This window comes from Anolis sagrei, chromosome 10 (genome assembly GCF_037176765.1).
Source record: "Anolis sagrei isolate rAnoSag1 chromosome 10, rAnoSag1.mat, whole genome shotgun sequence".
NCBI classification, from domain to species: domain Eukaryota; kingdom Metazoa; phylum Chordata; class Lepidosauria; order Squamata; family Dactyloidae; genus Anolis; species Anolis sagrei.
In genome coordinates this window covers 13,963,392-14,102,244 of record NC_090030.1, presented here as the reverse complement: position 1 = coordinate 14,102,244, position 138,853 = coordinate 13,963,392, and the positions used below count along the sequence as shown (strand labels likewise).

Sequence of the window (138,853 nt, the reverse complement as noted above, 5' to 3'; positions counted from 1 at the left end):
GCCGCACATTTAGGCTCCAGAAAGGCTCAAGGCTTGTGAATTAATGCCAGGTGATGGCCGACTCACCTGAGCGGAGATGAACCAAACTTCTTCTTTGCTCCATGGGATTATTCCTTGCCATTTGGCAAAATGGGGGGGGGGGAGGGGGAATTGCGAGGAGATATCCCAAATTGTCTAAAATACTCACTTGTCTTTTTCAGTTTGTTCTATGGGGACATGGCCTTCCAAATGTATAAGACTCCAGTCCCCATCATCCACCGTAATCAGGCTACTGTGGCCTTGAAGATCTATTAAACTCCAATCCTGATAATCAAGGGTCTGGAGAACAAGCCCCATGAGGAGCGGCTAAAAGAGCTGGGCATGTTTAGCCTGCAGAAGAGAAGGCTGAGATGGGACTCTTTGTCAGGAGGGCTTTGACTACGTTTTCTTGCTCTGGTGAAGGGAGTTGGATTGGATGGCCTTAAGTATTTTCTGTTGGTCATGAGGATTCTGTGTGGGAAGTTTGCCCCAATTCTGTCATTTGTGGGGTTCAGAATACTTTTTGATTGTATGTGAACTGTAAATCCCAGTAACTACAAACCCCAAATGTTAAGGTCTATTTCCCCCAAACTCCATTTGTGTGCATATTTGAGCGTATGGAATATTCATGCCAAATTTGGTCCAGATCCATAATTGTTTGAGTCCACAGTGCTCTCTGGATGTAGGTGAACTACAACTCCCATACTCAAGGTCAATGCCCTCCAAACCCTTCTAGTGTTTTCTGTTGGTCATGGGAGTCCTGTGTGCCACGTTTGGTTCAATTCCATCATTGGTGGAGTTCAGAATTCTCTTTGATTATAGTGAAATATTAATCCTGGTAACTACAACTCCCAAATGACAAATTACTTTTTTTTAGTGATGGTCACTCATTGGGTTAGTAGGTGTCTTGTGGCCAAATTTGGTGGCAATTCGTCCAGTGGTTTTTGAGTTCTGTTAATCCCACAAACGAACATGACATTTTTATTTATATAGACTAGCTGTCCCCTGCCACGCGTTGCTGTGGCCCACATGGGGGTTCAGTGTGGGAGGTTTGGCCCATTTCTATCATTGGTGGGGTTCGGAATGCTCTGTGATTCTAGGTGAACTATAAATCCCAGCAACTACAACTCCCAAATGTCAAGATTCTATTTTCCCCAAACTCCACCAATGTTCACATTTGGGTATATTGAGTATTCGTGCCAAGTTTGGTCTAGATCAATAGTTGTTTGAGTCCACAGTGCTCTCTGGATGTAGGTGAACTACAATTCCAAAACCAAAGGACTCTGCCCACCAAACCCTTCCAGTATTTTCTGTTGGTCGTGGGAGAACTGTGTGCCAAGTTTGGTTCAATTCCATCGTTGGTGGGGTTCAGAATGCTCTTTGATTGTAGGTGAACTATAAATCCCAGCAAACTACAACTCCCAAATGACAAAATCATTTTTTGAGTGAAGGACATACATTGGGTTGTTAGGTGTATTGTGTCCAAATTTGGTGTCAATTTGCCCAGTGGTTTTTGAGTTCTGTTAATCCCACAAATGAACATTACATTTTTATTTATATAGATTATCTCGGATTATCTAGCAGTGGAGATTCATATAATCCAGTTTAAAGCAGATTATCTAAGATCAGCTCCTGGGATATAGGGGAGTGGAGAAGGGGCCGTACATACACACACAAACAGGTATCAGGCGCATGGATGCCAACAGAGCAATACGGATACCTTTTCCCCGTCTAATGAAATGCATGGTATGAATATGTGCATAATGCAAAAATCAATAAATAATGAATTACCCCAATTGTAATGGAATGTTTTCTTAATTTTATTGTCAGCCGTGATAAATAATCAGTACTTTTTATACTGCATTAAATTAATTAGTGTGTCAGTTCTATTACATACATCAGCAGTGAAGGAAAGCAGTGACATCTGTTTCGAATGGCTCAAAGATGCGGCATCCCTTCTTCAGGATGGGAAGGGGATGCTTCTGTGATTGACAGCTCCGGCGGAATTAAGCAAGAGGGTTAGGCAAAAAGAGATTTTGCATTCCCAAGAAGTATAATATTGCTAAAAAGGAAAAGAAAAAATCTCATTTCTAAGACCAGCCATCAATCGAGGATGCTTGCCATAGATGCAGGCGAAACGTCAGGAGAAAATGCCTCTAGAACATGGCCATATAGCCCGGAAAAACCTACAACAACCCAGTTTGGAAGTAATGAAGCACAGAAATAACTAGTTACCTGTAACCAATCTCTGGTTGTAATAACTAAGTTATGCTGGGGGAAATTCATCCATATTCCCCACTGCGATGAATGGGGCTTGCTAATTACCAGTGATCCAAGTCCCCTTGGAGGGCATTGACCTTGAGTATGGGAGTTGTAGTTCACCTACAACCAGAGAGTACTGTGGACGCAAACAATGATGGACCTTGGATCTACACAAGGTCATGCTGGCCACATGACCTTGGAGGTGTCTAAGGACAACGCCGGCTCTTCGGCTTAGAAATGGAGATGAGCACCACACCCCAGAGTCGGACTTATCTGGACTTAATGTCAGGGGAAAATCTTTACCTTACCTACTCTATATTTGCACTAAATAGGATTTGATGCACTTTGGATGCATTTACACTACAGGATTAATGCAATTTAATTGCTTTGCAGCCCACCACTACATAAAATATGATATTACAGTATGTGCTGCTGGCGGGCATACTAATGGGCCTACACATTTGGACATGCCTTTAGGACTTGGCTGTAGAGACAGTAAACCCTGAGGTTGCTGTGAGTTTTCCAAGATGTCCGGCCATGTTCCAGAAGCATTCTCTCCTGACATTCCACCCACATCTATGGCAGAATCCCTCAGAGGTTGTGAGGTCTGTTGGAAGCTAATCAAGTGAAGTTTATTTATCTGTGGAATAATGTCCAGGATGGGAGAAAGAACGTTTGTTGGAGACAAGTGTGAATGTTGCAATTGGCCAGCTGGATTAGCATTGAATGGCTTTGCAGCTTCAAAGCCTGGCTGATTGCTGCCTATGGGAATCCTTTGTTGGGTGGTGTTACCTGGCCCTGTTGTATGTATTATCAAAGGCTTTCATAGCTGGAATCACTGGGTTGTTGTACGTTTTTCGGGCTGTCTGGCCATGTTCCAGAAGCATTATCTCCTGACGTTTCACCCACATGTTTGGCAGCATCCCTCAGAGGTTGTGAGGTCTGTTGGAAGCTAATCAAGTGAAGTTTATATATCTGTGGAATAATGTCCAGGGTGGGAGAAAGAACTCTTGTTTGTTGGAGACAAGCGTGAATGTTGCAATTGGCCAGCTGGATTAGCCTTGAATGGCCTTGCAGCTCCAAAGCCTGGCTGATTGCTGCCTAGAGCAATCCTTTGTTGGGTGGTGTTAGCTGGCCCTGTTGTATGTATTGTCGAAGGCTTTCATGGCCGGAATCACTGGGTTATTGTAAGTTTTTCGGGCTGTCTGGCCATGTTCCAGAAGCATTCTCTCCTGACAGTTTGTCCACATCTACGGCAGGCATCCTCAGAATTGTGAGGCCTACTGGAAACTAGGCAAATGAGTTTTATTTAGTTTTATTTATTTATTTAGTTTTATTTATTGAGTTTTATTTAGGCTGAGCGGGGATTTGAGCTATTCCCCGAAGTTGTAGTCTAATAATGCTAATGCTACTCCACCTTTGCTCATCATTATGCGCTTTAATAGCATATTAAACTTGGTATAGTTCTTCAACCTGTCCAGGCTTCTGAAGGCCAATTCTTTCTGATTGGAATATGGCAAAACTGTCACTTAAGGGTGAGTTTGACACCACGTTTACCTCCATGACTCCATGCTACAGAATCATGGGAGATGTAGCTTGATGAGGCATGAGTGTAGTATTTGGTGGAGAAGGGGAGACCTAGCAAAACTACATCTCCCACAAGTCCACAGCATGGAATTAAAGTGGAGTCCAAATGCATTCACAATCCATTGTTTTGGAATCCCAGTTCATAGGGAAGAGTGACTGCACTGACTTGAGTTGAGAAAGCCCTGACCTGAAGGCACTGCCACCTAGTGGTATGGGGATGTATTACTCCATGAATTGCATGCAGAAAGCTCTCTTCTATCTTCCTGTGTTCTGAAATGTTGCACTGACACCTGACATGTGTTTGGTAACAAACCATTCACCTTATCACATTGAGAGATTTCCCATTTGTAGGACATTGTCTCATTGCCCAACTGTCTCATTGCCCAACTGTCAGCAGCCTCTTGTATCCTATGGGACGTTCACTCATGTTTTCTCCTCTCAATGGGATGAGGTCACATGTCCAATCCCATGCACTCCAACACTGAGCAAGTCACACCCTCTCAGCCTCAAAGGAAGATCTTTCTCTGCAAAAATTCTGCCAAGAAAACCCTATGAGAGGTTCACCTGAGTCCCCATAAATCAGAAAGGACTTGAAGACATACAAAACAACAATAAAACCACAATTAACGTAGTAAGTGCTACCAATCCTAAGAAATTCAGGAAAAGGGAAGAAATAGAGCCTTCATTGTGTTCCGGACCTTCCTTCTCAAAGAGACCACGGCCCCTTCCACACAGCTATATAAAATCCACATTGAGCTGGATTATATGGCAGTGTGGACTCAGATAATCCAGCTCAAAGCAGATACTATGTCCCTTGATATTCTGGGTTACATGGCAGCGTGGAAGGCCACACAGACAGCCCTGTATCCCAGGATCCGATCCCAGGTTTTCTGCTTTAAACTGGATTAAACTGGCACAGTGGGTTAAAGCACTGAGCTGCTGAGCTTGTTGACCAAAAGGTCCAGGTTCGATTCCAGGGAGCGGCGTGAGCTTCCGCTGTCAGCCTTAGCTTCTGCCAACCTAGCAGTTCGAAAACATGCAAATGTGAGTAGATCAATAGGTACCGCTCCGGCGGGAAGGTAACGGCGCTCCATGCGGTCATGATGGCCACATGACCTTGGAGGTATCTATGGACAACGCCGGCTCTATTGTCGTGTCAGGAGTGACTTGAGAAACTGCAAGTCGCTTCTGGTGTGAGAGAACTGGCCGTCTGCAAGGATGTTGCCCAGGGGACAACCGGATGATTTGATGTTTTTATCATCCTTGTGGGAGGCTTCTCTCATGTCCCCGCATGAAGAGCTGGAGCTGATAGAGGGAGCTCATCCGCCTCTCCCCGGATTCGAACCTGCGACTTGTCGGTTTTCAGTCCTGCCAGCACAGGGGTTTAACCCACTGCGCCACCGGGGGCTCCTACCTAACTGGATTATATGAGTCTGCACTACGAGATAATCTGGGATAAACAGAAAACCTGAGACCAGATCCTGGGATATAGGGTCTGTCTGGAAGGACCCACAAATAATCCAACTCAAAGCAGATATTGTGGATTATCTCCCTTGTTATTCTGGGTTATATGGCTGTGTGGAAGGGCCCCCAGACAGGCCCAATATCCCAGGATCTGATCCCGGGTTTTTTGCTTTAAACCGGATTAGATGAGTCTACACTGCTAGATAATCTAGGATAGACAGAAAACCTGAGATTAGATCCTGGGATATAGGGTGTGTCTGAAAGAGCCCTCAGATAATCCTATTCAAAGCAAATAATGTGGATTATCTGCTTTGATATTCTGGATTATAGCACAGGGTAGAAGGGCCCTAGAATAACTCCTTTCTATTAGGGAGCCCCCGGTGGAGCAGTGGGTTAAAACAGGTTGGAGGTCCGAATGTGAGGAGAGCACAGGTGAGCTCCCTCTGTCAGCTCCAGCTCTCCATGCAGGGACATGAGAGAAGCCTCCCACAAGGGTGGTAAAACATCAAAACATTCGGGCATTCCCTGGGCAACGTCCTTGCAGACAAACAATTCTCTCACACCAGAAGCGACTTCCAGTTTCTCAAGTCACTCCTGACATGACAATATATAAATATGTGTGTGTGTGTGTAGGTAAATACATACTTCTTTATCCCAACTGAAGTTGTTTTTTGTGCTCTTTTCAATTATACTTTTTTAAAAAAACCTCTTTGCAACATTTCTGATTCTCTGTTATAAATTATTTTCAGAGTTGTAATCCCATTCTCATTTTTTTTTCCTCTGAGAGAATGTTGTAACAATACTGTATTGGAAAAGGTGGGGTATAAAGATAATAATTCAATTCCGTTTTATTGCATGAGCACAAAGGCACAGCAAAGCGCAAAACTATCATAACAACACAATAAAACACAATGAGGTTTTAGGCAATTGCTTAAAACACACCCGATGCAATATATTAAACAATGAATCGAAACCTGGGTGGGACAACAGCGCCAGGACATAAATGCAACTCATATATTAATGGTTTTATTTCTGTTAAAACAAACCCTGGATGGATGTTTCTCATGTCTCGGTTTCGCTTGATATAGACACTATAGGATTTCAACTTCAATTTTGGGCCCTTCCACACAGCCATATAACCCAGAATATCAAGGCAGAAAATCCCACAATATCTGCTTTGAACTGGGTTATCTGAGTCCACACTGCCATATATTCCAGTTCAAAGCAGATAATTTGAGATTTTATTCAGCTGTCTGGAGCGGGCCTGAGGCTGTCTGTCCTTATATCCCAGAATCTCACCCCAGGTTATCTGCTTTGAAGTTGATTAGATGAGTCCCCACTGCCATATAATCTAGGATAAACAGATAATCTGGGACCAGATCCTAGGATGTAGGGCAGTGTAGAAGGGGCCTTAGACTGAATCAAACAGAGAGGCAACTTTTGCTATTCACAATGAGACAAATGTATCTTTATAGCAGTGGTTCCCATCTTGTGGTCTGTGGACCATGAATGGTCCGCAAGAACTAAAATATGGTCTGCAACCTCACCATTGCAACAAGAGTGACTGATCTTGCAAAACCCTCTTATAGTACTTGGGCTTATTAAATATGGTTTTCTGTAGGCGAGCAGATGGCGACTGCTGGATGGCATATGTTCTGTATCAGAAACTAGAGCTGATGTGGTCTATCCAATGCAATTTTTGGAATCGGCACCCTATACGACCAAACCAAATATAAAGTTGATCAAAAACTGATTCATAACCCTTTTGGTACTAATGTTGGAGAGTAGTCCCTGGTCAAAGTGGTCCTTGGTCACAAAAAAAAGGGGGGGGGGGTGGCAACTACTGCTTTATAGGATGACTAGCATATATACCCAACGTTGCTTAGGTGTCAAAGGAACTGTTGTCTCCTTCCTTCCTTCCCTCCTTCCCTCCTTCTCTCTTTTCTCCCTCTCCCTTCTTTCCTTTCCCTTCCTTCCTTCCTTCCTTCCTTCCTTCTTTCTTTCTTTCTTTCTTTCTCTCTTTTCTTCCTCTCTCCTTTCTCCCTTCTCCAGCTCTGTCTCCACGGCAACATGTCTCTCTTTGTGGCCCTTCCCTTCCTGCCTCTCTTTTATCCATACGCCCGCTCTCTCTTGTCTTTTCTTCTTCCCTTACTTTTGCTCATACACTTCCCCCTTCCTTCCTTCCTTCCTTCCTTCCTTCCTTTCTTTTTTCTTTTTCTTCCCTTCTTTTGCTCTTTTTTCTCCCTCCCTTCATCCTTTCTCTCCCTCCCTCCCTCTTTCTCTTTCATTCTTTCTTTCTTTCCTCTCTCCTTTCTCCTTTTTCCAGCTCTATCTCCACAGCAACACGTCTCTCTTTGTGGCCCTTTCCTTCCTGCCTCTCTTTCGTTCATACACCTTTCCCCTCTCTCTTGTCTTTTCTTCTTCCCTTACTTTTGCTCATACACTCCCTTCCTTCCTTCCTTCCTTCCTTCCTTCCTTCTCTCTCTCTCTCTCTCTCTCTTCCCTTCTTTTTCTCTCTTCCCTCCCTTCCTTCATCCTATCTTTCTCCACTTCCCTTCGCTTCTCTTCTTTTCCTTTTCTCCCTTCCCTTCATACTTTTCCTCTTTTCCTCTTCTTTCCATCCCTCCCTCCTTTTTCTTCCTTCACCTTTCCTTCCTTCTCCTTTCCTTTCTTTCCCTTCTTCTTCCTTCCTTTCCTCATTCCCTCCCTCATAAAGATGTCACTTTTCTTTCCTGGTGACATTACAGAGGGCCACTTCACCTCTCAAAAAAACCTTTGTTGGACAAATAGGCACACAAACACACATGCACACTTATGACTATTGTCAATAACATAGCTAATTTCACGTGAAAGTTTTCCTACAGATCCCTGGGACAGAAGAAGATAGTGGATGATAGCATCTACAGTCCTTTTACCACTTGATAATATAAATAAATGTGTGTATGGTGCCATCAAAAATGCAAGACAGGGTGCCTGTACCTTTAATTGTTGTTTGGAAATGGGCAATTGGACAGGTGAAGACTGAAGGCAAAAGATCAGTTAAGGGTACAATAGCCCCGTACCTCCCTTTTATGCCACACCATGCACAGAAATGAACCTACGAAATACTTTGACAATAATAATAATAATAATAATAATAATAGAATCCATTCTTAGCTTCTTTTTTTTCCAGAGCATGTTCAGCAATGACAGCTGCATTGTGCAAAGTTCAGAGGCTGAAGAAGACATGTGCCAGCCCCGAGCACCTTGTTGCAAAAGGAAAGTACAATGGCATACTTTTTTTTTAACAAAACCCCAAATCCATCTTGAATCAGCCGCTTAGACTCACAAAACTAATGATGATTATTATGTTGATGACAATGGCAATTATAATAATCTTTGGATAATGCGCCACATTGGCTTTCATGCAAATACGAATTAAGATTTCATTTTTTTCTAATAGGGTTGGATGTACTTTAAGCCATTTCTTTTTGTTCTCTTGCTCTCTTTTCAAAGCATTTGGTCAAAAGCATTAAGGAAGTTCTGTCATAATATAATCCCAATTCAATGCAGTTTTATGAGGGCTGAATGAAAAGTAATGCCTCCACCTCCGTAACTCCTCAACAGATGGCAGTACTGGAACGCGGCAGGTACTCGCTTGTTCAGTAGACTCTCCTCTACAGTTCCATTTCGACGGGAAGCCTTAGCATTGAACAGTTGTGTTGTTAAAGTGTGTAGTATGGAACCCCGTGCAGACAGTCGGTCAATGTGACTTAAGCAACATGCGGTCATTGAATTCTTGACAGCAGAAGGTGTCTCGCCAAAACAGGCCAGTAGCCAGGATTTTGATTTTGGGGGTGCTGAGTTTGTATCGGGGGGGGGGGCTGAGTTTGATTCAAAGGGGGGGGTGTGTGAGGATCTACCCTAGGATCTTTTGTATCATTATCCCAATAGCCCCATGCATATGGGATATATTGAGCATGGTTATCAGATCATGATATGAATAAACATAACAGTTTAAATAATATACCCATAAGGCCTTCTTGCGGACCACCCTGAGAATTTTGCGGGGGCTGAAGCCCCAAAGCAGATTCATCAGAGAATGCTAGCTGTTTATGGTGATTGTGTTGATGTGAGGACTGTGTGTTGTTGGGTGAGTAAGTTTAAAGATGTTGAGATGGGAACATCTGGCTTGCATGACAGAAACCACCACGTTTCACAAGCAAAAGGTTGACAGATTGATTCAGGATGATCGTTGTATCACTCAGAAAGAAATTGCAAGTAGAATCGGCATTTCACAAGAACGTGTGGGTCACATTATTGCTTTGCTTGGCTATCGGAAGATCTGTGCATGATGGGTACCCGGGAAGCTGATGCCTGAAATGAAAGCGCACGGACTTGAAACTTCAGAGACTGGATCTCACCACCGTACGACATCCTCCATACAGTCCAGATTTAGCACCGTCTGACTTCCATCTGTTCTCAACAATGAAAGAAGATCTGCGGGGACATTATTATGCTTCTGATGAAGACGTTGAGAGAACTGTGAGACACTGGTTGCAGAAACAGAGTGTCGACTTCTTCCGTGACGGTTTCAGAAAACTTGTTCATCGTTGGCAGAAACGTATCCAATTTTCTGGTGATTATGTGGGAAAGTGAACAGTGGTAGTTAAAGAGCACATCCTAAGGATTATTTGTGTTTCATTTATTAAAATATTCCCATCCAAACCCAAGTAACGAAGGTGGAGGCATTACTTTTCATTCAATCCTCATACTGATACCTGCTTTGGCCATGTACCATGTAGGTCAGCGTTTCTCAACCTGAGGGTTGGGACATCTAGGGGGGTCGCGAGAGCATGTCAAAGGGGTCACCAAAGACTATCACAAGACACAGTATTTTCTGTTGGTCACGGGGGTTCTATGTGGGAAGTTTGGGCCAATTCTATCCTTGGTGGGGTTCAGAATGCTCTTTGATTGTAGGTGAACTATAAATCCCAGCAACTACAACTCCCAAATGTCAAGGTATATTTCCCTCATACTCCATCAGTGTTTACAATTGGGCATATTGAGGTTTCATGCAAAGTTTGGTCCAGATCTATCATTGTTTGAGTCCACAATGCTCTCTGGATGTAGGTGAACTACAACTCTAAAACTTATGGGAGTTCTGTGTGCCAAGTTGGGTTGTATGTGTATGTGTATGTGTATACACATAATCTTCCAAAAGTTCTGAAATTGCTAAAAAGCTCCTTCAGAAAAAGTGCCATAAATATCATCATACAATTAAAAAGGTTTAAGGTGATCCATAAAGCCGAGTGAATTGATGTCTCTCATATGCAGTATTTTAACTTGGGCTTCAAGAGAGAAACCATAAACAAAAGGCTGTAAAGGCATCAGGAAAAAATGAATTCCTGCAAACTCAAATTCTTGAAACTGAGCTACTCTTAGAGCCACAATAATGGTTTTTCATAATCTGGATAGAAAAACACACAAGTCTTATATACAGGGTGCAGAAACATTGTCTATTTTTATAGCAAAATGTGGCAGAGTTTGGAAGTAACTGCATTCCCAATAACGAAGGCAACACTTTGTTATGTATTATAGCACTTATGTAACAAGGAATAATTTGCATTGCGTTGAGGGCTTGTGTACACTGTAGAATGAATGCTGGTGGAATTAGGGGGAAATGGACCTTGACATTTGAGAGTTGTGGTTGCTGGGATTTATTGTTCACCTACAATCAAAGAGCATTCTGAACTCCACCACCGATGATGGTGGCACACAGAACTCCCATTACCAACAGAAAATACTGGAAGGGTTTGGTGGGCATTGACCTTGAGTTTTGGAGTTGTACTTCACTGACATGCAAAGAACAGTCAATATGCTCAAATGTGAACACTGGTGGAATTTGGGGAAAATAGACCTTGACATTTGGGAGTTGTAGTTGCTGGGATTTATAGTTCACCTACAATCAAAGAGCATTCTGAACCCCACCAATGATGGAATTGAACCAAACTTGGCACACAGAACTCCCATGACCAACAGACAATACTGGAAGGGTTTGGTGGGCATTGACCTTGAATTTTGGAGTTGTAGTTCACCAACATCCAGAGAGAACTGTGGACTCAAACAATGATAGATCTGGACCACACTTGGCATGAATACTCAATATGCCCAAATGTGAACACTGGTGGAGTTTGGGGAAAATAGACCTCGACATTTGGGAGTTGTAGTTGCTGGGATTTATAGTTCACCTACAATCAAAGAGCATTCTGAACTCCACGACCGATGGAATGGGACCAAACTTGGCACACAGAACTCCCATGACCAACAGAATATACTGGAAAGGGTTTGGTGGGTATTGACCTTGAGTTTTGGAGTTGTAGTTCATCGACATCCAGAGAGCACTGTGGACTCTAACAATTATGGATCTGGACCAAACTTGGCACAAATACTCAATATGCCCAAATGTGAACACTGATGGAGTTTGGGGAAAATAGACCTTGACATTTGGGAGTTGTAGTTGTTGGGATTTATAGTTCACCTACAATCAAAGAGTATTCCAAACCACATTGATGATAGAATTGCACCAAACTTCCCACATAGAACCCTCATAACCAACAGAAAATACTGTGTTTTCTGATGGTCTTCGGCGACTTGTGACCCCCCCCCCCCCCGGGGTCCTGACCCCCCAGTTTGAGAAACACTGCTGTAGAATGGAGCCTTAGCCTAATGCTATGGAATTATGGGGACTTTGGTTTTACAAGGTCTTAAGCCTTCTTTGCCCAAGAATGCTGATGCCACACCAAACTACAAACCCCAGGGTCACATAGCACTGAGCCATGGCAATTACGAGGGTTGAATGAAAAGTAATGCCTCCACCTTGGTTACTTAGATTTGGATGGGAATATTTTAATAAATCAAACACAGAAATAATCCTTAGAATGTGCTCTTTAGTTATTACTATTCACTTTTCCACATAATCACCAGACAATTGGATACATTTCTGCCAACAATGAACAAGTTTTCAGAAGCCGTCATGGAAGAAGTCGACACTCTATTTCTGCAAACCATCGTGCACAGATCTTCCAATAGCCAAGCAAAGCAATAATGTGACACGCACGTTCTTGTGAAATGCCGATTATGCTTGAAATATCTCTGTGAGTGATATGACGATTGTCCTGAATCAATCTGTCAACCTTTTGCTTGTGAAACCCGGTGGTTGCTGTCACAGGACGTCCAACTCTTTATTTGTCACGCAAGTCAGATGTTCCCACCTCAACATCTTTAAACTTATTCACGCAATGATGCACAGTACTCAGATCAACACAATCACCATAAACAGCTTGTATTCTCTGATGAATCTCTGTATACGAACCCACACGATCTCTTCGTTCATCTGGAGAGGCCCTGCTCTCAATCCCACCAGCATCACAAGCGCGTTTGGTGGGAATGAGGGAGAGGGCCTTTTCAGTGGTGGCCCCTCGACTCTGGAACTCACTCCCTAAAGACATCAGACAGGCTCCAACCCTGGCAGTCTTCAGGAGGAGCTTGAAGACGTGGCCGTTCCAGTGTGCCTTCCCGGAATAATGAATCCCATAGCACTTTGTCCTCCAAAGCACTTTACATTTCCCTGAGTCTGCTTATATGCCCTCCACAAACACTAGTATCACCTTTCGTTCATGGCCCAGCATTATTTCCAATTTTAACTCTACATTTGGCCTTCCCATTGTTTTAATTATATGTTGCTTTTTTGATAATGTTGTGTATTTGATTGCCTATGCTTTTTAATTGCGTGTATTGATGTTTTATTGCTTTTATTGTTGTGTTTGGGCTCGGCCTCATGTAAGCTGCACCGAGTCCCTTGGGGAGATGGTAGCGGGGTACAAATAAAGTTAATAAATAATAATAATAATAATAATAATAATAATAATGAATCTCTTTTGGGGTGACACCTTCAATGACTGCACGTTGCTTATGTTGCATTGATCGACCGCCTGCACAGGGTTCCATACTTTGCACTTTAACAACACAACCATTCAATGCTAAGACTTCCTGCCAAAGTGAAATTGTAGAGGAGAGTCTACTGAACAAGCCAGTACCTGCTGCATACCAATACTGCCATCTGTTGAGGAGTTGTGAAGGTGGAGGCATTACTTTTCATTCAACCCTCGTAAATTAGAGACAATGTTTCTCACATAGGAGCTCCAGATGAAGCTCCTGAAGCAGCTTCCCCTTTTGCTTTAGCTCAGCACTCACATTACCATATTATGTGAATCTAATGCGCACCCAAACTTTGGCAAGGTAATTTACCCCAAAAAGGTGAGCATTGGACTCAAGCAAATAGGGTATATTGTCAAAGGCTTTCATAGCTGGAATCACTGGGTTATTGTAGGTTTTTTTTCGGGCTATATGGCCATGTTTTAGAGGCATTCTCTCCTGACATTTTGCCTGCATCTATGGCAAGCATCCTCAGATATTGTGACCTCACAACCTCTGAAGATACTTGCCATAGATGCAGGCAAAACATCAGGAGAGAATGCCTCTAAAACATGGCCATATAGCCCAAAAAAACCCTACAACAACCCAAATAGGGTATGTTTAATTAATACGCGGAAGGGCTGCATAGGTGTGTACTTCATCCTCCTAATCCATACCCTCAAAGGACTGCAGTTACTGAAGTGACAGGAGACGATGTCTCCATTAATAGTACTTTCCCCCTTTTTATTGTGTTTCCAAAGTAATTTTCTCTTTCGTAGATGTCTTCCACCGCCTTCTCCGCCGTATCCCGCTGCCTGTATTATTACATTCGATTTCGACAATCCTGAAATATTTCAATCTGTCACTGAAAATGGAATAAAATAGTAGAGTAATACTTATTAATAGTACGGCAATACTTCGACTAATAAATCAAGGTTTGTGAATTATCCCTCTTCGCTAATCTTGATTTATGGCCCAACTTTTTACATACCCTCTGAAAGAGCGGGGTACTTCTCAGACAATTTCATTTTCTGTCTGCGGCTTTCCCCGCCTTGCCGTTTCTGAAGGGGATGTCATTGAAAAGCATGCTGTCTTCGCGCGGAAACGATGGTGCGGAATAGTAATATGTGGGAAAGGTGACTGGTAGGACACCAAAGGGCTAGGCTGGAGCTGTCAATTATTCCAAGAGAAACACAGATAGACTGCTCTATTTTCTTTCGTCGCCGGGATTTGCTGAGATCCGGGTTTGAGCCGCACTTGTGTAATTGTGCACTTTGACGAATGGTGTCTTAAATTAGAATGCATCTACACTGCAGAATTAATGCAGTTTGACACTGGTTTAACTTTTGGAGCCTTGGTGGTGCAGTGAGTTAAAGCACTGAGCTGCTGAACTTGTTGACCAAAAGGTCACCGGTTCGAATACAGGGAGCGGGGTGAGCTCCCACTGTTAGCCCCAGCTTCTGCCAGCCTAGCAGTTTGGACAGGAAAAGAGATTTAAAGATAGCCTCAAAGCCAACCTTAAAAACTCTGGCATAGACACTGAGAACTGGGAAGCCCTGGCCCTTGACCACTCCAGCTGGAGGTCAGCTGTGACCAGCAGTGCTGCAGAATTCGAGGAGGCACGAGTGGAGGGTGAAAGAGAGAAACGTGCCAGGAGGAAGGTGCGTCAAGCCAACCCCGACCAGGACCGCCTTCCACCTGGAAACCAATGTCTTCACTGTGGGAAAAGATGCGGGTCAAGAATAGGGCTCCACAGCCACCTACAAACCCACAAAAATAGTCATCAAGGAAGACCATCTTACTTGTCCAACGAGGGATCGCCTAAGTAAGTAAATAAGCAGTTTGAAAACATGTAAATGTGAGTAGATCAATAGGTACCACTCCAGTGGGAAGGTAACGGTGCTCCATGCAGTCATGCTGGCCACATAACCTTGGAGATGTCTACAGACAATGCTGGTTCTTCGGCTTAGAAATGGAGATGAGCACCACACCCCAGAGACTGGACTTAATGTCAAGGGGGAACCTTTACCTATAAAAGTACATCGGGCAGTGCACACAGATCCAGCCAAAAGATGATCACCGAGCTCATGTGTAGGCTCAATATCCGTTATCTGAAATCCTTGGGATCAGTATTTTGGATTCTACATATCTATCTATCTATCTATCTATCTATCTATCTATGTGTGTTGATTATGGAATATCTATCTTGGAGGTGTCCCCAAAAACCTCCAGTGGCACAGCAGGTTAAACCGCTGAGCTGCTGAAAGGTCCAAAAGGTCAGTGGTTCAAATCCGGGGAGTGGGGTGAGCTCCCGCTGTCAGCCCTAGCTTCTGCCAACCTAGCAGTTCAAAAACATGCAAATGTGAATAGATTAATAGGTACCGCTCTCACGGGAAGGTAACGGTGCTGCATGCAGTCATGCTGGCCACATGACCTTGGAGTTGTCTACGGACAACACTGGCTCTTCGGCTTAGAAATGGAGATGAGCACCAACACCCCAGAGTCGGACATGACTGGACTTAATGTCAGGGGAAAACCTTTACCTTTACCTATCTGCCATGACTCAATGCAATGGAATCCTAGGATTGGTCGGTTGGCGAGGCACCAGCCCTCTTTGAGAAAAAAGGCTGAAGCCCTTGTAAAACTACAGAGCCCATTATTTCATAGCACTGAGCCATGGCAGTAGAAGTGGTATCAGACTGCATTCATTCTACTGCATAGATGCACCCTATGACACTTTTCTTCATTCATTCTCCTTGACTCAGCACCCCACCCATCCCCATGGACAAAATTTCATGTTTCATGCACAAAGTTATTAAAAACATTGTATAAGGTTATACAGGCTATGTGTATAAGGTGTCTATGAAACATCCGTGACTTTCCTGTTTGGATTTGGGCCCCACCTCCAAGATAAAAAGGTAAAGGTAAAGGTTTCCCCTTGACATTAAGTCTAACCGTGTCCGACTCTGGGGGGTGGTGCTCATATCCATTTCTAAGCCGAAGAGCTGGAGTTGTCCAGAGACATCTCAAAGTTCATGTGGCCAGCATGACTGCATGATGTGCTGTCCTTCCTGCTGGAGCAGTACCTATTAATCTACTCACATTTGCATGTTGTTGAACTGCTAGGTTGGCAGAAGCTGGGGCTGACAGCAGGAGCTCACCCCGCACTCTGGGTTCAAACTGCCAACCTTTCAGTCAGCAAGTGCAGCAGCTCAGCAGTTTAACCCACAGCACCACTGGGGGCTATCGGGGGCACCTCTAAGATAGATATTCCATAATCTACACACATGATAGATAGATAGATAGATAGATAGATATGTAGAATCCAAAATACTGATCCCAAGAATTTCAGGTAACGGATATTGAACCTACACATGAGCTCGGTGATCATCTTTTGGCTGGATCTGTGTGCACTGCCCGATGTAGTTTTATAGGTAAAGGTTTTCCCCTAACATTGTCCAGTCGTGTCCGACTGGGGGTGATGCTTATCTCCATTTCTAAGCTGAAGAGCTGGCGTTGTCCAAAGTCATGTAGCCATCATGACTGCATGGAGCACCATTACCTTCCCACTGAAGCGGTACCTATTGATCTACTCACATTTGCATGTTTTCGAACTGCTAGGTTGGCAGAAGCTGAGGCTGACAGCTAGAGCTCACCCCACGCCCCGGATTCGAACCACCGATTTTTCAGTCAGGAAGTTCAGCTGGACTGCGAGAAGATCCAACCAGTCCATCCTCCAAGAAATAAAGCCCGACTGCTCACTGGAGGGAAGGATACTAGAGACAAAGTTGAAGTACTTTGGCCACATCATGAGGAGACAGCAAAGCCTAGAGAAGGGAATTATGCTGGGGAAAGTGGAAGGCAAAAGGAAGAGGGGCCGACCAAGGGCAAGATGGATGGATGGCATCCTTGAAGTGACTGGACTGACCTTGAAGGAGCTGGGGGTGGTGACGGCCGACAGGGAGCTCTGGCGTGGGCTGGTCCATGAGGTCACGAAGAGTCGGAGACGACTGAACGAACGAACAACAACAAAGTTCAGCAGCTCATTGGTTTAACCCGCTGCGCCACTGGGAGCTTCCAGGGGCAAAGATAGATATTCCATTATCCACACACATAGATAGATAGATAGATAGATAGATAGATAGATAGATAGATAGATAGATAGATCTGCTCCGAGTCCCCTTCAGGGTGAGAGGGGTGGCATATAAATATTGTAAATAAATAAACAAACAAATAAATGATAGATGGATATGTAGAATCCAAAATATTGATCCCAAACATTTCAGATAATGGATATTCAACCTGCAAATGAGCTTGGTGATTATCTTTTGGCTGCATCCGTATGCACTGCCCGATGTGCTTTTATATCACGGCTGAAATCTCCCTGCAGAAGGGAAGAAAGGAGCCATGGTTGGCCTGGTCACCACTTGTTGTCCCATAAATCATCAGCCAACTGGAGAAGGTCATGGCATTTGCCTATTGAAAATCATAAAAGAAAACTTTCCTTTCATTGAGCAACGAGTGGGCTCACTGGTGTGCGTCTTTCTTTTTGCAGGGCATTTGCATTTGACACAGAACTGTCACTTTCTACTAGGACAATTCAGGAAAAATAGGGATCGCACACACCTTTACTGAATTGCTGCAAGTTTTATATTTAACTTGTTAACTAACTGATCAAAAGGAAGAACGTTAACCCTTTAAACCAAACAATGGGCGGTGCCATTTATGAAGTGTGCATTGGATTGCTGGATATTTCCAGAAAACAACGTCCCAATTGCGATAAACCTATAAAGTATGTTTATTTTTTAAATCATATAAAATAAGTTGTCTAAGGAATTCATGGCCAATTGCTGTGAGTTTTCTGTGCTGTATGTTCCAGAAGCATTCTCTCTTCACATTTCACCCACATCTATTATTATTATTATTATTATTATTATTATTATTAGGAGTCCCCGGTGGTGCAGTGAGTTAAACCCCTGTGCCGGCTGGACTGAAGGCCGAAAGATTGCAGGTTCGAATCCGGGGAGAGTGTGGATGAGCTCCCTCTGTCAGCTCCAGCTCCCCATACAGCAGTGGTTCTCAGCCTTCCTAATGCTGCGACCCCTTAATACAGTTCCTCATGTTGTGGTGACCCCCAACCATAAAATTATTTTCAATACTACTTCACAACTGTAGTTTTGCTACTGTTATGAATCGTAATGTAAATATCTGATATGCAGGATGTATTTTCATTCAAAGAGCCGATACGCCCAAATTCGAATACTAGTGGGATTTGGGGGGATTGATTCCATCATTTGGGAGTTGTAGTTGCTGGGATTGCTGGAACACATCTCACCACACCAAAACAGTAGATGTGGCTCTTAATGAGACATGCCGCATTATCACAGGATGTCTGCGCCCCACACCACTGGAGAAATTACACTGCTTAGCCGGTATTGCACCACCTGACATCCGCCGGGAAGTAGCAACCAATAGTGAAAGGACCAAGGCAGAGACATCTCCAGCTCATCCCGTTTGGGTATCAGCCAGCACGTCAACGACTTAAATCAAGACATAGTTTTCTTAGATCTACAGAGACACTCGCTGGAACACCCCAGCAAGCGAGAGTCCAAAAGTGGCAGGCTCAAACCCAGCACCTAAATTCATGGGTGATACCAGATGAGAGACTCCCCCTGGGCACTCAGAAGACTGGGCGACTTGGAAGGCGCTGAACAGACTGCGCTGTGGCACCACGAGATGCAGAACCAACCTCAAGAAATGGGGCTACAGGGTGGAATCCACGGCATGCGAGTGTGGAGAAGAGCAAACCACAGACCACCTGCTGCAATGCACCCTGAGCCCTGCCACATGCACCATGGAGGACCTTCTTGCGGCAACACCAGAGGCACTCCAAGTGGCCAGATACTGGTCAAAGGACATTTAACCAACTACCAAGTTTGCAAAGTCTGTGTGGTTTTTTTTCTTTTCTTTTTAATCTGTGTGTTTGTTTTGCTCTGTTAGAATTGTAATACAATGGTTGCTGATGACACGATAAACAAATAACATCAGTTGAACTAGCATGGCTCAATGCTATGGAATAATGGGAGTTGTAGTTTTGCAAGTTCTTTTGCCTTCTCTTCCAAAGAGTGCTGGTGCCTCACCAAACTACAAATCCCAGGATTCCATAGCACTGAGCACCCAATGTTGTCAAATCTTGTGTTTGTAAGAAACTGGGCCTAACAATGAAACTGATGGATTATTATTCAAAAACCCAATAGAGCAATAGTCAACCGAGCCACTGTGTAATTGTGTTCTCTAATACTTAAAGAGAGGCAAATATATTTATTTGATTCAGAGAGACACGAAGCATGGCAGTGCTTAGCATTACGCCTTGTACAATAATGGCAATGATAAACAGACATTTATTAGGGTATGAACTGAAAGGCATGTACACATACCTCCAAATCGTGTTCTGTTTTCCCCTCTATGATCTCTTTATTTTACTCAAAGCCATCAAAATAATGAGAAATCACGTCTATAGCGAGAGAGAGAATATAAAGCAAGGGGAGGGGGAATTAAAAACGGAAGACTAAATCCAGATTTGCATGTTTTATTGTTATTTTTCTCTCTCCCCTTTCACATATATTAATTAATTGCACTAAATGGCTCATTTGTTCAAATGCCATCCCCGGATTACAAATGAGTCCCAATTTCTGCTGATTAAAAAAAAAAAGTACAAAAGGAAACAAATTAATTTATTGAATGCAAATGACGACACTTTTGCATTTAATCTTCCTCGTTCTTGAATGCTTTTTCGGCAATTGTAATTGACTGGGGCGCTTGTTCAATAAAACGTTAAGGAAATTCTTCAGTCACACCACTGAATGCGCCGTTTAATTATGTTGGTGGGCACTTTCTATTTGTTTCTAATGCTGAGGATCTATTGGTGAAATGAATGCCCATTTTGTGGTCTGTTATGCAGAAAATGTTTAATCCAGTGTTTGATTTACTCTGTTAAATCTTCTTTATTGAATGCGCTTATTCAACTGTGCAGAATTGGGTATGCTCCTTTCTGCTACTATGACACTACAATTAAATAGCCAAAGTGGGGGAGAGACCCGCCAAGACATTTCCTCTCAAGGGCCGTGCCTTTCCCATAAAAAATTATTAATATGCCGAGCTCTCCCTTCCCTTTCTCTATGAGGGTTTCACCCGTCGATGTGGTTTCTATAGGGAAATAATTCAGCACAATGGAATAGCAACAAATCCTGCTGTTAGAAAAACATTTGGCCAACTCTGTTGGAACTGTGAAAGGCTTCTGGTTCAATGAGTAATGACTATCATCATGCAACAAGATTGCATTGATTGCCGTCTTATGAATGAACTGGACAGCAGCTTGGAGATGCAGGGTGCATCTACACTGTAGAAATAATGTAGTTTGACATCACTTGAACTAGCTCAATACTATAGAACAGTGGTTCCCAACACTTTTTTCAAACCAGAGCCCACTTTGACCACGGCCCACTTTGACTAGGGACCACTTTGACCAAGTCCCACTTTGACCAGGGCCCACTTTAACCAGGGCCCACTTTGATTAGGGACCATGTTAACCAGAGCCCACTTTGACCAGGGCCCACTTTGACCAGGAACCACTTTGACGAGGAACCAATTTGACCAGCAACCACTTTGACAAGGTCCCACTTTGACTAGGGACCATGTTGACCAGGGACCACTTTGACCAGGGCCCACTTTGACCAGAGCCCACTTTGATCAGGGACCACTTGACCAGGGCCCACTTTGACTAGGGCCCACTTGACCAGGGCCCACTTTGACTAGGGCCCACTTGGCCAGGTTCCACTTTGACCATGGGACCACTTTTTGACCAGGTTCCACTTTGACTGGGGGGCAACTTTGACCAGGGACCACTTAACCAGGGATCACTTTGAACAGGGACCACTTAACCAGGGACCACTTTGACCAGGGACCACTTGACCAGGGACTGCTTTGATCAGAGACCGCTTTGAGCAGGGACCACTTTGACCAGGGCCCACTTTGACCAGGGCTCACTTTGACCTGGACCCATTTGATCAGGGACCACTTTGACCAAGGACCACTTTGACCAGGACCCACTTTGACCAGGGCTCACTATGACCACCCTGTCAAAGTGGTCTCTGGTCAAAGTGGCCCCTGGTCAAGTGGGCCCTGGTTGTTTTTTTTAAGGTAGGAAAGCCTTGTATCTCAATTCAAACCCCACTCTCCCGACTAAACAGAACAAACTGCAGCCTTCCAGATGTTACTGTATCACAACTCCCATCATTTCTAATGTTGAGGAATGCAGGCATGGTAGCTCAGCATCTGGAGGGCCACATAAAATAACATGGAGGGCTGGATTTGCACCGTGGGCCTATGCGCTCTATTATTACAAACTTTCTCCTGATACAGGGACTCAAATTGGTTAGAAGTGCTCTCAGTTTGCCTTCCCCTTTCCCAGCTACAAAATATCTTATTTTGAAATTAAATTCCTCCCAGATTTCCTGTCTTGGGAGGCTCAACATTGGCATTCGGCTCAACAAGACCATACCTTTAGCTTCACAGCATCTTGCATATTCCTGACATGGTGTCTGGTTTCCATTAGTGGTTTCCAGCTCTCCTAAATCCCCTCCTTGCCCCCACTTCGGAATAAGCAAGGGGCTTATAACAAGGCGTTAATGGCCTGTTGTGTCAGGTGTTAAGCCTTGAATATATCCTCGCACACAATTTGGAGGCCCAGGTTGACTGAGTGGCACTCAACTGCAACACGTTCTTCCTGGCCTCGCCAGAAACCCTTCCCTCTTGCAAGACACTTACGAAAAGTAAAGTACAGAGTCAATTAATAAGGGCTTCTTCTGGAATTTGTTCTGAATCTCAGGCATTGGACTTGGAGAAGATTAAAGAGGACCACCAAGCATAATTGAGTGCAAACTACTTTTCCAATTTGGGAGCCATTGCCGTCCAAGACTGTTGCTGTCATATCATAACGGAGGAGCCACAGGATGTTCACAAACGGCTCAGGACATCATCTGGTTTTCAAATGGATGGCACAGAGAACGTTACGATTCACTGTGTCGAAGGCCTTTGCAAGGTTGATGAATGCCATGTACAGCATGGAAATCACCCATCGGACAAATGGCAAGTTCTTCAACCTCAGCAGGCTGCAACCCAAGCGTACAGTCACAACAACCTCTGTTATATAACTGTAATATGCTGATGATAACGTACTTATTTACTTAGGCGATCCCTCGTTGTCCAAGTAGGATTGTCTTCCAAAATCGGTGTACTGGTGGTGGGTATCTAGGTGACTGTGGAGCCCTATTCTTGATCCGCATGTTCTCTCACAGTGAGGGCATTGGTTTCCAGGTGGAAGGCGGTCCCGGTTGGGGTTGGCTTGACACGCCTTCCTCTTGGTACATTTCTCTCTTTCACCCTCCATTTGTGCCTCTTCAAATTTTACAGCACTGCTGGTCACAGCTGACCTCCAACTGGAGTGCTCAAGGGCCAGGGCTTCCCAGTTCTCAGTGTCTATGCCAGAGATTTTTTGAGCCAATCTTTAAATCTCTTTTCCTTCCCACCAACATTCCGTTTTCCGTTCTTGAGTCCAGAGTAGAGCAATTGCTTTGGGAGATGGTGGTCGGCATTCGGACAACGTGGCCAGTCCAGCAGACTTGATGGCGGAGGACCATCGCTTCAGTGCTGGTGGTATTTGCTTCTTCCAGCATGCTGACATTTGTCTGCTTGTCTTCCCAAAAGATTTGCAAGATTTTCCGGAGGCAGCGCTGATGGAATCGTTCCAGGAGTTGCATGTGACGTCTATAGACAGCCCACGTCTCACAGGCATACAGCAGGGTTGGGAGGACAATAGCTTTATAAACAAGCACCTTGGTATCCCTATGGATGTCCCGGTCCTCAAACACTCTCTGCTTCATTGGGAAAAATGCTGCACTCGCAGAGCTCAGGTGGTGTTGTATTTCAGTGTCAATGTTGACTTTTATGGAGAGGTGGCTATCAAGGTAGCAGAAATGTTACACCATTAAACTGTATTTCTAGCATTGGGAAGGTTTTGGCTGGTGACTGCTGGAACAGCACTTTAGTTTTCTCAATGTTCAATGAGACGCCGTGCTTCTCGTATGCTTCAGTGAAGATGTTTAGAGTGGCTTGTAGGTCTTCTTCTGAATGCGCACAGAATTTTGGATTATTTTCCTTGATATTATATGGGTTATATAGAATCATAGAGTTGGAAAAGACCTCCTGGGCCATCCAGTCCAACCCCATCCCGCCAAGAAGCAGGAAAATCCCATTCAAAGCACCCCGACAGATGGTCATCCAGCCTCTGTTTAAAAGCCTCCAAAGAAGGCGCCTCCACCACACTCCGGGGCAGAGAGTTCCACTGCTGAACGGCTCTCACAGTCATGAAGTTCTTCCTAATGTTCAGATGGAATCTCCTTTTTCAGTAGTTTGAAGCCATTGTTCCATTGTGTCCTAGTCTCCAGAGCAGCAGAAAACAAGCTTGCTCCTTCTTCCCTATGACTTCCTCTCACATACTTTATACATGGCCCTCATCATGTCTCCTCTCAGCCTTTTCTTCTGCAGGCGAAACATGCCCAGCTCTTTAAGCCGCTCCTCATAGGGCTTGTTCTCCAGACCCTTGATCATTTTACTTGTCCTCCTCATATATATTTGTCTCCAGAGGAGGACGGCTAAAATGATCAAGGATCTGGAGAACAAACCCTATGAGGAGCGGCTTAAAGAGCTGGGCATGTTTAGCCTGAAGAAGAGAAGTCTGAGAGGAGACATGATGAGGGCCATGTATAAATATGTGTGGCTCTGGAGACACACACACACACACACACACTAGCTGTCCCCTGCCACACATTGCTGTGGCCCAGTCTGGTGATCTGGAAAATAAAGTAATGAGAAAGTGTTGGTTTCTAATATATGTAATTCCTTTATGCTTGTGAGTAAACAGTATTTCTTGTTGTTTCTTTGTCAGTGTTGATGTGGAGAGTTTCTGGTTTGCCTACTCTGGAATATGCAACATACCATAGTCCTTCTTTAAGGGTCCCTTTCAAATCTATGATACTCTTTCTCTGTGTGTGTGAATCATATCCATCCATCTATCTATCTGTATGTATGGCTGGATGGCTCTTTGTCAGGAGGACTTTGGTGACATTTTCTTGCCCTGACGAAGGGAGTGGGATTGGATGGCCTTAAGTATTTTCTGTTGGTCATGGGGGTTCTGTGGGGGAAGTTTGCCCTGATTCTGTCATTCGTGGGGTTCAGAATGCTCTTTGATTGTAGGTGAACTGTGAATCCCAGTGACTACAACTCCCAAAGGTCAAGGTCTATTTTCCCCAAACTCCATCTGTTGTTCATATTTGGGCGTATTGAGTGCTTGTGCCAAGTTTGGTACAGATCCATCATTGTTTGCGTCCACAGTGCTCTCTCGATGTAGGTAAAGTACAACTGCAAAACTCAAGGTCAATGCTCACCAAACCCTTCCAGTATTTTCTGTTGGTTGTTGGAGTTCTGTGTGCCAAGTTTGGTTCAATTCCATCGTTGATGGAGTTCAGAATGCTCTTTGATTGTAGGTAAACTATAAATCCCAGCAACGACAATTCCCAAAAGACAAAATCAATTTTTTGAGTGGAAGACATACATTGGGTTGTTAGGTGTGTCCAAATTTGATGTCAATTCGTCCAGTGGTTTTTGAGTTCTCCACAAACGAACATTACATTTTTATTTATATAGATGTCTCCAGAGGAGGGCGACTAAAATGATCAAGGGTCTGGAGAACAAGCCCTATGAGGAGCGGCTTAAAGAGCTGGGCATGTTTAGCCTGAAGAAGAGAAGGCTGAGAGGAGACATGATGAGGGCCATGTATAAATATGTGTGGCTCTGGAGACATATATATATGTGTGTGTGTATAGCTGTGTGGAAGGGCTCTAGGAGAGCTCAAGTGCTTTGTCACCAATTCCAGACTCAAACAGCCTAATAGAAACAGCAACCCTCCTGCTCCTGCCAAAAGGGTCCCTGATTCCAAGAGAACTACAGCAATCACAGGGCACTGCAATATACGTCACATCCGCCCTCCCTTGAAGCTTCCAATGCCGCACTTCCGCCAGGGGAGGGCGAACGTAAGTGTTTGTTCGGCGTGATGACGTCACCTGACAGGCGGTGCGTTTCCCCTCCCAAGATGGCGGACAACCTGCCCTCGGAGTTTGATGTGGTGGTCATAGGAACGGGTAAGGGACACGCGTGTGTGGGGAGGGTGGGCCCGTGTCACGCGTGGAGGGGCCTAAGAGGGACCGAGACCCTCCTTGAGGGCATGAAGGTTGGGAGAAGCAGTCTCAAGGAGGGTTTAAAGGAGGGAGGAGAGGAAGGATGTGGGCCTGGAGCCCAGAGGGAGAGAACGCAGCCCTCCTTCCTTGGATTCATAGAATCAAAGAGTTGGAAGAGACCTCCTGGGCCATCCAGTCCAACCCCATTCTGCCAAGAAGCAGGAATATTGTATTCAAAGCACCCCTGACAGATGGCCATCCAGCCTCTGCTTAAAAGCCTCCCAAGAAGGAGCCTCCACCACACTCCGGGGCAGAGAGTTCCACTGCTGAACGGCTCTCACAGTCAGGAAGTTCTTCCTCATGTTCAGATTCCGCCCAAGTGAGGGGTTTGGCTTCTCTTCAACCCTGCCAGCATATTTATGTCAGCGTCCATTAGTTTTAGCAGGCAATGAATGGTCACGATGGATAGATATAGGTATACAGGGAGTGTCTTTGAATAGTCACAGCACATAGATACGGATTTATAGATAGCGATACATACACACATCGAAACTATACATAGATATAGATAGATAGATAGAGTCACTAAATATAGATAGATATGATATATAGATAGTCAATTCAAAGTGCTGGCGTTAGCCTATAAAGCCCTAAATGGTTCCGGCCCTGCTTACCTGTCCGAACGCATCTCCACCTATGAACCGACCAGGACATCAAGATCGTCTGGGGAGGCCCTGCTCTCGGTCCCGCCTGCATCACAGGCGCGCCTGGCGGGGACGAGAGACAGGGCCTTCTCGGTGGTGGCCCCTTGGCTGTGGAATGCCCTACCTGCAGACATCAGACAGGCCCCTTCGCTGTTGGCGTTTCGGAGGAAAGTGAAGACCTGGCTTTTCGAACAAGCGTTTGGCTAAACAGTGCCATGAAATATAGGAACAAGGTGCAATCGAAGATAGGAATATGGAACAAAGGATTACGAGAATGGATTCTGATTTGTTGTTGAGGCGCTATGATAATGATTGTTATTGATATTGACTGTTATGTATAATGTATAATGTGTTTTAATTTGCCTATGATACTGTCTTGTGATAATTTGTACTATGTAAACCGCTTTGAGTCGCCTAAGGGCTGAGAAAAGCGGTATAGAAATAAAGTAAATAAATAATAAATAAATTGTACAGTTTAGAAAAGGCAGAGGAACAAGAGACCCAATTTCCAACATCCACTGGGTAATGGAGAAAGGCAGGGAGTTCCAGAAAAACATCTATTTCTGTTTTATTTATTCTAAAGCCTTTGACTGTAAGAATCATAATAAACTGTGGCCAGGTCTTGGTGGTATGGACATACCAAATCATCTTGTCTCTCACCTGAGGACCAAGTAGCAACAGTCAGAACTGACCACGGAACAACAGACTGGTTCAAGATTGGGAAAAGCGTACGGCAGGGTTGTATACACTCACCCAACCTATTCACCTTGTATGCAGAACACATCATGCGATGTGTGGGGCTTGACGAATGCAAGGTTGGGGTGAAAATTGCTGGAAGAAACATTAACAACCTTAGATATGCAGATGATACCACTTTGATGACTGCAACCGAGGAGGAGCTGAGGAGCCTTCTAATCAAGGTGAAAGAAGAAAGCGCAAAAGCTGGGTTGCAGTTAAACATAAAAAACCAAGATTATGGCAACAAGAATGATTGACAACTGGGAAATAGAGGGAGAAAACATGGAGGCCGTGACAGGGTTTGTATTTCTAGATGCAAAGATTACTTCAGATGCAGACTGCAGCCAGGAAATCAGGAGACACTTACTTCTTGGGAGGAGAGCAATGACCAATCTCGACAAAATAGTGAAGAGTAGAGACATCACACTGGCAACAAAGATCCGCATAGTCAAAGCAATGGTATTCCGCACAGCATTCTCAGAGGTTGTGAGGTCACTATACATAGATAGAGAGATACGCTAATATAGATTGTATAGTGACTACCTATCTATATATCCATAGATAGATGGATATAGTCACGATAGATAGATAGCTAGATAGATACGGATATATAGATAGATAGATCAATAGACTCACTATACATGGATAGGTAGGCACTATACAAAATAGCTATGGATAGATAGATAGTTACTATAGATCTAGATATACATATACGTATACATACATACATATATATATATATATATATGTATGTACACACACACATACATACATACATATATAGAGAGAGAGGGAGAGAAAGAGAGATGGATAGTCACTATACATAGATGGGTAGACATGGATAGATATATAGATAGATATAGTTACTATGCAGAGATAGATATGGATGTATTGCAATGCTTTTAGTTGTGAGTCGCTTTGAGTATCCGTATGGAGAGAAAAAGCAGGATATTAATAATAATAATAATAATAATAATAATAAAGAGAAATATTGCCTATGGATGATCACAATAGATAGAAAGGTCAGTCAGTCAATCTATCTATCATGATCATAGACATTCTCTGTTTATCTATATAAGTATACTAGGCATGGGCAAATTTCGGCCCTCTGTGTGTTTTGCACTTCAACTCCCACAATTCCTAACGGTCTACCTCATTCAATATAGTTATCATGATCATAGACATTTGCTGCTTATTTATGTATCTATATCTATCTAACAGTTCTCATAATCTCTAGCCACTGGTGAGGGATTATGAGATTTGCAGTCCAACAACCTCTGGAAGGCCACAATCTCTGTTCATCTAATGCAATTGACAGTCTGGAGTTCCCATCAACCCTAGCCAGTATTGCCATTGTTGAGGGATTACGGGACTTGCAGTTTAACAACATCTGGAAGGCCACACTCTCTGTCGATTTGTCTACCTACCTGTCTCATTCTGTGACAATTCATAGACACTCCGTGTTTATATAGCTATACAGACAGTCTACGAATGATAAACATCTGACTTAGAGACGACTCAAGGTTAAGAATGGGGCTGAGACAACAAGAAGCAAGAGAAATCTGCCTCTCAGAAGGGAAATTCTGTCTTGGAAGTGTTATTGTCATGGGGGAAAGATGTTTCCACTGATGCTTTATCTCCAATTCTTGTTTCTACAACATGTCACATTTGTCAAAATCCAATGATCATTGCACATATTCCATTCCCATCTATTGCACTATGATTATCCTCTGAAGGCTTGATCTCAAAGCCAAGTTTTCACTTTTTTTCTGAAGGCGAGGAGGGAGGGGGCTGATTTAATATTACTGATCTATTATCATTCTCATATATATATATATATATATATAGAGAGAGAGAGAGAGAGAGAGAGAGAGAGAGAGTGAGTGTTGGAGTTGCACTTAAGAAATGTACCTGTCCTGACTTACATACAAATTCAACTTAAGAACAAGTCTGCAGAACCTAATTTGTTAATTTGTTTGTAACTTGGGGACTGTCTGTATATCGTTTCTCCAGAATGACAAGGAATAAATTACCAGAGCACCTTTTTTCCTTTGTCTATGAAGTCCTTACAAATCCATCTAACAGTAATGTTGTCTAATCCATAGTTTACTATGGTGTCTGCAAGAATATTATGGAGGAATTTTGTCAAAACCTTGGGTGAAGTCAAGATAAGTTGTATCTACGACATTTCTGTGATTTGTCAAGTGTTAACTTTATTGAGAAAGAGAGCAAGAGAGTGTTTATATCAGGGAGTGCATTAGTTTTTAATGTGGGGACTGGAGTTTTTAATTTGGGGACTGCTTTATCCATACAGACATTTGTGGCTTTTTGATGCAGTAAGGTCTACTATATCCGATGCTTCCTTTTTCAGGACTTCCACTTTCTTTTCGATTTTATTTGCCAGTTCGTTCCTCAAATGAAAATTTTATTTTCCAACCCCCTCCTGCCATAGATAATTTATGCTTTCCAATCGAAACATGAGCGATCTGAGGTTGTCTCATTTTAACTGTGTGGAAATCAAAGGAACAGGGAAGGAGTGAGTTGTTTTTGCAAACACACACTTACCTCATTTGCAATTTTATCAATCAAAGGAGTACCCAAACCAATCAAAGAATATTTATTCACTAGGGAATCAATTAAATTATTGTTTGGTAACCAAAGACAAGTTGTGGATTTCCCTTGAATGTTATTGTCTGAGCTAATTATATGTATAAGGTGCACAGATGCAGAAAGAAAGAGTTTTGACTTTTGAGTGCTGGCCCTGCCTTGCTTTGAGTTTGTTAAATACTTAATTACTAGGAGATTCTGAGCAGAGAGAGAGGATTCTCCTACTGATAAAGGATTTGAGAATGGCAGTCATGCAGCATGGCGTAATTGGTTTGATCATGGAAAATGACTCTGGAGACCAGGTTTTGAATCTGTACTTGACCATGCGACGTACATTGGTTGACTTTACACAAGTCACATTCTTTCAATCTCAGTGGAACTCAAAGTCAAATTTCTTCTAAAAAAACTTTCCAAGAAAACCTAAGACAGGTACAAGCGTAATTTTAGGAAGTAGTAATACTCTTATACCAGTGGTTCCCAACGTTTCTTTGACCAGGGCCCACTTGACTGGGGACCACTTTGACCAGGGACCACTCTCCAACATTAGTACCGAAAAGGGGCAGGACTGGTTAGCTCTGAGGAAAGGAGTCAAAATAAAATAAATAGAATAAATAAAATATCTAAACAGGAAGCGGACCGGATTTTTTTTTCTCGCAGCCCACTGCTGAGCCGCGGCCCATAAGTTGAGAACTACTGCCTTCTACACATATATCTCTGCCTCCTTCTCAGTCCAATTGTGGACCTGGACGATGACAATAACCAAGAGACGAGGACATATTCAAATTTTCAAACCTGTTTCCTTCAATGTATGAAGATGATGTAGGCAGAGAGAAAGCAATACAGTAAGACCTCCACATTTGTTGGGATTAGGAAAAAAAGACTTCTGTAAAAGTATGAATAGAAATATGCCATTTTTTTTTTACCTAAGACAATAATATCACTAGGAATTTCTAAGTTGACTATATGGTCAACTTCTACTGGAATCTGACATAGATTCACACTGAAGGAACTAGAGATACCTAGAGAAACATTTTTAATCAAATCTGCAGAAGTCTAATCTGTAAATAATAATAATAATTTATTTGTAACCCATCCTACTTCCCCGAGGGGACTCAGGGTGGTTTCCAGCAAGTAACAAAATGGCAAACATTCAGTGCCACAAACGGATGAACAACAAATCAAGTGAAAAATGATAGATAAGACAATCTCAATATAAACTTATGAACTAAACCAAAAACAACAAAAAATAAAACTTAAATAAACATAATTTAACACATCACACACATTTGCCATGATAAAATCCCGCAGGTTACAAATAAGACTAAGAAGACATTAAAAGAATAAGGTAGTTTACGGCTTCCAATGAGCCGAGGTAGGTGACAAAGGGTGAAGGTATATGTAAGGATGTGCTAGTTTTCCTCCTCTCCATAAGCTAAAGTGCATAAATGCTTTATGAAAGGAGAGGAAACCTATAGATGCCACCTTCAATTCTCAAAGGAAGAAAGATCAGATATATACATCAAGATGTGATCACCCCCTTTGCTACTCTCAAAACTGAGTCTCTACCTAAATAAAAATGTAATGTTCATCTGTGCGATTAACATAACTCAAAAACCACAGGGCAAATTGACACCAAATTTGGACAGAACACACCTATCAGGCCAACAAGTGACCATCACTCATAAAAACACTGAAAAACACAGCAGAAGAGACTTTAAAAAGCCAAAAAACAAAAAACGCATTACAACGCATGCGCAAAACCGCATATATATACGCAAACACACATACATACACATATACACAAAAATATATACACACCCGAAAAACATACACAGAGACTGGGCCACAACAACGCGTTGCAGGCGACAGCTAGTTCAGAATGAGAATGCTTGTGTTGTGTTGTTCTTTCCGGCAAAAATTGATAGGAATCAATGATATACAGAAACTAAGGTTTGGTTCTCTGTGTGACTCTGTACCACCTCCCACAATGCAATAGGTTGAGAAGGCAATGTTAGCCTTCATTTTGCATTTTGCTTGCCTGCGTGCCTTGACATTTATCTGCAAGATACTATTACCTACCTGCTGTTTAAGTCGTACAATTTCCATTCTCTTCTGGAAGATGTTCACGTTCTCTCTAGCTTTAGTTCTTGCAATTTTATTCTCTGTTCTTTTCCACAAAGAAGAAGATGTTATTGTTCATATTTTTTTTCCAAAACGCATATACAAAAAAACCCAGTCACTGTAAATTTTGTGGTTCTGTGTAATTTTTTCCTCCTTTCTCTTCCTGGTCTTCACTGGTTATAAATAACACATGAAATGACTTTCAAGGTAGAAAGCAGGAATCTATTTTGAAATATTCTATAAAATAAAGAGTGATTTATGGCTCCATATGATTTTGGCTGAAAGCATTTGGGCTTTGCCCAGTCATCAAAGTCCTGTCAGGGGAATCTATTATTTATTGTTTGATATGCCGGGAGTGGTGGTAGTACTTTATTTTATGTTTATCTTATGTAAGTATATTGTTAAGGAAAAAAATCAATTCCAGATACTAATATATATAGTGGCAAGCTAAACAAATGTTAGGGAGAAGAGTTTCAAAAGGTACAGTTAGAAAACCTGATTGTAACTCCCTCCTCAATAGAGGAAGACAAGGAAGGAAAGAGGTGTATACCTAATAGCAGAGATGGGCAAAGTGTGGACTGTGCAGGCAGCTCTGAGGGGATCAACAGATGTCGAAGTGTACAATTGAAAATATTATTTTAGTAGAGGCTCCCTTATCCAATGTAAATGGGTCAGTAGAACTTTGGATAACCGAAAGTGTTGGATAATAAGGAGGGATTAAGGAAAAGCCTATTAAATGTCAAATTATGTTATGATTTTACAAATTAAGCACCAAAACATCATTTTTTACAACAAATCAACAGAAAAAGCAGTTCAATACATGGTAATGTTAGGCAGTAATTACTGTATTTACGAATTTAGCACCAAAACATCACAATGTATTGAAACAGCTGTGGATCTGGACAGGAAGCAGACTGTGGTAATTTTGTCAGCGCCAATTGTTTTTAAGTGTAACCCAGGGTCTTTGGGCACTGTACTGGGTGATCAGCATACTGGGTGCAGTGCCTATCGGTGATTGGCACCATTGGGTGGTTATTACTACATTTAGTATTTTACTTTATAACTAGCCATCCCCTGCCAGGCGTTGCTGTGGCCCAGTCTGGTGATCTGGAAAATAAAGTAATGAGAAAGCGTTGGTTTCTAATTTATGTGATTTCTTTATGCTTGTGGGTAAACAGTATTTCTTGCTGTTTCTTTGTCAGTGTTGATGTGGAGATTGTCCGGTTTGCCTACTCTGGAACATTCAACATATGATTGTCCTTCTTTAGGGGTCCCTTTCAAATCTATGATACTATATCTGTGTGTGTGTGAATCATATCTATCTATATCTATGGCTGGATGGCTCTTTGTCAGGAGGACTTTGATTACATTTTCTTGCCCTGGTGAAGGGAGTTGGACTGGATGTTCTTAAGTATTTTCTGTTGGTCATGGGGGTTCTGTGTGGGAAGTTTGCCCTGATTCTGTCGTTGGTGTGGTTCAGAATGCTCTGATTGTAGGTGAACTATAAATTCCAGTAACTACAACTCCCAAATGTTAAGGTCTATTTTCCCCAAACTCCATCTGTGTTCATATTTGGGCATATGGAATATTCGTGCCAAGTTTGGTCCAGATCCATCATTGCTTGAGTCCATGGTAGTCTCTGGATGTAGGTGAACTACAACTCCCAAACTCAAGGTCAATGATCACCAAACTCTTCTAGTGTTTTCTGTTGGTCATGGGAGTCCTGTATGCTCCGGTTGGTTCAATTCTATTATGCTATTTGATTGTAGGTGAACTTTAAATCCCAGCAACTACAACTCCCAAAAGACAAAATCCATTTTTTTGAGTGAAGGGCATACATTGGATTGTTAGGTGTATGCTGTCCAAATTTGGTGTCAATTCATCCAGTGATTTATGAGTTATGTTAATCTCACAAATAAACATTACATTTTTGTTTATACAAGATTGTTATTACATTTATTATTTTACTCTGTTGTAATTATTACATTTATTATTTTACCCTATTATTACTGTTGTTACTTCATTTCCATTATTTTACTCTATTATTATTACTTTATGTGATGCGGCGGCAAAAAGAGCCAATGGGATTTTGGCTTCATCAATAGGAGTCTAGTGTCCAGATCCAGGGAAGTCATGCTACCCGTGCTCTATTCTGCCTTGGTTAGACCACACCTGGAATATTGTGTCCAATTCTGGGCACGACAATTGAAGAGAGATATTGAGAAGCTGGAATGTGTCCAGAGGAGGGCACATTTCCCACCCTCGGCTTATATTCGAGTCAATCCATTTTCCCAGTTTTTTTGTGGTAAAATTAGGTGCCTCGGCTTATATCCGGGTCGGCTCATACTCAAGTATATACAGTATTTGTTCTTCAAACTAGGTTTGTGATATTTTGTTTGATTTCCTAATTTTTCATCTGTTTAAAATGGGCATCCTCCCTTCTTTAACACTAAATGTTTAGAACTCATTTTGTTAAACTCATAAACCAGGAGTGGAGAGAATATGTGATTTCCAGATGTATTGGACTGCAACTCTCATCATTCCGTACAAGCATTGCCAAGAATGAGGGATAATGAGGGCTGCAGTCCAGAAACATCTGAGGCTATACTTTATTTATTAATTAAAACTTTTATATCCCGATCTTCTCTACCTTCGTAGAGGGACGTAGACCAGCTAACAGCAAGGATTCAATGCTAACAGTACAGTCTAAAACAGGGGTCCTCAAACTACGGCCCAAGGGTCGGATGCAGCCCTCCAAGGTCATTTACCCGGCCCTCGCTCAGGGTCAACTTAAGTCTATAACTGGCGTAAGATACGTCATAGTAGTAGTAAACAATAGCTATGATCTATAGCAGGGGCCCTCAGATTAAGGCCCGGGGGCCGAATACGGCCCTCCAGTGTCATTTATCCGGCCCTCGCTCAGGGTCAACCTAAGTATGAAACGACTTGAAAGCACACAACAAGAACAACAATCCTATCTTATCAGCCAAAAGCAGGCCCGCACTTCACACTGAAATACTAATAAGCTTATATTTGTTAAAATTGTTCTTCATTTGAATTATTATATTGTTTTAAAGTGTTTTGCACTACAAAAAGATATGTGAAGTGTGCATAGGGATTCATTCATGTTTTTTTTTTCAAATTATAATACGGCCCTCCAACAGTTTGAGGGACTGTGACCTGGCACTCTGTTAAAAAAAGTTTGAGGACCCCTGGTCTAAAATATCAAAGCAATCTAACAACAAACATCAACAGTGAATTAAAATACATATAGGATAAAATACATATAAGCCAATTCACCAAGATAAAATCATGTCCAATTCAGTCTGCATCTTGTGGTCAATAACTTTGGTCAATTGCCAGTCTCAGCCATCATTCTGGGAATGCCTTGTTCCATAGCCATGATTTCACTAGCTTCCTAAAGGTCAGGAGGGTGGAGGCAGATCTAATTTCATTTGGGAAAAAGTTCCATAGCCGGGGGGCCACCACAGAGAAGGCCCTGGGAAAGTGGTGGGACCGAGAGCAGGGCCCCTCCAGAAGATCTTAGCAGCCTTGATGGTTCATAGGGAAGAATACATTCGGACAGGTAAACTCTCATTTGCGTTTCAAACCAAAGTTGGTCTTTGTTAGAATAGCTATTTGAACATATTTTTGTAAGAGTGGAACAGTGGCTTTGCATCCCCATCCCCATTTTCCCCAATATTCGTTTCCAAGATAATACCTGTTAAAAATTTATTAATATTACTTTCAAACCTGAGAGTAAAAACCTTTGTGTGCAAAATTGTTCCTGGGGATTTGTAGGTGAAAGGTAGTAAAAGGAAAGCTATTATTATTTGATTACCTATGGTGATTTTGAAATTTTAGTATGCATTACATATAGATTTAAAAGCATTCGGAAAGCTTGCCTAGGCAAAACATAAAATACAGGTGTTGTTTGTTGTAATGCGCCATTCGGAGAAGCCAGTAGTGTGTCAAGGAAAGTGGCTAGGATCTTTGGCCAAGCATCGTCCGAAAGGAAATCAGTATGCTAATTGGCCCATAGAAGTGAGAATACTTCATGTAAGTTTGAAACACTGTTTGTGCCTCCAGAATTGTCTGAGAAGCAAAAGGGGAGGAGGGCACTTCAATCTGTCCCTGCTATAGCTTTCTTTTACTCCCCTTCCCTGAAAGGCAAAACCGAGCGTGCCACGGTGTTCTATCACAATGAAGCAGTCATTGATGCTGGAGAATCAGCATTGAAACTTCATAAGTTTCCTCCCCTGTTTTGCCAGTTGAGATTAAATCTTCCACTATCTGTCAAACAGGTAGGCCTTAAAAATGACGAAAAAGTTGCTGAAAGTCTGAATTTCTACCTTAAGGGCACCTGAAGATATGAAATATATGAAAATGCTTCCTGGGTTCATACCAATTCCTGATCTTGTTACAGAGTTGTTTTTTTGCTGATCTTGCAGGAAACCCATCTGCAAGACTATCGGCTTGGTCTTCTTTATGACCTGATGTGATAGACAGCTTTGGCTTCTCCTACTGTATGGAATAGAAGCAAAACTAACCATCATGTGTATAGAAGTTGGTTTTTTTCTGGAAGTATTAGCTAGATGACCAAACTCCTGTGTATGAAGTTTATCCTTAATGCATGGGCTTATGTGAATTATTATGTCTATCCTATCTTTCCTCTAGCTGAGTTGAAAATGGTGCACATAGTTATCTTTCCCCCTCATTTCATTCTCACAATAGCCCTATGTCAAGCTAAGAGAGAGGTACTGGACAAGAGTAAGGGGAGACTTGGCCCTGGGTCTCCCTGGGTCTCCCAAGTCTGTTCAATACACCATCCTCCTCATTTGAGAAAGGAATAGGAGATGCTGTACTTTCTTTTGCTTTTCAGGGAAAAGAATTACTCTGTGTGTGTGTGTGTGTGTATATATATATATATAAAGTGAGTTTTTCCAGCCCTTTTTTAGGCTGAAAAAGCCCCCCTTAGCTTATACTTGAGTCAAAGTTGTTTATTATTTTACTGGTTTATTATTATTATTATTATTATTACATTTATTATTTTACTCTATTTTTATTATTATTACATATACATTATTATTATTTTATTACATTTATTATTTTACTCTATTATTGTTATAACATATACTTTATTATTATTTTATTACATTCATTATTTTACTGTATTTTTATTATTACATTTATTATTTTACTCTATTTTTATTATTATTACATATACATTATTATTATTTTATTACATTTATTATTTTACTCTATTATTGTTATAACATACACTTTATTATTATTTTATTACATTCATTATTTTACTGTATTTTTATTATTACATTTATTATTTTACTCTATTTTTATTTTTACTCTACTATTATATTTATTATTTTACTTTATTACTATTACATTCATTATTTTGCTCTATTTATATTATTACATTTATTATTTTACTCTATTATTATTACATTTATTATTTTACTCTGATATTGTTATTATTACATTCATTATTTTACTCTATTTTATTGCATCTATTATTTTACTCTATTATTGCTGTTATTATTACATTTCCATTATTTTATTCTATTACTTATTTTTATTACATTTATTATTTTATTCTATTATTGGAAGGATGCATAAGCACATTTACATTGAAGAAGGTTAGAATACAGTAGAGTCTCGCTTATCCAACATAAACGGGTGGGCAGAACGTTGGATAAGCGAAAATATTGGATAATGAGGGATTATGGAAAAGCCTATTAAACATCAAATTGCGTTATGATTTTACAAATTAAACACCAAAACATCATGTTTTGCAACATATCAACAGAAAAAGCAGTTCAATACAAGGTAACGTTATGTGGTAATTACTATATTTACCAATTTAGCACCAAAATATCACAATGTATTGAAACAGCTCTGATCCAAGCGGGAGGCAGACTGCGTTGGATAATACAGAACATTGGATGAGCGAAGGTTGGATAAGTGAGACTCTACTGTAAGACATTACAGTCTTATGTAAATATTCAAAAGGAATTTAACCTACTGATGCCTCCGTTAATGTAATTTTATTGGTATCTGTTTTTATTTTGAAATTTGCCAATGGCTCCTGCATTTCCCACCTTCGGCTTAGACTCGAGTCAATATGTTTTCCCAGTTTTTTGTGGTTAAATTAGGGGCCTCAGCTTATATTCGGGTTGCCTTATACTCCAGTATTTACAGTATCCTGAAGGCCTACCTGTCGACCTTTTGTGTGTATTTATTTATATGTAAATATCAATCTCCTGACAGGTCACAAGATGTGAAAGTGGTATGAAATAGATATGTATCAATTAAAACATTTGATAGTAATAGAATGGAACACAGGTTACATCCTTTAACAAGTTAAAGCAAGTTTAGAAAACGTTGAAAGGTAGGGGTATACATTAAATAAAAATAAGAAACCAACTTTTTAATAATAATTTAAAAATCTCTCACAGGTTTGCCTGAATCTATCATTGCAGCGGCTTGCTCAAGAAGTGGCCAACGAGTTCTTCATGTGGATTCGTAAGTTTAGCAACTCTTCCGTATACTTTGATAGTGGGGCTTCTTTTGATGCAAGTGTGGCTGTGGTTCCAAACACATTGATTTGCCAATGGCATCGAGCTGCTAAAGTGGCACAATTTCTTAGTAAACATGAATAAAAACAGTAAAGGTTTCCCCTGACATTAAGTTTAGTCGTGTCCAACTCTGTGGGATGGTGCTCATCTGCATTTCTAAGCAGAAGAGCCGGCATTGTCCATAGACACCTCCAAGGCCAGCATGACTGCATGCGGCCAGCATGACTGCATGAAACTCCATTACCTTCCCGCATAAGTGGTACCTATTGATCTACTCACTCTTGCATGTTTTCAAACTGGTTGGCAGAAGCTGGGCCTAACAGTGGGAGCTCACCCCGCTCCCTGGATTTGAACTACCAACCTTTCAACCCACAAGTTCAGCAGCTCAGTGGTTCAACTTGCTGCACCACCAGGGGACCCATGAATAAGTTGGTATAATATTGGTTTTTTGATTAATTTTTTAGACTTCGACATGAGTTTCAATTGATCTCCTTCCCCCTGATAATAAGGAACAACATCAGTGTTGGACTATTATTTATTTACAGTATTTGTATACTGCTTTTCTCAGCCCTAGGGGAACTCAAAGCAGTTTACACATAAGTAATGGCAAAATTCAATACAAACAATTAGTTATACACTACAATTAGACATAAATCAAATTAAAACAGTACATCCACAAGCATTAAAACAATCATTAAAACAATAAAACAGTCCATCAAAATGCTGTTCCAGTCATTGTCCTTCTAAAATGCTGCATACATTTACTTCTTCTGCCTGAAGGCCTGGTCCCAAAACCATGATTTAATTTTTTTTCTAAAAGCCAGGAGGGAGGGAGCGGATCTTACCTCATTTGGGAGTGTGTTCCATAGCCGGGGAGCCACAGCCGAGAAGGCCATGTCTCTTGTCCCTACTAGACACATCTGTGCTGTTGACAGGAGTGAGATGATCTTAGATTACGAGGTGGGACGTAGGGGTGGATGCATTTGGACAAGTAAGCTGGGCCAGAACCGTATGGAGGCCAGGGTTTGAATTCCTACTCAGGCATAGAAACTTTTTGAGTGACTTTGGGCAAGTCACACTTTCTCAGCTTCAGAGGGCAACAGGGGCAAGCATTTTCTAAATAAATCTTCCTAAGAAAACCCTGGAATAGGGTCGCCTTAGGGTCGCCATAAGTCAGAAATGGCTTGAAGGCACCCAACAATAAATGATCTAATTATTGTTCATTATGGTTATATTTTAAAAAGCACATCCTCTGGAATAGAGTTTAGCTGCTGATGTTGGTTTTCCCCAATTTTAAAGGCTATGTGCTTGAGTTCTCAAGGATGCAATGCGTACAACAGCATTGCCCTCTTCCATTTATAACATGGCAATTGCTGCTTCTAGGAGCGTTTATAAAGGAGGAATTGGTTCTACTGCATCAATAAATAAAAGTGAAATTTAAGTAAATAAAAGGTGAAAACAACCCGTTTGGGTTTGTTCCTCGAAATTTGAATCCATAAATCCTGCGCAGACCACTTAGGTGAATTGTGTCTGGGGTGGAGAAGCTGAATATTGGACACACTTGTAAATCTGCTCCTTTACAGTGCTGTGTAAACTTTAAATCTTTTCTTTTCTGATGGGAGTTAGATAGAAAACGTAGGGGGAGGGCGGAGGGGAAAGAAACTGAGAGTCAAATGAAACTTTTGAAGTACTTGGTGTGTGCCGTTGCTGCCTGGATTCATTACCCCGGGTGGATCTTATTACTTTTAATCTCCCACTACTGTTTTGCGTTTATCATAATATACCGCTTATGTGATGATGGTAGATGGCCTGAAGTGGACCATTATAAACCACTGAGTAGCACCTCTGTTGATTTATAAACACTGTCCAAGCATCCCCCATCAAGAGCAGCTAATCTTATTCAAAATAGTCACTTCCATTGCAGCCTGGCCATAAATTCCTGTAGTCATGTTTTAAAACCAAAGTTAGCTTCTGCCAAATTGTAATTGAAGGGGGGCTCTATTTCTGGGCGCTAGCTATCTGTCTCAATAAAATGCTAAAAAGAAAAATCTGCGGTTCTTTTCCGAAGAGCTACATTTACTGTAGATATTAATGAGCTGTTGACGCGTGAAATTTCAAGGATGGATGCTAAGTGATTTAGAAAAGTCATTTGCAATTCAGAACGCTGGCTTGGCATTGACTTTAAACTTGAAGTTGCAAAAGTTGGGAATGGAATATAGTTGTGAAACCAATTTGTTGATGCAGGGAGATCTTTCTTCCTGCGACTGCTCTTTTTGTGCCCACCCAAATCTTCATATTTTGGAGGAATGTCCTTTTGTTTTTTCCATAAATTCAAAATTGCATTAGCCAAAGAAATGGGAAAAATTATATTTATTTAAGGTGCCTGTTTACATGTGGCGCTGAAATGCAGTTTTGTCACATAAACAACGAGTAAGCCTCTTTGCTTGCTTTAAGGAAGGAGCTGTTAACAGCTCGGATCTGTACTTATTAAAATGGATATGCATTTACATTCCTTTTAATCCAATTATGTTTTGTTATTATAATTTAATTGTGTTTCGGTGAGTCTTGTGTTTTTTTTTTAATCTCTACTCCTTTCATTAAAACTTGTTGTGAGCTGCCTTCTGTCCCAGTTTTGGATGAAAGATGTTTAAATCAAAACAAAGAAAAGAACTCAGTCTGTTTCAAGAACTGTTAATTGCCTTTCTAATTGATTTAAATTAATTGATTCAAATAGGGGGTTTATGGAAATTTCATTAAGGGTGCTTTTATGAAATACTAAAGGATAGTTGAGAGGATTTAACAGTTAACACCGATCACAAAAATACATCACATACTGTTGCAAGGGGAGTCTGGTTTTGTTTTTGTTCCTTGTTGGAGTAATGTGATGGAAACAAAATAATTTGAAATAAAGGATGATAAAAATCTGGTCTTAAATATGGGACTATTTCACTCTTACATGGAAGCTGTGTCCTTTGTGGGGCTCAGGAAGTAAAGGAGTTGGCTCCGGGGCCATTTATATATGGTATATCCTAATTGACTCTTAACACATTTCACTAATGCTTTTCTGCCTCTTCATAATCCTAACCGATCCTAGGGTCTGGATTGTTGTAGGTTTTTTCAGGGTATATGGCCATGTTCTAGAGGCATTCTCTCCTGATGTTTCACCTACATATATGGCAAGCATCCTCAGAGTTACTAAGGATGCTTGCCATAGATGCAGGCGAAATATCAAGAGAGAATACCTCTAGAACATGGCCATATAGCCCGAAAAAACCTACAACAATCCAGTGATTCCGGCCATGAAAGCCTTCGACAATACATTGATCCTAGGGTCATTCCATACCAAGTGGTCAAATTTTTTAAAAAGTTCTCACCATCATGTTCTAAATTTTGTTCAAATTTAGCTGTAGTGCCAGTCAGGTGTTAAACTAAGTTTCCCAGAATTTGAAGTCTCTAACTGCAATAGTTGCTGATCTAGATCTCCTTATCTGAAGGGTAGTCAGTTTGTGTACTCACGACATTTAAGAAAATGCCTTTTTTGAGGTCTACTAAAATTAATAAAATTAATAGAATATGAATGATTAGTAAACTGAAACCCTGCAGAGTTTTTTTCCTGTTGATTCCGATGAAATTAATTTTAACATTATGGATGCAAACTCTAGTCAAACAAGTTGACTCAAAGTATGCATCCAAATGTGTCACAACAAATTTTGACCAATATTCTGACTGCAACAATTTCCATGCAAACAAAGATACGGACTTGAAATTTTGAGCAAGGATTATTCTTGTGCTGAACATAATGTTGCCAAATTTGCAACTTCCCAGCATCTATAACTGCCCTGCAGGATCTCTTCAAATTTGGCATTTTTGGCACAAATGGTAAAATCTACCGGAGTTCAAAGCCAATTATTAAAAAAGGGTCTGCCTGAATATGCTTGTGAATAGTATCATCTGAAAGAGAAATGTTTCTTTTACAAAATTAATTTGTTTTTGTTTTGCAATGTGACTATTTAGTATCCATTTACTCAGGTCAAAGTATGTTATATATCACATTGAAACCCTCATCCCCATGCCATGGGGGCCACGCCCGATAGCCATTCAATAACTAGCAGGACTATGAGGATGCATAAAGCATAATGCATAAATGCACAAAATACAACATACTTTGACCAGTTAGAGACCTCAGATTTTGGGAAACTTAGTTTAATACTTGACTAGTGTTCTCCCATTTGAACAAAATAGGAGAACATGGTGGTGGGAAGGTTTAGACCACTTGGCATGGAATGACCCCCTAAGTAAATATCTTAACTAACCCAAGACAGAAACCTCTTCCTTTTACTATCTATCACTTCTATCTCTGGCTGTCACATAAAGAAATCCCTAGACATCAGAAAGTAACACAGTACCTCCTTTGAGTTGCCCTTCTGCCCATATGTAAAGATGTCTTTATTGAGGTTTGCTCCTTGGTTGGTTGCGAGGACAGTGCTTTAGTAGCCAGATGCTATACTTTTTTTTAGTGATGTGTTTTAATTGCTTTAGCTTGTGCTTCTACTTTATTTGTGTTTCACTGGATGATCCTGTCCAGTGTTTTAATTGTGTCTTTCATCTAATATTAATTTGAGCAGCCTTGGATCAATTTTTGGGAGGAAGGTTAGACGTATTTCAGATAAATCCCTCAATGCCTTCCAGTCCTTTTAGCTGGCAGCTTTGGAAAACAGAATGCTAGAGTAGATAGGAAATTGAGCTGCAATCCCTTCGCCACTTTGAGTCTCTGTATAGAGAGAAAAAGCAGGATATAAATAAACATAATAATAATAATAATAATAATAATAATAATAATAATAATAGCAAAGACTCTGGCACAAGCCAGTCAAGGTGGTCCCAGTGGTGATCGGCACACTGGGTGCAGTGCCTAAAAACCTTGGCCTGCTCTTAAACACAATCGGCGCTGTCAAAATTACCATCTGCCAGCTGCAAAAGGCCACCTTACTGGGATCTGCACACATTATTCGCAGATACATCACACAGTCCTAGACACTTGTGAAGTGTCCGACGTGGGATTCAACACAACAGCCAGCAGAGTGTCTGCTGTGGACTCATCTTGTTGTGTTTCAAATAATAATAATTGGTATCGTTCTGTATCCAGTGCCAGGAGAATTGAAGTGTTCTCCTTTTCCTCTTGCAATCTTCCATAGATCAGATTTTAGGGTGCACTAAGAGTGAAAGAGCCCCTGGTAGAGCAGCGGGTTAAACCACTGTGCTGCTGAGCTTGTTGACTGAAAGGTTACAGGTTCGATTCCGGGGAGCAAATTGAGCTTCCGCTATCAGCTCCAGCTTCTGTCAACCTAGCAGTTCGAAAACATGCAAATGTGAGTAGATCAGTAGGTACCGCTCCAGCTGGAAGGTAACAACGTTCCATGCAGTCATGCCGGCCACATGACTTTGGAGGTGTCTACGGACAACGCTGGCTCTTCGGCTTAGAAATGGAGATGAGCACCACACCCCAGAGTCGGGCATGACTGGACTTAATGTCAGGGGACAACCTTTACTAAGTGTGAAAGGCAGCCAGTTCTGGACTAAGCCACAGGATCCACTAGAAGTGGATCACTGGCCCCGCCATGGTTTGATGTAACAGGGGTCTCTCTATATCAGGCTGATCCAGAGATGACATTATATTTAATGGCCAAGCACTGGTATTTTTGAATAAACAGAACTTAGAGGAAGTCAAATCCTTAGTAACTATAATACAAACCCTGTAATGTTCCAAAGAATTGGTTCATACACGTTTTGGATTTAATTGAGGCAAGAGAAGAACCATCTAATGTTCAGTAGAGGGCTTTATGAATGGGGGAAGAAATCCTCTTGCATTCTTTCTCCCGAAATTGATATGGCAGATGTGAGAGGCAGCTTATTCGGATGGCAGAAGATTGGCCCCGCTGCTCCTGGAGATCAAATAGAGGAAAGACACTTGCAGCCTAAACCTCTGGAGAAATCAGGAAGCATCAGCAACTTCTTCCCTGACATCAGCAGCATTGATTAATTTTTTTTCAGGGCTGTTACAGCTTTGAAAGAGGCAGCTTTCCTAATTGACTTTCACACAAGAAATAGAATTTTTCTCTGCAAATCTTCCACGACACTTGTCCTTTTTTTTTGTTTTGTTTTTTGGTCCAGGAAGATATTTGTAGACAGAGTCCTGGTTCAGGTGAAATGTTAAGCCAGAGTATTATAGGAAGAAACCTACATGGGATTCTGGTTGGTACATCTCACCTCTTTCATATGCATAAAAAGATCCACAGTTTGCCATCATGTTCAGACTTAAGGCATTGTGGTTTGTTGTAGCAATGGTTGGTTTAAAAAATAAACCCAGGATCAAACTGGTTTGGAGATCAGAGACATCTGTGATTGGAGGAAAATAAATGATTTCCATTTTTTGTTTTTTAATTTTTAAATTTAATTTTAGTTGTTAAGTCATAATTTGTTTTTATATGTAGGGTTGCCAAATTTTGTTACTATGAGTGTATTGTTGCTGTGTTCGCGCATTGAATGTTTGCCTTTTATGTTTGGAATCCGCCCTGAGTCCCTCCAGGGAGATAGGGTGGAATATAAATAAAGTTTATTATTATTATTATTATTATTATTATTATTATTATTATTAGAAACACAACAAGATGAGTACACAGCAGACAATCTGTTGATTGTTGAATTGGATCCCACGTCGGACACTTCCCAAGTGTCTAGGACTGTGTGATGTATTTATTATTATTATTATTATTATTATTATTATTATTATTATTATTATTAGAAACACAACAAGATGAGTCCACAGCAGACACTCTGCTGGCTGTTGTATTGGATCACATGTCGGACACTTCCCAAGTGTCTAGGATTGTGTGATGTATCAGCGAATAATGCGTGCAGATCCCAGTAAGATGGCCTTCTGCAGTTGGCAGATGGCAATTTTATCAAAGCCGATTATGTTTAAGTGCAGGCCAAGGTCTTTAGGCACTGCACCCAGTGTGCCGATCACCTCTGGGACCACTTTTACTGACTTGTGCCAGAGTCTTTGCAGTTTGATCTTTAAATCCTCATATCATGGTAGCTTTTCCAGTTGTTTCTCTTCAATCCTGCTGTCACCTAGGACTGCAACATCGACAATCCATACTTTGTTTTTTAACATAATCGTGAGGTCAGGAGTATTGTGTTCCAAAACTCTGTCAGTCTGAATTTGGAAGTCCCAGAGTAGCTTGACGTGTTCATTCTCTGTAACTTTTTCAGGCTTGTGATCTCACCAGTTCTTTGTTGCAGGCAGATGGTATTTGTGGCACAAGTTCCAATGAATCATCTGAGCAATGGTATTATGCCTCTGCTTATAGTCTGTCTGCGCGATTATTATTATTATTATTATTATTATTATTATTATTATTATTATTATTTCCTTCATGCACCTGAAAGAGATGGAAAGAGATGTGAATTTCAGGATCCACATCAACACATGTTGATACCCAAGTTCATAAAGCATGATTGTAGAATTTATTTCAGCCCAAAGGCCTCCTTCACTTTCGGAGAGGTCCTTGAGGGTTGTGCCATTTAAAGGCAGGTTCAAAGATTGGATGCTACTTGAAAACTCATACTGTGAATGAAGAGGCATTAGGAAAGGTGTTTTTACCTTTTAGAATGCTAAGTTAATTCCAGAAACGTCTGGGAAACAACTATGCCAGTATAACATTAGGAAGAGAAGAAGCCTCCCACAGGATGGTAAAACATCAGACATCCTGGCATCCCCTGGGCAGTGTCATTGCAGATGGCCAATTCTCTCACACCAGAAGTGACTTGCAGTTTCTCAAGTTGCTCCTGATACAGAAAGCAAAACAAAACAAAACCCTCTGTGAAGGTCAAAAGGCTAGCCATATCTAACACAGCTCTTTGAACCTCTCTATAAAAAGCTAAATATATATTCTGTAGTGGGCATATATGTGCAGTTTCAACACATTTATACACATGCACATCTCCAAACTAAGCTTCCCATTACAGATTTCCATCAGCCACCAAATCTATGGAGATTGCTGGTAAAAATGATCCCAAAAACGCCAGTCAGCAACCTTAGAATGCATTCTTCTGAGTCTTGCATTACCTGTCTATATCTCAAGAAGACAATCATTTTTAGACACACCGTGATTGACAGGACCTACTATATTAAACAAGATATCATCCTCTGGTTCTGCAGTCTTATTTATGTAATTGGATGTAGACCTGGAAGGATGCTGCCGGCAATGTGTGAGGAAAGCCATTGGAGACCAGCGTGCTTGTTTCAGGAATTGCACTAGGCAGCTTGAGCAAGTAGTCAGTTGATTTTTTAAAACTGAACATCACAGCTTCAGGTTTGTCTGTGTTTGGAACTGATGCATAGGCAGTTGGGAATGGTTAGGTCTAATGTTCTAATGTTACTATCGTTTGCTAACCTGATCTTTCTTTCTGCCCCTTCCCATTGTTGTTTCCCAAACAGGAGGAATTACTATGGAGGGAACTGGGCAAGTTTTAGCTTCTCGGGATTATTGTCCTGGATAAAAGAAAACCAAGTAAGGTTTTGTCTCTCAAACATTTAATATTTCCTTAGAGTGGGAAATATATATTTTCATACAGTGTGAACACTGGCATTTTCTATATTGTTGGGGGATTTTTTTACCTCTAGTTTCAAAGAACACCCTTCTCCTGAATATAATAATAATAATCATCATCATCATCATCATCATCATAATTATTTATACCCCGCTACTATCTCCCCAAAGGGGACTCGGGGCCGCTTATATGAGGCCAAGCCCAATAATACATAACAGCTAAATACAGAACAACAAAAAATATCATCACAATAAAATAAATAAAATATGAAGTAAATAAAACAGTACAAAGTAACAGGGCGAAAAATGAAACACAATGGTGGGCCAAATGTATGACATAAAATGATAAAATACTGGATGAGATAAGAATATGACCTATTTTGTTTTATCATTGCCTTATATTATTTTGTTTTGTTTTGTGTGTGTGTGTGTGTGTGTGTGTGTATGTATGTGTGTGTGTGTGTGTGTATATATATATATATATATTCACTATCCCATAATCATTGAATGAATATTAGCTTGTAGTGTCCATGCTTTGAGTATCTAGAACAGTGTTTCTCAACCTTCCTAATGCCGCGACCCCTTAGTACAATTCCTCATGTTGTGGTGACCCCCAACCATCACATTATTTTCATTGCTACTTCACAACTGTCATTTTACTCCTGTTATGAATCGTAATGTAAATATCTGATAGGCAGGATGTGTTTTCATTCACTGGACCAAATTTGGCCCAAATACCCGATACGCCCAAATTTGAATACTGGTGGGGTTGGGGGAGGGATTGATTTTGTCATTTGGGAGTTGTAGTTGCTGGGATTTATAGTTCACCTACAATCAAAGAGTATTCTAAAGTTCACCAACGATTGAATTAAACAGAACTTGGCATGCAGAACTCCCATGACCAAGAGGAAATACTGGGAGGGTCTAGTGGACATTAACCTTGAATATTTGGAGTTGTAGTTCACCTACATCCAGAGAGCACTGTGGACTCAAACAATGATGGATCTGGACCAAACTTGGCACAAATACTCAATGTCCCCAAATATGAACACTGGTGGAGTTTGGGGAAAATAGACCTCAGCATTTGGGAGTTGTAGTTGCTGGGATTTATAGTTCACCCACAATGAAATAGCATTCTGAACCTCCCCAACGATAGAATTGAACCAAACTTCCCACACAGAACCCCCATGACCAACAGAAAATACTATGTTTTCTGATGGTCTTTGGCGACCCTTCTCACACCCCCTCGTGACCCCCGCAGGGGTCCCGACCCCCAGGTTGAGAAACACTGATCTAGAAAATTCTAACTCCATTGGTTTAAGGCAGGCATGGACAAACTTCGCCCCTCCAGGTGTTTTGAACTTCAACTCTCACAATTCTTAACAGCCTATCGGTTGTTAGGAATTGTGGGAGCTGAAGTCCAAAACACCTGGAAGGCCAAATTTTACCCATGCTTGGTTTAAGGAGTCTCAACACTGATCTAGATCATAAGTATTCCCCACCATCATTGTGTTCATTGGAGATGAATATCAACTGGCTATCTATTGTAGGCAATGCTGCTGGGAACTACTGGAGGAAATTGCACTAAAATATTTTAATATCACCTACATTCTTTGAAATTTCCTAGTTTTCTTTGATTATATTGTTCCCCCTCTTTCAATGTATCATGTATGTTTTACCATTTAATAATAATAATAATAATAATAATAATCTCTATTTATACCCTGCCATCATCTCCCCAATGGGGACTCGGAGCGCCTTACATGGGGCCAAGCCCAGAACAGCAAAATAAAATCAAAACATAAACAACGAGCAACATAATCAAAATTACATTGAAGGAGAAAAAAGTATAAACACAGTAGCAAAATAACATTCCAATAACCACAATCACAATAACAGTGGGTGGGCCACATTTACAGGACAAAATGATTAAAATACTCTAATGAGATAAAAATAGGAGCAGGTTATTTGCAGGGAGCTTTAGTCAATTTGCAATAAATATCATTGGGAAAAAAGTTCGAATATTGTTTCTGTGTTTTTAATTAGCATAAAACCCCCTGTAAAATGCAAATGTTTTGATTTTTGTTGTTCTATCAAGGAAAGGACCGATCCATGTGAGGAAAGCAGTACCTGGAAAGACCTGGTCCTTGAAAATGAAGAAGGCATTCCTCTTAACAAAGTAGACCAAACTATTCAAAATGTTGAAGATTTCTGTTATGTCAGGTAATTGTGTTTTGCATCTAACTTGGTCTGGACAAATAGAAGGATGCATTTGATCGGAGGGGGTAACTGAAATAGCATTGGCATGAGTTTGTTCTGTTATGCGTACCACCATCCTGAGGTCTGTCTCTTTCCCATTGGGGACTGGAGGCGTAGTGGGACTGGAATTCACCCAATGGCATCTTCAAAAATAATGTTGAAAATTTAGCTCATCTTCATATGGGAGACCCACCTCCATCCTTATACCACTAATTTTGCTTTTTGCAGAGAACAAAATTAATATCCAAATGTGCTTTGGTTACCCCAACATTCTCAGAAAATGAACTTGTTTCAGGCAGCTGTGTTATGGAGAACTCATTACATCTGTAAATCTTGTATCTTGTGACAGTTCATTCCATAGTTGTATGGGGCTGTATGGACATCTACTTCCATTTTCCTATTGTGAAGCTTTCTCCTTTTGTAGGATTACAGATATTGCCCAATAATATCCTCTTACAAAGCTCCTAGAACATTCTCAAATGGTGATATTTGTAATGTTATAAAAGGAGGAGAAAACTGATTATATCTGCTTTCTCTATATCACAGTTGATGTGAATGAGGGAGAGGGCCTTCTTGGTGGTGGCCCCCCAACTTTGGAACTCCCTCCCAAGTGATATTAGGCAACTACCCACATTGTCCTCCTTTCACAAGAATTTGAAAACCTGGATGTTTCAGCTTGCATTTGAGAACGGCTAGTCTCTAGTTATAAATGCCCAGTCCCTAGGTTCCCTAATAATATTTTGTTCTGTGCACTTCATCCAATACCCAGCCCTATGATATGCTGTTTGCACTACCCCATGCCTGGCCCTTTTATAGCCAGTCATGCCCATTGTACTATTGGCAATTGGTTTTGTCGAATAATGCTTTGAGTTTTGCTGTTTTATACTCTTACGTTTTATTGAATTGTTCTTTTATCTGGATTGTTATATTTCACTGTGTTTTTATTTTAATTGTGTTTTTGCTTTGATGGATTGTTTTGTATTTGTGTCTGTGGGCATTTTGTCCCATATGTAAGCCACACCGAGTCCCTTCAGGGAAATGGTAGCAAGGTATAAGAATGAAGTTGTTATTATTATTATACTGACACAGAAACACAGTATGATACAGCAAACGAGATATATATGCTGGATTTCGTATCACAAAATCACAAGTCGAACATTTCCCAAGCGTTTAGGACTGTGTGATGTATTTTCAAATGGTGCACACCAGGCCTGTAGCCAGGATTTTGTTTCGGGGGTGCTGAGTTTGATTCGGGGGGGGGGGGGGGGGGCTGAGGATCTACCCTAGCAAACCTTTTGTATTGTTATCCCAATACCCCCATGCATATGGGATATATTGAGCATGGTGATCAGATCATGATATGAATAAACATAACAGTTTAAATAATGTACCAATAAGGCCTTCTCACGGACCACCCTGAGAGGAAAAGTGTTCCTGCCATACATCAAGGGAACCACTGATCGCATAGGGAAGGTGATGAGGAAACACAACATACAAACAATCTACAAACCCACCAAGAAAATCTAACAAATGCTACGTTCAGCAAAGGACAAGAGGGATCCTCTCACCTCTGCAGGAGTCTACCGCATACCATGCAGCTGTGGACAAGTCTACATAGGGACCACCAAACGCAGCGCCCAGACACGCATCAAGGAACATGAAAGGCATTGCAGACTACTTCAACCAGAGAAATCAGCCATAGCAGAGCACCTGATGAACCAGCCTGGACACAGCATATTATTTGAGAACACAGAAATGCTGGACCACACCAACAACCACCATGTCAGACTACACAGAGAAGCCATTGAAATCCACAAGCATGTGGACAATTTCAACAGAAAGGAAGAGACCATGAAAATGAACAAAATCTGGCTACCAGTATTAAAAAACTCTAAAATTACAACAGCAAAACAACAGAGAGGAAGAAACCAGGCACAGATTAACAGCTCCCAGCAACAGATTTTCCCAGACTCAGGCATGCCTTCAAATGCTAATGAAGGTGATCAGCTAAACATTCACACCTAACTGCAGCAGGGAAGAGCTCCTTGCCCCACCCCAGCCATTCCACAGATATATAAACCCATTTTTCCTACTTCCAACAGACCTCACACCTCTGAGGATGCTTGCCATAGATGCAGGCGAAACGTCAGGAGAAATGCCTCTAGAACATGGCTCTATAGCCCGAAAAAACCCACAAGCACCCTGAGAATGTCAGGGGAGGGGGGAGGCTGAAGCCCCTCAAGCCCCCCCCCCCCCCCGGCTACATGCCTCTGATGCACACAGATCCAAGTAAGGTGGCCTTTTGTAATTGATGAATCATTATTTTGTCAATGTTTATTGTTTCCAAATGCTGGCTGAGATCTTTTGGCACAGCACCCAGTGTGCCAATGACCACTGGGACCACCTGTACTGGTTTATGCCAGAGCCTTTGCTGTTCAATTTTGAGGTCCTGATGACGGTTGAGTTTTTCTTGTTGTTTTTTGTCAGTTCGACTGTCACCTGGTATGGCGACATCAATAATCCAAACTTTTTTCTTTTCCACAATTATGATGTCTGGTGTATTGTGCTCCAAAACTTTGTCAATCTGGATTCAAAAGTCCCACAGTATATTTGCGCATTCATTTTCCACTACTTTTGCAGGTTTGTGATCCCACCAGTTCTTTACTACTGGCAGGTGGCATTATTATTATTGTTGTTGTTGTGGCGTTGTTGTTGTTGTTGTTGTTGTTGTGATTACATCCCGGATAGATTACTGCAACGCACTCTACGTGGGGTTGCCTTTGAAGACTTTTCGGAAACTTCAATTAGTCCAGCGGGAGGCAGCCAGATTGCTCACTGGAGCATCATACAGGGAGCATACCACCCCCCTGTTATGTCAGCTCCAAAGGCTGCCGATCCAGTTCCGAGCACAATTCAGAGTGCTGGTTTTGACCTACAAAACCCTATACGGTTCCGGCCCAGCGTGTCTGTCCGAATGCATCTCCCTTTACGTCCCATCTCGGAGTCTGAGATCCTCTGGGGAGGCTCTGCTCTCGACCCCGCCTCTGTCACAAGTGAGATTGGCGGGGACGAGGAGCAGGGCCTTCTCAGTGGTGGCCCCTCACCTATGGAATTCACTCCCCGGGGAGATCAGATCAGCAACATCCCTCCTTTCCTTCAGAAAGAAATTAAAAACATGGATGTGGGACCAGGCGTTTGGGCAATCTGGCAGATGAATAAGGGACTGTGACAATGGATAGGAATTGGACAAGGTGGAACGAAATATGAACTCTGAGTTGGCGAACGCTGTGTCTGAGACTGGCTATTGAATGTGTGATATATTGTTGTTTTAATTGTTTTTAATTATTGACCATTTAATTGCTGGTTTTATATGTTATTGTATTTGTGTAGGCACCAAGATGTGCCTTTTTGTAAGCCGCCCTGAGTCCCCCCTCGGGGGTTGAGAAGGGCGGGGTAGAAGTACACGAAATAAATAAATAAATAAATTACACATAGACTAGTTTCTGGGGGTGATTTACTGCATCCACAATTCCCTTTTAGGACAAGGCAAGCTTTTACTACTGGCGCTGTCTCTTTTCAGTAAGAACGGTGGGAGAAATAAATAAAGCAACATGTTTTGGCCTCCTGGGGGAAAGGAAAATGAGACACACACACATTTCTCCCCGTTTTCACTGATACCAGCTACTTCTCCGGTCAGAATCTCCTCTCCCTCTTTGAGTCTCTTTTTTTCCTCTCTCCACAAATAAGCAATTTGGGTCCCTCCAGTTGCTTGACAGCTGCCTGGAGATGAGAAGATGTAGGACATCATGTGTGGAGTTATGCACAGATGAAGGACCTCAACTGCTCTTTTATGTCCTTCTGCCACGTCCCTTTTAAACCCCCTTTTCCTTAAAACAAACAGCTCTGAACATTCTGATTTTTCCTTGTTAGGGAATTTCTTCCAACCCTTTGATTGTTTTGTTAGCCCTTTTTTGCAGATTTTGGGTGCTACGCCATCCTTCAAACCTGGACAACAGTTACACCTGAACCAGCACTTTGCCTTGAATGAGTGTTATTTGAATTACGTTTTGAGTGTTTCTTTAATTTAAGACTCGCTCTTTTATGCAACTAAATGTTCAAGAGGGAGCTGATCCCGGCCCTTTTGACTGGTTTATAGGTTTCAGTTTGTTTTTTGCCGCAGTTGCTTGACTCCCCCGAACTTCTGTGAAGTTGCTGTGAAACATTTATTTTGAAAGAATAAAAACAGCTGGGGAGCAGTGGTAATATAGTGGCGCAGAGCTGAAATGAATCGCCACAGAACAAAGTGCATCCATCAAAGGGGAAGAATACCATCTCCGCAACAAGCGGTATTGAAAAAAAGGCAAATGGCTGAAAAATAAATAGTGAACACCTGTGCTGCATAAATTAACCAGCTGGTTGGCAATTTTTCTTTTGACCTATCGGAAGGGGTGGCTGTTACGAGGCATTAATAAGACACATTGGCTTTGAGAGATTCTTTTGTTAGTACCATTAATTAATGAACGACGCTAGATAATGTTCAGAATTTACACCACAATTTGTGCTGCAGATGTATTCTTTTTGCAAATTAGTATTGCCAAAAGGGACAAAGAGGGGGGAACACATCCCTGACTGCACAAAGATTTAAACTTGAGTGATTTTTTTTTCTCGACTCTAGTTTTTATAGTCACAGTTGTTCTATTTGAAAAATGATGTTTTATACAAGATATATTCCGGTGGTTGTTAAAAGTGGCTTGGTATATCTCAATTTAATAGGCTAAATTCAGAAGGATTAGTTGAATTTTTCTTTTCTCTATGGAAATTGGCATTTTAAAATATTAGGTGGAAGATATATTGTTAATTTCGACCCTGTGGAGAACAATTCTGATGCTAGAGAAATACATGCTGTTGAATTGAGGAGAACTTATTAATGGAAATATGCTTTGCATTCTATCTTAGGGAAGTTATAGTGCGTCTGGTGAACTAGTGTAATGTAGTGGTTTAGACTAGAGAATAGTTTTATGTTAACTTTCCGGATGGTGTTGAACTATTACTCCAAATAACCCTCATGATTTGCAAGACTATTAGGCTTAAAGCTTTTGGGGGGAAATGGCAATCATAACCTTTTTGAAAAGAATAATCTAATATCCTTTTGGCAAATGTCAATCTCCATGAACATCTGGAGACCACCTTTTTTAAACCACTAGTCAAGGAAAGTCATGACCTTGTTGTCAACCCTTTGAACAGGTGATGTTCACAAGCATTCATGTAATGGCACACAGGTAACTCAGCTGTTATACTGGTAAACAATGTCTTTGAACTGCCAGGGACAAAGACATGCCACTGCACAAAAATATATTTTGCTCACAAAGTTTTAAAATTGTTTCTTTGATGTTGAAATTGCAGTTGCCCAGAGCATACACTCTCCCCTCAAACCTCTTAGTTTAAAATGTGCACTCAGAGATTTTTTTTTTAAAAAACTTCTTTGAAAATCTTATTTACTCACAAACATCTTGTATTAATTCACCATACTGGCACATTTCTTATTAAAGTTCAGTTATAGATAGGATGTAGTTCCTCTGTATTGAGAACACAGGGCATCGTTCTTAATCAATAGTCCATCGTCCAAAGTCTTTAAGGATACATCTTGTGAAAATCCAAACTGTATAATTGTACTCACTGCTTCTCAAAGCTAACATATAGTAAACTGTTCCTGGATAAGTCCAAAAACAAAAGTGTGACATTGAAGTCCAAAAACATAGAGATAACAAAATGGAGTCTTGAGTCTGAACATGCTCAGTACGATCACATCTGTAGCCCCTCCCACACCAAAGAGGTCAGTCAAAATGGCAAATCAACATATACATACAATACAGGTTAGCAAATATATACATTAACAAACCAATAGTGATAGCTTGGAAGGTTGCTATTTTCAACAAAAGGGGAATATCTGGAGAATGACTGGAGTGTTAGATATAGGTCCTGGAGCCTGGGTTCAATCCCCTACTTGCCATGAAGCCAACTGCTTGACCTTGAGCCTGCCTCTATACACAACCTTCTTCACAAAATGGCCATTCATTGCCAAAGAGATATGCACAATGTGACACTTATATATCATCGATAGGAATCATGTGGCCTCCAGATGTTGCACCATGCCTCTCAACAGCCTTAGCAGCAGCATGGTCAGTGGTGAGGAAGACTTGGGGCTGAAGTCCAGTCTACCGAAGGCGATATGATTCCCATCTCTGCCATATAATATCAGTGAAACCAGAACAATCATAGAATCGTAGAAGAGATCACAAGGGCCATCCAGTCCAACCCCCTTCTGCTATGCAGGAAGACACAACCCAAGCCCTCCCGACAGATGGCCATCCAACCTCTGCTTAAAAACCTCCAGAGAAGGAGACACCACTCTGCAAAGCAGCATATTCCATTGCTGAATAGCTCTTACGATCAGGAAGTTCTTTCAAAAGTTTAGCTGGCATCTCTTTTCCTTCAGTTTGAATGCATTGCTCCTTTGTGTCCTAATCTCCAGAGCAGCAGAAAACAAGCCTTCCCCCTCCTCAATGAGATATCCTTTCAAATAGTTAAACGTGGCTATCATGTCTCCTTCTATTGGCCTTCTTGGTACTCTTTAAGCAGAGTATAATGTTTATTTTTCTCATGTGTGTGCTTTGGAAATGATGGGTGAAATTCTTTTTTGTATTGGTAGAGTCCAGCAATGGCTTCTCCCTCTGCTCCATTTGTACTTAATATGCCTGGGTGGGGCTTGTTATAGCAATATTATCCAGTCCTTAATAATAATAATAATAATAATAATAATAATAATACATTATTTATACCCTGCCACCATCTCCCCAAGGGACTCAGAGCGGCTTACATGAGGCCAAGCCCAACAACACATCAAAAACAACAAGCAATAATAAAAACAACAAGCAATAAGCAAAAATAAACAATACAGTTAATATAACTCACAGGTAGACAATAACACACAAGGATTTAAAAAACTATGGCTGGGCCACATGTAATAGTTAAAACTTTAAAAATAAATGCTGGACATGAACAGAGGATGTATCTAGTAGGAGGGTTTTAAACCAAAAGTAGAGAGCAACCCAATGGGTAATTAAAGTGCTTCTCAGGGTATCTTGCAGGGGATTGTTTTCTTTATTCAGGAAAGGCACACTGGAACAGCCATATTTTCAGGCTCCTCCTAAAGACTGCCAATGTGGGGGCTTGCCTGATATCCTTGGGGAGTGAGTTCCAGAGTTGGGGGGCAACCATGGAGAAAGGCTCTTTCCCTCGTTCCCACCAATTATGCCTGCGAGGGAGGTGGGAGCGAGAGCAGGGCCTCCCCAAATGAACGAAGAGATCGTGTGGGTTTGTACACCCTCTCCCTTAAAATGGTGTTAAAAACACACCATCACAGCCTTCACTTGACAATAAAATGTTGTTGGAATCTCCCCCCCCCCCAATATATATATGGTAGTATCTTTGGGTGGAAAATCAGAGCCTGGTAGTACCCCAATCTTTACTTTGCCCTCATTCATTCAGGGGTCTCAATGGTACATACAGCCAGGCTGCTAATTACATCAGAGATGGACATAAGAGGTCCTGAAAATGAAGTAGTGTTTACTCCTAGCAATGTTGGGGGGGGGGGGGGGATTCTGCCTTCCTTAATGATAGCTACTGAACTTTTACTGCTGTATCATTTCAGATCACCTTTGAAATCGCAGTTCATTAGTTGTCAGCTCAGCTTAAAACATTTGCTCGGAGGATTAATGGCTCTGTGGTTAAGAGATAAAAAGATAATGCAAAATTGTTGCCGAACTCCTCTTCCCCGCCCCCATTAATAATGACACCGATTTGATTCATCTCCGTTGGTAGCATAAACTGAAAACCCGAGTTCAAAGTATGAGTTGCCGAGGTTGATTTCCTTGAAGTTGAAGATGAAAAAGAAAGGCGAGCTTAAAGGTGGAGTGCCGCCTCAGAGAGAGAGAATGTTAAGGATTTTGCCATTAAGGAAAGAGGAAGATGCCCAGAACTTGTTACATGCGCTGACCTCTCCCTTTCAACCCTCTTTACCTTTATCATGACAGGTAGTCAGAGGATTAATGGGCACAACAGCAAGATTTAAAGCATGCCTTCATTAAGTTTCATTCAAAGGCCATGACTGGAGCCAGTAAAGTTTTGTGGGGTTTCCCCCCTGCTGGTTATTTAAAAAAAACATTCTAATTATGTTTCCATATTTTGCCTTTTCGCTCATTTCATAATCATGTTCATAGTTCCTACAGAGTGGTAGTCTTCAATTTGAACAACACTTTGGGTTCTTTCACAGAAGCTGTGTTGTATCTTGGCATTGATACCACTTCTCCACCTGAACTCTAGTTGTCCCTCCACATTTGTAGTTTTGACTTTTGGCGATTTGATTATTCATGGATTTGACTAAAGCACTTTCTCTATGAATCCTTAGATCAGTGATTCTCAACCTGTGGGTCCCCAGAATGAGAATCAACTCCCAAAAATCCTAACAGCTGGTAAAGTGGCTGGGATTTCTGGGAGTTGTAGGTCAAAACACCTGAGGACCCACAGGCTGAGAACTACTGGCTTAGATTCTTCACTGTGGCTCTTATGGTTAACCTCCTTCAGTCATGATTGAGGGACCTAGAGATTTCTAGACAGAATAATATTATTATTATTATTATTATTATTATTATTATTATTATTTATACCCCACCACCATCTCCACGATGGGGACTCGGAGCAGCTTACATGGGGCCAAGCCCGAACAACATATTACATCAAAATAAAACCAAAACATAAACAACAAGCAACATCAGCAAAATTACATGAAAAAACATATGAATACAATAACAAAATAACATTACAATAAACAAAAAACACAGTCACAGTAACAGTGCGTGGGTCACATGTACAGGATAAAATGTTAAAAACTCTAATGAGATAAAAGTAGGAGCAAGTTATTTGCAAGGAGCTCATAAAGACACACAGGGTTGTGAAACTAAACGCCTGTGTGTCTTTATGGGTGACGCCTGGCTCAAGAGCAGTACGTGTGAAAAAGATCTTGGAGTCCTCGTGGACAACAAGTTAAACATGAGCCAACAATGTGATGTGGCAGCAAAAAAAGCCAATGGGATTTTGGCCTGCATCAATAGGAGCATAGTGTCTAGATCTAAGGAAGTAATGCTACCCCTCTATTCTGCTTTGGTTAGACCACACCTGGAATATTGTGTCCAATTCTGGGCACCACAATTCAAGAGAGATATTGACAAGCTGGAATGTGTCCAGAGGAGGGTGACTAAAATGATCAAGGGTCTGGAGAACAAGCTCTATGAGGAGCGGCTTAGGGAACTGGGCATGTTTAGCCTGAAGAAGAGAAGGCTGAGAGGGGATATGATAGCCATGTATAAATATGTGAGAGGAAGCCACAGGGAGGAGGGAGCAAGCTTGTTTTCTGCTTCCCTGGAGACTAGGACGCGGAACAATGGCTTCAAACTACAAGAGAGGAGATTCCATCTGAACATTAGGAAGAACTTCCTGACTGTGAGAGCCGTTCAGCAGTGGAACTCTCTGCCCCGGAGTGTGGTGAAGGCTCCTTCTTTGGAAGCTTTTAAGCAGAGGCTGGATGGCCATTTGTCAGGGGTGATTTGAATGCAATATTCCTGCTTCTTGGCAGGGGGTTGGACTGGATGGCCCATGAGGTCTCTTCCAACTCTTTGATTCTATGATTCTATGAAAGTAATGCCACATTAGTAACCATAGTAATAATATTTTTTTGCCAATCTGTTACAATATCTCATCTGATCAGTGCATTTAGAATAGTGTTCATATGCCCAAAGCCAGTTTTCACTGTTACATAAATATATGCTGCATCCATATTCAAAATCAGTGTCACTCCGACAATATTTTGAATAGTTGGTGAAGAGGCAGTTTGCATCAAATGAGTTGGAAGGTCATATCCAGGGACTGAATTTTCCCTCCCATTTCTTTTAAAAACCAGCAAAGAGTCACCTGAAGATGTGGAAGAAGCTGGTGCTTTGTCCAGAATGTCTACCTTGGCTATTTCTAGTGAGATGGAGGAAGTCTCTAGCACCTCGGAGGCTGAGAAGGAGACTCTTCCATCTGAGGATCAGTCATTGGGGGCCGATGGTGAAGAAACGCACCCCGAAAGTGTTGCACAACATGATGCAGAATGCACTGCTGGCAAAGATGGTGTAGAAGCAACCTCACCAGGAGAGAAAGACTGTGATAGTGCAATTCCTAATCAGATGGAAAGAGAAAACAGTGAATCTGCATCCATGACTGAAGCGGCAGATGAACCACGGAAAATTACGTATTCTCAGCTTGTTAAAGAAGGGAGACGATTTAATATTGATTTAATTTCCAAGGTAGGAAATGCATTTACGATTTTTATTTTTTTAAAAAATCTATTTGTTTCATTTAGAAATGCCTTTGAAAACTTCAAAGGCTAAGCAAGATTATTATGATAGTATTAGGAGCCTGAATACACTGTACACTGCCCTGATCAGTTCACAAAGAACATTTTGCAGTTTTTTTTAATGATGTGCCTACTTTTTTTAAAGACTAAAGTATCAGTGGAAAGTACATTTTATTCTTTAGCCCTACAGTCTTAAGTCGTAAACAAGATGGTTTTTGAGCTTTCCCTTTCAGAATGATCCTTTTTCTAGTCAAGGTTTAAGGTGTTTAGTTGGTGTGGTTGCTTGAATTTTTCTATGCTTCTTAAAAACATATTTCCGCCTTAGTTTTATATAGTTGCTAGTTTTAGATGATATTTTTAAAGATTGGAAGGAAGACAGACAAAGGGGTTATACTTAGGAATATCAGTAGAGCATGGTACATAGAATGGGGAAGATAATAATGCCATATTTTGCTTTATGAAGCTGGATAGAGTTGTAATTCTATAACTGGCGTGATACGTCATAGTAGTAGTAAACAATAGCTATGATCTATAGCAGGGGTCCTCAAATTAAGGCCCGGGGGCCGAATACGGCCCTCCAGTGTCATTTAACCGGCCCTTGCTCAGGGTCAACCTAAGTATGAAATGACTTGAAAGCACACAACAAGAACAACAACAACAATCCTATCTCATCAGCCAAAAGCAGACCCACACTTCCCATTGAATTACTAATAAGTTTATATTTGTTAAAATTGTTCTTCATTTTAATTATTGTATTGTTTTTAAGTGTTTTTTTATTACAAATAACATATGTGCAGTATGCATAGGAATTCATGTTTTTTCAAATTATAATCTGGCCCACCAACAGTTTGAGGGACTTGACCTGGCCCTCTCTTTAAAAAGTTATGGACCCCTGATCTACAGAGTTCTGTGTGAAGAAATATGCTTTGGATTTGGGTTTCCCACATAACAAATTGATCCCACCAATGATGCACAGCAAGCCCTGTTGGTAACCAACTTTTTGTGGCATGGATTCAGAAATAACTATTAGGGGCCACTGTGGCACAATGGGCTGGACTGCTGAGCTGAAAATTGGGTTGCTGACCTGAAGGTTGCCAGTTTGAATCTGTGAGATGGGATAAGCTCCCATCTGTCAGCTCTAGCTTGCAAGGACATGAGAGAAGCCTCCCAGCAGGATGGTAACACATCTGGGCATCCCTGGGCAACGTCTCTGTAGACAGCCAGAAGGAACTTGCAATATGTTCTCAGGTTGCTTTTGACACAATAGAAAAAGAAATAACTATTTAGTAAGGGCCCTTCCACACAGCCATATAACCCAGGCAGATAACCCACAATATCTTCTTTGAACTGGGTTATCTGAGTCCACACTGCCATATAATCCAGTTATTTGTGGATTTTATACAGCTGTGTGGAAGGAGCTTTTGCTACATTCTTTGAGTCTCTGATATATTTACCTGGATGTCTTTTTGTTGTTAGCGCAGTTTAATTCCAGGTTTATAATAGATCTGTTTTGAATTGGATTATATGGGTCTCCACTACCATATAATCTGGGATAATCAGATAATCTGGGATCAGATCCTGGGATGGAGACATGAGAGAAGCCTCCTAGCAGGATGGTAAAACACCTGGGCATCCCTTGGGCAACGTCTCTGTAGATGGACAGTGTCTCACACCAGAAGCGACTTGCGTATGTTCTCAAGTCACTGGGATATAAAGACAGTGTAGAAGAGGCCTAAGACTCGCAAAGTTATCTTCTCTTGGGCTTCAAAGACTTTGAGAATGATGGCATCGCATAAGTAACTTTCTCCAGTGGAGCATTGCTTTTCTTAAGTTAGGTCATCCATCTTGTGCTGTGGGTTTTTACATTCATGTCCTTCTAAGAATGTGTAATAAATTTGTAGCTTGAACAAAGTGAGCAAAGGTATTAGAAGATTAACTTTTATGGTTTCAACTTGTAACCCTTGTGAGCACTCTTGCTTTCTGGGATATTGAAGAATTAAGGGCAATAGTTAAATCTGGGCACTTTAAAATGGAGAAATATTTGAACGTGTGTAAAAAAAAATTGGAAAGAGTGCATCCAAGTTTGAAAACTCTCCGATAAAGTAGAATAAAATGTATATTACGCTTTCTTTTGTGCAGTTACTGTATTCTCGAGGATTGTTGATCGACCTTCTGATTAAGTCAAACGTTAGTCGATACGCCGAGTTCAAAAATGTCACCCGGATACTTGCATTTCGAGATGGGAGAGTGGAACAGGTACTCCAAGGTTCAAATTGCAGAATTTCAGCTTGTGTCCCACTTAAAAGAGCAAATGCCATGTGCAAACGTTTTTCTCTTATCTTCTCACATTAATTGGTAGTGTTTTCTTTTATCCTTGAGGGTAATGACAGCATTAGCTGGCTTGTTAGCATTTATAAATTCTGGTGTTATTTCTGCCTCCTTGAAGGCAACGGGCTTGTTTTGATATACCCTGTATATACATGAAAATAAACCAACCCAAATATAAGCCGAAGCACATAATTTTGCCACAAAAACTGGGAAAATGTATTGATTCAAGTATAAGCCAAGGGTGGGAAATGCAGCAGCTACTGGTAAATTTCAAAATAAAAATAGATACCAATAAAATTATATTAATTGATCCATCAGGAGGTTCAATGCTTTTGAATATTTACATAAAACTGTAATTTAAGACTATCCAACTCTGATTATTTATTTATTTATAACAGTTATACCCCGTTAAACCATTATTGAACCATTATTCTAAGCTTCTTCAATGTAAATGTGCTTATGTATCCTTCCAGTAATAATAAAGAGAGTAAAATAATAAATGTAATGAAAATAATAATAGCAGAGTAAAATAATAAATGTAATAATAACAACAAACTAAAATAATAAAAATAATAACAATAATAGAGAAAAATAATAAATATATTAATAATAAATAGAGTAAAATAATAAATGTAATAATAATATAATACAATAATGTAAATGTAATAATAATATAATACAATAATGTAAATGTAATAATAATAATAGAGTAAAATAATAAATGTAATAATAACGATAATAAATAGAGAAAATAATAAATATAACAATAAATAAGAGTAAAATAATAAATGTAATAATAAATAATAGTAATAGAGTACAATAATGTAAATGTATAATAATAATAATTAGAGTAAAATAAATGTAATAATAATAATAATAATAATAATAGAGTAAAATAATAAATAACTTTGACTCGACTATAACCCAAAGAGGACTTTTTCATCCTAAAAAAGGGCCTGAAAAAATCAGCTTACTTGAGTATATACGGCAATGGCCAGACTCTCATTTTGCTTTCTTTTCAAATGAGGACAAGATTGAGATTTTTAATGGTGCATTGGCTATTAGAAGGATTTCCTTTTCCAATTGAATCCAATTCCTCCCAACTCATTTGCCTTTCTGGGCTTATTCCAAACAATCATAAAGAGAGGAAGCAAAATTTAAGCAAAGGATATTGTCCCATGTCTTGTCTTAATTTGAAAAGTCTACTTAATAACAATAATATAAGTATGATATACACTTGATAAGAAATTCCCTTTAAAAACGAACATACTCACACTCAGATTCAGGGAGACAGGCTAATAATTGTCTGTGTGTATTTTGATTGCAATGAAGAAACCTAAGCTTTGTTGCAGGTACCCTGTTCCAGAGCAGATGTCTTCAATAGCAAACAGTTGACTATGGTGGAAAAGAGGATGCTGATGCGGTTTCTGACGTTTTGCCTAGACTTTGAGCAGCATCCTGACGAATATCAAGGTTTGTGATTCTTGTTAAAGATAGTAGAAGAATCCTATTTTGTTGTGGTTTCGAATGAATATCCATCTGCTTTTGCTAACTCGTGGTTTCTCTTCCTTGGAAAACAGCTCAGAAGGAGTGTACATTTTCAGATTATTTAAAAACCCAGAAGCTAACTCCCAACCTGCAACATTTCATCTTGCATTCCATCGCGATGGTCTCAGAGGTCAATTGCTGCACCATAGATGGGCTGAAGGCAACCCAGAGGTTCCTACAGTGCCTTGGCCGCTATGGCAACACACCCTTCTTGTTCCCTTTGTATGGCCAAGGGGAGATCCCGCAGTGCTTTTGCCGGTAAGCTGTAACTATTACTAATACAGTTAGTAGTACTGTTGTTGATGCTGCTGCTCTTCAATCAACTTAAAATATTGAGTATTATGGTTGGATGTCTTTGGACATGGAGCTGTTTTATATTATTTCATGAGTGGAAAATTATAAATTTCATCGAGGGGAATGTTGGAAGTGCATTTATTTATTTAATTGCGACATTTATATGCCGCCCTTCTCACCCTGAAGGGGACTCAGAGCGGCTTACAAGATATATATACATACAAAATATTATTAGCATAGTACAATATCAGTTTTAAATATTGCTATATTGTACTATATCAATTATACTGTAATATTATTAGTAATATTACATGTAATATAAATATATAATTATAATATAATATTATTAGTATTATATTGCATTACATTATAATATTATAAATAATATTATATTTCTATATAATATATAAATATTTCTATATATTTATAAATAATATTATAAATATAATTATATTTCTATATGCAAGATATAGAAAGGCACTTTTTTCACATTTGGTGAACTTGTAGGATAGTTCAAAATATTTTTTTTGGAAAAAGTGTGATTAAGAAAACAAACAAAATGATTACTACCGTATATACTTGAGTATACTCAGAGTTTTTCAGCCCATTTTAAGGGCTGAAAAAGTCTCCCTTGGCTTATACTCTGGTGAGGGTCTTGGCAGGAAGGCGTGGGGCTGAAAGAAGCCCTTCTTTCAGCCCCACGACTTCTTGCGAGGACCCTCACCTCTCTGCACAGCAGCCCAGCTGTCTCCTCTCTCACATGCCTTCTTTCCTCCTCTTCCCCCGTCTTGCATGAATTGGGAGAGAGATGGGCAAATCACCTCAGCTCTTCTCTTTTGCAAAGGAAGCAACTCCTCAGAAGTCTCTCTCCATTGATTCCAGAACATGCTGTAAAGGTAGAGTGTTAGCGATATAAGGAGAGAAGGAAGAAATGGGAGAAGGAAGGGAGGAAAGGAGAGGGAGAAAAGGAGCAAGAAAATGGAGGAAGGAAGGAAACGAGGTTGGAGGGAAGTTAGGGGAAAAGGAAAGATGGGAAAGAAGCACTGGGAAGAGAAGAAAAGAAAAGAAAAAAGGAAAGAAAGAAAGAAAGAAAGAAAGAAAGAACAGTTGGCCTGCTGTGCTGAGAAGGGTGCCTTCTTCTCCCCAGTCCTTCTCACTTCCTCCCTGCCCGACTCATTTTTTTGTGCCTGTAGCTTAGTAGGCCTCTGTGTTAGTTTGCCTCAGTGGGAGAAAGGTCTCAGTCTGAGAAAAGGCCTCAGTGTGAGGTAGGCTTTAGTTTGTGAGAAGCTTCGGTGAGAGAATTTCTAAGTTGAAGGCCTTGTGTGTAAAACTGTGTGTAAAGCTACTGTGTGAAACTCTTGAATAAGTTCGGTGTGAGAGGAGGCTCTGTGGGAGCTAAGATGTTTTACCTGCATGAGAAAGAAGCCCAGCGTGGATGCAAAGAAGGAAGTATAAAGGACTTTATTTGTGTTATGTTCTTGTATTGTAAATAGTGCAACTATATTATTTTACTACAAAGAAAAGCCTCCTGTGGAAGAGATAACATTGACCTAGGTATTTTTAATTACAAAAATGGAGTCAAGCACTGAAAGGGTTAAATGAATGCAATGACTCTGCAAAAGCTGCAGTTCTATATAAGCAGGTGTACTCGAAGTTTAGTAGGCCTCTGTGTTAGCTTGCCTCAGTGTGAGAAAGGTCTCAGTCTGTGAGAAGGCCTCACAGTGTGAGGTAGGCCTAGTCTGTGAGGTAAGCCTCGGTATGAGAAGGCCTCATGTGTGAAGCTCCATTGTAAAGGTAGAGCATCGTTTGTGTTATGGAAACCTTGATTTCGTAAATGGTGCAACCATATTATTTTGCTATAAAGAAAAGCCTCCTATGGAAGAAATAACATTGGTCTATGTGTTTTTGTTCTTTTTATCACTTTGGGCTTCTTGTGCTGGGTCACACTCCTGCTAATAAGTTCCTCTGCTGTACATTTATGGGAAGTGTCTTTTGTTAATAAGCCCACTCACCCAACAGTTGCTTCGTCCTTTTAAAGATTCCAACTTTTCTTTATCTCATATCCCAAATGCAGGGCATGCGTTGCCTCTGTGTGCATTGTTTTCGCTAAGCAGTGTTTTAAGACTTCTGGGAATATTGTTCAGTCAGTCTAGAAAGTGGTAGCATCTCGGCCTATATATCATACCCTACAATTTTTATCGCCAGGTTATCAGAATAAGGTGTCACTTGTCCTGTGATTTCTAACCACCTCTTCATATCCTGTTTTAATGTAACCCTCTTAAGCGTCCCTTGCAGTCAGTTACCCTGTGTGTTCTCATCAAGGCTACTGTTATAAATGGCATGCATGCATATTTATGTGAATGATTCAAAGACATTTGTAAGTCATATCCTTGCATTCTGAACTGAATTCTGCATAAACTCTGCAATGCTCTCTAGGACTATGGCAGTCCCTTGGGTGAAGAATAAGACCAGGCTTTGTTCTTAACTAGCTATGAGCAAATTGGGTTTTGTTATTCTTGCTGCTGTATAACTTACGCACAAAAACATCTGTATTTATGGTTGTGGATGTAACCAGAAAAAGATTTGTTCAACAAAAAAAGCAGTGGGCTAAACCCAAGAACAGAGCCATTGAAACAAATGGGACCTGTAAATCACACTGAAAGTCCCATTGATTTCTATGTGTCTGGTCTAGGGAGAAACCCACTGGGTCTAACTAGAACTTGGAAGTAAAATTGTATTTGGGAAATAATTACCTTTCTCCTCTTGCATTTTAACATTAATTTGTGGGCTATAATGAGCAATGTGCATATATTATATTGAACTGTTACTTTTTATGGGGATATTACCCATTTGGTTTTTTTCCCACATTATCAAATAATGTAAAATAAATAACGTTAAATAATGTGTTCATCATGCATTATTAAAATGGTACAAATAATAGACAATAGTAAGGTATTGTACATATTATCAAAACAATAGCTAATGCCAACAATCTTTCGAATAACATTCCAGATTCCTAATTTAGCTCGAAGATTGAGTTTCTTTTGAGACCTTACCTTTTAATTTGGTTGAATCTTTACAATACTAGTTCAGATATTGCAGTTGTGGTGAGGTCTTCCCGGGAATCTTCTTTCTCTCCAAAGAATTCTCCCCGAAATATTTTGTACCAAAAACTCTTCCCCAATTATTCAGTTTCACCCTATTTAGTCGCTTGAGTTGTGTCCCTTTCTAAGGCAGTTACGCTTGACTACATACCAAGGTTAGGGTGTTTTTTGGGAGTGACACCACTAGGCTTGTGCAATCTGTTACAGTAAGTTGTAGCAGGATCAAGTGTGTGTGTGTGCTAAAGAAAAACCTTATGATGTTAATTATTATGTGCAGCTGGTAATGTAGGTCAGCCAGCATGTTTGGGCCACACCCGGTGTATGGATTTTAGAATACAGTTTGGAGAAGCAACACAATCTGGGTAAATCTTGACCCACTTCATGTCCTGGCTTTCAGTGGGGGCCCCAATCCATTTTTGGGAGCCTCCCTAAATCGGGAAGGCAGATAATCTGTTTTCACTCTCGATTGCCGAAAGATCTGTTTTCTATTGACTCATTATGGGGGGGGGGGGGGGGGGGGTGGCTTCCCAGGCTCCGCTTCCCATCATTTCAGGCATTGAAGCTCTACTCTAGAGGGAAGTCGCTCAGCTGCAGGCTTCAAACTACAAGAATGGAGATTCCATCTGAACATTAGGAAGAACTTCCTGACTGTGAGAGCCTTTCAGCAGTGGAACTCTCTACCCCCGAGTGTGGTGGAGGCTCCTTCTTTGGAAGCTTTTAAACAGAAGCTGGATGGCCATGTATCGGGGGTGCTTTGAATGCAATATTCCTGCTTCTTGGCAGGGGGTTGGACTGGATGGCCCATGAGGTCTCTTCCAACTCTATGATTCTATGATTTTATGATTCTATGTGTGTGCTTTCTGGGCCTGCACGCCACACGCATTATCCAAGGCAAGGAACGTCTCTTATGAACAAAATTTGGCTACTAGTATTAAAAAACTCTAAAATCAGGACAGTAAATAAAGAACAACACTCAAATATCAGAGGAATTCAAGACAAGAATTAGTCAGGGCCAGCTAACACCTCCCAACAAACATCTCTCCCCCATACAGGAAGGAGCCAGGCTTTGAAGCTGCAATGCTATTAAATGCTAATCTAGCTAACCAATTTCAACATTCACACCTGCCTCAAGCAGACAAGAGTTCTTTCTCCCACCCTGGACATTCCACTTATATATAAACCCCACTTGCCTAGTTTTCAACAGACCTCACAACCTCTGAGAATGCCTACCATAGATGGGTGTGAAATGTCAGGAAAGAATGCTTCTGGAACATGCAGCGGGACTGTGGCGGAGCTGGCTGGGAGTCAGCTGCATTAAGATCACTACTGACCGAAGGGCCATGAGTTCGAAACCAGCCCAGGTCGGAGTGAGTGTCCGACCAATTTGGGTAGCTTGCTGTCGTCCTTTGCAGCCCGAAAGACAGTTGCATCTGTCAAGTAGGAAATTTAGGTACCACCTATGCTGAGAGGCTAATTTAACTAATTTACAATGCCATAAAAATCTCCTTCAAGCCTACAAAGAATGAGGAAGTACTTCATCAGTGTCACAAATGGACGGTGAAGCAACAGCTCCCCTGGTGGCCGGAATACCCTCATGAAAAAGCTAGAATGTTAAATAGCCTCTGTGTCTGTCTATGTCTGTCTATGGCATTGAATTTTTGCCATGTGTGTGTACATTGTAATCCGCCCTGAGTTCCCTGCGGGGTGAGAAGGGCAGAATATAATTACTGTAAATAATAATAATAATAATAATAATAATAATACAGCCCGAAAAACTCGCCGCAACCCAAGAGAGATTTGTAGTTTACAAAGGAGGTAAGGAGAGAATAATTTATTTATTTATTTATTTACAGTATTTATATTCCACCTTTCTCACCCCGCAGGGGACTCAGGGCGGATTACAATGTACATATACATGGCAAACATTCAATGCCATAGACACACAACATATATAGACAGTCACAGAGGCAATTTAACATTCCAGCTTTTCTTGAGGGTATTCTGGCCACTAGGGGAGCTGTCCCTTCACCGTCCATTTGTGACACTGATGAAGTACTTCCTCATTATTTGCATGCTTGCTGGAGATTTCTTTGGCCTCATAAATTAGTTAAATTTGCCTCCCCGCATAAGCAGTACCCAAATTTCCTACTTGACAGATGCAACTGTCTTTCGGGCTGCAAAGGTTGACAGCAAGCTACACAAATTGGTCGGAAGCTCACTTCAGTGGTGGAGCACATTGTTCTCGTGGAGATGTTTCAGACCTTGGCATCTCCAGTTAAAATGGACCAAGTAGCAGTTGCCTGGCGTTAGGTGGCAAAGTTATTAAGTTTGCAGCTTTCTAAATTTGCAAAATGTGTTCATTTTTATCACTGCAGGCCTTTCAACACTGCACTGAAAGGAATTGCTTGATCAAATGAAGCATGCTTTGATTTCAGTTAATTTTGTATTGCTATTCGAAGGGAGGCGTATGTGATTGTGGGTGGCTGGCTGGGTGCTCCCCTCCCTCCGCCTTCGCCCTCCTTCCTCTTGAGGAGAGAACCTTTAGTTTGGGACAAACATCAGTGAGGTGAGATAATCCATCACTTCTGAGGCCTGTTCTCCAGTGATGGATGGATAGATTGGCAAAGTAACTCAATAATCTTCATTTTTTTTCTCAGGTTATTCACAGATCAGTGAGCGCTGTCGTTAATAAAGCTATGGAATGCTTTTGTGTCCTTGCCCATATTATTTCTCAAGTTTTGACAGGACAGGGCTTTTAATTTGAAAATGGCCTTTGTGTTGAGGCATTCCACCTAGGCATGCAAAGTCCTTTCCTAAACGTAGCATTTCGCAATCTCTTGTTTAGCAACAAAATAATTGTGTACAAAATTTTCAGTGTTTGGTTTCACTTTAAAGTAGCCACTGAGTGATGTTGATATGGGTTACAAGTCTGCTTTCATTCATAAAATGAGTGCAGGGCTGCTGAAATCCTTTGGGAAGTTGAAGGAGACGAGGAGTACATCTATACTGTAGATTTAATGCAGTTTGACACCACTTGAACTGCCAGAGGTTGGTGCTATGGAATCCTGGGAGTTGTAGTTCAGTGAGGTCCCTGTGCAGGTACAGTTGTACCAGGAGCTCCAATTTTGTTTGCTTTGCATTTAATGGTTGTTGTAGTCCTAAGTTTCAGGGACTCTGCAGATAGGTGGTTTCTTTTGGCTGCAATCATAGGGCAAGCCACCTGTCAATTATAGTTAGGTTCCCTGGTCCCGCCCCCTTTTTGGGTTTTAGAAGGAATAGGAGCCATTTTGGGTTCAGTCCACACAGAGAAGCCTTTCATGCAGGACATAATACCAAGAGCTCCTGTAGAAAGCTTCGTCTTCTATGGCTTGGCCGGGGAGTTATACAGCCCACAGCTTGGCCAGGGTTGTACAGCCCTATAGCTTCTTTGCTGAGGGACTTCAGCCAGCCACCACGGAAACCTGAATTCTTTTCCCCCTGGAAGTCTACAAAGCTCTGCTTGGTAAGAGTCACTCGCGGAAGCCAGAAGCAGTTGGTACCGGGTGCAGGGGCTCCACGCCAACAGAGGCAAAGACCGACTGCCCAGATTAGAAGTTAAGGATCTCCCCATTAGTTACAGTTACAGTTATGAAGATAGTGCCTGTTCCCTGTGGACAAGATTGAGAGAGAGCCAATAGACTGTTAAGAAAGCCTTAAAGTACCTGTTTGTTTTCATTAATAAAGAACTTTGTTGAACCTTTAAGCAATCTAAAGACTCTGTTTTAAGGAAATCCAAGGGCCTTTAATCTGAGGCAGCCCCGGTGTCCTATTAGTCACACTGAATTTATGTCCTGTCTACAGGCCCAGCGTGCGACAGCACAGTACCTGCTCTCTTTAGCAGAGAAAGCTGTAGTTCTAATAAAATGACAACTCTGAGGAATCCATGGCACTTTGAACTGTAGCAGTTGAAATGGCGTTAAACTGCACTATACAGTGTACTTTTGAACACACTATTAAACATTTCCATAGAGATTATTCTCAGTGGACCAAATAGTTAAGGGAGCCAAGATGTTAAGCTAGGTAAAGGTTTCCCCTTGACGTTAAGTCTAGTGATGTCCGACTCTGGGGGTTGGTGCTCATCTCCATTTCTAAGCTGAAGAGCCGGCGTTGTCTGTAGACACCTCCAAGGTCATGTGGCTGGCATGACTGCATGGAGCGCTGTTACCTTCCCGCCAGAGCAGGAATAATAATAATAATAATAATAATTATTATTATTATTATTATTTATACCCCGCCACCATCTCCCCAATGGGGACTCGGAGCGGCTTACGTGAGGCCAAGGCCAAACACAAATTGCAGCAGCATAAAACCAAAAACGCAACCCGAAAACGCAGACAGTAAACAATAACATCATAAGTACGCAAAACAAATGAAAACATAACAGTATAAAATTACAATAAACACAATCACAGTGACAATGGTTGGGCTACATATAAAATTAAAAAAACTGATTAAAACTAATTAAAATTCGAGTGAGATAAGGAAGAAGCCGGTTATTTGCAGAGGAGCGCTCATTATAACAGAGGTTGTGGAGTCAAGTACCTATTAAACTACTCACATTTGCATGTCTTCAAACTGCTAGGTTGGAAGAAGCTGGGGCTAACATTGGGAGCTCAGTCCGCTCCCCGGATTCGGTTTGAATCCAACGGTTCATTGACCTTTCCCTCATCAAGTTCAGCAGCTCAGCGGTTTTACCCACTGCACCACCAGGGGCTAGAATCATGTAAATGGGTTTAAATCTTCATTCAGCCACCCAGTGTTTCTAATATTGTTGTGTGCCTTAGAGGTATTTCCAATTTATAAAACAGGGTTTTCTTGGCAAGATTTCTTGAAAGAGGATTTAAAATAATAATAATAATAATAATAATAATAATAATAATAATATTTTATTATTTGCCTTTGCCATTCTCTGAGGCTGAGAGAGTGTGACTTGCCTTGGGCAGATCACCTTATGTACGTTTGGCAGAGACGAGAGACAGAGCCTTCTTGGTGGTGGCCCCTTGGCTATGGAACGCCCTCCCTATAGATATTAGATTGGCCACCTCCCTTTTAACATTCCGGAAAAAAGTCAAGATGTGGCTTTTTGAACAAGCGTTTCCAAATGCAGAGTAAATGACTTATGAAAATGGAACAACGATAATGAGACTGGACAATGTTTTTAACAAGGAGACACTATATATATGAATATAAATATATATGAATTTATATTTTATTGATTTCTTCGGCTTAGAAATGGAGATGAGCACCACCCTCTAGAGTTGGACACGACTGGACTCAGTGTCAGGGGAACCTTTACCTTAATGCTCCTGCATTTTAGCACTACAGTGTTTCTTGTAGTACTATTACTACAAGATAGTATTTTTTTTTAATTCTGTGTTGGCTGTCTTAATGTGTAATAAATGGACGCCTGTATTCACCATCTACTCTTGGATCTAAGACAGTACAGTAGTCCTCCTGTTGCCACCCCAAAGCCCCTTTCCATCCATGTAACATTACTATTTTAATTAAAGAAAACAACCAATGTGAGGAAGTTACTTTCGGTGAAATGTAATGAAGATTTATTTTCGGGAGTGACCTTCACTGTATTAGCTCCAGCGGTAATCAGTAGAATTAATAGAATAATCAAATTATATACAAACTCATAAATCATGGCGAACGTGCTGTCAAAAGTTCAGCCATTAATAGGCCCTATTGTTTTGCAGCTGTATCCGAAATTGCAGCTGCCGATTCTTTGCTTTGATAGGAATTGAAATGGCATTTGATGTTTCGGGGGGGGGGGGGGGATGGGTGGGGCTAATAAGGCCCCAAATTTTCACAACTGTTAATTTAGCTGTAATGCAGGTTGATGTCAGCGGGGCAAAGTTGAGCCGGAGTGCAGAGCAGGCACCGTCTTTCAGCGGAACCTGAATTATTGGCAGAGACAGTAGCTAGTTAATTAGAGGAGGATCAGTTTAAACGTCTGTCGTTTAGGGTTAATAGTATCAGAGTTACCTTGTACTTTGGTTCCAAGCCAAGGCGTCTCGAATATACACACGCGTAATGTAAAAAGATCACAAAAGAAAAAATAATAATCGTATTGGTCTGGTGCTTTTTCCCCCCATTTAAATTTCAGTTGCTTTCGCACCCTGTAAAAGAAAACTGGATAATTCAAAGTGCATCTTCTGTCTGTTTAGTGTATTTATTTATTTTTGTACTTATCTACTGACAATAGACTCAGGGTGGTCGGATATTTAATGTAACGGCATGTAGAGCTTTGACAAATTGCTTTCGGGGACTCCGATTCTCATAATTCCCAGCAAAACGGCTACACAGACTGGGAGATTCTGGGAGTGGTAGAACAAGTTAGGTAACAAGTTGGATTGCTGTGAGTTTTCTGGACTGTATGGCCATTTTATCATGTGCTATTCTAATAATATAATATCATTTAATCTATATAAATAAATATGTAATGTTCATTTGTGGGATTAACATAACTCAAAAACCACTGGATGAATTGCCGCCAAATTTGACCACAAGACACCTACTAACCCAAGGAGCGACCATGACTAAAAAAATGATTTTGTCATTTGGGAGTTGTAGTTGCTGGAATTTATAGTACACCTACAATCAAAGAGCATTCTGAACTCCACCAATGATGGAATTGAACCAAACGTGGCACGCAGAACTCCCATGACCAACAGAAAACACTAGAAGGGTTTGGTGGGCATTGATCTTGAGTTTGGAAGTTGTAGTTCACCTACATTCAGAGAGCACTGTTGATCTGGACCAAACTTGGCACTATTCCATATGCCCAAATATGGAATTTATAGTACACCTACAATCAAAGAGTATTCTGAACTCCACCAATGATGGAACTGAACCAAACGTGGTACACAGGACTCCCATGACCAACAGAAAACACTAGAAGGGTTTGGTGGGCATTGACCTTGAGTTTGGGAGTTGTAGTTCACCTACATCCAGAGAGCACTGTGGATCCGGACCAAACTTGGCACTATTCCATATGCCCAAATATGGAATTTATAGTACACCTACAATCAAGGAGCATTCTGAACTCCACCAATGATGGAATTGAACCAAACTTGGCACGCAGAACTCCCATGACCAACAGAAAACACTAGAAGGGTTTGGTGGGCATTGACCTTGAGTTTGGGAGTTGTAGTTCACCTACATCCAGAGAGCACTGTGGATCCGGACCAAACTTGGCACGAATATCCCATATGCCCAAATATGAACACAGTTGGAGTTTGGGGAAATTGACCTTGACATTTGGGAGTTGTAGTTACTGGGATTTATAGTTCACCTACAATCAAAGAGCATTCTGAATCCCACTAACTACAGAATTGGGGCAAACTTCCCACACAGAACCCCCATGACCAACAGAAAATACTTAAGGCCATCCAGCCCAACTCCTTTCACTGGAGCAAGAAAACGTAATCAAAGCCCTCCTGACAAAGAGCCATCCAGCCATAGAGATAGATAGATTCACACACAGAGAGATATAGTGTCAGAGATTTGAAAGGGACCCCTAAAGAAGGACAATAATATGTTGCATGTTCCAGAGCAGGCAAACCAGACAATTTCCACATCAACACTGACAAAGAAACAGCAAGAAATACTGTTTGCCCACAAGCAAAAACGAATTATATATATTAGAAATCAACACCTTCTCATTATTTTCCAGATCACTAGACAGGGCCACAGAAACGTGTGGCAGGGATGGCTAGTATACTACTACTACTAATAATAATATGATATTATAAGTATATATTTATATTACATGTAATATTACTAATAATATTACAATATAATGGTATAATATACAATATAGTAATATTTAATACTGATATTGTACTATGCTAATAATATAATATATTGTTTGTACATATATCTTGTAAGCTGCTCAGAGTCCCCATCAGGGTGAGAAGGGCGGCATATAAATGGCGTAAATAAATAAATATTAGCCTCCCAGTGTAGGCGGTACCTAAATTTCTTACTTGACAGATGCACCTGTCTTTCAGGCTGCAAAGGTCAACAGCAAGCTACACAAATTGGTCAGACACTCACTCCGACCCAGGCTGGTTTCGGACTCATGGCCCTTCGGTCAGTAGTGATCTTAATGCAGCTGACTCCCAGCCAGCTGCGCCACAGTCCCGGTGCATGTTCCAGAAGCATTCTCTCCTGACGTTTCGCCCACATCTATGGCAGACATCCTCAGAGGTTGTGAGGTCTGTTGGAAACTAGGCAAGTGGGGTTTATATATCAGTGGAATAATGTGCAGGGTGGAAGAAAGAACTCTTGTCTGCTTGAGGCAAGTGTGAATGCTGCAATTGGCCACCTTGATTAGCATTGAATGGCCTTGCAGCTTCAAAGCCAGGCATCCTCAGAGGTTGTGAGGTCTGTTAGAAACAGGACAGTAAATAAAGAGCAACACTAAAAAACAGGAGAATTCCAGATAATGGGGACCAGCTAACACCCCCAACAAAGAATTCCCCCAGGCAGCAACCAGCCAGGCTTTGAAGCTGCAAGGCCATTCAATGCTAATCAAACTGGCTAGTTGCAACATTCACATTTGCCTCAAGCAGACGAGAGGTCTTTCTCCAGCTCTGATCATTCCACAGTTATATAAACCTCACTTGCCTAGTTTCCAACAGACCTCACAACCTCTGAGGATGCCTGCCATAGATGTAGGTGAAGAGTCAGGAGAGAATGCTTCTGGAACATGGCCATACAGCCCAGAAACTCGCAGCAACCCTGTGATTCCAGCCATAAAAGCCTTCAATAAAACATAGGTACAATTTCTTACATTTTCTATCACAGCTATGGGAGCAAGCAGATCTATGTGCCAGGCAACCCGGTGCTCCATTTTATGTTTCCGTTACAGTTGGAAATTCCCTATAAAGTAATGGCTAGAGCAGTGGTGGGGATTCCGGCCCAGGCTACGTGTCCAAACGTATCTTCCCCTACAAACTAACTAGGAGACTAAAATCATCTGGGAAGGCCCTGCTCTCGGTCCCCTCACAAGTACAGCTGATGGGGACAAGAGACAGGGCCTCCTCAGTGGTGGCCCCTCGGTTGTGGAACTCCCTCCCTAGCAACATCAGATCAGCCCCTTTTCCACTAGCCTTCAGGAAGAGAGTCAAAACCTGGCTCAGGGAGCAGGCTTTCGAAAATTAAGGCAACACAGTATTCCGAATATAGAATTATGTGCAATTTGACCTTAGAATGGCCTTAGACCTTGAACTCTGAATGCATTTTAATCATGTCTAATATGTTGTAATTTTAAACTATTGGACCGCAAGTCCCATTGTTCCTCACTCGCAGCTCTGACAACCTCCCCTTTCCTAGGTGTGTTGTGTCTTGTTGTTTCAGAGTAAGTCAGAAGGACTATCTCTGGTTGAGCACTTTTTCTTTAATTTTTATTTTGTTAAGTTGGCTGCTTTTTAAAAAGCCCTGTTTTTAATTTTTTTCTAGTTTTGAAAAAAAAATCCAGGTTCCATTTGTTGATTCAGCTGGATGCAAAGGAGAAACCCCTTCCTGACTAATGTAATTGAAAAAGTGGCCATGTGTTGTTGCTTCTGTTGTTGTGAGATCATTGCTTGCTGCTTTATTGTGCCTGACAAACATTTGCCTAATAAATATGTCTGTTTAGCTCGATGTGCTGAATTGCAAAACACCCTGTCTGCAGCTATGCGAACAAACATGTCTAATTGATCTGCTATTTGCTCTTTATTTCATTTCCATTACGAAAAGCAGAAGGACTTCCCTTCGCTTCGGCGCCCCTCGATTTCTCCGGCGTTCTCTCCCTTGTGCCTTTCTTTGCAGCTGTGAACTTGCTGCATTTTTGCATTTGGTGACCTTTCTTTGAATCGAGAGAGAATCCTTTTATTTTTGAAAAAAAACCACACACGCACAAAGGCATCGCTCAGGCATCTGCCATTATCATTTATTGCTTTTGAATGAACCTGATTTTTGTTGTGAAGCCATAGACATATGGATGTAGAAGCAGTTGCATGAACACACTACAATCAAACTTGGAAGGGGATAGAGCAATGGTTTTCATCCTGTGGGTCCCCAGGTGCTTTGGCCTACAACTCCCAGAAATCCCAGCCAGTTTACTAGCTGTTAGGATTCCTGGGAGTTGAAGGCACAATTCAAAGTGTTGGTTTTGGCCTATAAAGCCCTTAATGGTTCTGGACCAGTTTACTTGTCCGAACGTATCTCCCGCTACGATCCACCTAGGGCCCTAAGATCATTGTTCCAATCGCGTTTGACGGGGGTGAGGGACAGGGCCTTTTCTGTGGTGGTCCCCCAGCTATGGAACTCCCTCCCGAGCGAAATTAGATGTGCTGCATCCCTCTTGATCTTCCGGAAACAAGTAAAATCCTGGCTGTGGGATCAGGCCTTTGGAGAGTAGGCTGACCTACTGACGTGTTGACTTATATAGAACTGATGGTGTCAGAACTCAGATGCCTTAAAGAGCCAGACTCAAGAGTATGTCCACAAGAATAGTTTATTAATACAAAGCAAAAGGACTCTGAGACACTTATTTCAGTGTCCCTGGTCAAAACTCAAAAGTAGCAGCAAGTTTCATCTTAAAAAACAAAATAAAGCAATAATCCGGATTATCCAGAGAAAAGATCCAGATTAAACTGAATTGCTTCCAAAGTCATGCAAAACAACACAGCAAATGAAGGACGAACAAAGATCCGTGAAGCAAGAGCCGTAGTCAAATGAAGTCTGAGGTCGAAGAAAGCCAAGTCCGAAGTTGCGAGGTTCCAAAGTCCACGTAGGCAGCGTCGTCGTCAAAAGCAGTCCGAAGTCAAGGAAGGGGAAATCCGCACTCACGAGAATTCAAGCCGAGTTGTAACACAAATGGAAAGCGCAACCTGCAGATCCAGGACCCAAGCCCAACACAAAAGCAGCAGTGACAAAACCCAAGGCACGAAACCAATACTTTGCCTTCTGCAAAGATCTTTCATTTCAGTGCTTACTTTTATCTTACACCTCATCATCCAATTATGAGACTGTGCTCTGGCACCACAAGATGCAGAGCCAACCTCAAGAAATGGGGCCACAAAGTGGAATCCACGACATGCGAGTGTGGAGAAGAGCAAACCACTGACCACCTGCTGCAATGCACCCTGAGCCCTGCCACATGCACAATGGAGGACCTTCTTGCAGCGACACCAGAAGCACTCCAAGTGGCCAGATACTGGTCAAAGGACATTTAATCAATTACCAAACTTGTAAATTTTGTGTATTGTCTGTTTGTTTGTTTTGTTCTTTTAGAAATGTAATACAATTGACTGATATTGTCTCCTGTCTATATAAAGTGTAAAGGTTGTAGTAGTAGCACTAGTAGTGGTAGTATTCTGCTTCCGCAGTGTTAAAGGTAAGGATAAAAGTTTCCTCTGACATTAACTCTAGTCGTGTCCAGTTCTGGGGGTTGGTGCTCAAAAGCTGAAGAACGGTCATTGTCTGTAGACACCTCCAAGGTCATGTGGCTAGCGACTGCATGGAGCGCCATTACATTCCCACAGAAGGTGGTACCTATTGATCTACTCACATTTGCATGTTTTCAAACTTCTAGGTTGGCAGAAGCTGGGCCTACAGCGGAGCTCACTCCACTCCCTGGATTTGAACCACTGACCTTTTGGTCAGCAAGTTCAACAGCTCAGCGGTTTAACCCGCTGAGCCACCAGGGTGCCCATCACACCTGTCTATCATGTGTTATATCATTTATTATTTATTAACTTTATTTATACCCCACTAACATCTCCCGAAGGAATTGGTGGGGCTTATAAAGGCCAAGGCCCTCAATAAAACAACAACATAAATACAACAATAAAACTCATAAAGCAAAACAATAAACATTAAAGCAATAACAATAAAACATTAAAACTTTATATATATGCTATGTAAATGACTCCACCTAAGGATGGAGGGGCCACGGTGGCACAGCAGGTTAAACCACTAAACTGCTGAACTTGCTGATCGGAAGGTTGGCGGTTTGAATCTGGGGTGCGGGATGATCTCCCGCTGTTAGGCCCATCTTCTGCTAAGCCAGCAGTTCAAAAACCAGTGTGAGTAGATCAATAGGTCCTGTTTTTCAAGAAGGTAATGGTGCTCCACGCATTCATGCTGGCCATGTGACCGTGGAGGTGTCTATGGACAGCGCCGGCTCTTCGGTTTAGAAATGGAGATGAGTACAACCCCCCAGCATCGGACATGGCTAGACTTAATGTAAGGGGAAACTTTTATACTACTACTACTACTACTACTACTAATAATAATAATAATAATAATAAATAGAATTTACATTTCTTGCCTTCTGATCCTGCTTATTGTGAGTGAAACTTTGTGACTTGGTTAATCTTTTACAGGTGTAATAACAAACTTTTAGCCACAATTTCCCAAAGGAGGGGGACTACAATAGAGGAATGGTCCCTGCTGTTCAGGATTGGTGCCCACTTTGCTAAAGATTGCTAGTGGGGAGCCAGAATCAGATTAACACCCTCACAGTGAACACTCTCTCTTTGTTTAATAAAATAACATTTTTAAGTGAGACGGTGTGGCCAACATTGTTTGTGATCTAATAGGTTTTTATGGTTAATTAACCTGTATTGGGTTTGTTTAAAAGATGTCAGATGAGATGTTAATTGACTTTTGCAATGTAGCTTCTATGCATATTTACTTAGAAGACGTTGCCGGGTTTCTACACATTATGATTGATTAATCCAGGATTTCTAGTTTAAAGTGACACCCAAATATACTAAGATGTTCATTGTGGGCCACATCTACAATGCCAAATAATGCTATTTCAGAATATAGAATAACTGCATTGAACTGGATTACGTGACAGTGTAGACTCATATAATCCAGTTTAATCTGAATTACCATATATACTTGAATATAAGCAGAGATTTTCAGCCATTTTTAAGGTGAAAAAGCACCCTTCGATTTATACTCAAGTCAAAGTTATTTATTATTTTCTTCTGTTTTTGTTATTATTGTTACTTTATTATTGTTGTTATTACATGTATTCTTTTACTCTATTATTATTATAACATTTATATCATTTTACTCTATTTTATTACATTTATTACTTACTCTATTTTTTATTATTACATTTATTACTTTACTCTATTTATTGTTATTACATGTATTATTTTACTCTATTATTATAACATTTATATCATTTTACCCTATTATTTTTATTACATTTATTATTTTACTCTATTTTATTGTTATGATTACATTTATTATTGTTGTTATTACATGCATTATTTATTTTATTCCATTATTATTATAACATTTATATCATTTTATCATTTATATCATTTTATTCTATTATTTTATTACATTTATTATTTTACTCTATTTTTATTGTTATTATTACATTTATTATTGTTATTACATGTATAACATTTAATGACTGTGTTATATATTGACTGATTAATTGTGATAAATGTTGATTGCTGTTTTTATATGTACATGTACTCTATGTAGGCATTGAATTGTGCCTTTTTGTAAGCCGCCCTGACTCCCCACTTGGGGGTTGAGAAGGGCGGGGTAAAAGTAACTGAAATAAATAAATGTATTATTTTACTCTATTATTATAACCTTTATATAATTTTACTCTATTATTTTTATTACATTTATTATTTTACTCTATTTTATTGTTATTATTACATTTATTATTTTACTCTATTATTGTCACTATTACATAAATGTAATAGTATATGTTGTTATTATTACATTTATTTTTTACTCTATTATCATTACTACATTTATTATTATACTCTATTAATACTGTTACTACATTTTCATTACTTTACTCTGCTATTATTATTTTTATTACATTTATTATTTTACTCTTTTTAATATTATTGGAAGGATACGTGAGCATATTTACATTGAAGAAGGTTATAATAATGGTTTAATCAGTGTTGGACAGTCTTATCGTTAATTATAGTTTTATGCAAATATTCAAAAACATTTATCCTACTGATGCCTCAATTAATGTATTTTTATCTATTTTTATTTTTAAATTTGCCAAGAGCTGCTGCATTTCCCACCCTCAGCTTATACTCAAGTCAATACATTTTCCCAGGTTTTTTGTGGTAAAATTAGGTGTCTCGGCTTTTGTTAGGATCGGCTTATACTTGAGTATATACGGTATATTTATTTATTTACTTTACTTATATACCGCTGTTCTCAGCCCGAAGGCGACTCACAGCGGTTCACAACAAATACGAACAGCAAAAATTCAGTGCTACAGTATAAAAACAGTTAACAACCTAACACATTACACAATTAATAAACAGTTACTACAATACCCATTCACTGTCGTCTCATCATCAAAAACATGTTTCAGATTCGTCATCCATTGTTCCATTCCAGTGTTCATTAACCAATCATTGCACTAATTATTCTAACGCCTGCTCAAACAACCAGGTCTTCACTTTTTTGCGGAATACCATTAGAGATGGTGCTAGTCTAATGTCCGTAGGAAGGGCGTTCCACAGCCGAGGAGCCACTACATTCTAAGACGATATAGATAAAACTATGGGATTCTCCTGGGGAAAGCTTTAATTGGGTTTATGGTTTTAAGCAACTTTTAATGTGAATATAAGTGATTTTAATGTTTGCATATATTTATGGTTTTATGTCCCAGCATTGAATGTTTGCCGTATATATGTTGTGAGTCCCCTTCGGGGTGAGAAGGGCAGAATATAAATGTTTTAAATAAATAAAGGAGTGAAGCTCAGCTGCCTTGTTTTTATCAAATACAGGTTTGAAACAATAGGATAGGAATCCGCTAAATGTAACTTCTGATGTCTTTTAGGATGTGTGCCGTGTTTGGTGGCATTTACTGCCTCCGCCACTCCGTCCAATGCCTCGTTGTGGACAAAGAAACCAGAAGGTAAGGACTGCATGAAGTAACCTTCTCTCCTCCTTAAATCCATACACACACACACACACACACAAACCTCCTGCAAGATGAAAAATGCTGGAGTCAATTTTTTAAAAATGGTTCTTCAAAGATCTTCCTCGGTATTAATAACACATCAACCTTGATTAAAAGTAATTTGTGTGTAGGTCCTCCAGAACAAGGAAAGTGGGTTTAGAATATAGAAACTAAATTAATTTCCTTGCGATATTACCGCAGCCTCCTGATCACCCAAGCTTGGAAGACAAATCATTTCGGTTGCCGGGGGTTTGGTGATGAGTGATGTTAGTTTTCCTTGTGGCCTTACCTACTCTAATTGATTTTCATCAGATGACAACAAAGCCCTCTGTTATTGCATTTTTAAAAATGAAGCTCACCTAAAGACTCATCAGATTAATCTTTGCTGATAATGCATGTCACTCTAAGAGAAAGGGCTTTAATGAGTTTTTAGGTAGATTGTTGTCATAAACTATGCTGCCCTCTTACCCTAGGATGAATTCTTTTTACAACAGTAGCAGGCCTCTGGACAACTTCGCAAAGTTGGAACGGTATATTAAAAGATATTCAAATACATGAGACAAAATTTCAAACTCAATAAACATAGAATGTGGTTTTAAAATTTGTAGTAATCTTCAAGGTGATGAGCGGAGTGCTGAAGGGTTCCGTCCTGGGCCCGGTCCTGTTCAATAATAATAATAATAATAATACTTTATTTATGTTAAAAATATACTTACTTACTTAGGCGATCCCTCGTTGGACGAGTAAGATGGTCTTCCGTTATGGGTTTCCTTGTGGGTCCGGATGTGGCTGTGGAGCCCTATTCTTGCTCTGCATCTTCTTCCGCAGTGAGGGCATTGGTTTCCAGGTGGAAGGCGGTCCTGGTCGGAGTTGGCTTGACGCGCCTTCCTCCTGGCACGTTTCTCTCTTTCACCCTCCACTCGTGCCTCCTCAAATTCTGCAGCACTGCTGGTCACAGCTGACCTCCAGCTGGAGCGCTCAAGGGCCAGGGCTTCCCAGTTCTCAGTGTCTATGCCAGAGTTTTTAAGGTTGGCTTTGAGCCCATCTCCAAATCTCTTTTCCTGTCCACCAACGTTCCGTTTTCCGTTCTTAAGTTCAGAGTAGAGCAACTGCTTTGGGAGATGGTGGTCAGGCATCCGTGTGATCCAATACAACAGCCAGCAGAGTGTCTGCTATGACTCATCTTGTTGTGTTTCAAATAATAATAATAATAATAACAACAACAACAACAACAACAACAACAAACTTTATTTCTACCCCACCACCATCTCCCTGATGGGGACTCGGAGCGGTTTATGTGGGGCCAAGCCTGGACAGCATAATACAGCAATAAAATCAAAACATATACAACAAACAACAACAACATCATCAAAGTGACATTTAAAAAAACATTCCAGTAAACACAATCACGGTAATAAAGACAACAACAACAATAAAACTTTATGTATAGCCCGCCACCATCTCCCCAAGGGGACTCAGGGCAGCTTACACTAGGCCAAGCCCAACAACACATCAGTAAACAACAAAGTAGCTAGCAAATAAAACAGTACAATTAATATAACTCACATATAAGCAATAACACACAAAGTTTAAAACCTTATGTCCGGGCCAGATGTAATAGACTAAAATTTTAAAATAAACACTGGGTGTGAACAGAGGTAAGATGTATCCAAGAATGAGGGTTTTAAAAGATAATGTAGGGAGACCAACCCAACGGGTAGTTAAAGTGCTTCTGAGGATATTTTGCGAGGAATTGGTCAGAGCAGTGCATTGTTTCCTTTATTCAGGGAAGGCACACTGGAACAGCCACGTTTTGAGGCTCCTCCTAAAGACTACCAATGTGGGGGCTTGTCTGATATCCTTGGGGAGTGAGTTCCAGAGTCGGGGGGCCACCATAGAGAAGGCGCTCTCCCTTGTCCCCACCAATCACGCCTGCGAAGGGTGCGGGAGCGAGAACAGGACCTCTTCGGATGATCAAAGAGATCACGTGGGTTCAACATCTTTATTAATGACTTAGATGAAGGGTTAGAAAGCATGACCATCAAGTTTGCAGACGACACCAAATTGGGAGGGAGACCTAATACTCCAGAAGACAAGAGCAGGATTCAAAACAATCTTGACAGATTAGAGAGATGATGGGCCAAAACTAACAAAATGAAGTTCAACAGGGACAAATGTAAGATACTCCATTTAGGCAGAAAAAATGAAATGCAAAGATACAGAATGGGGGACGATGCCTGGCTCGAGAGCAGTTCGTGTGAAAAAGATCTTGGGGTCCTCGTGGACAACAAGTTAAACATGAGCCAACAATGTGGTGCGGCAGCTTAAAAAGCCAATGGGATTTTGGCCTGCATAAATAAGAGTATAGTGTCTAGGTCCAGGGAAGTCATGTTACCCCTCTATTCTGCCTTGGTTAGACCACACCTGGAATATTATGTTCAATTCTGGGCACCACAGTTGAAGGGAGATATTAACAAGCTGGAATGTGTCCAGAGGAGTACGACTAAAATGATCAAGGGTCTGGAGAACAAGCCCTATGAGGAACGGCTTAAGGAGCTGGGCATGTTTAGCCTGAAGAAGAGAAGGCTGAGAGGAGACATGATAGCCATGTATAAATATGTGAGAGGAAGCCACAGGGAGGAGGGAGCAAGCTTGATTTCTGCTGCCCTGGAGACTAGGACACGGCACAATGGCTTCAAACTACAAGAAAGAAGATTCCATCTGAACATGAGGAAGAACTTCCTGACTGTGAGAGCCGCTCAGCAGTGGAATTCTCTGCCCCAGAGTGTGGTGGAGGCTCCTTCTTTGGAAGCTTTTAAACAGGGGCTGGATGGCCATCTGTCAGGGGTGATTTGAATGCAATATTCCTGCTTCTTCGCAGAATGGGGTTGGACTGGACGGTCCATGAGGTCTCTTCCAACTCTATGATTCTAGAGGGGACAATGGTCTGAGTCAAAGTAAGCTTTCGCTATTGGAGTTTGCATGACCATAAGAAACTGTTGAGTCAGGCAGATTGTTGTTGGAGGACGGTTTATAGACGTTAAATGTCTCCTTCTCATATTTATCTTTCCAAGCTATAGAGTCCTGAATTGTTATAGATGATGTTTATATCCTCTAACAAGTGTGTGTTTCTTCTTTTATACCTTGGGGGCAAAATGCTGATGGGGAAAAACCCAAGAAAAGCAAAAATTACAGATACATACCTCTTCTAGTTCAAATAAAAGCTTTCTTTTCCTAGTGCTTTCAGATAGCCATCCAATTTGTTGTCGGCTTTCTTCCCAAATGAGAATCTCGTCATGACTTTTGCCTTGAGGGGGATGAAAATTGAATTTCCCTCCCTGTTCGCTTCCTTTGCATTTTTTAATTTCGCCTCACTGTTCCTTTATGCCATGCAGATCTTGCTTAGGCAGCGTCACTTGATAAGATTTAAAGGTATTTTAATTTACATCTGTATATTTTGAGCAGGACTTGCATTAAAAATAATTGCCCGCGTTTTACTTGGAGTACAGTTTTAAGTGGGTTTTTCGGTGAAACAATCTGGGCCTCCGACGGAAAAGATGTGACAAATGTAAATTTATATTTCCATAATAAAAAGAAGATATAGCAAACACTGTAATTTACATATCTTTCCTGAAATATGGCATCCTGGCTTTGTCAGTGCTGGTAAGTCCATTTCAAGGATGTCGCCCTTAGTCCATTAGTTTGGATAATGAGCCCTATAAAGTACATTTATAACTGGTGGCACTTGGCAAGGAGATGGATTCTAATTTTCATCCTTTTATCTAGACACATTGAAGAAGGTCAATGGAGGGTTCTGTGTGATTCATTGTCCTAACACATATCAGATGACAGAGACCTGATAATGTCATTGCATAAGTGTTTTCCTTATTTGAACGTGGCACTTGGAAGAATTCTTTTTGCTGATCATCCTTTTTGGGGAAGGAATAGTCAAAACCGATATTAAAAGACACATGCGCATACTCTCTCTCTTTCTGCCTCCGCTTCTCGGTCGAAACCCGAACAAACGTCTGGCTTGTTAGCCATAACAAGTCAGGAAAAGCAGTATTAAAAGTGTGTGACTGCTTTGTGTGCGTGCCTATGTGAGTTTCCTTTGGAATGCTCAATGTGACATTTAATCACCCTTCTTTTCCCCCTCCGCCAGTGTTCGGGGAGAGGGGAGAAATTGTTTCACAAACAATAGGAAAGGTTATAATTAGAGACGCTCTGTGCCAGCTGGAGCAATGTGTTTTGTTCGTGACGTTTGCATGGGAGCAACTTTCAAATGAATCCAGACTGGTGGGTGTAAATAGAGAATACTTTTGCATTGCTAGTACGTGTCTCCCCTACTCTTTCAGTTTACTTACTTATTTAGGCGATCCCTCATGATCTGAATAGGATTGTCTTCCAAGATTGGTGTACTGGCGGTAGGTCCGGAGGTGACTGTGGAGCCCTATTCTTGATCTGTGTGTTCTCCCGCAGTGAGGGCATTGGTTTCCAGGTGGAAGGCGGTCCCGTTCGGGATTGGCTTGATACACCTTTTCTTGGCACATTTCTCTCTTTCACCCTCCATTCGTGCCTCTTCAAGTTCTACAGCACTTCTGGTCACAGCTGACCTCCAGCTGGAATGCTCAAGGGTCAGGGCTTCCCAGTTCTCAATGTCTATGCCAGAGTTTTTAAGGTTGGCTTTGAGCCTATCTCCAAATCTCTTTTCCTGCCCACCAACATTCTGTTTTCCATTCTTGAATTCGGAGTAGAGCAACTGCTTTTGGAGACAGTGGTCGGGCATCCGGACAATGTGGCCGGTCCAGCGGAGTTGATGCCGGAGGTCCATCGCTTCAGTGCTGGTTGTCTTTGCTTCTTCCAGCACACTTGACATTTGTCTGCTTGTCTTCCCAAGAGATTACTAGGATTTTTCGGAGGCAACACTGATAGAATCATTCTAGGAGTTGCATGTGACATCTGTAGATAGGCAAGCCCCCACATTGTCAGTCTTTAGGAGGAGCCTGAAAACGTGGCTGTTCCAGTGTGCCTTCTCTGAATAAGGAAATAATTCCCAGCAAAATGTCCTCAGAAGCACTTTACCTACTCATTGGGTTGCTCTCCCTTTATTTCTTTTAAAATCCTCTTACCAGATACATCCTACTACCTCTGTTCATGCCCAGCGTTTATTTTTTAAATTTTAAACTATTACATTTGGCCCAGCCATAGGTTTTTAAATCCTCGCATGTTATTATTTATATGTTTTTATACTAATTGTATTGTTTTATTTGCTTAAGCATAAGCAAAAAAAACTGTGCTAAGGACTGAAATTATCCTGTGACCACGAATGTTAATTAACTAGGGAGAAAAACAGAAAACTTGGAGTTAGGAAATTGGAAATGGAGTATCCTGGAAGATGGCCCTACCTAGAAATCCTTCTTCTTGTGGTTACCTTTTGCATTTCTGTGTTTGTATCCATCCTTTTGCCAGACAGTTCCCTGTTGGAGCTTACAAGAAGAATGGTGCAAAAGCATACAAAACCCAGCAACACCTGTACATCCAAAACAGAAGATTTGTAATATAATGTTTCAAAAACCTCAAAGGCATAAGAGATCACAAATGCCATCATCTGGCAGCTAAAAGATCGAACCTGAGTGCCAGACAGCACCAGATGTTGGGTCACTGGAGGGGAGGCCCCCCATTTGATATTAATCTTACCTGAGATGATGGAGGAAGTACGAAAGCAGCTTAGGATGGCATGCAGGTAGACTTGCAATGGAGCAACAATGCTCATGCAGCTTTTTGGAACTGGGAAGGGTTCATGGAGGATGGTCTTACAGGTGGGGTGCCCTAGGAAGGTGTCTGGATTGCTGTCCATAGAGCCTCCCTCTTGCTTTCTCCCTCTTAGAGACTCTCCTCTTCATAAATATGAGCAGAATTCAAAACAGTCTTAACAGATTAGAGAGATGGGCCAAATACTAACAAAATGAAGTTCAACAGGGACAAATGGAAGATACTCCAGTTAGGCAGAAAAATTGAAATGCAAATATACAGGATGGAGGATGCCTGGCTCGTGGGCAACAAGTTACACATGAGCTAACAATGTCATGCAGCAGCAAAAAAGTCAATAGGATTTTGGCTGCATAAAAAGGAGTCTAGTGCCTAGATCCAGGGAAGTCATGTTACCCCTCTATTCTGCCTTGGTCAGAACACACCTGGAATCACACTGTGTCCAGTTCTGGGCACCACAATTGAAGGGAAATGTTAACATGTTGGGATGTGACCAGAGGGTGACTCAAAGGAACAAGGGTCTGGAGAACAAGCCCTATGAGGAGCGTCTTAAAGAGCTGGGCACATATAGCCTGCAGAAGAGGAGTCTGAGAGGAGACATGATGAGAGCCATGGATCAAGACGTGAGGGGAAGCCATAGGGAGGAGGAAACAAGCTTGTTTTCTGCTGCCCTGGAGACTAAGACGTGGAACAATGGCTTCACACTACAGGAATGGAGATTTCACCTGAAGATGAGGAAGAACTTCCTGACTGTGAGAGCTGTTCAGCAGTGGAACTCTCTGCCTTGGAGTGTGGTGGAGGCTCTTCTTTGGAGACCTTTAACCAGAGGCTGGATGGCCATCTGTCGGGGGTTCTTTGTGTTTTTCCTGCCTCTTGGCAGGGGGTTGGACTGGATGGCCTATGAGGTCTCTTCCAACTCTATGTTTCTATGACTACTAATAATGCAGCCTTTTTACTAATTGTGCCTTGTTTTTCCTTTCTTGTCTTCCTTTTTAAAGGTGTAAAGCTATCATAGATCATTTTGGTCAAAGAATAAGTGCCAACTACTTTGTGGTGGAAGACAGTTACTTTTCAGAGAAGATATGCACACATGTGTCTTACAGGTAGGTAGCAAAGAAGGAGGGGAAAATAACGGATAGCACCTCTTGTATATGCCCACTCAAAATGCTGCTGGTGGTGATAATGATAATAAACCAATATTGTTTATTAAAACTAACAGAGTTCATCTAGGATTGCAGCCGAATAAAGACATTGTGGTTGTGATCTCCTGTCTGCCATAAAGATTGCACTTCCCCATCCTGCTCCAGTAGTTCCCATGTTGAACCAATTGGATTGTGATGAAATTAGCACACTGGTTTGTCCATTCTTCTAACTCAGCATTGCTCAACCTGGGGGTCGGGATCCCTGAAGGCGGTGTCAGAGGGGTCGACAAAGACCACTAGAAAACACAGCATTTACTGTGGTCATGGGTGTTCTGTGTGGGAAGTTTGACCCATTTGTATCATTGGTAGGGTTCAGAATAATCTTTGAGTGTAGGTGAACTATAAATCCCAGCAACTACAACTCTAAAATATCAAGATTTATTTCCCCCCAAACTCCACCAGTGTTCACATTGGGGCATATTGAGTATTTGTGCCAAGTTTGGTCCAGATCCATCATTGTTTGTGTCCACAGTTCTCCCTGGATGTTGGTGAACTACAACTCCAAAACTCAAGTTCAATGCCCACCAAACCCTTCCAGTATTTTCTGTTGGTCATGGGAGTTCTGTGTGCCAAGTTTGGTTCAATTCCATCATTGGTGGAATTCAAAATGCTCTTTGATTGTAGGTGGACTATAAATCCCAGCAACTACAATTCCCAAATTACAAAATAAATCCCCCGCGACCCCAGCAGTATTCAAATTTGGGCATACTGTGTATTTGTGCCAAATTTGGTCCATTGAATGAAAACACATCCTGCATATCAGATATTTACATTACAATTCATAACAGTAGCAAAATTACAGTTATGATGTAGCAACGAAAATAATGTTATGGTTGAGTTGTCACCACAACATGAACTGGATTAAGGGGTCGTGGCAGAAAGAAGGTTGAGAAGGACTGTTCTAGCTAGTTCTAATGTTATGTGCTGTGCTCCTCCCAGCTTTAAAAGTCGCACACAGTCATATTATAATATTTTATTAGCATAGTACAATATCAGTATTATATATTACTATATTGTACTATGCCATATTGTAATATTAATAATATTACATGTAAAATATATAATTATAATATTGTATTATTATTAGTAGTAGTATATTGTATTACATTATAATATTATAAATATTACTAGCTGTACCCGCCACGCGTTGCTGCGGCAAACCTTCCCTCCTTCTTTCTCCTCCTTCTTACTTTCACTCCTTCCTTCCCTCCCTCTTTTCTTCCTTCCCTCTTTTTCTTTCTCTTCTCCTTTTTTCCTTCTCTACCTGTTTCTATTCTCGCTTCCTTTGCTCTTTGGTTCCATCCTTCCTTGTCTCTTTCCTTCCTTCCCTCTTTCACTTTTTATTTCCTTCTCTCCTTCCTTCTCTACCTTTCTTTCTTTCTTTTTGTCTCCTTCTTTTCCTCTTTCTCTCCCTCCTCTCTCATCTTCTCTTCCTTCCTTCTCCACCCTTTTTTCTTTCCTTCTTTGTCTTCTTCCCTCCTTTCCCTCTTTCTCTCCCTCCTCCTCTCCTTCTTTCCTTCCTTCTTTCTCTCCTTCCCTCCTTCTTTCCCTCTTTCTCTCCCTCCTCTCCCACCTTCTCTCCTTCCTTCCTTCTCTACCCCTCTTTTTTTTCTTTCTCTCCTTCCCTCTTTCCTTCTTTACCCTTCTTTCTTTCCTTCTTTCTCTCCTTCCCTCCTTCTTTCTCTCTTTCTCTCCCTCCTTCTCTCCTCCCTTCTCTCTTTCCTTCTTTCTTTCCTTCCCTCCTTTCCCTCTTTCTCTCCCTCCTCTCCCACCTTCTCTCCTTCCTTCCTTCTCTACCCCTCTTTCTTTCCTTCCTTCTCTCCTTCCCTCTTTCCTTCTTTACCCTTCTTTCTTTCCTTCCTTCTCTCCTTCCCTCCTCCTTTCCCTCCTTGTCTCCTTCCTTCCCCCTTTCTATGTATGTGTTTTGTGTGTGTATATATGCATCTATGTGTATTTGTGTGTGTGTGTGTATATATATGGTTTTGCACATGGGTTATAATTTTAGGGGTGGTTTTTTTTTTACTTTTTAAGTCCCTTCTGCTATGTTTTTCAGTGTTTTTATGAGCGATGGTCACTCATTGGCCTGAGAGGTGTCATGTGTCCAAATTTGGTGTCAATACGTCCACTGGTTTTTGAGTTATGCGAATACCACAAACGAACATTACATTTTTATTTATATAGATATGTATAAACAATATATTACATTATATTATATTACATTATTAGTAAAGCACAGGAGACAAGATGGAACTGTCTTCTGCCCCCCTCTCTCTTCACTCTGGACCAGAGAAGCAGTTGGTGCTGGGGAGCTCCCAACCGATGACATAGGCATTTGAACCCTGCCTTTCCCACATGCCATTTTCCTGGCATAGTGTGTTCTGGGCTTGCTTTGAATAGGGATGCAATAAAGGTAGAAGGTAAACATTCTTTCTCCCCTCTTAGTAAGACTATTCCTGCCATTTCAGCTGGCAAAACGGAGTAGTCAAAAGGTTAAATACTCTTACTCCCCCACCTTTTTTGGCAGTTGTTTTTCAGCTGTGAAAAAGACATCAGGAAATCCAATCTCCCACATATCATCTGGTTTGCTCCTTGCAGTCGAAAACCCAATTTTCTCTCACCTGGAAGAAAGATAAAAAAATACCCGTATTTTGTAAGGAAAGTAGCCAGGGAATAGTCATCTGTTGTTTTTCCAATCAAGATCCTATATCTGTCAGCACCCTCCCTTGTGTATCATTGTCTTTTTATATCACATCAGTGCTCTTTGTGGCTTTTGTGTCCTTGCTTCGGTACAGGACAAGGAGCCCAGGAGACTCTCTCGGATGTGTCTTGATGCATGGATCATCCCACACTCCCACCTCAGCCCTGCTCCCCGACTGTGCCTCATTTAGGCCCATTAACCTCTGCCGAGGCAATTATTAGCTTGTTAATAGCAGCTTAAGAACATTAGAAAGCCGCCATAGTGCTGCTGAGGGTCAAGCCAATGGTCTGTTTGGCCCAGTCTCCTCTCTGTCTTTCTTTGAATGGCCAGGACTGGATGCTTCAGAAGGCAATATAACTCAAACAAAGCAATTAGAGGAGCTATCCATCCTCTTTCCCTTTACTTTCAATTCAGGGCCTCGGCTCATTGAAAACTAGGTTGTCGCTTGAACTTTGGGTAAATTCGCACATTATTTTGAGAATTATGCTTTTCAAGGTTTTTTTTTCTTCGTGTCAGGAGTGACTTGAGAAACTGCAAGTTGCTTCTGGTTTGAGATAATTGGCCGTCTGCAAGGATGTTTCAGCGGGGACGGAAACGTGCTTGCAGGAGGCTTCTCTCATGTAATATTATTATAATAATAAACTTTATATATACCCCGCCACCATCTCCCCAAAGGGGACTCGGGGCAGCTAACATGAGGCCAAGCCCGAAGATACAACACAGCAAAATAAAATATAAAAACAACAACAATAACATCACAAAATAATACATAAATTAACAAAATAAGATAAACAGTGCAAAATAACATAATAAAAGTAGAACACAATGCACGAGACAAAATGATAAAACCCTGGATGAGATAGGAGTAAAAAGTGAATTTGTGCAAGAGGAGCTCAAAGGGACCGGGCAGCGAGGATATGTATCCGCATGGGAAGCTAGAGCTGACAGACAGGAGTTCACCCCGCTCCCCAGATTTAAACTGCCGTCCTTACGGTCAGCAGTCCTGCCGGCACAAGGGTTTAACTCACTGCGCCACTGGGGACATGATACGTAGGAAGCAAACATGACTGCATTTAAAAACCTATTTTAAGGAAACAGTGAAAATACTGACATACTGAAGTTATATCTAAGCTGTAAGATAATACTCCAGGTCCCGGAAGGCTTCATCTAGCCTGCCTCAAATTTGTGTTTACTAATCTGTCAAATAATCTGTTTTTAGAGTCTTTTTATTATCGGTAAAGTAAGTGTTATGCGTTCTGTACAGACTTAAATATATTCCTTTGTCAGATATTGTATACAAGTAACTCAAGTCATAGTTAATTTCTTAATGAAGCTGCCGTATGCAAATCAACTACTAGCGGTATCTAGGTTAATAAGAGTGAAATATTAGTTTCACCTTATGGTAAATAGTGTTGTTAGTTGAAAAAAGTCTGGATCCATTTGATTTCCTCCTTCTTTTGTTTGGCTCATATGTACTTTATTCACTTACAGGCAACTCTCCCGCGCAATTCTCATTACTGACCGATCGGTACTGAAGTCAGGCTCAGATCAACAAGTAAGAACCTCTATTCAATACGGATTCATAATTCACTTTATTTATTATTCATTTATTTACAGCATTTATATTCTGCCCTTCTTTCCTCGAAGGGGACTCAGGGTGGATCACAGAACACATACACATCAAACATTCAGTGCCATTCAACTAATAGGACAGACAACAGATAGAGGTATTATGTTGGCATTTTTCGAACTTCAGTGTCCTGGAGGTTGTGTTTGATTCCGACTGCAAGGGAGTGCTGTTGCTCCATCCTCTATGATGAAGAGCATTGATCAAAAACTTCCTTCTTACTCTGATCACCAGCATTTTCCAATATTTCTTTTATGGTACAGTAAAATACCTCCCCACTTAAGTGGCGCCTAACTTCTCTATTCACAGCTCACAGCTGTTTTCGAACTGCTTAGGTGGATAGTAAGCTGGGCTGAAGATTGGGTGCTCACCCTGACCTGGGCTTCAAACTGCCAATGTTTTGATTGGTAAGATGTATTTGTGCTGGTGATTAACCAGCTGTGCTAAAGCCCGGCCCTTGAACAAATTCTGTTTGTAACAGGAATATTCAAATACTGAGAATTCAGACAAATAAATAGGAAAGACAATTAACACTTGATGAATGAATTTAGCTTTTAAGAATAACTAAAATGTGTGTGCTGGATCCAGGGCAAGTGGGCCATGCTTTTGCCTCATTTAAAACAGATTAAATTATTGTTAGTTTTGCTCCAACACTAAGTTTCCCCAGGCAATCTGTTCTGTCTTTGTTCCAGATATCCATTTTGACCATCCCACCAATGACGTTAGGTCAGCCCCCCATTTGCCTCATTGAACTCTGCTCCTCAGCCATGACATGCATGAAGGACACATGTGAGTACCTGTTGCTTTGACTTTGTTCTTTGTGGAGCAAGAAACAAAGTGGCTAAAATATCTTCTGACTCTCCTTTTCCATTTGAACTGCTTTGATACTCCTTGAGCTGGTCACCTCAAAGAATTCTCACCGTTTAGTAGGAAAGTTTCTATTACTCTACTATGTGCTTGATTCCAGCTGGTGGATTTTGCTAGTTTACACAGGTATGAAAGGGAGATTCCAGTACACAGATCCACATTCAAGGATGTAAGGCCAGTAACTACTTGCTAGCATTGATTCATTGATTCATTTGAGTCCAAACCCAAGCATTTTGTGGAAACAAAAATACAACATCAATAATGCGAATTATATAGATGTTTACATCAGATCGATTAAAGGAAATGGAACCTTAGTTGTTAAAACAATAAAGCTTTGATTTGTAGTTACGAGGGGTATTTTTTAAGTAAGGTCCTTTTTGTTGTAGACACTAGTAGTTCATGCGCATACCGCAACGAGCGCGTGCGTCGTGTACCGGCATGCCTCGGGAACAACTGTGCTCAGTTTCCGCTCTGTAGCTAATCTGTACGGTTCTGTTCTGTGCTTTAAAAATGTTTAAGACTATGAACTCATCTGCCGCATGTGAGGTTCACTCAGTGATATGGTTTTTGTCAGCAAGGAACCTGCCTGCTGCAGAAATTCATCAACAGATTTGTGAAGTGTACGTGATACTGTTATGAGTGAAAGCAAAGTGCGTAAGTGGGTACGACAATTCAAAGATGGCCGTGACAACGTCCATGATGAGGACGCTCCGGTCGCCCTTCTTTGATTACAGACGATTTGGTGGCTTCAGTTGAAGCGAGGATTCGTGAAGAGGGTATTTTAAAATTGGTTCAGAGGTATGATAAGTGTTTGAACAAACTTGGCAATTATGTCAAAAAATAGAGTGAAGTATGTACTTTCTGAAAATAAATTTACTTTTTTGAAATAAACTTTCATTGTGTACTTATGTTCAAACGGACCTTACTTAAAAAATACCCCTCGTATTTATTTATTTTGCGCATAATTTTCTAGAAGTATGTGGCATGTAGAGTTGGGCCTGGATTGTTGTTAACGGAAAGATTTGTAGTTTTTGGAGGACCATTTTTGTGTAATTTTCAAAAACAGAAAGCAAAAGAGAGACACAAAAAGACCAGTGGAACGAATTCAGAGAAACAATATTTTCGGAAATAGTTAAGTCTACCGAATACCTGAGGCAGGGGGATCTGTGGCATGTTTTTCTCTCCCTGCAGGAGAAGCCTCCTCCATTTTGTCTTCTAAAATTCCCTCCTCCTCCAGAGAGGGCCTTTAAAACTTGCTTTCCCAGTGGCACTAGCATAGGGTGGCCATTGAAAGTTCCTCTCGGAGAATGATGGGAGTTGAAGTTTTTTTCTCTGTTTCTCAGCCAATAAAAGGAGCCCCCGGTAGTGCAGTGGGTTAAACCCCTGTGCTGCCAGGACTGAAGACCGACAGGTTGCAGGATCGAATCCGGGGAGAGGCGGATGAGCTCCCTCTATGAACTCCAGCTCCTCATGTGGGGACATGAGGGAAGCCTCCCACAAGAATGATAAAAACATCAAATCATCTGGGCATCCCCTGGGCAACGTCCTTGCAGACAACTAATTCTCTCACACCAGAAGTGACTTGCAGTTTCTCAAGTCACTCCTGACACGACCAAAAAAAAAAAAAAAGCCAATAAAAATCCTGGTGGTGTCCATGTTTTGATAGGCTGAGAATGGACACAACAGGCAACTACAATTCCTGGAACCTTCTCTTGTGGTTTGTCTTATTTTTTAAAAAAATGTTACGTCTAAAACTTAAAATAATTCTAAAAAGTCAGCAGTACTGCAGTTGTAAATGGGGTGTACAAGTGAGGTAGGTTTCATGCAGATAGATCTTAAAATGGCTGAGGATTGAGCCTTTAAAGTTTCATTTGGCCGAACACCCCTCCCCTTCTGGGTAAAACACCCCTCCCCTTCCGGGTAACTTCCTGGTAAACAAAATGAAGAATTAGATGGAAACAGACCCAAAAATGGTATGCCTTTTGGCTCAAATGCACATGACTAGTGGTATTTACTGTTCAGATTAGCAATGTTCGTTTTGGAGGAAGAAGGGCTGAGACATTTTGATGGGAAAATCTCTTTTTCACAAGAATCTGGGAGTTTTTTTGTTATGGATTTAAAAAAAAAAAGAGTAAATAGTTTCCGAGACAATGTAATAGTATAGGATTGTCTTTGCTTGTAAAGCGAACATTTACAAGCCAAATTTCTACTCTAAATGTGTGACTTCAAAGAAAAACATGCAGGATTTTTTTTTTGCAGGGACACACACCTGAAAATTCTGTGCAGAAAACTCTTTCCAGTGCAGGAAATGTTTCTTTGCTGCACAGAAAACAGATTTTTGTGTGCATGCAAAAACCCATTCTGAGCAGAATATTTTGCTGCTTTGAGCCTTTTCAGAGAGGAAAAAGTGGCATATAATAATGATGATTATGTTCATAATAATAATAATTTTTCCACTACACTTTGGGACAACACTGCAGAGGAATATTCATTTTCTCTGCAGTGGGGAGAAAGCTATCGTAATCATTCATCCTAACAGGTGAGGACAAAATAGTGAAAATTTACAACCCCCGTTTGATCGTCTGTGAAGTTGATTTATTTCACAGTTGACAGATGAGTTAGCGTACTTCTGATGGATGCGATCGTTTCCTCCAGCAATGGCTGCCCACCTTTCTCCTCAAGTCTCCTAACAGCCTGCTTCAGAGCATGGACCAAAGGCTTGGAGCAAGGTTTTTGCCGCAACTGAACTTGAATGAGGCGACATGTCCATTGTGACAAACTGATGTGGAGGATGGTTTCCATGTTTCAGATCTTTCAGCAGGTGTTCATTGACACCCTGTATAGCAGCGTTTCTCAACCTGGGGGTCGGAACCTCTGGGGGGAGGTTGCGAGGGGGTGTCAGAGGGGTTGCCGAAAACCATCAGAAAACACAGTATTTTCTGTTAGTCATAGGGGTTCAGTGTGGGAAGTTTGGTCCAATTCTATCATGGGTGGGTTTCAGAATGCTCTTTGATTGTAATGAACTATAAATAAATCACAGAGGTAAATGTTTTTTTGCATCTGATATAATACAATATTAAATGCATATCAAACTTATATAATACAGCATTGAGTGATATACAAGGAACAAAAAACTTGTTTATACAGTGATTTTTACACCAGTCACAAAAGTAGAGTATTACTTGTAAAGCAGACTTCTCCTAAGGGCATAAGATCCCTTACTTTCTGTAAAGATATTATTGAGTGGCGCTTCCAGTCCCTTGTAAGAGGATATCCACATAGAGGATTTCCAAACATCAAGTTCTCCAAAATATGAAGTTCCTACTCGCTTGCTATGGAATCAAACAATTGCAGAGCACTGTTTAGGAGAACCTGATGTAATATATTAATTCCTACCTGCTTGCTATGGAATCAAACAATTGCAGTGCATTGTTTAGGAGAATCTGTTATCCACTTCTTCATTGTATTTTCATACTTATCCACCCGAGGAAGATTTGACATTTTGGAGAACTTGATGTCCACTTCATTGTACTCTTCATATTTTTCCACCTGAGGAAGACTTAAGTCAGTCGAAACTGGTCTGGAAATCCTCTACATAGATTTTCTCTTACAAGGGGCTGGAAGCTCCACTCAAGAGTATCTTTACAGAAAGTAAGGGATCTTATGCCCTTAGGAGAAGTCTGCTTTACAACAAGTAATACTCTACTTTTGTGACTGGTGTAAAAATCACTGTATAAACAACAGTTTTTTGTTCCTTGTATATCGCTCAATGCTCTTTTATATAAGTTGGATATACGTTTAATATTGTATTATACCAGCTGCAAAAAAACATTTACCTCTGTGATTTATGCACTATGGCTTGTAGTAGATTTGTGTTTTTTGCGATTTTGGGAATCCATTTTCTTTTGTGTTAGTGAACTATAAATCCCAGAAACTCCCAAACTCAAGGTCAATGCTCACCAAACTCTTCCAGTATTTACTGTCAGTCATGGGAGTTCTGTGTGCCAAGTTTGGTTCTATTCCGTCATTGGTGGAGTTCATAATGCTCTTTGATTGTAGGTGAACTATATATCCCACCAACTACAACTCCCAACGGGAGCCCCCGGTGGCGCAGTGGGTTAAAGCACTGAGCTGCTGAGCTTGTTGATCGAAAGGTCGCAGGTTCGATTCCGGAGAGTGGCGTGAGCTACCGCTGTCAGCCCTAGCTTCTGCCAACCTAGCAGTTTGAAAACATGCAAATGTGAGTAAATGAATAGGTACCGCTCCGGCGGGAAGGTAACGGCGCTCCATGCAGTCATGCCGGCCACATGACCTTGGAGGTGTCTACGGACAACGCTGGCTCTTCGGCTTAGAAATGGAGATGAGCACCACACCCCAGAGTCAGACATGACTGGACTTAATGTCAGGGGACTACCTTTACCTTTACCTTTACCTACAACTCCCAAATGTCAAGATCTATTTTCCCCAAAATCGACCAGGATTACAATTTGGGGGTATTGAGTATTTGTGCCAAATTTGGCACAAATGAAAGTACATCCTGCATATCAGATATTTTCATTATGATTCATAACAAAAGCAAAATTACAGTTATGCAACAGAAATAATTTTATGGTTGGGGGTCACCACAACATGAGGAACTGTATTAAGGGATCGCCGCATTAGGAAGGTTCAGAAACACTGCTGTATAGGCTTGCAGAGATTGTTATACTCTCTCTGCTTGGTGGCTTTTCTCATTGTTTCCTGGTGCCATTGTCGCAGCAAGACTCTGACTTAGTATCAGGAGGGGAGAGACTATCTGAATTCCCCACAATGTCTCACAAACTCAATCTTGAATGGAACCTAGGCCTTGGACAAAGATTGAAACCCAGAAAGTTTCTCTTTTAAGTTTGAGGAGTCGCTGTTGCTCCTTGCACAGTTGTGGGGCTGTTTGTTGTTTTCCGTGCATCCTTATTAAAAATAACTTTAATAAGCTTTTGTAAAAAGGGTATAATTATGTATTTACACTTCAGGTCAATTGGACAGCCAATGCTCATTCATTAAAATGACAGATGGTTATCGGAATCTTTGAAAACTCTATTATAAGACGCCACAGGAAGCCCCACTCTGCGAGATTTTAATGCTCTGCTTTTATTATCCTGAATGAATAAGCAGCTGCATTGCCAAATGGAGGGTAAACCCCATCACGTTCCTTGGTGCCCTGTTTGCCCCATCCAGTTCCCACTACTTTCAAAATATTTTGTCCCATGAGTTAATATAGCTCTCCATTTTACAAATGAGTTGCTTTGTCGTTGCACATGTAAATATAGCACTCAGTTCAGAGATTAAAGAGTTGGAGCTTGGGAAACTTCTTTCTTAGGGCCCGAGTACCAAAATCTCTCAACCACATGACTGAGGATTCTGGGCATTGTGATGATTAAATGTAACTTTCTCAAACTCTGGAAAAGTCATTGTGTTCAAATACCTGCCTGGCCTTGGGATTCACACCTTGGAGTTGAAGGAGTTAATTTTCAGTTCTGGTGGCCTTGAGCAATGCCTTGTGGTGCTGGTTGTGTCTTCTCTAGTTTAGAAAGAAAGGTGGTCAGAAGAGGAGAGGTGGCATTGGTAGAGCCAATGCAAGTTAGGTTTTTTCTCTACAGACACCCCCTTTGCAGGTTGAACAATGTGTTTAGAAAACAACTGTAACTAGTTCATCTGAACCCATGAAAATAGACTCCAGACACACAGCTTTAGGGGGATGCATTCACATTTATATTTATCATGTCAGGAGCGAACCAAACAGTTGTATTTCATTTTTTTAAACAAACAAACAAAACACAAACTTTGCAAGCTTGGTGGTTGATTAAATGTCCTTTGACCAGTAACTGGCCACTTGGAGTGCCTCTGGTGTTACTATAAGAAGGTCTTCCACAATGCATGTGGCAGGGCTCAGGTTGCATTGGAGCAGGTAGTCTATAGTTTGCTCTTCTCCACACTCACATGTCGTGGATTCCACTTTGTAGCCCCATTTCTTAAGGTTGGCTCTGCATCTCGTGGTGCCAGAGCACAGTCTGTTCAGCGCCTTCCAAGTTGCCCAGGGGGGAGTCTCTCATTTGGTATCAGCCATTGGTTGAGGTTCTGGGTTTGAGCCTGCCATTTTTGGACTCTTGCTTGCTGAGGTGTTCCACCAAGAGTCTCTGTAGATCTTAGAAAACTATTTCTTGATTTAAGTCGTTGATGTGCTGGCTGATACCCAAACAGGGGACGAGCTGGAGATGTCTCTGCCTTGGTTCTTTCACTCTTGGCTGCTACTTTGTGGCGGATGTCAGGTGGTGCAATACCAGCTAAACAGTGTAATTTCTCCAGTGGGGTAGGACGCAGACACCTGAAAACTCACAGCAACCCAACAGTTGCTATCTATTTGCTTCTGACAGTGCAAGTCACTCCAGAAGGACCTTTGACAACAATCCTAGTTGGTGAACAAGTTCGCCAGTCAAGGAAAGACAGCCTTCTATATAAATAAAAATGTAATGTTCGTTTGTGGGATTAACATAACTCAAAAACCACTGGACGAATTGACACCAAATTTGGACACAATATATCTATCAGGCCAACAAGTGACCATCACTCATAAAAACACTAAAAAACACAGCAGAAGAGACTTAAAAAGCAAACAAATAAAAAATACATTACAACACGTGCAAAACCACATATAAACACAAACACACATATATACACATATACACAGATATATATATATATATATATATATATATACACACACACACACACACACACACACACATATACACACAAGAAACACATATACAAAGACTGGGCCACAGCAACGTGTGGCAGGGGATGGCTTGTTTTAAATATAGAGATCAAATGCCATGTAAGGCTTCAAGGAGAAGGTCTCACACTAGACGTTGTATCCAGACATGAACAAGGTTGGCAATGAAGTCATGTTAAAAGTGGGGCAGTATATCGCTCTTAATTGGTATTCCAGCAATAGTAGTAGTAGTAGTAGTAGTAGTAATGACAATGATGATACACTTTATTTATATTTCACCCTTCTCTCCTAGGGGACTCAGAGGAGATTACAACATTTACATACATAGACAAACATTCAATGCCCTTACAATAATATACAATGAGACACACAAACAAAGGCAGAGGCTGGGTTGTAGGTTTTTTTTCTGGCTATATGGCCATGTTCTAGAGGCATTCTCTCCTGACGTTTCACCTGCATCTATGGCAAGCATCCTCTGAGGTAGTGAGGTCGAAAGACTTTGACAATACAAAGGCAGAGGCTTCTCCTTTCATTTCCGGCTTCTGGAGGCAGTGCTTATCTCTGGCTTTGGAGAGGTGCTTTTCTCCATTTTCAAGCCGAGGAGCCTGCGTTGTCACCTCTGGTTGTCTGGCCAGCAAGATTGCTTGGAGTGTCTCTTTGCCTTTTCCCACCGAAGTGGTGTCTATTTATCTACTCACATTTGCATGTTTCCGAACTGCTAGGTTGGCAGGAACTGGAACTGACAGACAGGAGTTCACACCGTCTTGTGGATTCGAACTGCCAACCTTCAGGTCAGCAGTTCAGCAGCACAAGGGTTTAACCCATTGCGCCACCACGGCTCCATACTAAGCCTATTCTAGCTTCTGAGTAATATTAGTAGTTATAATAGTAGTTAAGCTTGGACAGTGCTATGGCTTAGGGTTGAAACCTGCAATTGACTTCTGTACCTTTTGTAGTTTTGCGAAAGGACGATTTTTCAGCAACCAGGTGGTGCAATGGGTTGAACTCTTGTGCCAACAAGACTGCTGACCGATAGCTCAGCGGTTCAAATCCCGGGAGAGCAGGTTGAGCTCCCTCTGTCAGCTCCAACTATCAATGCGGGGACATGAGAGAAGCCTCCCACAGGGATAGTAAACATCAAAACATCCGGGCATCTCCTGGGCAACGTCATTGCAGACAGCCAATTGTCTCACACCAAAAGTGACTTGCAGTTTCTTAAGTCGCTTCTGACACAAAAACAAAATGAAAAAAATATACTGTTCCATTTTTTGTGCATCCATTTAGGGTACAGAGCCATCTCTAGTTCCTATTGTGGCAACTTGAGATAGGCTCAATATTGCTTATACTTTTCTTATTTAAGACATTAGAGATAGCTCTTTTTTCCACTTTATTCACCGGAAGTCATTTTTCAGGCAAAGATTGATTTTGCATATTAATAGCTGAAATGGTGGTTAAGAAATTTTACTCTTGAGTTGATTTCAGTTGTTCCTGGTTGTTGTTTTAATTGTTGTCACCTGGGATGGAAGTGCTTTTAAATTACAGTGCTCTGTGCAATTTTAAATGTAGTTCAGGGTGGATTCACATGACCATGGGCTTTTAAAAAATGTAACGAGCGGGTTTATCACACATTGTTCTGGTCCCAAGTTAATGCGGGCTCTTTTTCCACCCCGAAAGAGGACTGGCAGAATAATGTCACAGGATTGCTGTAGGATGGGGAATAAATCCTCTTGTGGAATTGTGATAGTCAATATTTCGAATCAGACCAAATGAGACAGATTTTATCTTACTGTAACTGAATAAACAATAGTAAGATAAAATCTGAGTCATTCAGTCTGATTCAAAATATTAACTATCACAATTCCACAATTGAAGATTAAACATTGGGTTAAACCCCTGTGCCGGCAGGATTGAAGACATAGATCGGAGATTCAAATCCAAGGAGAGTGTGGATGAGCTCCCTCTGTCAGCTCTAGCTCCCTATTGCGGGAACATGAGAGAAGCCTCCCACAAGGATGGCAAAACATCAAAACATCCGGGTGTTCCCTGGGCAACGTCCTTGCAGATGGCCAATTCTCTCACACCAGAAGCAACTTGCAGTTTCTCAAGTTGCTCCTGACACGAAAAAAAGAGGATATCACCAGCCCTCTGCATCCATGGATTCTATCATCCATGGTTTTAAAATACTAAAAATAATCAATCAAACAAAACTTTATTTTGCAATTTTATGTGTCAGGGATACCATTTTACTATATCACTGTATATAGTAGGACTTGAGTACCCATGGAGTTTGGTATCAACAGAGAATCCTGAAACCAAACTAAACAGGGAACAGTAAGGGCTCAGTATATCATACCAGAAATCCATTTTGAGGTAATTATGGTTTTAGGTTTTTAAACTCTTGTGTGTTATTGTCTATATGTGGGTTATAGTATTTGTATTGTTTATTTTGTTTATTGCTTGTTTTTATTGATGTGTTGTTGGGCTTGGCCTCATGTAAGCCGCTCCAAGTCCCTTGGGGAGATGGTAGCGGGGTATAAATAAAGTATTATTATTATTATTAGGAGCGCACAATGCCCCTATTAAAGCAGCCCCACTGGCTGCTGATAAGTTTTTGGTTCCAATTCTAGGTGCAGGTTATGACTTACTAAGCCGTAAACGCTTCAGGCCCTGCCTATCTTTGTGGTCACATCTCCCCCTATGAACCAGTGCAGGCTCTAAGATCCACCGGGGAGGCCCTCCTCTCACTCCCACCAGTGTCACAAGCGCAGTCGGTGGGGACGAAGGAGAGGGTCTTCTTGGTGGTGGCCCCCGACTTTGGAACACCCTACCCAGAGAGACTGGGCAAGCCCCAACACTGTTCTTCTTTAGTAGGGAACTGAAAACCTGGGTGTTCCAGCAAGTTTTCAAGAACTAGTCCCTAGGCCCAAACCCTAGGTCGCCAGATAGTACTCTGTTCTGCATTTCATCCACTTCCCTGGCCCTTTAAGACGCTGTTTGCACTATCCCTCGCCCAGTCCTTTCATAGTTGATGAGGTCCTTTTTCATACTTCTGGCCATTGGTATTGTTGAACTTCGGCTGATGTAGCTCTGATGTAATTGGTTATATATTTTTATTTTTAGTGTGTTTTATCAGTGTTTTTGCATTTTATGATTTCCCCCCCCCCCCCTATTTTTTTTATTAAGTTATAGTTAGGTTGTTCTATATTATCTAATGTGCCTTGTCCTAATGTAAATTGTTTGTATGGTTTTCTTTTGGCATTGAATATTTGCCATATTCTTGGAAACCATCTTGAGTCCCTTCAGAGAGATAGGGCGGTTGACAAATAAGGTATTATTATTATTATTATTATTATTATTATTATTATTCCTGCAAGGTTTTTCACTCTATAAATGTCAGATTGGCTCTACTGTTAGACAGAGTGAAGCAAGTATCTTAGGTATCTCTGGGGCTTCTGGAAGACCTAAAGTTTCCTGGAAACATATTAATGAAATTGGTGAATTATGATACCCACAAAAGTTAAATCCACAAACGTGGAAGGCTGACTGTTCTTCATATATTGGATGTCCTGCTGTTAGGGATTCTAACCACTTTCCCATCCTATTATTTTGACAGATTTAGTTCACTTAACATGTTCTTCCGTCAAAACTGCTAAAGAAGATTTGGAGTCTGCTGTGGGGCAGTTGTTCAGTGAAGCCACAGAAGCAGGTAAAGGATTTAAAAACAAACAAACACGTTGAACAATTTTGCAATCTTCTCTTTCAACTCATTGTCCCCTTCTCCAAGGTGATTGAAGCCCAGTCCATGTCAGGAGTTGGGTTAAGAGCTTCTGCCTTACTTACCGAGTATAAACTGAGTTTTTCAACCCCTTTTTTAGGCTGAAAAAGCCCCCCTCCGGCTTATACTCGAGTCAAAGTTATTTATTATTTTACTCTGTGATTATTATTATTTTATTACATTTATTATTTTCCTTTATTTATTATTATTATTATCATTATTACATTTACATTATTTTATTCTATTGTTATTTTTATTACATTTATTATTCTATTATTATTATTACATTTGTTATTTTACTCTATTATTACTGTTATTATTACATTCCATTATTTTACTTTATTATTATTATTATTTGAAACACAACAAGATGATTCCACAGCAGACTCTCTGCTGGCTGTTATAGTGGATCACATGTCAGACACTTCCCAATTTTACTCTATTGTTATTATTTTTATTATGATTATTACATTTATTATTTAGTTGTATATTATTGTTATTATTACATTTATTATTTTGATCTATTTATTATTATTATTACATTTATTATTTTACACTATTATTACTGTTATTATTTTCCATTATTACCATTATTTTACTCTATTATTATTATTACATTTATTATTTTGCTCTATTATTATTATGTCATCTATTATTACATTATTATGTTTATTAAATTTAAATTGAAGGTTAGAATAATAGTTTAAACAGAGTTTGATAGTCTTATCTTAAATTACAGTTTTGTGTAAATATTCAAAAACATTGAACCTACTGGTTCCTCTATTAATGCAATTTTATTAATATCCATTTTTATTTTGAAATTTACCAGTAACTGCTGTATTTCCCACTCTCAGCTTATATTCAAGTCAGTATGTTTTCCCAGTTTTTTGTGGTAAAATTAAATGCCTTGGCTTATACTCGAGTATATAGGTTATATATTTATCACTATTTACTATAGTTTGGCTGCAGATGGATGTGACTGTCAGTTCATTCTCATGTTAGCAAAATCACAATGGACTTAGAATAATAGAATTCTAGAGTTGGGAGAGACCTCATGGGCCATCCAGTCCAACCACTCCTGACAGATGGTCATCCAGCCTCTGTTTAAAAGTGTGGTGGAGGCTCCAAAGAAGGCGCCTCCACCACACTCCGGGGCAGAGAGTTCCACTGCTGAACAGCTCTCACAATTAGGAAATGTTCAGGTGGAATCTCCTTTCCTGTATCTTGAAGCCATTGTTCTGCGTCCTAGTCTCCAGGGCAGCAGAAAACAAGCCTGCTCCATCCTTCCTGTGATTTCATAATAGATCTATTCCATCCTGTTTTCAATAGTCCTACCCTACAGCCTATCATCCGTTCTGCATGTAATGTACCTGAAACATTACTAAAAACGAAACAGTGGTTATAATATTCTTTCCAAGCCTAATGTTTCTTATCTGAGTACCACAGGTAGCCATATCCTGAACTTCCTGGGGAATCCCAATGTTTAAACCTACCTTCTCCATTATCTGTAGGGAATCGCTTGTAGGTCATCCCTGTTTCCAAGGTTCTCAACAAGACACCCGGAGCTCCTGGTGGCACAGTGGATTAATTATTATTATTTATTATTATTTACAGCATTTCTACCACGCCCTTCTCAACCCTCAAGGGAGGACTCAGAGCGGCTAACACTGACAACAATTCGATGCCGCAAATATCACAGTATAACAATAATATAAAGCCATAAAAACAATAACATTAATTATACAATCACATAGCCATTTCCATTATTATAACAAACATGTGGTCCAGTTCAGTGTCCAAAGTGCCGTTATACCTGCTAGCCAAAGGCCTGGTTTGAAAACCACGATTTCAGTTTTTTCCTAAAGGAAAGGAAGGAGGACACCGATCTAATCTCTCTAGGGAGCAGGTTCCACAAGCCAGGGGGGTCACCACCGAGAAGGCCCTGTCCCTCGTCCCCACCAGACGCATTTGTGCTGGCAGGACTGAAGACCAACAGGTCACAGGTTCGAATCCACAGAGAGCACAGATGAGCTCCCTCTGTCAGCTCCAGCACCCCACGCGGGGACATGGGTGTCCCCTGGGCAACATCCTTGCAGATGGCCAATTCTCTCACACCAGAAGCGACTTGCAGCTTCTCAAGTCACTTCTAACATGAAAATAACAAGACACCTGGCATAGATCCAACCAATGAAAATTAATAATATACCCACTACCTCTGAGGATGCTTGCCATAGATGCAGGCGAAAGTCAGGAGAAAAATTGCCTCCAGAACATGGCCATATAGCCCGGAAAAACCTACATCAACCCAATATACCCACTGTTGTTATTATTATTAGGAATGGAGACTAGCCATATTCATGAGTTGCAATCGTTGGTCCCCAAGTTCAGGAAATCCAAAGTTGGAGATGCACATGACACATTTCATTGCATCAGATAAGAACCATGTTTCTGTGCGTCTTTTGGGTGTATCAAGGCATCTCTTGGAAATAGTACCGGCTCATAAGAAGAGGCACTTGTTTGAAAGTTTCATGGATTCTTCATCATTCCAAATCATAATAGATCAAGCTACAGTCTTGGGTTTTATTTAGGGTGGTTTTACCCTTCCATTAGTAGATTGGCAAGACTATTTGTGTAAATGCCGAAAATCTATTTGCTGTTGTTCCAATTACGTCTCCTGTAATGTAACGTTTTTAAAAAAGTGGTGGCGTAAAGATCTGAAAAAGCCAAGAAGAAGTGGTTAGACTGCCGCTTAGTGTCGCCTCGTCCTCTCTCCCTCTTTTTTCCCCTTTCTTAACATTAATCTTAATGCTTAAAGTGATCTGGTTTTGAAGTGATGTATTGTTTGGAAGCTGCCTGAAATTCTTTTGGAGGAACTCTGTGATCAGAAGGGTCCTCAGGTGCATTGAGGCACTGAGAAGCTAGTTTTCACTGACACATAGGCCTTTTTATCATCAAGATGAGGTAGTGGTCGTATTTTAATTAAAATGTCAGAACAAATACTGTTGGAGTTATTGAAAATGAATCACCAGATAAAGTGAGCACTGGGCCATGGCAGGTCAGAGAAGCAAAGTCACCTGAAGGAAGAGGACTCTATTCATTTTCCTGACTAAATGAAGAAGAGGTAACTTTTTTTTTAATAAGAGCAGTAGGAACTTTTAATAACATTTTAAAAGGAACTCCTTCCATACCGTCAAGCACCACATCTTTCTGCCACCGACGTGAAGCAAAGTAATATAGGAGAAAAAAATTAACAAGGGAAAACCTGACTGCGCACCTAGAGAAAGCTGAAACCCAGCTTGGTTATCTTTATTTATTTACTTTATTGAGTCAGTTTACATAATACACAAATGTCAAATGCAGTTAGGGTGCTTCACAATTATTTTTAAATTATATTTAACTTCATTAAGACAGTCAGAACAATAAGACAGCTGATTCCAGTATTATTATTTTTTAATGGAACCAATGAGGGTCATCTTCAGAGTTGGACAGAAACATTTCAGAGCAGGCACTCCTTCCGATAATCCTAAACTGGGTTCTTGTGGGTTTTTTCGGGCTATAGAGCCATGTTCTAGAGGCATTTCTCCTAACGTTTCGCCTGCATCTATGGCAAGCATCCTCAGAGGTAGTGAGGTCTGTTGGAATTAAGACAATGGGTTTATATATCTGTGGAATGGCTGGGGTGGGGCAAGGAGCTCTTCCCTGCTGCAGTTAGGTGTGAATGTTTCAGCTGATCACCTTCATTAGCATTTGAAGGCCTGCCTGAGCCTGGGAAAATCTCTTGCTGGGAGGTGTTAATCTGTGCCTGGTTGTTTCCTCTCTGTTGTTTTGTTGTTGTAATTTTAGAGTTTTTTAATACTGGTAGCCAGATTTTGTTCATTTTCATGGTCTCTTCCTTTCTGTTGAAATTGTCCACATGCTTGTGGATTTCAATGGCTTCTCTGTGTAGTCTGACATGGTGGTTGTTGGTGTGGTCCAGCATTTCTGTGTTCTCAAATAATATGCTGTGTCCAGGCTGGTTCATAAGGTGCTCTGCTATGGCTGACTTCTCTGGTTGAAGTAGTCTGCAGTGCCTTTCATGTTCCTTGATGCGTGTCTGGGCAATGCTGCGTTTGGTGGTCCCTCTGTAGACTTGTCCACAGCTGCATGGTATACGGTAGACTCCTGCAGAGGTGAGAGGATCCCTCTTGTCCTTTGCTGAACGTAGCATTTGTTGGATTTTCTTGGTGGGTTTGTAGATTGTTTGTATGTTGTGTTTCCTCATCAGCTTCCCTATGCGATCAGTGGTTCCCTTGATGTATGGCAGGAACACTTTTCCTCTGAGTGGATCTTCATCTTTACTCTCGTGGTTTGTTCTTGGTCTTGCAGCTCTTCTGATGTCTGAGGTGGAGTATCCATTGGCCTGGAGAGCCCAGTTGAGGTGGTTCAGTTCATCTTGGAGGAGGTGGGGTTCGCAGATCTAAACTGTTTAGATTTATGATGTTTATGGTCCGCCAGCACTTTGATTTTATTTACCATATTTTCCGGCGTACAAGGTGACTGGGAGTAGAAGACGACCCCCAACTTTTAAAGATAAAATACAGAGTTAGGGATATACTCAGTGTTTAAGACTACCCCTCTTCCAAAACTATGCCCCCGCTGCCCCCGCCGCTCTCCGTTCAAGGACCTCCTCCACCATCGCCACTCACCTCCTCCGAAGGCCACTGGGCTTGCCTAGCATCAATAGGAGCATAGTGTCTAGATCTAGGGAAGTCATGCTTCACTTCTATTCCACCTTGGTTACACCACACCTGGAATATTGTGTCCAAATCTGGGCACCACAATTCAAGAAAGATATTGACAAGATGGAATGTGTCCAGAGGAGGGGGACTAAAATGATCAAGGGTCTGGAGAACAAGTCCTATGAAGAGGCTAGGAGGCTAGGACACGGAACAATGGCTTCCAACTGCAAGAAAGGAGATTCCATCTGAACATGAGGAAGAACTTCCTGACTGTGAGAGCCATTCAGCAGTGGAACTCTCTGCCCCGGAGTGTGGTGGAGGCTCCTTCTTTGGAAGCTTTTAAACAGAGGCTGGATGGCCATTTGTCAGGGGTGCTTTGAATGCAATATTCCTGCTTCTTGGCAGGGGGTTGGACTGGATGGCCCATGAGGTCTCTTCCAACTCTAGGATGCTATGATTCTGTTTTTTTTAAAAAACTTTTACTGGATTCGTTTGCAACTGAGCTCTCCTAACTAAAATGGTTTTCTTGTCATTTCAGAGAGTGAAGGTGCAGGAGAAGGGCTGAAGCCTCAGATTCTTTGGTCAGTCTATTTCAACATGAGGGACTCGTCCAATATCAACAGGGCTTCCTATGACAACTTGCCCTCCAATGTCTACGTTTGTTCTGGGCCAGACGGTGCTTTGGGAAATGACTGTGCCGTCAAGCAGGTAAAGGGAATCTCAGATTTATTTTTTTCAGATTTGTCTTAACATTTATAAGAAAAAGGAATGATGTGCCTCTGATCAAGACTTAACTTTGAAGGCTTGTTAAATTCTTTCTTGAAGAAATAGTCAGTTATGTTATCGATCATTTTAAAATGGCAGTGGATAGTGAGATCCAAGCATCTGTGGGTTAAGCCTGGTGAGAAAAAGAAGCCAATATTCCAGAATAAATCTCACCAAGTTGATGCAGAAGTCACCAAAGTATTTATTTATTTTCAGCTGAAAGTGATGCCAGCCTGCAGTAATCCACCCAAAATAAGCTGAGATACATTTTACAGCAAAACGCATTTTTATACATGTCAGATTCAAAGTTCCCACCGCTCCCAGCTTGACCCTGCTTGGCCGTAATTGGCCAAGCCTGGATGACGTCAATGAGGTCTACCTCCATAGACAGTAGTCTGGCACGCTCTAGCCAATGAGAGGGCGACGCTTGCCTCCGATGTAGATTTCCCTCCGTCCAATGATGAAAGAGGGGCTGGCAGTCCCCTGAACAATAATTGCAAGAAATGACTTGTAATGGGAGTAATTATCCCTGGCATGAGAAAAACAATGGACCTGATGGGTCCCCAGAACCTTTATTGTCCCCTTATTTATTTATTTACGAACATTTATATGCCGCCCTTCTCACCCCGAAGGGGACTCAGAGCAGCTTACAAATGTATTTATTTATTATTAATTAATTTACTATATTTGTATACTGCCTTTCTCAGTCTGAAGGCGACTCAAGGCGGTTTACAGTCAGCAACAATTCAATGTCCCAACACCATAAAATACAATTAATAACATTGGCATATAATGTTATATAATATAATAACATTGGCATATAACAATATCAATAAAAATAAGGTATATGTATATATAATATATTATATTATTAGCATTGCACAATATTAGTATTATATATTACTATATTGTACTATACCACTATAGTCATATTATTAGTAATATTACATGTAATATGAAATATAAAATTATTATATTGTATTAGTAGTATTACATTTTATTTCATTATAATATTATCAATATTATATGTGTATATAATATATTATATTATTTGCACAGCACAATATTACTATTCTATATTACGTATATTGTACTATATCACTATTCTGTAATAATATTAGTAATATTACATTTAATATAAAATATATAATTATTATATTGCATTATTATTAGTATTATATTGTATTACCTTATAATATTGTCAATATTATGTGTGCATACAATATATTACATTATTAGCACAGCACAATATTACTATTATATATTACTATATTGCACAATACCACTATACTGTAATATTATTAGTAATATTACATGTAATATGAAATATAAAATTATATTGTGTTATTAGTATTGTATACTGTAATATTATTAGTACTATATGTAATATGCAATATAAAATTACTATATTATATTATTAGTATTGTATACTGTAATATTATTAGTAATATTGCATGTAATATGAAATATAAAATTATTATATTGTATTATTAGTATTGTATACTGTAATATTATTAGTAATATTACATGTAATATGAAATATAAAATTATTACATTGAATTATTAGTATTGTATTGCATTATAATATTATCAATATTATATGTGCATACAATATATTCTGTTATTAGCACAGCACAATATTAGCATTATATATTACTATATTGTACTATAACACTATACTGTAATATTATTAGAGATATTACATGTAATATAAAATACATAATTATTATATTGTATTATTATCAGTATTATATTCTATTACATTATAATATTATCAATATTGTATGTGTATATAATATATTATATTATTAGCACAGCACAATATTAGTATTATATATTACTAAATTGCACTATACCACTATACTGTTTATGTTACAATTGTTTTTAATTGCCCTGTGCTTGTCTCGTGATGTTTTGTATTGATGTTGTTCACCGCTTTGAGTCGCCTGAGGGCTGAGAAAAGCGGTATATAAATAAAGTAAATAAATAAATAATACTGTCATATTATTAGTAATATTACATGTAATATAAATATATAATTATTATATATTATGTATCAGTCTTGATTGAATCTAGTGCCTCGAGCACTGGACTCCCAGAAAGTATTGTCCATCCTTGGAAGGATAAGTGTTCACTTGCTGGGAATAAGAAAGGGGAAAATGACTCTTCCTTGGAAAAACAGTGGCATGGTTTTCCGTGACTGCAAACGCCATACCAAATGGTAAATGTCACATATTGTCCAAACAGCAACACAAAGGACAGTAGGTCCTCAGGGCTCTGGTAGTCCTCTGTATCGCCTGGGTCTATGAATCCAATCATATGTAAACAAAGCCTGGCAAGATGTTGGCTGATCTTCCCAGGCCAGGAGGATGTAGGCAAAACGTAACCACAAGGCTAGGCTGGCAGCTGCTCCAATAATTTCATAAGGAGATATAACAATATAGACAGGATTATGGAAAAGGGATTTTTCCAAGCCTCCAGAGAAATGAGCTGAATTTTTCAGGGGAAAAAAAGTTTCTTAGGATATGCCCTAAAATAATCCAAGGGGTTTTCCTAGAACTCCCCTCTCTTAACGCACCGCTGCTCTGCTCAAACTATTGTAATTTTTCTTTTAAAAAATCATTTATTAATATCATAGAAGCCTTATGCTTCCTAGAAGCCTTTGATCTTCTTTTATCCTCTTAATGGGCAAATTATTGCCTTGTAAAACAAAATTAAGACTACTATTAGCCTTTGAAAAATACAGATCAGATGTGAGACTTTAGGCTGTCTCAGCTGTTCTTTAAAAAGCACATTGATAATGTCTGGTTTTTTTCTTTAAAAAAAACTGCAGCTGCTTAAAAATTCTTGCATATATTCTCTGCAGCCTGAGTCATTTAAAAATTGATGGCTTCTGAGCTTCATGAGTTGAGGGCCCAGGCTGAGAGGCATGGCTTTAATATCTTTTATACACTTGTAAGCCACCTCTCACAGTAAAGCTACACATGTCGCATTGTTTGTGATGCTGAATACTCTTTGGGTTGTTGTAGTTTTTTTCGGGCTATATGGCCATGTTCTAGAGGCATTCTCTCCTGACGTTTCGCCTGCATCTGTGGCAAGCATCCTCAGAGGTAGTGAGGTCTACCTCTGAGGATGCTTGCCATAGATGCAGGAGAAACGTCAGGAGAGAATGCCTCTAGAACATGGCCATATAGCCCAAAAAAAACTTCAACAACCTAGTGATTCCGGCCATGAAAGCCTTCGACAATACTTTAAATACTCTTTATTTATTTATTTATTTATTTATTTATTTTTGGGCATTTGTATCCCATCCTATCTCGACCTCCGCAGAGGGACTCATGGCGACTAACAACCGACACAGCACAGTGCCAACAACAAAGTAAAACAAGCATAAATACACATATTATAATACAACAGATCTAAAAATATATATTAAAAAACCAATACGCCAATTTAAGTCGTCATCCTAAAAACAGTCCCTCATCGTCCATTAAAACAGTGTCTTTGCCAGCAAGTCAGTCTATCCTGCAAATCCTTGATCCCACAGTCAGAATTTCAATTTCTTTCGAATGGTCAGAAGTGATTGAGCATATTTGATCTCACTAGGGAGAGAATTCCACAGCCAAGGAGCCACCATGGAGAAGGCCCTGTCTCTCGTTCCCGCCAAACACGATTGCAATGGTGGAGGGACTGAGAGCAGGACCTCTCCAGACGATCTTAATGTCCTAGGTGGTTCGTAGAGTGAGATATGTTCAGACAGGTAAACTGGACCAGAACCATTAAGGGCTTTATAGGCTAAAGCCAACACTTTGAATTGTGCTCAGAAGCTAATGGACAGCCCGTGGAGCTGGCGTAGCAAGGGCGTTGTGTGCTTCCAATACCCCACTCCCCTAAGCAACCTGACTGCCGAGTGCTGGACTAGCTGATAGCTTCCGGACATTCTTCAGAGACAACCCCACGTAGAGTGCATTGCAGTAATCTATTCGGGATGTGACCAGAGCGTGGACCACCATGGCCAAGTCTGACCTTTCAAGATACAAGCGCAGTTGGTGCACAAGTTTTAATTGTGCAAATGTTCCTCTGGCCACATTTCAAACTCTGCTTTTCAAATCCAGGGAACTCCAAAAAGCTCAGCTTTGTTGACAATGTTTCTATAGCGGTTTTCTCTTGTTTATAATCTTTTATATTGTCGAAAATCCATGAAAATGTTCAGTTTTCCTAGGTGTTTACAAATCAGCAAGCAGTTGTGATGTGTAGAAATTAGTAACAGTGCTGTAGAGTTAATAATATTAATATTAATAATTTTGTTTATTGATGAGCTCTCTTCATGGCTTGAGATGGGGCACAACATAGTTAAAATACATTATTATACTCAATAATTATTAAAACACATATTAAAATACATGGAATTGCTTGGAAAGGAATGAAAATTCCTGGATCCCAGGCCATGATTTTGACGCCATATGATATAAATTCCTTGCTGAAATCAAACAGATCTGTATCAGATTTGTACTTGGGAGGAAGGTTTTTTGGGAATCCCTTATATAGATATCATTTTGAGTTCCATGTTAGAAGACAAGTAAGATGTGCTACATATACCAGGCATGTGCCAGATGCAACCCTCTGGACAAGTACCTCATGCCCTACTCATTTTCCTTGTCCTCTTGGCATAAGAATGGTGGGTGGGAGTATTCCTCAGGAGGTAAAATGGCAGGAACAAGGCAAAAATTTCTTTACTAACAATATAATATATTGTATATACATATAATATTATAATGTAATACAATATAATACTATTAATAATAATACAATGTTATTATTATATATTTATATTACATGTAATATTACTAATATTAGAGTATAATGGTATAGTGCAATATAGTAATATATACAACACTGATATTGTACTATGCTAATAATATAATATATTGTATATATATACATCTTGTAAGCCGTTCTGAGTCCCCTTCGAGGTGAGAAGGGCGGCATATAAATGTCGTAAATAAATAATTAATAAATAAGGATATAGTGGCGTCATACAGGGAGCATACCACCCCCCTGTTTTGTCACCTCCACTGGCTGCCAATCCAATTCCGAGCACAATTCAAAGTAGTGGTCTTCACCTATAAAAACCTATTCGGCTCCAGTCCAGCGTACCTGTCTGAACGTATCTCCTTCTACGTCCCACCTTGGAGTTTAAGATCTTCTGGGGAGGCCCTGCTCTCGGCCCGACCTCTGTCTCAAACACGTTTGGCGGGGCCGGGGGACAGGGCCTTCTCGGTGGTGGCCCCCCGCCTGTGGAATTCACTTCCCGTGGAAATTAGGTCATCACCGTCCCTCCTTACTTTTAGAAAGAAGGTTAAAACGTGGATGTGGGACCAGGCTTTCGGACAATTAGGTTAAAGGACAATTAATAATGTTTGACTATGGCTTGGAAGTGCATTTAGATAAGTTAAGCAGAGTACTAAATAATATATGGCTAGTTAAATAGCCACCAGACTGATAATAGTTCAATGGAATGTAAGTATACTGTTTAAAATTTTTATGTCTTAATGTTATGTTTTTTAACTGTTATAATTGCTGTTTGCATTTTATGACGCGGCATCAAATTGTTGCAAATTGGAAGCTGCCCTGAGTCCCCCTAGGGGTTGAGAAGGGCGGGGTAAAAAGGTTCGAAATAAATAAATAAATAAATAAATAAGAACTGTGGATAGTTGACCCATGAAGAAGTCAACCCAATTTGTGAGTTAATTCCAAGTGGAGTAAAACCATTGATTCAACTGTTAAATGGTGCATCACATCAGTGCCATTTATTCAATGGATGTATTCTAGTCCAAACATGGGGAAACTTTGGCTCACCAGGTGTTTTGGACTTCGGCTTCCACGATTCCTAACAGCCAGTAGGAGTTGAAGTTCAAAACACCTGGAGGGTCAAAGTTTGCCCGTGCCTGCTCTAGTCAGAACTAACTCACAATAGGATTAAGTCTTTAATCATCAGAACAAGACAAGAAATCTTGTGTCTTGGAACATAATCTTACAATTCCTCCCTGACTCATAGCTTTTTGGATAGAATCCACATCACTGAAGCTCTCAAACTCTTATTTGTAACTCTGGTAGACTGTGAAATGAGTAATAGGAATAAGATGGGAAATACGACATTTGTTGGGATGCAAAAATTAGGAGTAAGATGGGAAATACAACATTTATTGGGGTTATTTATTTCGTATCAAAAGCATTGTATAAATAAGTATAAAACTGATAAAAATAGAAGGTGTGCAGGTGGCTAAATATCTTTTGACCAAAAACGGGCAACAGCAATGGCATTGTCTGTAACCTCCAACAATTCCTCCTCTGTACATGAGGCAGGGCATAGTTGACAAGCATACAGATGCGGAGTTGTCTGTTCTCCTCCAGTCACATAAGGCGTGGGATTCTTTTAGGTAGTGCCATTTTGCCAGGTTGTCTTTTGATCTGCCCACTCCACTTCTGAGTCTATTCAGGGACTTCCAGGTTGCCCATTCTTGGTTTGCCCCTGGAGGAAGACCCTCGTGGGGGGGGGGGGGCATCCAGTTGGGATTTCCTGATCTATTAGGGTGCAATATGAGTATATTTTGGACAACAAGATGCACCTAGGTCATTGTCACCTGTGCCTTGTGGAGCTGCCATTGAAGATGTGGCTTCAGTTGGTCATCAAATGAACTACATGGTTCCTTTCTTCCCCATCTCCTTCCTTCCAAATAGGCTGAAGCCATTTTTCAAGAGATGTTCCCCCAGGAAGAATTCTGTCCACCACCCCCAAACCCAGAAGATATCATCTATGATGGAGATGGTTCTCAACCAGAGGATCCTGGATTTGGAAATCCATCAGCGGACAAGCCGGAAACTGTACCTGAGAAGAGCACTGAAGAGAAGGAAGAGCCGCCTGAGGGATTATGTGATGAGAAGGGCCATAACTAAACCTCTGTCATTATAGACATTGAGTAAGGTTTAGTCATTTCAGAAAGGTGACCAACTGCTTGTCATATAGTTCCAGCAGAACATGACAAAGGTGCTTAATTGCTTGAGTTCAAATGGGACGGGATCTTGTCTCCCGTCCCATGCTGAGATGTATTACATGCTTGTCTCATTTCTCATGGAAATACATGTTACCAATTTGTAAATAAGTTCCCCTGTTCCGGTTTACTGAAGTAGGTTTGGTTTTCTTTGGAAAGTGATGGGGGGGAAATCCCTATTCCATCCCTAGAAACAGCTCTTTGGGTGGATAAGAGCAAGCCGTGGCCAACAGCATTCTGTTTTAGTTGCTCTCCCAGGAGATGTTCACCAGAAGGAAAACAAATTCAGGTATTTGTCTGCCATTTTCTTTGTCTTGCTGTGCAAAACGTCACTGAAATGGCTTTGAAGCTCTGCTGCTGTCATACGCTTGCTAGAAATACACAATAAAATGGATATTCTTGCCTTCTTGGAAATGTTTGTCTGGTAGCTCTTTAAAATGTAAAGACTTGTTAAATCTTGTTGAAAAATATGGCTTTCTTTGTCACTGATGTTTATCATTTAGGAAACAATTTTCCTGGTTATTCCTTGACATTTTGAATGTTACAACATATGTACAAAGAGCTCCCCAAAACTGGAGGGCCTTGTTCTTCTCTTTCTCTGGATTTCTTCTGCTTGGTGCATCTAGAATCTGTGTGTGGATTGTAACTTCAGTTTGCCTTCTGACTAGTTTGGTTGCATGCGAGGCTGACCTAAGTGGGAATTGGTTGCTGTGAGTTTTTCCAGGCTGTATGGCCATGTTCCAGAAGCATTATTTCCTGATGTTTCACCTGCATCGATGGCAGGCATCCTCAGAGGTTGTGAGGTCTGGTAATTGGGGTTTATATATCTGTGGGATGTCCAGGGTGGGAGAAAGAACTCTTGTCTGTTTGACACAAGTGTGAATGTTGCAATTGGCCTTTCAAGCATGTGGACAATTTCAACACAAAGGAGGAAACCATGAAAATGAACAAAATCTGACTGCCAGTAATAAAAAAGTCTAAAATCAGTAAATAAGGAACACCATTCAGCAAACAGGTTGTACTGGTCCATTTAGCAAGAATACTGGGGTGGTTTGCCGTTGCCTTCCTCAGGGATCGCGCTTGGTCTGACCTCTCTGCCACGACCGTCCCGTCTTGGGTGGCCCTTCACGGTTTCGCTCGTGACATCATTGAGGTGCTCAAGCTCCAACGCCACAACAAAGCGGCGATCCTTTATTGGATCCTTTGATGGATGGTATCCTTGAAGTGACTGGATTGACCTTGATGGAGGTGAGGGTGGCGGCAGCTGACAGGGAGCTCTGGCGTGAGCTTGTCCATGAGGTCATGAAGAGTCAGAAATGACTGAACAAATGAACAATAACAACAACATTCACAAAACAGAGGAATTCCAGGCATGAATCAATCAGAGCCAGCTAGCACCTCCCAACAAAGGATTTCCCCAGACAGTAAGCCGCCAGACCTTGAAGCTGAAAGTCTATTCAGTGCTAATCAAGATGGTCAATTGCAACATTCACACCTGCCTCAAACAGACAAGAGTTCTTTCTCCCACCCTGAACATTCCACAGATATATAAACTCCAATTGCCTAGTTTCCAACAGACCTCACAACCTCTTAGGATGCCTGCCATAGATGCAGGTGAAATGTCAGGAAAGAATGCTTCAAGAACATGGCCATACAGCCTGGAAAACTCACAGCAACCCAGTGATTCCGGCCATGAAAGCCTTCAACAACACTAAGTGGGAAAGCTGGATGGAGAAACGGGATGTGAACATGATCTTCCTGTGTCTCAAATGATCCTGGTGCCTTCCTTGCATACATGCCGAGAGCATGAAGGACAGAAGCTCACCGGTGTGGAAGGGGCCTTGTGAGCTGCGTGAATTTTCAGAAGTATACTATGCACCTTAGACCTGTGGTTCTGAACCTGTGGGTCCCCAGATGTTTTGGCCTTCAACTCCCAGAAATCCTCACAGCTGGTAAACAGGGATTTCTGGGAGTTGTAGGCCAAAACACCTAGGGATTCACAGATTGAGAACCACTGCCTTAGACAATATTAAGGAAACAGTATTCCACATAAATCTACAGCTAATTAATTTTTTAAAGTGAAAGAACCAAGTGGGAAAGGGCTCATCCTATTCTCATCCTCAGCAAACACATCTAAAATTGGGGCTCATTCAAAACACATTTCTAATTAGGACTATTTCTCAAAAAAAAAAAACAACAACCTTGAAACAACAATGTATGGATTTCTGAGCAGAAAGTAGCAATGTGGAACAAATATGCAAAGGCCATTCAGTAGAGGGAAATGAGAGAAGCCAATGGTGATGAGGTTATGTTGTGCAGGAGTTCCTTTGGAGGGTATGATGTGCTCGGATATGAATTGTTCCATTAAATGTCTCTGAAGAACTGGGTTTCCAGGTTCAGAAATGGAGCAGAATTAATGTCAACATCAGTGGGGTCCAAAGGCAAGTTTACACCGGCCTCAATGTTGAAGAATGCAATATGGTGGGTGGCTCTTACAAAAAAGCAGGACAGTTCCCTGAGGTATCTGTTGAGGTGGGCCAACTTGGATGGTGAAGTCCTTCCTGATGCTGACGATGGGCTAAAAGATAGGCTTTACCTTTGCAGAAGGAGTGTCCTCCTGGAACGGTGGTTCTCAACCTTCGTGACCCCAGATGTTTTGGCCTTCAACTCCCAGAAATCCTAACAGCTGGTAAACTGGCTGGGACTTCTGGGATTGTAGACCAAAACATCTGGGGACCCACAAGTGAAGAAACACTTTGCAGAAGGAATGTCCTCCTGGAACAGTGGTTCTCAACCTGTGGGTCCCCAGATGTTTTGGCCTTCAACTCCCAGAAATCCTAACAGCTGGTAAACTGGCTGGGACTTCTGGGATTGTAGACCAAAACATCTGGGGACCCACAAGTGAAGAAACACTTTGCAGAAGGAATGTCCTCCTGGAACAGTGGTTCTCAACCTGTGGGTCCCCAGATGTTTTGGCCTTCAACTCCCAGAAATCCTAACAGCTGGTAAACTGGCTGGGACTTCTGGGAGTTGTAGATCAAAACATTTGGGGACCCACAGGTTGAGAACCACTGTCTTGGAGAGTCCCCATCTGCTTTATATAGGGCTGCATTATTCCATCCTTGCACTCGAGTGCTATAAGCCCCCCAAATAGTTGTTGTTGTGTGCCTTAAAGTCATTTGTGACGTATGGCAACCTTAAGATCAGTCTATCATGTGGTCTTCTTGGCTTCGTTTAGTGTTTTTGCCCTTGCTAAGGCTGAGATAATCTGACTTGTCCAATGTTTCCATGATGGTAGGTTAGCAACAATGCATTATATTTAACAGAGGTGGTATCAATACTGCATAACGTAAAGTAGGATAGTTCAAGAAGATATTAAGAATTCCACTATTATGACACACTATTGAGCAAATTCAGACTGCAAAGCTTAAATGTTGTTGTGATAGGTGATGATTCAGCTACTATGCAGCTCGGCCAAAGTTGTAAAATACAATTGCTTATTAAAAATGGTACGACCATTAATGATCAATCGCCCGTTTGAGAGGGAGAAGACTAAGCCTCGGCTCCCACGGTTCAGCTGTTCAGCTTGTGGTGACTTTGAGCGGCAAAAGACAATTTGCTCTAGACAAACACGACAAATTTGTGCGGCATAATAAAACGAGTGTGGCCGTATCGCTGGTAAACAATGTCTCCATGCAAACATTGCCGCTCAAATTCATTTTGGCTTTTTATGTCGTGCTTCTTGTGATGCCTGCAATTAAGCTGTTGTTTATGGTTGATAACGGAGAAGCTGACTCTTTTCATTTGCTCTTGCCGTTCCTATGCATAAATCAGAAAGCATGGATGTAGCTCCATTATGTTTGAATGTTTACAAAATCAATATAGGAGTCGCAATGTTCTCAAGGCCTTTTAGCAGCAAGAATCCTACCTGGACTTTTTGTTTTGTTTTGTTTTGTTTTAATTCAGAAACAACTGTTGCTGTATGAAAATTAAAGTTTTGTTTGCAAGAGGATTTCAGTGATTTCTTTATAGCAGTGAAGGTTGAAGCAGGATGATGGGTCACCTCAAATGTTTGCAACATGGAGATGGAACTGACAGTCAACAAAAGTCAGCTCCGTTCTGAGTAAACCTTTGGAGTTCATCAGTGCATTCGTCTAAAGTGATCAACAGAGTTTTTTTTATTTTAATCCAAATGATTTTTTAAAATAATTTTTACCAGCAAATATGTATAAAGAATTGGAGAAATTGAAAGTGTCTTCTCTTTGCTGCGCCATTGCTCTCTTACCTGAATATCATACAGTATATCCCACCTGAAATGGAGATCTCCCATCTACTTCTACCATCAATTTTTCCTCTCGCCCTGGTTTTGCTTTTTCCACTTTTAAGACTACTACTACTGCTAAGGTGGTTTTCCCCTGACATTAAGTCCAGTCGTGTTCAATTCTGGGGGTTGATGCTCATCTCAATTTCTAAGCCGAAGAGCCGGCATTATGCATAGACACCTCCAAGGTCATGTGGCCTGCATGACTACATGGAGCGCCATTACCTTCCCGCCGGAGCAGTACCTATTGATCTACTCATATTTGCATGTTTTCGAACTGCTAGGTTGGCAGAAGCTGGGGCTGACAGTGGGAGCTGTGCCAAAACCCTCCCCCTCCCCAAAACTTCTCTCCTCATTGGCTGGGAGGCAAGCATCCCAGCATGCAAGTTGCTTGCCTCCAAACACTGAGTCACTTCCCACTCATTTCCTGAGTCGGAAGAATAATGGCGAGAGAAGCTTCGGAAGGGCAAATAGGCTTCCGGTTTTCTTTTAAACTTTGAAATTGCTTCAAAATGGCAATTTTTTGTCTTTATTCCGAATTACGAAGATTCCGATGGTTCCTAACCATGCCTACTAGAAAGCATCCATTTCTGTATCCTGTTCACTTGCTATATGAAAGTCTCACAAGCAATTGCTGTGATAGTTGAGTTCACTATGCACCTAATTCCAGATTTGCATCTTCTGATCTTTCCTGTCCAATTAATGGGCCAAAAATGGTGCTGTCTTTTCTTCGTCTTCTCTTAATTTCAAGAGTTAACTCAAAAAGACTAAGACTTGCCTGGAGAGGGTGAAGGAAAAAAATGGCCTGTTGGAGAGGATATATTCAAAAGATAATATGGCTTTTCTAAAAACTGGTAATTTATCTATAGGATTATTAATCAAGTTTGAGAAAGATAAGGTTAATTGAATTTTTAAATGAGCGGCTGTGTTATCCTTCAAGCACCTTGGAGCTCATTCAATATTCACACCTTTTTCCTCCCGCTTGGAAGTGATCCGATAGGTTTGAATCTTTTAAAGTAATGTGTCTAAAATAAATGCCTCTTTCTCAGAGTAGTAGGATTCAGTTGGAGAGGTTCAGTCTTGCAGGTGAGTTGCCACATAGGTGAGTTGCCCCATTGACCACTCCATGTATAACATTTCTATTTAGGTAGAAGAAGGCAACAAAGTTCTCACTCAGTTAAAGGAAATTATACAGCCTGTTTTCAAATTACGAGGGTTGAATGAAAAGTAATGCCTCCACCTTCGTAACTCCTCAAGAGATGGCAGTACTGGTATGCAGCAGGTACTAGCTTGTTCAGTAGACTCTCCGCTACAGTTCCATTTTGGTGGGAAGCCTTAGCATTGAACGGTTGCGTTGTTAAAGTACGAAGTATGGAACCCTGTGCAGACAGTTGGTCAATACGACTTAAACAACGTGCAGTCATTGAATTCTTGACAGCAGAAGGTGTCAGCCCAAAGGAGATTCATCAGAGAATGCAAGCTGTTATGGTGATTGTGTTGATATGAGTACTGTGCGTTGTTGGGCGAGTAAGTTTAAAGATATTGAGGTGGGAATATCTGACTTGCGTGACAAACAAAGAGTTGGACGTCCTGTGACAGCAACCACCAAGTTTCACAAGCAAAAGGTTGTCAGATTGATTCAGGACAATCATATCACTCAGAGAGGAATTTCCAGCATAATTGGCATTTCACAAGAACGTGTGGATCACATTATTGCTTTGCTTGGCTATCGGGAAGATTTGTGCATGATGGGTTGCGGAAACAGAGTGTTGACTTCTTCCCTGGCGGCTTCAGAAAACTTGTTCATCGTTGGCAGAAATGTATCCAAGGTCTTGTGGCCGGCATGACTGCATGGAGCACCATATAAAATGCCTTTAGGATATGTGTGTATAAATATGGAACATAAATGTATTTCATGTTTTGAGATGGACCCTATCTCTGAGATATCTCAGTATTTCAAAATCTGAAATACAGTGTTCCTTCGCTACTTCACGGTACGCTTTCCGTGGACTCACTGTTTCGCGGGGAAGGAGGAGGGGGAAAAGGAAGAGGAGGAGGGCTTGCTTCCTTTCCTTCCTTCCCTGTGCGAGCGGAGAAAAAGGAGAAGGGGGCTTGTTTCCTTTCCTTCCTTCCCTGCGCGAGCGGGGAAGAAGGAGGGGAAAAAGGAGGAGTGCTTGCTTTCTTTCCTTCCTTCCCTGCATGAGCGGAGAAGGAGGAGGGGAGGGGGAGCGTCCCTACTTCACGGATTTTCACTTATCGCGGGTGGTCCTAGAACGTAACACCCGCAATAAGTGAGAGAACACTGTAATCCAAAATATGGAATACTTCTAGTCCCATGGGATAAAGGATAATCGACTTGTATTCAGCGCAATGGAATGGGAAATTTTTGTTTCCATTTGATGTTTGATGTTTTGTCTTATGTCTGTTATAACATGCTGCGTTTTTTATTTATTTTTAGTTTGTTAATTTATAATTCGTATTTATATGTTGGGTTGTATAAATTTTGTTAGTGAGGATGTATTGTTGTTGTATTCGGGCATTGGAATTTGGCCTTTTATGTTTGGAATCCGCCCTGAGTCCCTTTGGGAAGATAGAGCAGAATATAAATAAATAAATAAATAATGATAATAATAATAATAATAATTATTATTATTATTATTATTTGAAACACAACAAGATGAGTCCACAGCAGACACTCTGCTGGCTGTTGAGTTAGATCACACATCGGACACTTCCCAAGTCTCTAGGACTGTGTGATGTATCGGCGAATAATGCATGCAGATCCCAGTAAAGTGGTCTTCTGCAGCTGGCAGGTGGTAATCTTGTCAACGCCGATTGTGTTTAAGTGCAGGCCAAGGTCTTTGGGCACTGCACCCAGTGTGCCGATCACCACTGGGACCACCTTGACTGGCTTGTACCAGAGTCTTTGCAGTTTGACATTATGATTATTATTATTATTATTATTATTATTATTATTATTATTATTATTTGAAACACAACAAGATGAGTCCACAGCAGACACTGCTGGCTGTTGAATTGTCGGACACTTCCCAAGTGTCTAGGACTGTATGATGTATCGGCGGTGAACAATGTGTGCAGATCCCAGTAAGGTGGCCTTCTGCAGCTGACAGATGGTAATTTTGTCAGCGCCAATTGTGTTTAAGTGCAGGCCAAGGTCTTTAGGCACTCCACCCACTGCTCTGGGACCACCTTTACTGGTTTGTGCCAGAGTCTTTACAGTTGTTGTTATTATTATTATTATTATTATTATTATATTACTATATTATTATATTATTTTATATTGTTACTAGCTGTACCCACTATGTTTTGCTGTGGCCAACCTTCCCTCTTTCCCTCCTTCCTTCACTCCTTCCTTCCTTCCTTCTCATCTTTCCTTCTCTTCTTCCTTCCTTCTCTATCTCTTTCCTTCCTTCCCCCTTTTTCTTTCTCTTCTGCTGTCTCTCTTTTCTTCCTTTTCTCTTTCCTTTCCTCTCTCTTTCTCTACATCTTCCCCCCTTCCTTCGTTCCCACTTTCCTTCCTTCTTTCTCTTTTTTCTTTCCTTCTCTCCTTCTTTCCTTCTCTAACTTTCCTTTCTTCCCCCTTTTTCTTTCCCTCCGTCTTTCTCTCCTTTCTTCCTTCTCTACGTCTTTCCTTCCATGCTTCCTTCTCCAATTCCTTCTTTCTTTCCCTCACTCTTTCTTTTCTTTCTTTCTTTCTTTTTTTCTCCCCTCCCTCTTTCTTCTCTTTTTTCTGTATTGTCATTTACCTTTTCGCCATTTAGCTTTTTGGGGCTTTTTAAGTCCCTTCTGCTGTGTCTTTCAGTGTTTTTATGAGTGAAGGACATACATTGGGTTGTTAGGTGTCTTGTGTCCAAATTTGGTGTCAATTCCCCCAGTGGTTTTTGAGTTCTGTTAATCCCACAAACGAACATTACATTTTTATTTATATAGATTGTTGTTGTTGTTGTTGTTATTGATTTATGTCATGTTTTATTGTATCCTCTCTGGAATCTTCAGATATGGAGATGTTTATATATATTTGCAAACGAATTAAAGTAAATTCCGTATTACCAGCTAGGGTTGGTTCCATCTGTTTAAATGCTGGTGCCCATTGAACCGTGCAACCTTGCTCACCTGGTAAAACCTGCACTGGGATTCTGCCTTGCTTCCCAACCATAGCATGCCTTCTGTCAGCCTAAAATTGTTCATCTCTCTCTTGGAAACCACTGCAGGTAGAAAAGTGCTACATTTGCTTTTTCCCCGCTCTCCCCCCTTTGACAACGATTGTGCTTTGGGTCATTTGACAGATAATCATTAGAACTCGGACGCCTGCAGACGAACTGGACCTTTTCCTTCCTATTATTCCAAGGAGGGATTTATGTAGGTAACTCCCATTAATGGTAATGGGGCTTGCATGTGTAAATTCTCCTTGTGTCAATGGTAGGATTGACCCCTAAACTGTGGGCTTGAGAGTGGCAGTAGTGGCCAGGTTTCCTTTGACAACAACAAGGGATTGCAAATCGTTTCAGAAGAGATTTCTACGGGAGTCTGTTAGAAAAAGGGAAGAAGGAGCCCAGTAGAGTTGTGTGCAGAGTTCATTCCTACCGTTTCTACCTTTCTTTCGTGCCTTCTGTTTCTTCGGGAGCACGAAACATGAAGTTCCCTCCCCACATGAAAATCTGCTCAGCACGAAAGTCTGCCTCCATGCTTTGGAAAGAGAGTGTGTGTGGGGGGGGGGGCATGCAGGCAGGCACTGGACCTCGGCTGCCTGCATACTATGGGCCTGAATGCATGCCCCACTACATATGCACTCTCAGAGAGTGTGAAGGGGTGTGTGTGACAGGGCGTGCACGCAGGCACTGGCAGGTGCTTGTGCTTTCCGGGCCTGCCTGCATGCCCTGCCACACCCGCACTCTCTTTCCAAGGAGTGCGTGTTTGGCGCAGTGTGCATACAAGCCTGGAAAGTGTGAGCACCTGCCAGTACCTGCCTGCACTCCCCACCACACACACACTCTCTTTCCAAGGAGTGTGTGTGTGGTGTGGTGTGCAGACAGGCCTGGAAAGCATGAGCACCTGCCATTACCTACCTGCACTCCCCACCACACACACACTCTCTTTCCAAGGAGTGTGTGTGTGGTGTGGTGTGCAGACAGGGCTGGAAAGCATGAACACCTGCCAGTACCTGCCTGCACTCCCTGCCAAACATGCACTCTCTAAAGAGTGTGTGTGGTGTGGTGTGCAGACAGACCTGGAAAGCATGAACACCTGCCAGTACCTGCCTGCACTCCCCACCACACATACACTCTCTTTCCAAGGAGTATGTGTGTGATGTGGTGTGCAGACAGGCCTGGAAAGCGTGGGCACCTGGCAGTAACTGCCTGCACTTCCCGCTACACATCACTCTCTTTCCAAAGAGTGTGTGTGTGGCGTGGTGTGCAGACAGGCCTGGAAATCGTGAACACCTGCCAGTACCTGCCTGCACTCCCTGCCACACATGCACTCTCTTTCCAAGGAGTGTGTGTGGTATGGTGTGCAGACAAGCCTGGAAAGCGTGAGCACCTGCCAGTACCTGCCTGCACTCCCTGCTACACATGCACTCTCTAAGGAGTGTGTGTGGTGTGATGTGCAGACAGGCCTGGAAAGCATGAACACCTGCCAGTACCTGCCTGCACTCACCGCCACACAGGCACTCTATTTCCAAAGAGTGTGTGTGTGGCATGGTGTGCAGACAGGCCTGGAAAGCGTGGGCACCTGCCAGTACCTGCCTGCACTCCCTGCCACACATGCACTCTATTTCCAAAGAGTGTGTTTGTGGTGTGGTGTGCAGACAGGCCTGGAAAGCGTGGGCACCTGGCAGTACCTGCCTGCACTCCCCACCACACACGTACTCTCTTTCCAAGGAGTGCATGTGTGGTGTGATGTGCAGGCAGGCCTGGAAAGCATGAGCACCTGCCAGTACCTGCCTGCACTCCCCACCACACACGCACTCGCTTTCCAAGGAGTGTGTGTGTGGCGTGGTGTGCAGACAGGCCTGGAAAGCATGAGCACCTGACAGTACCTGCCTGCACTCCCTGCCACACATGCACTCTCTTTCCAAGGAGTTTGTGTGTGTGGCATGGTGTGCAGGCAGGCCTGGAAAGCGCGTGTACCTGCTAGTGCCTACAGCCGAGCACCTCTTACTGTAGAGTTGAAATGGCAGATGTCAGGTAAGAAGAACGGATGCGCACACCAGGAATGGGAGCCATTGAGTGGTAAGCCCCGCCCCCATAATGGTCTGAACTGAAAAACCAGGACTGTGGCGCAGCTGGCTGGGAGTCAGCTCCATTAAGATCACTATTGACCAAAAGGTCATGAGTTCGAAGCCAGCCCGGGTGGGAGTGAGCTTCCAACCAATTTGTGTAGCTTGCCGTTGACCTTTGAAGCCTGCATCTGTCAAGAAGGAAATTTAGGTACCACTTATGCAGGGAGGCTAATTTACGACGCCATAAAAATCTCCAGCAAGCATGCAAAGAATGAGAAGTACTTCATCAGTGTCCAAATGGATGTTGAAGCGACAGCTTCCCTAGTGGCCAGAATACCCTCATGAAAAAAGCTGGAATGTTAAATAGCCTCTGTGTGTCTGTCTATATATGTTGTGTGTCTATGGCATTGAATGTTTGCCATGTATATGTACATTGTAATCCGCCCTGCGTCCCCTGCGGGGTGAGAAGGACGGAATATAAATACTGCAAATAAATAAATAATAATAAAAACAACCCTCCCGATTTCGGGAGGGTCCCAAAAATGGATTGGTGCCACCAACAAAAGCTGGGGCACGAAACGGGGCAAGGTTTACCCTGAAAGTATAACCCTAGGACCTAGTATCACCCTTGAGACCAACTGATTTATTTCAGCGTGAGCTTTTGCAGTTTCGTGTCCACTTCAAAGGGAATAACGGGCACAAAAGTACATGCTGAAATAGTATTCTTCAGATTCAATAGAAACTGCCGTGTTCTTTCACTTGGCACCTTAAGGCTGGGTGCCTTAACGTATACCCTAAAAACAGACATGGGTCGGGAAGGTGAGAAAACAAGTATTTATTTAAAGATCGAGCTTACATATGCAGTGTTGCCTGTGTCTGCGTTTTGTAATGGTATTTATCAGTAACAATAATAATTTTTATTATTGACTAGCCGTCCCCTGCCACGCGTTGCTGTGGCCCATTCTGCTGCTCATGGGGGTTCTGTGTGGGAAGTTTGGTCCAATTCTATCGTTGGTGGGGTTCAGAATGCTTTGTGATTGTAGGTGAACTATAAATTCCAACAACTACAACTTCCAAATTTATTTGGTGTTCTTTTACCCCGCCCTTCTCGCCCCGAAGGGGACTCAGGGCGGCTTACAGAAGCAAGGCACAATTCGATGCCTGCAGTACAAAACAATCAAGACACAAAATTACACAATTACACAATTACATCACACTAGTTCATGCATTATATCAATAAACTCAATAAAATCAATAAAAAACCAATACAAAATGTCAAGATTCTATTTTCCCCAAACTCCAGCAGTGTTCATATTTGGGCATATTGAGTATTCGTGTAGTGTTTGGTCCAGATCCATCATTGTTTGAGTCCACAGTGATCTGTGGATGTAGGTGAACTACAACTCCAAAACCAAAGGACACTGCCCACTAAAACCCTTGCAGTATTTTCTGTTGGTCATTGGAGAACTGTGTGCCAAATTTGGTTCAATTCCATCGTTGGTGGGGATTCAGAATGCTCTTTGATTGTAAGTGAACTATAAATCCCAGAAACTACAACTCCCAATGACAAAATCATTTTTTTTTAGTGAAGGACATACATTGGGTTGTTAGGTGTCTTGTGTCCAAATTTGGTGTCAAATCACCCAGTGGTTTTTGAGTTCTGTGAATACCACGAACGAACATTACATTTTTATTTCTCTAGATCAGACCTCCCATGTTGTCAACAACAACATCACAACCAGATACAGTGAAGACATCTGCCCTTGCGCTGTGCTACTCTGCTGCTGAGTATGCATGCCCAATGTGGAACACATCTCACCACACTAAAACAGTGGATGTGGCTCTTAATGAGACATGCCGCATTATCACGGGGTGTCTGCGCCCTACACCACTGGAGAAATTACACTGCTTAGCTGGTATTGCACCACCTGACATCCGCCGGGAAGTAGCAGCCAATAGTGAAAGGACCAAGGCAGAGACATCTCCAGCTCATCCCTTGTTTGGGTATCAGCCAGCACGCCAACGACTTAAATCTAGACATAGTTTCCTAAGATCTACAGAGACACTCGCTGGAACACCTCAGCAAGCGAGAGTCCAAAAGTGGCAGGCCCAAACCCAGCACTTCAACCAATGGCTGATACCCAATGAGAGACTCCCTCCTGGGCACACAGAAGACTGGGAGACTTGGAAGGCACTGAACAGACTGAGGTCTGGCACCACGAGATGCAGAGCCAACCTTCAGAAATGGGGCTACAAAGTGGAATCCTCGGCATGCGAGTGTGGAGAAAAGCAAACCACTGACCACCTGCTGCAATGCACCCTGAGCCCTGCCACATGCACCATGGAGGACCTTCTTGCGGCAACACCAGAGGCACTCCAAGTGGCCAGAGACTGGTCAAAGGACATTTAACCAACTACCAAACTCACAAGATGTGTATTTTTCTGTCTGTTTGCTTTGTTCTGTTAGAAATGTAATATATAATGGACTGGTTGCTCTGACACGACAAATAAATAAATAACAACAAACAGCAGTGGCACAATGGGTTGTTCATTTTCATTGCTTCTTCCTTTCTCATTTTCTCATTGACAGTTTTTAGGTTGTATGGCACAATGAAGCCTGTTTCAAACTTGGTTAAATCAACATGGCAACCTTTCTGACTCTACAAAGGAGCAAATTCCATTTGCTAATATAGTGAACTTCAGTGCATAACCAAGAGAGAGGTGCTCATCTTATTCTTTGACCTCCAGCAGCAAAATCTATTTATTTATTTATTTCGGTTACTTCTACCCCGCCCTTCTCACCCCGGAGGGGACTCAGGGCGGCTTACAAAGGCACAATTCGATGCCGACATCACATAACAGTAGTATAAAACAATCTAGCAGCAATTAACAGTTAAGAAACAATTTCTGCATATAACAATAAAACCAATAAAGCCGATAAAACCACTAAAAACCACAATTGCACCTCATTAACGGTCAGCGTTCGCCATCTCATAGTCCAGTTTCCAATTCCACTTTGTCAGTCCTGTCAGTCCTAATGGTCTGATTGTCCTTATCTAGTTGTCAGATTGCCCAAAGGCCTGGTCCCACAACCATGTCTTTACTTTCCTCCTGAAGGAGAGGAGGGAAGTTGATGACCTACCTTGGGAAGTCTGACTTGGCTACGGTAGTCCACGCTCTGGTTACATCCCGTTTAGACTACTGCAACGCTCTCTACGTGGGGTTGCCCTTGAAGACGGCCCGGAATCTTCAATTGGTCCAACGTATGGCAGCCATGATACTAACAGGAGCGGGACACAGGGAGCATACAACCCCCTTGTTGTACCAGCTCCACTGGCTGCCGATTTGCTACCGGGCTCAATTCAAGGTGCTGGCGTTGGCCTATAAAGCCCTAAACAGTTCCGACCCAAGATACCTATCCGACCGCATCTCAACCTATGAGCCCACCAGGAATTTGAGATCTTCCGGGGAGGCCCTACTCTCGATCCCGCCTGCTTCACAAGCACGGCTGGCGGGGACGAGAGATAGGGCCTTCTCGGTGGTGGCTCCTCGGCTGTGGAACACCCTTCCCGTGGACATTAGATTGGCACCTTCCCTGATGATATTCCACAGGAAATTAAAGACTTGGTTGTTCAAGAAGGCATTCGAATAAGAAGTGCAATGATTGGTAATGACTATAGGAACGGAACAACGGAAAATGATATTGGATTGTGGTTTGGACAATGAGACGACACTGAATGGTTTTCGTAGTAATGATGATGTTTTTGTATAATGCTGGATTGTGAATTGTTTTTATACTGTGTCTTGAGTTTTGCTGTTCCTATGTTGTACACCGCTGTGAGTCGCCCCCGGGCTGAGAACAGCGGTATATAAGTAAAGTAAAATAAATAAATAAATAATAATAAATAATAAATAATTTCCCCCCCGGGAGTGAGTTCCACAGGTGAGGGATCACCACTGAGAAGGCCCTGCTCCTCATCCCCAACAACCTCACTTGTGATAGCAGTGGGGTCGAGAGCAGCCCCCCCCCCCCCCCAGATGATCTCAAACTCCGGTGTGGGACGTGGAGGGAGATGCGTTTAGACAGGTACGCTGGACCAGAACTGCATAGGGTTTTGTAGGTCAAAACCAGCACCTTGAATTGTGCTCGGAACTGGACCGGCAGCCAGTGGAGATGACACAGCAGGGCGGTGGTGTGCTCCCTGTATGACGCTCCGGTGAGTAATCTGGCTGCCGTTCGCTGGACCAGTTGAAGTTTCCGAACAGTCTTCAAGGACAACCCCACGTAAAGTGTGTTGCAGTAGTCTATTCGGGATGTAACAAGAGTGTGGACCACTGTGGCCAGATCAGACTTCCCAAGGTACAGGCGCAACTGGTGCACAAGTTTTAATTGTGCAAAAGCTCTCCCAGCCACCACCGAGACCTGGGGTTCCAGGCTCAGCGATGAGTCCAGGACCACTCCCAAGATGCATTTTGGGCCCAACCCAAAATGCATCCTTGGCCTCACTAAGCATCCCAGCTAAGCTTTTGCCCTTGACTAGGCCATTGGTTGTTGTTTCCGTAAGCATATACTCAGTTGGGCTTAGGAGAGCCTTTCATTTCACTTCACTGTGACCATTTCTCAGACTGATTCCCTCAAAACCAATTGTCATCCTTCTGGAAATATGAGCATCTGAAAACAGATCTATCAATAAAGTTCCTCTGGTTGGGAGCGCAGTATTTCCACCATTATCTTTATTTACAGGCTGGTGGTGGAGGCTGAAAACGGAGGCTCGATTCTCCCGAATGAGAAGCCACACGGGAATGTTGTAAATCTTGGCAGCTCTGGAGATTTAGAAAGTCGACAGTGAAGCGTCAAGGAGATGCTGTTTGTTGTTGACTACATGGGAGGTCTGATCAAAGGAGGCTTTAATAATAATAAATAATAATAATAAAGGGGGCCAGGCTTCTCATTGTCATTACGTGAGCAGACAATCAATCCCATGCCCGTTGCATACATTGGCGAGAAAGACACGGGAAATATGCAGAATGAATATTAAACCCAGCTGTGTATACTCAAGACTTTGCCAGAAAGCACTTAGTAGAAAGACACTTCTCATGAAAGATTTGACCCGTCTATCTGTCTGTCTCATGGATGGTCTTAAAAAGTCTCAGATTGGGACTTGTCTTCAGTGATGTGCTAGTTTGCTGCTTTGCCATTTAATTTTGTCTTGGGTAGTGTTTCTCAACTTGGGGGGTTGGGACACCTGGGGGGGGTCATGAGGGGGTGTCAGAGGGGTCAACAAAGACCATCAGAAAACCCTTCCAGTATTTTGTGTTGGTCATGGGAGCTCTGTGCCAAGTTTAGTTCAGTTCCATAATTGGTGGGGTTCAGAATGCTCCTTGATTGTAGGTGAACTATAAATCCCAGCAACTACAACTCCCAAATGTCAAGGTCTATTTGCCCCAAACTCCACCAGTATTCACATTTAGGCATATTGTGTATTTGTGCCAAGTTTGGTCCAGATTCATCATTGTTTGAGTGATTCATCATTGTTTGAGTGTTTACATTTGTGCCAAGTTTGGTCTAGATTCATCATTTCTTGAGTCCACAGTGCTCTCTGGATGTAGGTAAACTACAACTCCCAAGCTCAAGATCAGTGTCCACCAAATCCTTCCAGTATTTTCTGTTGGTCATGGTAGTTCTGTGTGCCAAGTTTGGTTCAATTCCATCATTGGTGGAGTTCCAAATGTTCTTTGATTGGAGGTGAACTATAAATCCCAGCAACTACAACTCCCAAATATCAATGTCTATTTCTCCCAAACTCCACCAGTGTTCACATTTGGGCATATTGAGTATTTGTGCCAAGTTTGGTCCAGATCCATCATTGCTTGTGTCTACAGTGCTCTCTGGATGTAGGTGAACTACAACTCCAAAAAACAAGGCCAATGACTACCAAACCCTTCTAGTATTTTCTGTTGGTGGTGGAAGTTCTGTGTGGGAAGTTTGGTTCAATTCCATCATTGGTGGAATTCTGAATGCTCTTTGATTGTAGGTGACCTATAAATCCCAGCAACTACAACTAACAAATGACAAGGGAAGTCTGACTTGGCTACGGTGGTCCATGCTTTGGTTACATCCCGTTTAGATTACTGCAACACTCTCTACGTGGGGTTGCCTCTGAAGACTGCCCGGAAGCTTCAATTAGTCCAACGTGCAGCAGCCAGGTTACTAACAGGAGCGGGGTACAGGGAGCATACTACTCCTCTGTTGCGCCAGCTCCACTGGCTGCCAGTTAGCTTCTGAGCACAATTCAAAGTGCTGGTCTTAACCTATAAAGCCCTAAACGACTCCGGCCCAATTTACCTGTCCGAACATATCCTCCCCTATGAACCATCAAGATTGCTAAGATCGTCTGGAGGGGTCCTGCTCTCGATCCCACCGGCCTCACAGGCGTGGCTGGTGGGGACGAGAGACAGGGCCTTCTCGGTGGTGGCTCCTCGACTCTGGAACTCCCTTCCACTGGAGATCAGAACTGCCCCTTCTATCTTAACGTTCAGGAAACAGGTGAAAACTTGGCTTTGGGGATTGGCATTCGACGAATGAGCCATAGATGGATGATGACGAATAATGATTTTTGATGACGACTGACCACTGCAATTATATGATTATATTTTGCTATTTTAATGTTTTAGTGTGATTTAGAATATGATGTTTTAATGACTGTCTGTAATATTGATGTTGGAAACCGGCCTGAGTCCCTTGAACGGAGGTGAGAAGACCGGTATACAAAACTGCTAAATAAATAAAATAAATAAATAAGGTCTATTTTCCCCAAATTCCACCAGTGTTCACATTTGGACATATTGAGTATTCATGCCAAGTTTGGTCTAGATCAGGGGACCTCAACTATTTAAACAGAGGGCAATGTTACAGTCCCTCAAACTTTTGGAGGGCCAGATTATAATTTGGAAAAAAATATGAATGAATTCTTTGTCCATGAGAATGATTGTTTTTACGTAGCTTTCTGATGGTTCAATGTACCCAAAATTTGTTTCAAGGAAAAAAAATGATTAACAGCATTTCAGCCCACATCTTATTTTGCTTGTATCCTTAGAAAAACTAATATGCTATATTAAAAATGTGCTTAGGGAAAGGTTAATAAAAATAAGAAATTGTTCATTAATGCCTTTCTCTCTCTTTAGAGGAAGAAGCGTCTTTAGAAAGGGACCATCAGGAACAAAGTACTTCATTTTTATATGCGTGTTATAAAAAATCTATGAATTCTTTGCTGACTTAGAAGAAAATATGCTCTATATCTATATTTTAAGCAACCGTATTTCCTTTTACTGTAAACCAAACGAGCTTCAATTAACAGATCCGAATGAGTGAGAAGGATAAATAAATTCGATAGAAAATATTGTTTCCCACTCAAGGGACTTAAATAATTTATAAAATTACTAGCCATCCCCTGCCACGCGTTGCTGTGGCCCAGTATATGTGTGTTTGTGTATATATGTATCTGGCTTTGCGCATTCATTGCATTGTTTTGTTTTGTTTTGTTTTTTTGGCTTTTTAAGTCTCTTCTGCTGTGTTTTTCAGTGTTTTTATGAGAGATGGTCACTCGTTGGGAAGTTTGCCCCAAGTCTTTCGTTGGTGGGGTTCAGAATGCTCTTTGATTGTAGGTGAACTGTGAATCCCAGTGACTACAACTCCCAAATGTCAAAGTCTATTTTCCCCAAACTCCATCTGTGTTCATATTTAGATGTATTGAGTGCTTGTGCCAAGTTTGGTCCAGATCCATCATTGTTTGAGTCCACAGTGCTCTCTGGATGTAGGTGAACTACAACTCCCAAACTCAAGGTCAATGCCCACCAAATCCTTCCAGTATTTTCTTTTGGTCATGGGAGTTCTGTGTGCCAGGTTTGGTTCAATTCAATCGTTGGTGGAGTTCAGAATGCTCTTTGATTATAGGTGAACTATAAATCCCAGTAACTACAACTCCCAAATGACAAAATCATAAATTTTTGAGTGACGGTCACTCCTTGTGTTGTGGGATGTTTTGTTGCAAAATTTGGTGTGATTTCGTTCATTGGTTATTTTGTTTTTAAGGTACTCATTATGCACAGAGCATATAGATAGATAGATAGATAGATAGATAGATAGATAGATAGATAGATGGATATAGATATAGATATAGATTATTGAGTGTCTATATGTGTTTGCACACACACACACAAGAAAAATTATTCCTGTTGGTGGAGTTCAGAATGCTCTTTTATATACCGTATATATAGATTATTGAGTGTTTACATGTGTTTGCACACACACACAAGAAAAATTATTCCTGTTGCATGCCATTTATTGAAAAGGACAGCCTGGGAAGGAGTTGAAGAATGCTTTGAGGTCTTGTTCAGCAGTGGAACTCTCTGCCCTGGAGTGTGGTGGAGGCTCCTTCTTTGGAAGCTTTTAAACAGAGGCTGGATGGCCATCTGTCAGGGGTGATTTGAATGCAATATTCCTGCTTCTTGGCAGGGGATTGGACTGGATGGCCCATGAGGTCTCTTCCAACTCTTTGATTCTATGATTCTATGATTTAATGTTGTGCAATTGTGAGCATTTCCATTTGGGAACTCTTAGTGTGAACTACAAGTCTTGTGTGATAATCTCCTATGATGTCTTTTTTTTTACAAGCTGGGGAGATGCATGGAACGCCATGGACATCGTGTATCTGGATTTCAGGAAGGCCTTCCTTTGACAAGGTCCCCCATGACCTTCTGGCAAGGAAACTAGTTCAATGTGGGCTAGGCAAAACTAGGGTTAGCTGGATCTGAAACTGGTTAAGTGACTAAATCCAGAGGGTGATTCTCCCCAATGCTTCCTCTTCATCTTGGAAAGAAGTGAGGAGTAGAGTGCCAGAAGCAGGGTTCTGTCCTGGGCCCGGTCCTGTTCAGGATCTTGATTAATGACTTAGATGAAGGGTTATTTATTTATCGTGTCATCCTCAGCCAGAACATTGTATTACATTTCTAATAGAACAAAACAAACAAACAGATAAAAAAACAACACAAATTTTGCAAACTTGGTAGCTGATTAAATGTCCTTTGACCAATATCTGGCCACTTGGAGTGCTTCTGGTGTTGCCGCAAGAAGGTCCTCCATTGTGCATGTGGCAGGGCTCAGGTTGCATTACAGCAGGTGGTCAGTGGTTTGCTCTTCTCCGCACTCGCATGTCGTGGATTCAACTTTGTAGCCCCATTTCTTAAGATTGGCTCTGCATCTCGTGGTGCCAGAGCGCAGTCTGTTCAGTGCCTTCCAAGTCGCCCAGTCTTCTGTGTGCCCAGGGGGAGTCTCTCATCTGGTATCACCCATGGATTGAGGTGCTGGGTTTGAGCCTGCCACTTTTGAACTCTCGCTTGCTGAGGTGTTCCAGCGAGTGTCTCTGTAGATCTAAGAAAACTATTTCTTGATTTAAGTCGTTGACGTGCTGGCTGATACCCAAACAAGGGATGAGCTGGAGATGTCTCTGCCTTGGTCCTTTCACTATTGGCTGCAACTTCCCGGCGGATGTCAGGTGGTGCAAGAGAGCAGGGAGCTTTGAGATGGTTGAACAGAAGCTCTCCAAAGCTCTAGGTGCTCTAACTGCCTATTACAGGAAAAACCAACTAATCCCTAATCCATCTAAAACACAGACATGTGCCTTTCACCTTAAGAACAGACAAGCATCCCGAGCTCTGAGGATTACCTGGGAAGGAATCCCACTGGAGCATTGCAGCGCACCCAAATACCTGGGAGTCACTCTGGACTGTGCTCTGATCTACAAGAAGCACTGCCTGAACATCAAACAAAAAGTGGGTGCTAGAAGCAATAGCATACGAAAGCTGACTGGCACAACCTGGGGATCACAACCAGATACAGTGAAGACATCTGCCCTTGCGCTATGCTACTCTGCTGCTGAGTACGCATGCCCAGTGTGGAACACATCTCACCACACTAAAACAGTTGATGTGGCTCTTAATGAGATGAAGGGTTCAAAAGGCATGATCATCAAGTTGGCAGATGACACCAAATGGGGAGGGAGAGCCAATACTTTTTTTTTAATTTGACTTGTATACCGCTACTCCCAATTTGACTCGGAGCGGTTTACAGCAATAGATTAAAACAATACAATTAACTTTAAAATACAATAAAAACGAGAACAGACATAGTCCCGAGTTATTCACCCATCACTTGTCAGAAGAGAAAGGTTTTACAGGTTTTCCGAAAAGCAAGTAGGTCTTGGATACTTCAGGTTTCAACTGGCAAGGCATTCCATAAATAAGGGGCCACAATCGAGAAGGCTCTCTGCGTAGCAGAGGACAGATGATAAGTCCAGATGTTGGGGACTTCAAGCAAATTTTGGTCTTAAGACCAAAGTAATCTCTGGGGTTGGTAGCGGGATAAGTGGGCCCTCAGTACGCCAGCCCCAGACCATATAAGGCCTTAAAGGTTAGTACCAGCACCTTGAAAGTAATCCGGTACTCAATCGGTAGCCAGTGCAGCTGTTGTAGAATTGGGGTGATATGACACCTCGCCGGCACCCCGGTAAGAAGACGAGCCGCCGCATTTTGCACCAGCTTCAGTTTCTGGATCACTGGCAAAGGAAGGCCAATGTAGAGGGCATTACAGTAGTCAAGCCTCAAGATGACCATTGCCTGGATCACCGTAGCCAGGTCATTCCTAGATAGGTAGGGAGCCAGTCGCCTAGCCTGACGTAGATGGAAAAACGTAGATCTGCTCTTGAGCAAGTGCATGTGTGATGTGCAGGCCCCAGCGCCCGTCTGCAGCCAAGCACCTCCTCTAGAGTAAAAACAGGTACGAAGCCTCCTTAAAGTGTGTGCCTGCCTGCAGCTGAGCACCTCTCCTCTAGAGTAAAACAACTTAAATACCTAAAATGACAGGAAAAGGAGCCTGGGAAGCCTCCCCCCTCATAAGGAGCTTCTAGAAAATGCATCATTTGGCACCCCAGAGATATCTGCCCTCCTAATTTTGGGAGGCTACTAAAAAACTGATCAGGGCCCCCACCAAAAGCCAGGACACGAAACATGTCAAGATATACCCTGAATTACAACCCTA

General features: G+C 41.3%; 1 protein-coding gene across 1 annotated transcript; it reads left to right on the top strand.

The window, feature by feature from the left end:
- Window positions 1–25,441: 25,441 nt before the first annotated feature.
- Window positions 25,442–117,610, top strand: CHM (CHM Rab escort protein). The gene is made up of 15 exons (XM_060756276.2): window positions 25,442–25,544; window positions 38,224–38,290; window positions 46,847–46,919; window positions 49,057–49,181; window positions 59,233–59,620; window positions 61,810–61,926; window positions 63,351–63,471; window positions 63,579–63,804; window positions 81,832–81,909; window positions 88,722–88,826; window positions 93,115–93,178; window positions 93,943–94,039; window positions 104,500–104,592; window positions 109,918–110,087; window positions 116,886–117,610. Exons 1-15 carry the CDS (start codon window positions 25,457–25,459, stop codon window positions 117,099–117,101), a joined length of 2,028 nt encoding a protein of 675 aa, XP_060612259.2. The 5' UTR covers window positions 25,442–25,456; the 3' UTR covers window positions 117,102–117,610.
- Window positions 117,611–138,853: the final 21,243 nt, after the last annotated feature.

Coding starts and splice junctions, on each gene's coding strand:
- CHM (XM_060756276.2), top strand. CDS start 25,457: ATGACGTCACCTGACAGGCGGTGCGTTTCCCCTCCCAAGATGGCGGAC. Junction 59,621..61,809: donor ATATTGATTTAATTTCCAAG/GTAGGAAATGCA, acceptor TCTTTTGTGCAG/TTACTGTATTCTCGAGGATT. Junction 110,088..116,885: donor ATGACTGTGCCGTCAAGCAG/GTAAAGGGAATC, acceptor CCTTCCAAATAG/GCTGAAGCCATTTTTCAAGA.